The sequence below is a fragment of the Gymnodraco acuticeps genome, unplaced genomic scaffold (assembly GCF_902827175.1).
Source record: "Gymnodraco acuticeps unplaced genomic scaffold, fGymAcu1.1, whole genome shotgun sequence".
Classification (NCBI taxonomy): Eukaryota; Metazoa; Chordata; class Actinopteri; order Perciformes; family Bathydraconidae; genus Gymnodraco; species Gymnodraco acuticeps.
Genome location: NW_022990235.1, coordinates 1935500 through 2040153, shown reverse-complemented (window position 1 = coordinate 2040153; position 104654 = coordinate 1935500). Strand labels below are relative to the sequence as shown.

Sequence of the window (104654 nt, the reverse complement as noted above, 5' to 3'; positions counted from 1 at the left end):
CCACACAAATTTTGATTGAGGATTGTTTTAAGTGCTGATAGTGGAAGTTTGGGGAAAGAGTTTTTATTGTTTGACTGATTTATTGTTGTTGAGTCCTTGGGAGTTGTGTCGCGGATATTTATGAAAGTTGTTATTTATTTGGCTTCTTTACAGTCAGACCACACTTCAAACACAAACGCCCACCTGCGTAAAAAGGATTTGATGATTGTTTTTTTATTGTCTGATATTCAGATGGACTGAAACATATCAATGTCTTCCATCCTGTGTGCGTGAGCTCGTCAGCGTGAGGGTAATTGTTTCCAAGAGCCTTTTACTGGTATCAAGGGAAATTTAACACTTTTAATAGCAAATGCTGATGCTGAGCTCTCTTCATGTCTCTGCTATGAGCATCAAAGCCCGGAGTCATGCTGCAAAGCCTATTTTGCATAAACTAATGAAATGATTGTCTTCAAGACATCTTTCAAAGGACAGAAAACTCAAAGTCACAGCCAGGGATCCGGCAATGTTTTGTCCCCCTATAGCATGAACGTGCCTTTTTGTTATAATTATCTAATGTATTCTCCTCAACTCAAAGGCTGATAAATGAAACTTTTCATATTTTTGACTAAATAAAGTTATTCACCACCAAATAGGTTTTTCCATATCGCGTTCACAAGTACGTTTCAGTGAAATTGCCACCCAGTCAGTTTTGCAGTTGTGCAGGTTTTATGGTTTGTCACTGTAACATTATCCTTCACACACACAAAGGAAACAGTATATCAGCTTCACAGCCATTATTCAATGAAAGAAAGTCATTGTATCCTCCAAATTCCTTTCTGATTTTAGATGTTTCTGCAACAATAACGTCTCAAAGACATGCATGAGACCTACGGTACTGTATTTATCATATATGGAATAATAAGCATGCATATTGGGCATCAGCTGCGTTGTGCATTGACTGAATAAGAAGCAAAATAAGCCAGTGTGATCAGGCGAGGGATCGAGTGAGATTAAAAGATTTAAGGCTCCATTTGCCCATGAATATCTGATGGCGAGAGCTAGTGATCCTCTGTCAGGTCGTCGAGGTGTTAGAATAAATCTACCTTATCTCCGTTTGGCCACTTTTCAAATGTTTCTTATGTGAGACGTGCAGCCACATTTCTGTGGTACCAAAAAGTCCCACAGCAGTTGTTTGCATCATATGAAAATGTTTCTTCTCATCTGAAATCATGGTTGGCTTAGTAATTCTTTATTCTCCTCTTGAGAAAAAAGTGATTCATGCCTTATTCAAAAAGCAAACACTTTTCCATACTGTGCGACTGCCAATACCAGCAGATACTGAACAATTGTTTGGCTCAGATCTGGCATCAGAACGCTTCTCAGCACAACTCGATGTTGGCACCAGTCAGCAAATAAAAATCAGTAGCTGGCAGTCAGGATAATGAAGTTGTAGAATAACCTCCTTCTTATTTTCATACTCCAGCTTCCTCTTGACATGTAAAACAATAGCTTTGCATTTTGAAAAAGCATCAGCCATAGTATTAAAAAAGCTGAGTTGAGTATTTAAGACCCTTTGCAGGAAGTTTGGACACAAATGTTGAATAACTGAATTTGTCACAGCAAAATATTGTCTTCTATCAGACATATTGTGTTTGCCATGTATCTTGTACCACAGTGCGCACGTGTATTTTACACTGTTTATTCAGCTATAAAGTCATTATAGAGATATTTTAACCTTTCACTGTTTGAGAGCTATACAAAAACATTGCCGTTGCTTATTTTAACACAATCTATCTTTATCTTAATCTTGATCTTAATATGTCTACCTTTAGGTAACAGAGATATTTGCTAATAGCAATGAAAATAAACTGCATATTCTGCAAAAAGGCTTTGGGTTTCATTTAAGTATGTCATTTCCTCACTATGAATCAAATTCAAATGTACAGCGACATTCAGCTGGAAAACTATAATGCAAGAGTCATTAAAAACCAATTGTGTCCCCACAGTGAATAGGAAAAAGAAAAGAAAAACAAATTATGTATAAATGGGAGATGCGATATGATAATTATTAGTCAGTGGGTAACACTAAGACACTTAATATCAGTTGCAAAATCCCTTTAAAGTAATTAAACTAAGATTTCAAAACCAGATGTTTAAAGGGAATATATTTGAGTTTTGATTGTAGCAGAACATTTTGGACGTCTTCCCCTAATGAAGTGAACATGACATATTTCACATCTCTAAACTGCCCTTTACCCTAATATATTCATCATTTCAGTTTAGAGTTTACCTCTGGAGTCTCTCTGGAGTCAGAAGATGCACAGCTGACCTGTTTGTTTTGTGCTAGATTTCGGGGCGGGACGGAGCGCTGGGATGCTAAGGTAGGTTCCCTCCCCCATGGGTGTGTCCAGCGCCGGGAGACCTCGGCGGATCCACCTGCAGAGACCGCTTTCCTGCTCCACTCACTTGAGCGTGGCTGTGCATGGAAGACGGTTCTCTGCCACTCTTCTCCAGGAACAACTCTTTGTTTCTCACCTCATTCAGTGGAAAATACAGAATCTGTTGATGCGATTTAGAGATCACTTCAAGTTAAGGCGGCTGCGTCAAGTTCATTTAAATCCCAGCTTTATTTGGCTCTGTGGATAATCGTGCAGGATCTGCGGCGGATACACTGATACTCACTGCGTGCGGACAGAGGAGCTCAAAGGATCCGGGGTGGATGGTTTTAAATGTTGGCCAGCTTTATCCCAATAGTCACTGGACGGAACTAGAAGGTTGGTTCAAATCTAAGTACTGTTTTGATGTCAGATTAATTTTCTATGGAGACAGATGTGCTCATAAATCAGGTAGATTTCGTGCAACATAAATGATGCAGGCTGCTTGTGCAAGATTAGGGCTCTAATAATTTAAATTATTTGTTTTCTTTTTAATTCTGTGATATGATTTTGTCCTGAATATTTGGAAAGATATATTTCCAATCATCAAAGTTAAGTTGGCATGTCATTTTGTTTTAAGCGTGCTTTTTTGGCGCCTGGGAGGTAGTTTTAAATGACCGCTACTACAAATTCAAAAGCTGCAAGAGTAAAGACCACTATTTGTGTGAGTGTGTGTGAGTGCGTGTGCGTGTGTGTGCGTGTGTTCAGTGGACAATGTGAGTTAAGAGGGCATTGCAAGTTGTTTCTGCATGTGATGCTGTATCTTCATAATCTGCTATCCGCCATAATTGAATGCATGTCACTTGTCCTCAACACTACTTTTGACAATCTTAAAATCCTCTTATAAATGACACGTGGTTCATATTCATGTCCTCATAACTCAAAGCCCAGTCACGCTTTATTTTGGTTAACGGTCTGCTTTGGAGTTATGCCTTTGGGCTCAATGTGGAACTTGATCTTAAACCCTCACTGACAGTTTGACCTCAGACTCAGATCCACGTTTACGAGAAGATCATACCATTCATGGATAATTACAGCAAAGCACTATGCGCTAACATCGTTGTATTGTCTCCAAACGTGGCACAGTCGATTCTCTGTGCAAGCTTTTTGTTTGTCACCTCGGCCTCCCGCTGATAATTTGGAGCGTCTTTAGATCCTTTTATGGGGATATTATTAACTTCATCTCCCTTTGTGCCTCATCTCAGCATGTGTATGTGCTTTGTGATTTGAGCCCTGCCAGTGCGCGCCAGGCTCTGTGTACTACTGCTGAAATGTAGTTATTGTTATATAATGGTAGCAGAAAAACAATCCTTTCCTAGTTATTTGCTGCTTTTGCAAACACTTTTTGTGTCCGATGTATTACAAGTATGGGAGGGCAGCAGCGGTGGCTCCTTCTGGCTCTCCCAGCTGAAGGAGAATCCGTCCATTCACACTGCTGCCCTCACAGCACAGAGGCAGACCATGCAAGAATAACTGTGGGCGATGAGGAGAGTCACATTACAATGAGAGCTTCCACAGGAAATCCAGCAATGATGGAAAACCAATGCTGAACCAGCAGTTTCTTTCCAAACTCTCTGGTTTTAAAGATTTGGGTTAAGTTAGGCCTACTTGTTTTTTTTAACATAATATAATCAAAATTCAAAGCATTTTGATTCCTTGTAATAATATCTAAATAAACAGATAGAAGGAGGCTACACAACTAGTTTGACGCTTTGTTTCTTAGTCCCTGCTTGATTTTCTGTGTTGTCAAAATCGTTAAGACTGAAGGTCAGTGGCTGAGAATTGGTCGCTGCAGTTATTTTTTGAGGGAGACTCATTGTCTAATGCTTTTCTCTCTCTCCCTCAGCTCCTGGGCTCTCCTTCTCCTCTGTTAAAAAACTGAGGAACCATGTTGTGGGACAAACTGTGCTGGGTAATGGCCCTGCTGGCCCTATCATCCGGGGCGCTGCCCGGCCCCAACGAGCCCCTCTCTGCTCCCAGGATCTTCCTGTCCTTCAAAGGTAAGGTGCTAAAATGCTTGCTGCATCTGTGATCCAGTTTGTTTAGTTCTGGATTTATACAGACAAGATCACCTGTCTAATGGTTGCTACTTTCAACAGTCTTTTATTTCTTGGTCTTGTTATGGGTAAACTACTAGCACTAGCTACATTCAGGAGGACTTGGCACTTATTCCTTCGCTGGCTAACAGAGAGTTTGATTGTGAGGCGTGATGAGAGGGCAGAGGAGATGTGCTGCTGATTGTCCTGACCGTTCAGGACAGAGAACATTTCTTTATTTAATCGCTTGGCTGTTCCCCAAACAGGCCTTTGTGCGACCTCGGCTCCCTTCAGAAATCAAGTCAGATTTAACACTTGGCTGGGCACACACTCGGGGATCAGATCCAGCATGTTATGAATGTTTGCCAGTGCCACATGAGACCCTGTGTGTGTTGAACTGTCCCGTTAAAATAGGTCTCAACGGTGCAGTCTCCGGTGCTTTGTCGGCCCAGCACTAGCAAGGCCATCGTGTCCATGTAAATCTCTCAAGGTTTTATAGCGCTTCTGCCTCTCAAGTAGACTTTTATAAGCATCCGTCATGAGGTCATCAGATGTCAGATCCCACCTCTGTGTCGAGTGGAACAGTTAGCAACACTGAATGGGAACTGGAGGTCTCTGTAAATCACTGTTTTGAAATCCTTCATTTTCTACACTTGCCAAGTTTCTCCTCCTTATATATTTTGCTCAGCTGTTTGTTTTCTCTCTCACCACTTTCTCGCTGCTAATCCAGTTGGATTTCACCCTCCACTGGTTCCACATTTACTTGGCAGAAAATAGTTCATTTATTTTCTACGTCTTTTAATTGAGTTCCTTTTTGTTTTTAATTAGTTGTGGAGGTTACTTTATGCCCTGCAGAGCAACTTCAGATAGCTGGAGAATAGAAATGCACCCTAAGCTCTGCATCCCCTGATTGTATTGGTTATGCATCCTACTTTTAAGTGATCCCTCCTCTGTTGCCCTCCCTGAGGTTTCTCCCATTTTCCTCTTTAAACTGTGGGTTTTCTCTGGAAATGTTTCCTTGTACGATGTGAGGGTCAAAGGACAGAGGGTGTCGTATTGTCATACTGATATTCTGTACAAACTGTGAAGTCCACTGAGACAAGTGGAACATGTGTGATATTGGGCTATATAAATAAACATTGATTGATTGATACTGTACTGCTGGGAAAAGCTCTATAATGTGTTTTTATTAATTTTGGATGTGCCAGTGTACTTATCCAAATAATTGGCTTTAGGTTTAATGATATGTGTCTAGTGCTGGCATACAGACGTGTTGTAATAAAGGCTTCCGATAACATATCCAAGTACATTTTAATGAGCTGCTTTGATTATTAAACAAAACAAAGAGACAAGCTTCAAATGTGGGCTGCCGACTGTAGCTGCTAAAATATATATATATATATATTTGTTTGGTACTTCGTTGTTGAGTGTGCTTCTGTCTGTGACCCAGCCTCACATGTTTATCTATAAAGGTTACACAAAGTATCACTTCCCACTGATTATTTGCATTTTATAAAGCTGCAGAGAAGAGGTTGCTGCCTTTGGCTGAAATCCAAAACTTTTCCACAAATGATCCAACACTCTGTCTTTGCTTTTCAATTATTTGCCCTTGATCAGAGAAACAAACAAGGGGTTATATGCATAGATGCACACACATTTTTTTTTTTTAAAGAAAAAGGATAACATCTGTACACAGTATTGGTTCTGCATTAAAGTGTGACAATCTGCCATGAACTTCAATTCTACGTACACTGCTCTTCTGTACGGGTTGTGTGTTTTCCTGGAACTCTGCACAGCTAAATGCTATCAGATTTTCATGCATAAAAGCCCAGACAAATCAGATCATGTGTAATATCACAATGGTGTATCAGGTAAACATTTTAATGTCTGAAGAACATCCTTCAATGTGGTATTTGGCTCTTGCTTTTTAGTACTACTTCATTTTTGTACGTATTTTTATTTAAATTTATCTGATAATTATTTTTCTGTTATTCAATACAATGAATATACTTAACTAGGTAATTATGTGCACTTGTAATTCATTTTGTATATTCTATTTGTATTCTTGTTCAAAATTCAAGCTCTATACAGGTTTCCCAAATTGAAAAAAAAAATCTATTAAGTGCATTTAACCACAAGATGACTTAAGGTTGACTAAGTAAACAGCCATAAGCAACCTAAGCTGATAATTCTGTCTTTTGAGGTTCCTAAAGAAGCCACTGAGTGTGTTTGTGTAAGCTGAGTTATTAACTGTGATAAGGGGAGCAAACAGAGGCTAAGACCAAAGGAATGTCTATTCAAAGCTCATAGGGATAGATCATCAACCCAGACTTCAAAAGACTTGCAAACCTAAACACACACACTTACAAAACACCAGACTACAATGCAGCTATCAAACTATACATTGTGCATTTCCAAAAAATAGTATAGTTTAACACCATGCTATACTAAGTGCTTAACTTACCTTCTTGTACATAAATCTATAAGTGTAGGTTGAGGTTAGGAAAATAAAATGTTAAACTATGTAGTTGTTAGGTAAGTGCGGATGAGGTTATGTAAACAAAAGGTCAGAGTTATGAAGGTGTACTCTCTCTCTCATAAAGGACTTTCTAAAGGGTGACTTAGATCAGCTGCTGAAAACTCCTATATTTACTTTTAAACAAGGTCTATAATCACGTGCTATTTTAGTGCGTGGGGCTCTGTGAGGTTGTGACCCTTTAAACAGAAGCCAGTCACAGCCGAGGTTAACTGCCCTCAAACTGTGGGAGAATGGCACCATATTAACAAGTAATAGCTTGTTACGCTAATCCCCGGGCCCATTTGAAAGTGTTTAGCTTTGTTTTCCTTTGGCCGCTTTAGACCTCGGTTGAACACCTGGGTGCAAGGTTAGCTCTGGGAAGAAAGCCAGACAAAGCCAGGCCATTTTGAGGAATGATCTTAAGGTTACTCCGGCCTCTGCACTTTCCCGGACTGTCTTTTTGTCCCACGTAATGCGTCGATTATTGTCAGTCTGCAACAAAAACTTCACTATCGTCTCATCTATCTCTCCTGACAGTTTTCAGGGTTAAGATCAGAAATGGTGAGATGTCTCCACCTCTTTACCCTCTGAATAATTAGGAGTTGCTACAGAGTTTGAACTTTCCTGCTTTTTCTCTTCAACAATAGACCTCATCCTCCAGAGATGATGTCCTATAGGCAGATTTATGCGTATTTATAGCACATGAGAAAAGCCCTTTGTCTTCCTCTAGTTATAAGAGTGTGACATTCCACTATATAGGTGGTCTCACTGTTGATGTTCTCTTGACGTGAAAGAGAAAGTATTTTGGTCCTGCTCATCTTCATCTTGTGAGACATTACACCTTACATTCTCCAGACTGTAAGAGGGATACAAAAGCAAAGTTTATCTCCTTGCACCTTGCCCAGCCTCCTCACTTTACACCAGACACAGAACAAAGTGCCTCAGACAAGCCTTGCTGCAATTAAGTCTCAGAAATCAATGGGCTGCTGAAAGCTTATGGACAGCTAACCTGTCTGCTGGCACATGACCCCTGGCTACCCTGGATTGATCTTTAGTCTGACCGTTAATGTCCAGACAAACCTGACAGACAAGCTTCTTGATATAGCAATCCATCAGAAGCAAATAATATAAACATACATAGTCATTCATGCAAACACACATGTTTGAGCTGCCTCCGTTGTCTTTATCTGGCTCCTTCAAACAATGGTGAAGAGGCTGCATGTAACGGGCTACTGCTGGCTAATCACAAGAGAGATTGCTTGTTCTAATAACCCAGAAACCCTTCTGCTGTGAAGCTGAAACATTTCATTAATTAGCCATATTATCAGACCTCATTACAGGTTATAGTGCATTACATTACATGCATCATCAGAGATGTTAAACATAATGAGACATGTATTGCAAAGCAAAATATCCTTGGGAGATTGCCTTAAAGGTGGGGTAGGTACATTTGAGAAACCGGCTCGAGATCGCTAGAATTTGAAAATACACAACCGGAGAAAATCTGCCACTTCCTTATAGAGCCCCTCCTCCAACACACACGAACGCGCACATGACCAATGAGGGCACGAGATAAGTTTGTGCACAGATGGAAGGCTGACAGGCAGGTAGGCCATCCAATTATTTTAGCCGGGCCGGCTAAAATGATTGGTCGTGCTTTTTACAGTATTACGGCTTCCACAGATGACATTTTTTAATGGATTTTTTGTCAAAGCACTTCAAGATATTCATTGCTATCGGGATGTTAAGAGCATTCCATGGAATATAACAAAAAGTGTATCTCGAGCTGGTTTCTCAAAATTACCTACCCCACCTTTAATGTTATCAATCATTTATTGGTAATGCGCAATGATGAAAGTAATTGTCTACAGGGTCAGGTGCTAATGTTATTGCTTTGCCCAATGTACATTTATGTAGGGTATAAAGGTGGTCAATAATATAAAGGCTTCGGGGAATAGAGCTAGATTGTTTTTGCATTGTTTTACACCTGATGGTTTACATGGGGATTTTGTGTTGGCATGTTTGTCCTTAATGGAAATTATTATTCTGTTGCTGGGATCTTTTAAAGATAAAAGACATAGCAACAACCAATGTTTGGGCCTACCTACTGTACCAGCTGAGCTTGTTTACTTCCTTCCCAACAGATAGTCATCATCACAGCCTTTCACTGTCCCTGTCCTACATGTGCTCAATTCCTAGAACTTATGGAAGGAAGACTGCATTTTAGAAATGTCACTTAGTCACGTTGCTCCTCGTTTGACGTACATGGTCGCAGTTTGTTCTCTTGGTATGCATAAGACATGCAACATTGTAACTAGTGGCAAAGCAGTCCAAAGCTGCTTCCCTTCCCGATGATCTCCATTAGAGAATGTCAGGGCACTGAAAACATTTTCCACAGAAAATGTTTGGTGGCTGTGGCACGCAAGCCCGCAGCAATTACTACAATACTTTTCTACTTTCTCTCTAGAGATGCTGCCGGTGGATGAGGGGCAGAGCAGAGAGCAACTTCTGCTCTGCAGGATACATGCTGTCAAACTATGATTATTCAGGAGAGAAAAACAGAAGGCGACAGCTCCAGTGCTAAATATAGTGTCCTTCCTGTCTGTTTCTTTCTCTTTTTATCTCCCGCTCCTCCTCTGCCTCGTCGTCCTCCTCCTCTGCCTTTACTCTACACTCATACCCTTTCTATTTGCTTGTTGATAAGAGTTTGGCAGTGTGAGGTGAGGGAGGAGAGCACCCAGTGTGCCGCCCACAGCAGCTGTTTCTGTACACTCAAAATGGGAAAGGGGAGAGGGGGGGGTCTCTAAAATGCCCAGACTTTCCTTAAGAGGAAGACACAAAGGTGAGGGAGCAGGGGAATATATAAGGGAAATATAGGGGAGGAGTGGGTGGATGTATGTGCTGAAAGGTTTTCCATACCAGCTCAGCAAACGTGCCGTAAGTGCAGAAGTTATATCGCAGATCTGAAAGGAAATAATCTGTCTCCAATGTAGCTCTTTTTCTCGTTTTCACTCAATAATTGCTGGCTCCCCGACCCTTTTTTAAAGAGAAATGCATAGAGGAAGCGATTCACTAAGTGAAAACAGTTTGCAGCAAAATATTTCCTTCTTCTAATCGTTTTTCAAAGCTGGCAGCAGAGCCCATGCACTTGTTAATGCTGGGAATCTCCCCCTGCGGTGATACAAATGCACAACATCCACATGAAACCCTAATCACTCCGCTATTTATTATTCCAGACTCTAGCTAATAGGCATTTTAATCATAGATGTTATTATTTGTACGGGGGAGGAGCAGATCTACTTATCTCAGAATAAGCTTTTCTTCCTCTGGGTGATGTGTTGCAGCTACTAGCAAACATGCACAGTGAAAATATGCAGTAAGGATTGAGGGAAGGATGTTGGTATAGGACAAGAGGTGAACCTTTAGAGTGTGTTAAAAAGACTAATGTAATGTAATATTAGCTGTCAACACATATTTATTAGTCATGCAAACTACTATACTTTCACCTGCAACTTAAAACTAAGAACAGCATCAATGTTCCTCCTTTTGCAAATGCTTGTTTAGTGTAATGAAGATACTAAAGGTTTATATGACTTGGATCCTTATCATGCATGCAGAGTTCCTCATCGTTTGCTCTGATGATAGATAGATATATTCATTCCCATCCAGCTGCTCCAACTAATCACAGTCACCTAACAATGTATCCAGAGAATTTCAGGATTTTACTTTTAAACTAACTGTGTTTTAAGTTTTTTGAAACTTTGGAAGCTTTGGCACGCTCGATAAATAGCCCTTCCAGTTTTCTGCCTGTTGTGTAAAGGGGGGGGTGGTAGTAACATTCAGCAGCGGGTGAAACATGCTGTGATAAATGTGTGTGCGGTAGACGGTGTATCCTGGTGTAGGGCTGCTCAATTAATCGTATTTTAATCGCGATTACGATTATGGCTTGCAACGATTACGAAAACAACTTAATCGAAATAAAACGATTATTTTTGTATTATTATGACTTATTATTTTAAAGGTGGGGTAGGTAAGTTTCAGAAACCGGCTCAAGTGCACTTAAATTTGAAAGTACACAACCGAAAAGAATCCGCCCCTTCCTTTAGACTTCCTTACAGAGCACCTCCTCCAACACACATGAACGCACACATGACGTCAGCAGACTGGTGAAAGTGGCCGCCTGTTGCTGGCGAGTCATTGAAGTACTGCTGCAATGAACGCCCAATGAGGGCACGAGATACATTTGTGCGTGCACGAGATACATTTGTGCGTGCACGAGATACATTTGTGCGTGCACGAGATGGAAGGCTGACAGACAGGGCGTTAATCCAATTGGTTGGATTGGTCGTGCTTTTTACAGTATTACGGCTTCCAGATTTTTTTCAGTTGAATTATACTTAAAGTTCAGGGTAATCAACTGTTAAAAACATACTGTTAAAAAAAAAATGCTCAGTCTCTTTGTGTTTGGCTTCACCCAATACATTTTTGGATTGAAATCTGGCTGAAGATAAATGTAAGCTACAGTACATGAGGATGATGTCTCGATAATTGTTCTGAGTACTTTACAGTGCCGATAATGATTGAGGTGTGATTTTTAGTCATTATTAGAGGCAGGTTATTATGCAGGCTGTGATCAACCTAACCAACTGCAGGATGTTTGATGACAACATTAAGAAACAGAGACATTGTCATTGCTTTTACAAGAGAGTATTTTCTTAGGATTCATAGTGACGGAGAGTAATGGGAGAGTCTTTGAACATTCATGTCAAGTCCATATGCTTGCTGCCTTGTTTGTGTGTACATGCTTGAGTGTGCACACGCTTACAGAGCGTCTGTAAAGAGCTGTATGACACTGATTTGGTTGTGTTGCCATAGCAGCATCTACCTGTCACTCCTCACAAATCGAATCACGTTGAGATGATTTTCAACAGAGGAGAGAGGTGCAATGTAATCACAGCATTGTGCTTATTTCCCCTGATGTCTGCTGTCTCGTCTGCTTCAGGAGATCTTGAAGTGAAGCGGCATGGAGGCTTCAGGGCTTAGTTAAGACAAATGAGAAAAAATAAATTTGCTAAAACAATAGACTTTTAAAAGGCCACAGTGTGGTTTTGTGAAAGTGTGAAGGAGGGTTGGAGAGTTAAGTGAAGGATTGGTTTCTCTTGTTGGAGGCTCCAACCATGTCAACCAGATGTGGCTGAGGTATGGGAGTCGAGGGGAGGGGGTTTGTTGTAGCCCGGACTAAAATTAAGGTGACAGCGGGTCAAGGGCACCCCTCCACTTGTTTACTCAGATAGCTATCATTCATTATCATTTGTCTGTCAGTGTTGAGATCCTGTTACTGCAGTGCCTTTGACCTCGTTCAAATGGTGGCCGGTGTGAACACTTGTGGTGGGAAAACTACTGGGGACACACACTAGGTCATGTGGAGCTACATATACCGTGTGTGTATATGTAGTATAAGTGCAGGTAATGTTTATAAGAACTATGTCTGGTATTAGAGGAACAATATTGTATATTCATTAAGTCAATCATAGAATAAAGAAATACTTTTTTGACTAAACACCTCATTTTCTATCTAAACTCGCTCCAGTGATTTACCTTCTTCAGACTTTCAAGCACTTGATTGAAGTAAACCTTCACCGCCAACAATTTCAATAACAAGCTTATTTCATGTGGCTCAGTTTTATACTAGCAATAAGTGTATTATGAGTTTTTGATTTACTGACATTGAAATAACAAGCAAGAATTACCCCTACGCGAGTTCATAGTGTGTGAATAAGGTCACTGGCTTTAGCTTTGTGTTTAGTTTAAGGCAGAAACTAGGTCAGTGGTTTTGAAACAAGTGATTAGTCGGTCAATCATTTTGATAATAGATCAATAGTTTCTAAAGGACATTTATCATGGAAAAATGCAACATATTTACTTGTTTTAGCCTCTTAAATGTCCCTATTTGGTCTGATTTGAAGGTTTTTCACTGTTAATGTATTACATTTTATAGACTTACTCAATCATTTATTGATTTAAAAAAGTTATCAAAACATTGTACCCTTGCTGGACATGGAATAACGTTCCGTGGTGGAGAGCTCACAGTGTATGAAATGAATTGTTTTACCGGTGATGCAGGTGTTTCTGACGTACAGAGAGATCTGTGCAGCTATTGTTGGAATCTACGGGGATTTTTCGCAGCCCCATTACTTTAATGTTATCTGAATTTCACATGAGTGACTACAGCCATATTCCCCTCCTTATGGACACAGTCTGACATGTTGAACTTGGGAATCGTGTCTTGTTCCAGCTCAGACATCATCCGGGAGGAAAGGAGGAAGAGAAGCAGAAGACAGAATGACGGAGAGAGTCAGATAGGGAGTGCAAGAGCCAAAGTAAGGACTGTTAGGAAGATAGGGTGAGTGGAGGAAAATGTGAAGGGAGCAAAAGAGCAGACTCACACGGGGCTCTCTGAGAGTGCTAATGGACTACAGGGCATCAGTGTCAGGTTTGCTGTCTCAGCCAGAGCGTGGATAGATGGAGGGATTTGAGAATGAGAAGGAGTGTGGGAGCACAAAGACATTCTCAGGACAAATTGTGTGTCTGCTTCCCATTAGCGGTGTTAGAGTGTTGGTTGAGATGGTTTACCTCAGCTGGTGACTGCGTCTGACTGTCCAGCTCTGTGCCAATGCCCCGGCAATAACCTCTGCAAGAGTCAATGAAATGCTGACTTTATTCACACTTACAGATTGTCACAGAGATTGTCTAAGAAAAAGTGTTTTTGGCACGAACATTTGGACTAAATCCCAAAGTGCGTTGTGAACCACACATCTATTCATCAACATTAGAAACATGATGGGAAGCCAGAGTAAAAATATTTCCTTTTGCAGAGTGTTTATATGATCAAAGTAGTGTAGCTTGCTCTGTGCAGTTTGGCAAAGTTTTATGGGAAGTGTTTCCTTTTATAAATTAAAGGTCAAAGTTGTGTTTCAGTCAGTGTCAGCACCCACAACTTGAAGAATGTTTCAGGTGTGGGAGATTCAGACCATTCCATCAACTGGGCTGTGTGAACAGTGTATGTTGGAGAAAGACCAAGTAGCTGTCTATGTGATTATGGGAGAAATTAGGCCTGTGGTTGAGCCTGACCATGATCCTGTGGAAGGCTGCAGTAGTTGTGTCTCGCTATTGGGTTTTAAAAGCCGGAACATTTCTCTTCCTACTGCTGCTGCCGTCAGAGCTGTATTTCATATTTTACCTCAATCTCTTGCTTTCATACACCCTTCATACATTCCCTAACCCTAATTGGTGAAAACTGAGCCCTCAGTCAGATGCTAACATCATTACAAAGCCCACCTTCAAAGTTTGAGATGTACATGCTTGCTAAATAGCAACGCCTCCCTTGTCAGATTGATCCAGCTCCAATTGGATTTGTATTCCCCATGTTCCATTAGCTGCTGTGGCTTCGGGCAAGTAATGCCTGAGTTTGAAGGTCAGACCTCTGAGTGACATCACGCCTGTGTGGGCGAGAACCCCCTGAACCCATCACGTCCCGAAAGAACAAGAGAGAAGAGCCCAGAGGAGGAGGGAGGGTCAAATGTGGTGCAACATGAGGTTTCCAAGCCTTCTCTCTGGGTTCATGCTCTGATGGGCTTCCTGATAATGTGCTGATTGTGGAGGGGAGGAGATGGCCTCTCATCCCCGATCATTGTGGCCGTTGCATTGAGTGATGCCAAGATCCTTTTTTTTCTGTGTCTGCCCCTTTCACACCCCTTTGCCTCCACGCTTTGTTAGTCAGCCCTGTTCTCAGGAACCCTCTAGGTGTCCCTAATGGTATGTTGGCAGTGTTGTCCATGGTATCTGTGCCATATGTGTGTGTCTGTGTGACGGCATACATATGTATGAATGAGAAATAGGAGCAAGGGCCTCCTATGTTGCTGTTGTTTTTGTTGTTGTTGGTGTCGACGCCTCACTCATCCCCTTGAATGGACTGCTTGGTCTCAATAGAAGAGGGGCGTTTGTGTGGGCTGGGTCCATCATTCATTTACTTCATTCATGTCCCCGGGGTAGCGGAGGGGGAGTGGCATACAACACTGGCACGGCATTAACGCTCAAAGCATCTCTGGCTGTCCCCTTTCCTCCCTCTGCTCCCTCTCTCTTTCTGTCCCTCATCATTCTCGGCTCTCACTTTTCCTCCTCTTGGCACAAATGCTGAAGCAGTCATCGCTCAAAGCTTGGCTGTGATCCGGGGCTTTCATGTTCTGCAGGATTTCATGTTAGATGAATTGATGTGCTCCTCTGGACCATGCGCTCCGTCGCACTACAATGATGGAAGAGCACAGACGGCCCCTCGGAGGGCTTGGAGGAAGCGGCACCTCCTGGCACAAACACAAGAGACACAAACTTTTTCATCCACGGCTGACAGATCGAGTTTTAATGTGGTCCACTCAAACAGAGGAAACAAAAAGTGTCTTTTAACATTAGGAAGATATCCAACTTAAATGATGCTTTGTACGAGTGTAATCGCATTTACAAAGTATGAAAAGCTTAGAATTCATTAGTGTGGCTTTTGATTCTACCAATGTCACTTCCATAAAGAATTAGGGCCAAGTGTGAAATGTACCTTTTCACAACCATAGCCAGATTACATTGTCCTATTAAACCATCTATGCTTGATTAATTAGTCACAAACCTTTGCAATGCGTTTTTGAGCAAATTAGACCATAAAATCAACAGGAACCATACCACACTGCCTTCTGTAGTGTTTAACAGGATTGTTTAGCGTCACTATAAGCTATATCGGGAATGTTTATTTTGATTGCAAAGATATTTTATTATATGCAAAGTGTTGCTCAAATCCAGCAGATGAATTATACTTGTGCTGTTGTATTTACTTCTCGATAAACTACCAATATATTCATCACTGCATTAACAGGTATATCAGGAGTACAGTTAATTAATTTAAACATGCAACTGCTCCTGAAGTATTAAGTATCTTGTTGTGACATTATAAACATAATGCGCAACAAGTAATTCATTTGGTGTGGACTTCTTCAAGAAAGCTAAGTTTGCTCCCCCATATTACATCCGGTTTTGCTTTTAAGGTCCCATATTGCCCAGATTTCTGATCAGACTTCAGTCTGGGTAAGAATGACAATAGGTGTCTCTAAAGATTGTATTGCTTTTCAAACTAAAAGCATGTTATCTCTATACTAAAAATCGTGAATTTGCAATGAACACAACGACGATGTTCACCATCAAACCCAAAATTAAAATACAGAATTAGCTTTGAAGATGGCTTCTAAAACTCTGTTTGAATAATAGCCTTTTGCCGCTTTAATACATGTTTTAGTGCAGGAGCTGATTGTGTGACGATCAACAGATAATCTTCAGCACTCCAAACACTTTCTTGTGTTTCTTAAGATGATCATAAGCAGACTGCTGGAGAAGCTACAAGAGAAAATAAAACTAAACCATCAATCCCCAAGAAAAAGGAAGAAAAAATGTCTGCTGTCCAGTTTTGATTAATAAAAGACAGATAACAAATACAGAATAAGGGAGTGTGAGAGAGCAAAAGAGGTCATTTGAAGAACAACTATTTCTTTTCATTCCTGGTGTGGATCACTCTCTGTTTGGTTGCCTTATCAGTGCCGAGTGGATAGCTAAGCACTGATTTATGAGAAGGTATGAAGGCGTAAGATAAGAGGGTTTTGAGCCTCCATGTGTCCGTGCAATCACTGGCCTCCTTCAACCCCCTGTGTGAGGACGGATGGAGGGACTGTGACTAAGATTTCCCTCTGTCACGCATGTTGCCTCCTAACTGATAAGACTCTTTCCTTCCTCTAATTTTTTTCTCTTCATATCCCGCTATCTTTCTTCCACTCTCCAATCAAAACAGGTACTTCCAGCTAGCACCTTCTTTTGTGTGTGAGCATCCTCCTTTTGGATGTTTAAGTACAGACTTGTTGCTTTCAGTGCAATTGTGAGCCTGAAGCCAAATAGCTAGGAATTGATAGATCCTACTCTTTGAAATGGTTATGAGACACTACCTCAATGGTTTTGAATGTGTTGCATTATCACTGTTAAACTGTTGGAAAGGTAATTTCAATATGTCTTATCTATCTCCATTTGTGTGCATACTTAATCTCAATGAGCAGAACTGCCAACATCAACATGCATGGGAAATCAAAGCCACTTTCTGATTTGCTGTTGGTATTTGGGTGCATGAACAGCATATACTTAGTTGCCAATGTCATGCCTGGTGTGCAGTTAATGCTGTGTAGTATTGACATAAAGGTTTTATGAGAACCGGAGTCCTTGATGTGATGTGTGTGTTATCTCGTTTAGTTTTTTTCCCCCAACTTGTACTTGCTTCCTGCTTCTTCTTGAATGATTGTTATGCTACTTTGTCTTTTGTGTCTGCAAAACCTTACCATCCAACCCCATAATTACATTTTGAAAAGTATATTTACATATATATATATATATATCATTTATTACTAAAAACAATCATCCTCTCCCCACTGCCCCTAAACAGCCGTACTCTGCCGACCCGTATAGTCGTGGGTGAGAAGAAGGTCGCAGGGTCACTGAGAAGGATGTCCCATCTGTCCATCAAACATGAAAGCAGCCAAATCAACAGGCGCTGGTGTTTTGAATGGGAGGGGTGAGAGCGTCAGTCAGCAAAGGGAGTAAAAAGGCTGTGGATTACACAGACAGACAGTAATCTATAGGTCTGTCAGTCTGTCACTCAGCCTGACCTTGAGCAGCTTTGCTTTAATTGCAGGCTGGGTTGTGAGAGTGGGGCCTGCCTTTAGCAGACAATTCACATTATCCATTTAAGTTGTAATGGCTGCCAACGTGTTTCATCTTGAATGGCATTTTCTTTGCTTTCAAAGCACATATTTAACCTATTGGAATGTAAATGGTTGATTTAGCCTGTAATTATTTGCTGTGAAGCACCCTCATTTTTAAGTAATGCAGGCCTCTCCTGCTTGGAAAGACCAACGCATGCAACATTCCTCTGGTCACATTGTTGAGTCAGTGCTTCCTTTTACGAGGATACTTGAACAAACATAACTCCAATGCCGAAGTTGACTGCTACCTTGTGAGAATACACTTCAATGCCCCACCTGTTGCTGTTTTCTGCAACTGTGCCACTTACTGCTTCCTTCACACCTCTGAGCAGCTCAGCTATCACCTTGTCAAATTATCGCTGAGACCCTTTGACCTACAAACAAGACAGGTGGCATATGATGATGAATTGCAAATGGAAACAACATCTATGAAATGTTTGGCAAGTTTGCATCACTGCAACAATGTGGCCTCATATAATCTTTTACTCCTGTCATTACAGTTTGAATTTGTTTTTAGCACTCCCACTGTTTGTGTTCCTTTCTTCCCCTTCTTTCCCCACTTCAGGTCCACTTCCGTCCGTCCCCACTGCCATCATCTCACAGCATACAGCCACTCTTCCACTTAGAATAGATGAATACCCTTGACTGACAGTCATCATGCCCCACTTTGTTTTCTCCACTTTTCTGCTCTTTTTATGCCAAACAGACAGACAGATAGCAAATGGACAAGTTAACATGGATGCTCTGTCACTCACAGCATCCAGTCAGCTTATTCTCACCAGTTGGTCTCCCTATTTTCTTTCTCACCATCTTTCCTGCTGTGATTCATTGAATGAGTCAATTCAATCTCTGTGTGTGTGTGCATTGGTCTTTTGTGTGACTGTATTGACTGTATGAAATGCCTTGCTTGTAAATGTACCACATTTAAAACAGTTGCTGTTGAAGGAAGACAAATACAAAAGATAGTTTTGATGAAAGGACTGACCGGGATGTTTTTCTGCAGTCTGCTCCAAATATCTGTTTGCACACAGTTTTTGCCGTTAGACCACAGCTCTCTTCGTGCCAACAGAGAATCAGCAAAGAACAAACATCCAGATGAAGGAACTGCTTGTTCTGTGAAGTATTTGGTGATAGAGGATACTTAGAATAAGCAGAGCCAGTGTTGGGCAAAAACACAAGAAGTGAAACACTAGCAAGTAATAGCTCACATTGTGTGGCTCAAGCTGCTTTCACCCAGGCCATAAGAAGAAAACATAATATTGTTCCTGAGCTACTTCCAAGTAATACCAGCTCAGGAGTTACCTGTGATAACGTGTCAGGTAATATCGTGTTTTTTCTGTTTGAGAATATTCTCAAGAACGGTCAGAGCATGTTGCTAGTTAATTTATTTTTCTTAGACAAGCTTGTGGTTGCAGAGCTTAAGAGACTGGGAAGGCAGAGTTTGTGCTCGGAGTGTAATTACCTTCAGAATTATCTTATGAGGTCAATGCCGTATTGATCTGTTGGTTCTCCCGGGCCACTCGTAGATGGATTACTAGAGGAATGTTGTGTTTGATTATTTGCAAAGAACAATTTTTTAGAGAATGTGTTTTGAATAATCTTACATTCTTGTACGTCTCAATCAACCAAGACTTGGAGTGGCAGCCACGGAACATATTATTATTTTGTTGAATATCTCTATCTGAGAAAGTACAGAAGTGAGTTTGGTTAGAAATAATCTTCTGTTTTGAGAAACAAGACCAAGCTAACATTAGTATGCTCACATCCTCCTAATGACAGTCTATAATAATGTTTAGCAATTCTAATGTTCAACAACTGAGTTTACCATATCATTCTAATATTTGCATATGAGCACTGAACAGTGGCTAACAGAGGATTGCAACAGAGACAGATGGGAATGTCATTAGGATGATCATTTTTGGTCTTAAAGAACATGTTGACCTGATGATGGCACTTGAAGTAAAGATAAGGGATAACCATAGTTATCACAATTCAGTGTCTGAATTACATTTCTCTGTTCTCAATCTAAGTGTACATTGTCTGGAAACCTTGAATGTCTGTACCAAATGATGTTCTTATCCAATAGATGCTGAGATATATGCCAATGTACAATAAGTGAAAACGTTTACCTGCTGATGACGGTATCAGGAAACGTCAGAAGATCAACAAAGTTACTGGAATTCATCCTCTGGAGACCATGGATGTCTGTACTGAATTTCACTTGAACCCATCTATAAGTAAATTATGTTTTAGTTTTTATTTAAGTGGTGGACCAACCAACCAACAGCTGATCTTATGGTTATGCATGCCTGTCACAGTCTGTGTGGCAAAACTCCCACTCGCTATCAACTGAGCACAAAGCCTGTCAGACAGAGAAGCAGGACCTCGCTGCAGGCCCAGACTTCAACTCCCCATCTGAGGACTATTCCACGCTGCTCAACAACCAGCCGCCCGATTGTCGAGCATTATCTGGTTGTCCCGCGCCTGTCATATAGCATTAGTGCACGAGCCTCGACCCGGGATCTACGCTGACACCTACCTGGTTGGGGGTGACCCTGCTTTTGTCGAACAGCCACGTCGGGTCAAGTGGATGTATGCAGCCGCAGGGAATGCAGTATTATGTTGAACGTGCAGGAGCAGATGGACACTCGCCCATTAGTGGCTTGCAGTATGATAACACCACAGATACTGGTTACCCCGGAGCTCAACTGGCTGCCCTGGCTGGCCATTTAGGGCCGAGAGCACATTTATATTCACATCACAAACCTCTAATTGACCATCTTGTTTCACTGCCAATATACTGTATGATTATACGCACAAGGCATGTCCTGAACAATGCAGTGCATACAACAAAGGAGACTAAATGTCCATTTCACAAATATTCCATATGCCAGACCTGAGTTTATTTAATGGATTTCCATCCGACATTTGCAAAATCACCCAAAATGTTTTCAAGCTCAACACATTCGAAACATGTGCCCCATCTCTACTCTACGGGTGGCCTGTTTGTTGAAGACACACTAGAAACTTCCCAGTTCAGCTTGAGCCAGTGGCTTTGGGGGCTTGTCATCTTTCGTTGTCTCCAGGGTAGCTGACAAAGCGCCACATGGTGTGTTGACAGAAGAGTCATTCATTAAAATAACATAAACGCCATTAGCTGGGAAGCAGGAATGAAATGCCATGTTGAGTTGTTGCTCCTTGTTTGAATATGTCAACATGTAACACCCTCTCAAGTAATTTTGCACATTAGCTAATGGAACCACATAACCACAGACTTTTTATTTTGTCAACTTTTGAACATTTTTAGTTTTGCTCAACATTTCAGAAGAGGGATATCTGTTTTAAATCAAATCAAATCAAGTTTTATTTATATAGCACATTTTTAAAACGATTTTTGGTCGAGCCAAAGTGCTGTACATACAGTAAGAAATATTTACAATAAGGACACTTTACAACAAATACAACAGCACAGTTTGTAAAGAATATCAGTATGAGAAAACGACACCCTCTGTCCTTAGACCCTCACATTGTACAAGGAAAAAAATCTCATTAGACGTGACTCTTAACCACTCTTGTTAACTCTTTCTTCATTCTAGAGTTAAATCCTTTTACTAGGTGAAGCATTTATAAGAAAATACATCATCACTGAGCACATCATGCATAAATCACCCTGCTTCTTTTACCTGCGGCATGCTGGGTGTTAAAGAAAGAGCCGTGTGTTATCTCAATGCGTTGGTATGCAGACAAGGTATAGTGGATGCTGGCAGGATCAGACAAGCTGAGGTAAAGGAAAGGTGTCAGAGGAAGCTAGGTGATAAATCAAAATAACATTTACCAGGCATACTCAGGGAGATTTGAGATGGATGTGGATGCTATAAATGTGGGATATTTAAATAATCCATACAATGTTCTGGATGGTGCAAGGCTGGCGGACATGTTCAAACAACCTGAAGAAGTAGATGCAGGACAGGGAAAGTGATAAATGATTGTTGTGATATTTGTTTCCCCCTCACTCTTCACTTAGAGGTCATTTAGTTTTATTTTGTGAAACAGAGGAAGCAGCATTTTTGTTATCTGACTTTGGCAATCGCCTGGTGTGAATTGAAAATCATCCAAATGAATGCTTTATTGAAAAAAGGAAGAAAATAATAAACAAACGATTGAACCCTTACACATACAAGCACAACAGTGGTGTCTTTACTGATCTACAGTTTTCCCTAACCCTATCTTGCTGGAACCACCGCTATTATCAAGATCAGCTTGTTTGAGCAACATCTAGGTCCCTGTTAAAAGACATCGATAGCCTATAAGAAACAAACCATGAACGGCATTCTCTAGTGTCAAAGCCCAATGATTTGTAGACCCATCCATCCACCTCAACTGCCTCCCTCTGTAGAATTTGTGGCTTAAAAACAACATCTCACAACATTCTCCTTTACTTGAAGTCCCATGGCTAGTCCTTGGGCATTTCCTGGGATGACATTCTGTCCATGGTGTGCCATAAATTGTACACAAGCATTTACACTCAAACAACACACCAACACCTGACCAATTCCAGAGCATCTGAACCAGCACCATCGGGTCACAGGTACTTTCCAAAGGTCTTTGGAGTCAACAACACTCATCCATTATTGTTTGAACATAACTAACAAGCTAGAGGGATATGAACTGTTCCTTCCTGCCTACAAGCACATGCTATTTTGTATCTATTCCATTTACATAAATACAGTTAAAAGCGAGCATCTTGTATACCTGTAGAAAATAGTGCTCATTTGCTTTTGTTAACCTATAAATGTAAAATGTGGCACCAGGCTTCTTAACTGCAGGCATGTACCATCTGTTTCACATGTGCATTAGGCTGTTAGTGTATATATATATATATATTGGCCCCTTGACCGCAAAATCTTGCTTCCTCATTACTTCTTCCATCCTCCTCTTCACTAAACACAACTTTTTAGAACGTCTCTCTCCTCTTTTTCCACTCCTGCCCTCTACCTCAGCTGGGGGCTGAGATCTTAATCAGTGTTTTTGCGTATTTGGGCACACAATCAGGGTCTTTTGTCCTCCATCCAACTCATGATTCAGATTTGAGAGAGCCTCTGTGCCTTTTGTGTTTTCTGCCCCTTCAGCAGCAGCAGAGGGGATCTCAGTCTCTGTTGGCTGCACAGAGACGCTCTCTCAGAGTTCGACTCAGAGTTTCCATGGCTCTCTCCTGTCTGCTTTGATAAATGAAAGTTCTTAGGGTTGCTGTCAGGCTGCTCTGCCCTTGGGACTCCTCCCTCCTTTCTCACTTCTCCACCATGCCATTTGCTGTTGCGGGGTGAAAAATGACCTCAAGGAATATAGTGGATTCTCACTGCTGGACTGGAGAGTGGAACACTCGAAGAGGGAGGAGGTGGCTTTGGTCCCCAGTGGACCCTGAGTCAACACTTGCTGCTAATGGTCTCTCTAAATGTACCTCCTAATTACCCCCTCTTATTGCCCCCAGCTAGCAACACTCTGGCCATGACCTTGATACACAAGGAAGCAAGAGGCCATGCTTTAAAATATTTTCTTCAGTTCTGGTTAGAATCAGTCAGACAACTAGACTTGTCAACATCTTGGCTCAGGAACTATTTCCTTAAGTTATTTTTTGGGCCAGAGATTGCTTTTATTGGTAGATAAAAGTGTTGAAAGGAGGGATACAGAGGGGAGGACATTGCCTTTATAGTTCTACGTGCCAAAGTCAAACCAGCGTACTGGGCAGCATATGCCTCATATGGGCTACCAGCAATAACCACTGAGCTATCTGACGCCAAAGTATGCAAATTGAAACACTCCCAGTAGGACTGAGGATTAGGAGAAATCCATAAGTAAGAATGAACAGACTCCCCTGAGAAGGCATTGTGCATCTGGGTGTGTGTTGGTGCAGCTGACAGAGGGAGAGTATTTGTGTGCCAGGCCAGAGGTCAGCCCGGGAGTGGAGGGTTTTTCACTTATTCACACCAGCACTATCCCATTATTCAGCCATTTCCATAATCCTTCTAACCTGTGTAGTCCCCGCTGACCGCCGCCGCCCTGACCAGCTCGCTGCAAGCGACAGCACAGCTACAACAACAAACACAGCTATATCATCATTACAGCCGCTCAAAGCATCTGCACAACCCGACATTCACACAAACACTTCTGCAAACAATGGCCTGCCATAGGCCCAGACAGCGCCTTGGGATAGAGCATTTTATAAACAAAGTAAGGAGCCAACCAGTGTTTTTCATGATCTCCAAAATCCAGAGATTAGTGTTATTAAGAAAGAGAGTCAGGCAGACTTGTAAACTGATTTGATATGGCTTTATAGTAGCAGTGTAAATAGGATTTGTAATTTTTCTTGGTACATTAAATGTTTATTTTGTGAGGAAATGGGAAGCTATGCTTAAGTATTGAACATTTTAGGGCACTTAAAGGTGGGGTAGGTAATTTTGGAGAAACCAGCTCGAGTGCGCTAGAATTTGAAAATACACAACCGGAAAAAATCTGTCACTTCCTTACAGAGCCCCTCCTCCAACACACACGAACGCGCACATGACCAATGAGGGCACGAGATAAGTTTGTGCACAGATGGAAGGCTGACAGGCAGGTAGGCCATCCAGTTATTTTAGCCGGGCCGGCTAAAATGATTGGTCGTGCTTTTTACGGCTTCCACCGATAAAAAAAAAAGTATGGATTTTTTGTCAAAGCATTTAAGATATTCATTGCTATCGGGATGTTAAGAGCATTCCATGGAATATAACAAAAAGTGTTTCTCGAGCCGGTTTCTCAAACTTACCTACCCCACCTTTAATGCATCCAACTATATTACCAAAAAATTAAATAAAATCATTTTTGTTTCACTATACAGCAGCAACAATAAACATATCATACCTTTTTGAAACAGCTGCCACTACTAAAGTAATTATTTCCCCATTTTCAGAGATTTCTTAGGAAGTGTTTTTTTCTCTCCTCCTATGCTCTCCTCAACTCCTCAAAACATCCCAATTAATTTTCCTCAGTATCATGACCACCCTGCTCTCTCCTGACCCAGCTCGGAGCAGGCCCCCTGCCTGACCCCACAGAGATAATCCTGGGTGTATAAGGAGGCCAAGGAGGAGCTTTCACCCCAGACCCCTCGTGTCCTTTAACCTTTCACCTGCGGCCCTCCAGAGCTACTGATGGCAGCTGTCTGTAGCACTGAGTGTTAAGAGAAAAAGTATTGTTAGTATTCATATGAATGCTTTTAAGTCACACTGCCTTTTGGCTTGGTCTTCAGATAATTATTTCTCTCTGAAAGTTTCTTGACTGTTTTTTTTCTAAAAAAATTAAAACTAATAATTTACTATACTCAATCCTTTTGTCCAATGGGTGAAATATTTTTGATTAACGTGCCTTGATCTTCCCATATCTGTACATTATCCCCCTGTATCCTTCTAATGACTACATATACAGTATAATATTCACTTGTGACGGCTGGGTTTGCAGACCAGACAAAGTGAAGAAACTACATGACCTTTCCTGTCGGTTGAACCAGAGTTCCTTCTCTGCTCCCTTGTGCTTTAATTAACCTTTCCTGTCATCCGAAACAGCCAAAGTAGATTTGTTATAAGCTCTCGTTGCCACTCAGGAAGCAAACTCGCTACTTAAATTGATCTTTCTCTGCTCTTGATTTGTGCAGTGGGAGACAGGTGTGCCTGATTTGATCTAAGGATCAGAGAGCTCTATTCATATTCCTATGTGCACACACTAACACACACAGTGTATCAGTGGCAGACGAGCGTGAAGAGCATCTGAGTGACAGCATCCGGAAGCTCAGAGATAAGACATGATCTGATGCCAATTATTTGTCCTTGACAGGCACAGGTAAGCAGCAATCAGCTCCAGTGACATGTGTTCTGAGTCAATAGTCCTGGCCCCAGTGGGTGGTGAGAGGCTGATTATGAGGTGTTGAACAGAGGCAAACATAAAGCTGGGACAGGCTGGGCTGATAAGGCTTCCCACTGCTGTTCAGCCCCTCTGGTATCAGCAATGACCTCTGCGTCCTGAGCGCTTACACCTCAAAAGATACATAAGTGTCAGACACTCAGTATGCACTTGGGATTTGCACTATAGACAAGTGTACTTTCAAGCCTTGATTGTATGAGTTTACAATACAGATGAACCAAAAGTCCTTAAACTAAAACAACTGGGTTTGGATACAAATTATTGGATAAGGTCAGAAAAGATTTTTAGAACTGTTTAACTAGTACTGAAATGTTGCGAATTATACTCTTTTTCCGAGAGTTGGATGAAAAGATCAAGGGGGTAAGATGAGTTTGTGAGTAGCTAGAGTCCCGAAACTATTGGTTTAACTTGTTATAACGGAAGCAGAAGGAGAAATGTAGCCTGTCTCTGTTTGAAACAATATAAATGGAGAGTTGCGTCTTACGAGGGGTTTGCGGTCATTTTGTTTTCGTAAACCTTTTTTTGCCTGACTGACACAACATTATGGAAAGGATACGTTTTTCTTTACCTTTTAGCTTACTCCAGTATGTTATGTGATTTGTTGCTGGAGAATAACGGTGCAAACCGGAGTGAAAGTTGGAGAGTGGATTCCCAGTGATTAGTTTGTTGTGTTGGAGTACAGGAAGTACAGCTTTAGTGTTATTCAAAAATATTTTTTAAGGTTTTTGTTGAATATTTATAGCTGATTTAAAAAAAGCAATGGGATTTTATACTGACAGTGCGGAATTTCCCTTAGCAATTACATTGCAGCACGACTGGCGTCTGCAGAGTTCTCATTCGATAATAGACTTAATTTAAAAATGTTGTCCCCATTAAGCACTTAGACACAAAAACATGGGTAAATAGGGTTTAGTTTGAAAAATAACATTAACCTTTTAATGTAGAGACATGAAAGGGGTTTTGATCATGTAATGTAATGCAATGATGCAATTTTTCCATTACTGACACAAACAGGAAGTCGCTTGTAGAGGCAATGTTTGTCCCTCACTTGATAAAGAATATATGCTTAGGGACACATGCTTGGCTGCAGAAAAGCTTCAGCAAGGTGGGGACCACACCTCTACTTACGAGAATGGGAACATGAGTAGATTGGGGAATTCAGACAACATACCAGGAATGCCTGGGCAGGTATGTGTGTTGTTCTGCTGCCTGCTTCCTCAGAACCCCTTATCATACACACACACACACAAGCACACACACACTGGGAGAGAGAATGGGAGATCTGCGGGGCTGATAATGACATGAAAATAAGTGGCAGCAGTGTCTGAGCGCCGGGTCTTTCGACATCTCCTTACCGATTTAAGGCAGAGGTCGCTCATATCCCTTTGAGGCTGACCCAGAAAAACCACGCCAAAGTACAACTCTTGGCCAAAAGGCTTGCATACCTTGGCTGTAGAACAAAGCGGAGAGTGACCACAGTGCAGAGGGGTCACATCAACAGGTGGACAGACTGCAGGCTCAATTTACCAGCAGATGTTATTCATATTATTGGGCAGTGGTAGGAACAGATTGGGTTTTATTTATAAAAAAAAAGAAGGATCTTCAACAAACCAAAATTCCACACACACCATAAAAAAAGACAATTTCGATCTGTCTGCCTGTAATCTGGTAGTGATTACAAAGATCTTGCTGGGAAACTGTGATAAACACCAGATCCTGTGGTCTTTAGAGACAGACACTTGTACCCTATCATCTCTGAATTTACTAGCTGGTTATAAATTCAACCGTTTAACACTATATCAAGGCTGTTTTTTTCTGTTACACTTTCCTTGGCTTCAGAGGCATGCCTAATTTAGGTTGAGCTTCAACACACAGGAATGCTTCTGAGAATGTGAATTTGTGCTGACAATAGAGCGTATGAGTGCTTTGAGGTGGACTGTTATCATGCCTCACTCCTCCTTATCTCACCACACCACAGGCATCCATAGGAAAATGTGTTTTAGCATGTCTCGTCTGTCTCGCAAAGATGTGGCATTTCATGTTCACCTATTAGATGGCAAGATGAATAGAGTTAATATATACTATAACTACAATGGAGTCATTGTTCATTTGCTGACAGGAAATGTAGTCTTGATGTTGGATTTAAATGGGTTTTTAGAATGAGTCCCTTGTGTTTCAGATGATAGGAAATGATTTAAAGTGACAGGCTTTTCTTTTTATCTCATGATTCCCCCCATATCATCCCATTCAATGTGATCTGTGATTAAGTGTTCACCCACACCCCACTAATGACATACTGTTTTCTGCGTTTTGTCTCACACCTATTTACTACCATTAGAGTTTGGACCTCACTTCCTGATGTATCTTATTTTCATGAAATGTGGATAATTCAGGTCATTTTTGACAAGATGACATTAGGTCTGCTCCAAAAGTGATATTTTTTAATTAGGCTGATATTGATTCTGTTATCCCGAACGGAGCTTGGCTAGAGTAGAGGGAGAGAGATAAAATGTTGTCAGATGCTTAAAGTCATTTACTGCTAACTGATAATGTGATTTGACAAATTATTATTTGTGACGTATTAGCTTATCTGTCTGTCTGCCTGTCTAGTCGGTCTTGTCTGTCTGTCTCTCCGCTCTCATTGAACTTTACTGTGACCTAACCGCTGTCGAACTTGTGACAGTCAGTCACCACCGGCAGGCTGTCATTTAGATGGCACAGTGTGAATATGAGTCTTGAGGTGATGAATATGGATGTCAGCTGGTGACGTTTGGTGTTCCTGAAGCTCAGTATTGTTGGACTGCTGGGCTGAGTGTGTGGCTGACAAGTAGACAAGGACGAAAAACGAGACAGAGAAAGAATGGACATCTAGTATTTTAGGATGTCCTCTGTGTTCTTGTGTGCGTGTGTGCACTGTTTTTGCACAAGCATAGATTTCAGGACATTCAGTGGGGGGCTGTGATTCATCATCATGTTGCTGTCACCGCCCGCACCATGTCCTACTTTAATGTGCTTCTGCATACACTCTGGTCTAGGGCTGAGTGAAGTGGTTACAATCAATATCAAATAAAGTTATAATTCTTAACATTTCAGTTTCAGTTGATTTGGCTCTGTACATTGTTACTTGTTGTTATAACAAAGCAATTCATTACTACAGCGGACACTTGCAATCTACTGTACATTGCATACCCTTTGACTTCTTAACAAAAAAAATGTGTGTTTCACCATTTGAATATTTTTAATGTAAACTAGCAGCAGTAGGAAATGTTATATTCTCTTGACACATAATGCTTCCAATGCAATAAAAGTGCATAACTGTCCAGGCCTACTAAAACTATCTGTCCATGCGAGTGGGAACCAGCATTACAGTATGTGTGTTAGGAGGCAAATTATGAGCATGACATGGGTGACAGCCATGTCTATTCCTATTTATTACCTTATCCGACCCACTGTGATGCTGCAGCGTGACGGCAGAATTTAATATTTCCTGAAGGAGCTCAGGGGCTCTCAGATGGAGGATTCATGTCAGCATTTCAAGATATCCTGTGCAGGTGGAGAACATCATGCTGCCTTTTACTACCAGTGAAGTAACAAGACATTTTGCTTCCTCTTGGTCAGGAAAAGCAATTTGAGTCTTTCTCAGCATCAGAGGGTCTCAAGGAGAACAGAAGGGGCGTTTGTCTGGTCCCATTGAAGTGGAACATGGACAGCCCCTCTATCTGGTCCTCTAGGTTTCTCTGAAAACAGAACAGCTTAAGTACAGGCTCAACTTTCTCAAGCATAGTTTTTGAAAGAGAGCAAGAGAAAGACAGACCTCCTATCAGATTCTCTAACAGCTCGGGAGGTAAGGGGAGGACCCGGAGGAAAAGCTGCTTTCCGTCCACCAGATCTCCACTTATCTCCCCACACACCCAGAGTGTAACTTAAACTCACCCACACACACCCGCCATGTGCCCGAGTGGTATGTGAGCCATTTGAAGTTAGTTAATGTCAGAATATATTTTACGGGGATTTGGAGGAAAGGATGTGGCAATGTTATGCATGATGTGAGGCCAAGCCCAGGATGGGTTGGCATCTTCTCTGCTGCAGTTGAAATGCAGAATTCACAAGAGATCCTGTATAGGCCATCAGCTCCAACACAGCTCCACAGAATTAAACAATTGTAATGGAAAAAATCTGAATGCCATATCCTGAAAATGATGTACTATTGGAGTTATTTAAGTAGAGCTGCAAAGGCTGATCGATTTGCAGAAGCCAAAACAAAGAAATAATCCTAAACTATTGTGATCATGCAAAAATGAAAAAAAACGTTCTTCTTAGCCTCTTAGATATGGGGATAAACTGCTTTTAAAGACATTCAATTTGACTATTTTCATTATTGTATAGATTAAATGATGAATTGAGTAAAGTATTTACAGATAAAACGATAAAAAAAATGTTAATTTTAGCACTAAATAGAATCCAAGATGTGCAGCATAGACGCCACTTTAGCAAAGGCCACAATGGATGGTAATGTAGAGTTCTCTTGACACTTTAATGCTTCCATACATCAGGAGGTGATTTATGTTTTGTCTGATGCCTTTCAGACTCTTGTGAGATTTACTGTAGGCCTTCTTGCCTTTGTCAAAATGTTATAACTAGATTTAGCATGTCCATAACCCCATAATGGCAAGATGTAATTGTAGAACTGGAGGGGAACAAAGCACCAACAGCTTCTGTAAATGAGTTTAGAAGAGTCTGGGGGAAGATTTGGAAAACCATTAGCATACTATCATGACATCATCATCATACAGTGTGTGTGTTTGTGGTTTAGATGTTTAAAGTAAATGGAGAGAAAATCACCTAAGTACAAAACTAATTATAATTTATTTTCACTTTTTTCTTTGTGCCAAAAGTGAGCAGCCTACACTCTTCTCTTGTGACCATGCCTGTGGTTTGTGTTTCCCAATTTGTATTTTATGTTTTTCTACTCCAGTGTTATAGGCACAGCTTGAAAGGAAAACTATTTATTTAAATACTCCGTTTGTCTCTTTGCAGAATTAAAGTCTACCGGCACCGCTCACACCTTCTCCTTTTTGCTGAACTCTACCGACTATCGGATCCTTCGCATGGATGAGGACCACGACCGCATGTATGTGGGCAGCAAAGATTATATCCTCTCCCTGGATCTGCATGACATCAACAAGGAGCCGCTCATAGTAAGAAATGTCCCACACAAACATTAGTCCTGGCTGAGCTCCGTACAGGTTTACATCTGACCAGCTTGTTGATCTCTCCCCTCAGATCCACTGGCCCGTTGTCCCCCAGAGGAAGACTGAATGTGTCCTGTCAGGGAAAGACACCAATGTAAGTATTCAAGTAGCATGATATCAAATGAGTGCTGATTTGGATGTATTGAAAAGATTCATAATATGTTTTACAAATTATATTTTGGTATTTAGAATATTAGTCTAAGATGTCCCATTGAGCTCCTGGAGAGTCGGCTCAATGTGGGGTTTTTTTTGTATATCTTTACGATTTATTTTTTTACATATTTAATGAATAACAAAGCTATCAACAGATGAGGCTTTAATTAAAAGTCCCATGCTGGTGACCTTGACTTTTTGGTAGATCTTCCATCAAGCCTTATAGGCAATTCATCAAGACCTGTAAGGGTGACAGACCCCCTAATGTGGCAGCTAATAAAAGCACAGCTGAAAACTAGCGTCCCTTTTGACCTGCTGCACATTTTAACATCATTTCATCTGGTGATATCCTTTTGGAGAAATCAAGAGTGAGATTTTAGTGTGTCTTTTAGGATTTGAATGAAGCAGTAGGGTCAGTGGGGGACATTTTAAAGCTTCTTTCAGTGTGCGACTTGCTGTGAAGCTCTTATTTACTGTCAAATCCCTGATTGCTGATTGCATACAGCTGCCGCCAATTAAGCTCTAGCAGGAACTTGGAACATGCGACATTCAGTTATCTCCGTCGGGAGCTGAAAACATATTCCAAACACCGGCTCACATATCTCATACATTTAGATATTTCTAATTAATTTTATCATAATCTTATTATCCTATTTGGACACTAATTATTGTTAGCCTGTGTTGTCCAGACAGGCGGACAAAATGAATCAGCCCCTTGAAGCTACAAGCCTGTATGAAGTGTTAATACGATTCAGATGTTCAGTCCCGACAAGGAAGCTCATCATTGAAATTCATATAAAACCAGATCCTTCTCTTTTGATTTTGTTCACACATTCACACACCCTGAAACACACACATACACATTAGTCTCACACATGTTATGGTTGAGCTGGCAGGAGCGGTGATCACCAACAGGGTGATGAGGCTCTGGCTAATAACCCTGCCCCCCCGTGCTGGTAAGGGGCGCAGGCTGCTGTTTATCCAACTGGAATGTTCATTTATGCGTGTTTGGTGACCCGCGCCTCTCACCGCCTCTGGCTACATTGTATTGGCCCTGTATGTGCATGTATGAGCCTCTGTATGTGTGTCAGAGGTGGGTTTGATTTCATCACTAAAGTAAGAAATAAAATTGGCTACCGGGAGATATCCTTGCCCCTCTTTAGGGAGTGACAGATGATGACAATTCAAAAGCAATTCAGAGGGGATGTCCGCTCAGCCAGGAGGTCAAAGGCAATCATCCCCACTGTGCTCATGTGGGGGAGCACAACTCTGCGCTGAATAATACAGGAAGGCCCACATGATGCGTAACCACACACAAAAACACATCCTCTCAAACCTCTGACTTGTGCATCTGTCGTGTTGCTAAGATCTGCCAAAATGCCTCATCCCCCATTCTGCATACAATCCTTTTTCCTTTTTTTTTACGTTTGGTACATCCTTTATTTTTCGCCAGCTGTCACTAGCAGCCAACGTGACGGACAAATCTGAGCAGATCTCATCGGCCTGTATATTTCTGTAGTTGGTAGTTTTGATTTGGGTGGATTGAGAACGGGAAGGCAGACAGCTGGTCGGACAAAAAGAGATTAAAAAAAGACCCATAGAGCTGTTTTCACCAGCAGCACCTCTATAGATGCACACCAAAAAGAAAAAGTGTTGTTGGAAATAAACCACATCAGTGCACAAATTCACAACAACAGGCATGCCTATTCTACAAAAAAAGAAAAGAAACATAATTGGATTTTAGAATCTCTGTTACTAAATAAAACACCGTTTTCACTCAACAGTCTTGTTTGGTCTAACCAAAATCTTTTTCGGTTTTCAAGTCTGACAGAATACTAAATTGCTTCTACCCTCAATCCCCATGGCAAACACACTTTCCAGCTGAGATGCACTGCTTTCCTTGGTTTTTGCCATACTGTTATGTGGTGTTTGGAAACATTTTTCCTCTGACAGTGTCGTCTGATGTGGAGCCTGGTCCAGGCACACACACAGAGCCAAACACAAGCCAGCCAACAGCGGAAATGATAGATGGGATGTATTTAAGCCAGCTAGAAGGCTTATTAACCATTGGTGGGACGTTATGTATTATGCAACCCTTTTTCTACCATCACATTTTACACACACATTTTTTTAAACCCTAATTATTTAACCCCGTTTGTTGTCGCTCTCCCACAGGGTGAATGTGGAAACTTCATCCGTCTGATCGAGCCGTGGAACCGGACCCACCTGTATGTGTGTGGAACAGGCGCGTACAACCCCATCTGCACCTACGTGGACCGAGGACGCAGGTCACAGGTAACCAAAGACGAAGCCAGGCAACCGTGGAGACATTTTGACCTTCACTCTCTGCTTCTGTTAAGACCCTATCTATCAATCAATCTCTGGTCAGAGAATCTCCTCCTGCTCTCGCTCCTCAGTTTCACGGGGCTCTGCTTCTCTTCCATCATTTTCTGCCCTCTTACTTTTCATCGATTTGTGCTGTTTCACAGTCTGGAAGACTCAAAGAAAGAAGCTCATGGCCTGTCCTATCTAGATCTCTATTATTATTGCAAAATTGCTGTAGGTAAGGTACCTAACTGCTACCACTTAAAGGTCGTTGAGACACCAATCTTCTCTTACCGCTGGGAATAGCAGGTTGACACTATATCTATAGCAAATACCCTTCCTCACAGTCCCCCTGCTCCTCCTTACCTGTTTTTACAAAGCAGAGCCTGTGGCCTGTCTTTCTATCTGGCTGAGAGCCTCTGAAAGGCCATCATTACTGATGGAGCGTCTCATCCATCATCAGCCTTGTAGCCCACCCCTCCCTCCGCCCCTCCCTCGCTCCAGCGCGATGGGCCACAGAGCTGCAGCAGCTGCGATCCACACACTTACATTCACCTCTCTGCCTGTTTAGTCTCACTGTTCAAATGAAGGGTTCACATGTCAATGTAAAGGTCAGTCCAGCCTCTTGTCATTCAGCTTCTCCCCTAAGGCCCAAAAGCTATGTTACTTCACACTATAAAGATTTTTCTGCGGCAAGGGTAGGTGTAAACAGAAACCAATTGTTCCGAATTCCTCGGAGGGCTTCACACATGGCCAGTCTTCAGTTAGCTCTCACTTTTTCCTTTAACGACGTCACTCTTCCTGCTTTGTGGATGCTGTTTCAAAGCTCCTTTGCAGAGTTTGCTTCAACCTGTCGAGGTCAACATGGAAACTGTACTTATATTGTGACAAATCCAAACTATCCTATCAGGGTTTAATTTAATGATTAAGTCAAACATTGCACAGTAGCAATCTCCTTTGATTAAATGACATATTTTCCTGAATTTATTTTACATTTCTCAGTCCCTCACTGTACAGCTAGATGAAATGTGTTTTTGTTTTTTTAATTGTTGCTTGTCTTATTGTGTTGCATTTCCTTTTCAGTCTTCATTCTTGGCACTGCATGGTTTATGCATGGAGTTTGCAGCTGTGTTTGCTCGACACTGACTCTAATCCAACATGGTTACTAAATAATGAATGTCACCCACCAAGTCTACTTTGAGCTCCAGTTTTACATTTTGCTTCCCATTATTTTTGGTTGAATTGTTCGTCTTCGTTGAGTCTACATGTTTTGAAGATTTTTTTTTTTGCACTTTCCTATTTTCCTCTTTTGTTTATGTCGCCAAAGTAAAATTATCTTAATTCTGCGCTGTCAAACGTGGTAATAATTGAGATGGCCCACTGTGCCATGTCTTTGTTTTAGGGATCCCACTTCCTACAGGCAGCCAACTCTGGAGGGAGAACAAATCGGGCAGCAGACTACAGCGATACATCAGAGCCTTTGGAGGCGAAGGTGGGCTGGGGGGAGTTTTGTAGCTACTCTTAAGTTTGGTGCCCACCTAGAGTACTTTTTCAGTCTCAGTTAGAGCTATATGGATAGCAATGGTATCCAAAAAGAAACACTTTTTACAGATCTTGGAGGAACAAAAACAGATTGATGAAACAAATGCTTTTCTAAATATGCTATTCTAAAGCCAGCAGAGCCTTTAAGGGCAACATGACTTGTTTATGCATTAGTATTTTAGGAAAATAAGGATTGAAGCACAGTTGTAGGCTACATTGCAGTACTGTAGGTAATTGAGTCAAGAGGTCGACTGAATCAGTTATTATCACCATGAAGGTTCATTTATTGGTTTTCCAAAGGTTTTTTTTATCCACACAAACAATTTATGAGTTCTGCTGTTGCTGAAGAACATATTTTGTAAAGGGTAAAACACAACTTTGGAATTGTGTTGCTTTCCCTTTCAAATGTATACCTGTCAGACATCCTCAGCAAGCTTTGAACCCCCCCGACAAAACTCCATGTAGACACACTCCCAGTGTTGACACAGATGTTCAAGTTGTCCTCTTGCACTGTGGAATAATGAATTCTTGTCTGAGCCACTAACATCAGAAGCATGGTGGATGAGTTTTGGATTGCTCTCAGCATTTTCCTCCACCTCTCCATCTCACAGATAACTGGCTTTGTATGCTTTTTGTTCCCCTCAGCAGATCCAATAGTGCTGTGAGAGAGTCTGTTTTTCAGTGCCTGTAGGGTCACAGCTCTCACCTCGTCATTGTTGATGTGTCTCTTAACTGATCACATTAATGTTTTAATGCCATTTAAAACTGCCTCTGACATCTAAGTACTAGTCTTCAAAGTGCCTTGTTCATGCTGCATTCAAAGAACAACCTTCCCACACAACAAAAAAATGATTCTTTGAACAAGATAAATCTGTTAGCAATTGAGTAAAGATAACATGTAAATTATTAATTGTGTTTTTTCCACTTTTTTTACCTTTTTATAGGAATACATTTTCCGACTTGAACCTGGTAAAGTGGATTCTGGAAAAGGAAAATGTCCTTATGACCCCAAACTGAACAGCGTCTCTGCTTTGATCAGTAAGTCCCTGCTTGTTTATTTTCCCCTTCCCCCGCGAGTACATGCAGCTTTAAATAGCTGCGGAAAACAAAGAAGTTCTGCAATATGACTTTGGTTTATGTCTGTGCATGCCTTAAAGAGATTGTTTATAACAACAGGAATTCTGTAAAACTTTACATTATTTGATTTATATGTTATTTTGTGAGTATTAACTCAGTTGGTTTGGTACGGTAGCTTCCCCTTTGGTATTAAGCCTTTATGATTTTGAGTGAAGATTTGAAATGATCTTATTGTGCATTATAAATAAGTAAATTGTTTTGTATATGAAATGAAAATTAATGATGTTATAAAAACACTTTGATGGACCAATAGTCCAAAACTCACACCGACTTAACAAAATACTAAACAGAGGAAATAGCAAATCCTTACAATTAGGAAGTGGCAACTCAATAATTTGAGGCATTTTGGGCTAATCATTTCAGCTTTGATACAGCTATATTTTCATCAATATATTCATTCATTGGTTTGAGTGTGCATAAGACGTGTCAATTAAAATGAAGAAATAACATGCAATCATTAAAACCATTGACTCAAGCCTTCATTATTTTCAAATGAATCTCTCCCAGGTGGGTGGTCATTTGTCACTAGCAGCTAACAGGTGGTCAGAAATGCCTGTTGATCAGTGACCTACTGTACTGCCCTGCACATCTGCAAGTGTGTGTATGTGTGTGATTGAGAGGGAGACAGAAAGACCCTCTCTTTTACTTCACTTTGTCAGCTCATTTCTACCTGACCTCAGAAAAACTGCAACACCAGTAAAATTAGCTACAGGATGTCTTACACCGCTGGCAGGGCCGAGAAATACCACACTGAGGAGAACGAGGGAAGCTGTATTTCCCGTGGTTCAGGCGTTAGGCTGACTACTTTTCTTACCACAGTAAACTACCAGTAGAGACTCTTTCCCCTTTTCTCATGCACAGAAAATGACCTTGTTCCGACGCATCAGATGTCAGACATGTTGAAATGTGTGAATCCAGCTGTCCATTGTAATTACACTGATTGGGCTAATGAGTCTGATATAAGTATGATTGCCATATAATTGTGAGGTCAACATTTTTAACCCAGACGTGACATTTCTCACACTTCTGGACAGGGTTTGATTAAATTCATTTTAAACCCATTATGTATTTTGGCACTGCTGTGTTTTTTAAAGAAGAAATATGTATAGTAAAAACATCTCATTGTGAGAAGCCACAGTTGCTACAGTATACAGTACATACATTATTTGGATTTTGGTGAAACCTGAAAGGATGTCATTTTTTAGTTTTAATCAGACTTGGTGATAATGTGTTCTATACTTTCACCTGTCATGACTTCAGCTCCTTTTCTTCCTCCTCTGTGATTGACAGATGGAGAGCTGTATGCAGGTGTCTACATTGATTTCATGGGAACAGACTCTTCTATCTTCCGTACGATGGGGAAACAGACAATCATGAGGACGGATCAGTACAACTCCAGATGGTTAAACGGTAATGTCTCAAATCACGGCTTGTTGTACAGCCAGCATAATTTATTTCAGTCATCTTTTTCCAGACTGTTTATAATTTATTCCTCAGCTCCTGAAAAAATGTAGCCGTAATGTTTCAGGCGACCTCCCATATGTACCGCCGTGTATGTCGTCTGTTCCTAGAGCTATGTTGTCTAGGAATAAGATTGTTGATCTTGTCGTCTTGCGCCACATGACCACATGATCATCTGACTCAGAGCATAAAATGCACTACGCTAATCGTTGACCGCATGCCGCAGGTTCAGTAGTCGGGGGGGGAATTACCGAATGTCAATAATGAGTCAGAGTGGCCTCGGCTCTCTAATGAACCGTGATTGTCATAGCTCTATAAATGCTGGTCGGGAGTTTCGTTGATGTTTCCAAATCAATCACGGCCTCCCCCTGGTTTCGTTGGCTCCCAGATTTTCCTCTGACCCTGTTGCCCTGACAACAGTCCCCTGGTAGTGGCACACTGAATCGGGACACCTGAGTCCCGCTAATCAGCCATGTGGAATCCCTCGGATATTTCCCCTCCCCGATTCCATGGTTCCTGGTTATCCCCCTCCTCCTGGTTTTGGTTTGTCCTCATTTGGGCCCCTGGTCAGTCACAATGGGGAGGGGCACCCATCAGTGACCCAGTAAGTCAGCCAGTGGGAACGCACTGTGATGCCATATTAAGCATTGTCACTAGGAAGAAATAAAGGGGGATGGGTTGAGGACAGTCAAAGTACTATTCTGGGCTCCGGGCTACTATTATTTAGGTTACAGCAGTATTCATTCTCAATAGACTCTGCCTCATCCGATTTCTCTGTGAGCACAATTTGGTTGTGCATACTGTGACATGTTCACTGTCATCAAGTTTGTGAGGGTTTTGTTCCCCGAGCAACAAAAATGTTCTCCGAAACAGTACTTAAGACCTCTATTGTGCCCATGTTAATATTAGTATAACTAGGTAATTTATCAAGGTATTTGTCTCAAGGTTTACTACTTTCAGGGATAATAAAGGTTCATGTTTCTTAATTTCTGTCTTTAATCAATTGTTATTGAAACTGTTGCAAGTTCACAGACCTAATTCTGTACATGAAAAAATAATGCAGCAGGTATCTTTCAAATGTTAAATCCCTTTTTATTTGTATGTTACTGCAGCTCAAAAAATAAATTATGTCCAAGGGAAACCAAGAAGGAATATAAATTATAAACATACAACTTTGGCTTTGGAGGAGATACATTTGATATGTAAGACTCAGAGAATGATGAAGCTTCATATTAGCTTTTCTGCATTAAACAAGGTATGTTTTCCACTATAGTTTACAACAGGTACGGGCAGAGGGAATGATAGGAGCTATGAGAAAAAAGGTTTAGTGCATAATCCAGTTGATATGTAACGTCGATGTACTTTTTATATTGTATTCATGGCAAAGCCTCAGCTGGGGATCCTAATATTATAGCTGGTCTGTTTTTTTCATCTTTCTTTTCTACAGATCCCACATTCATTCACACACACCTCATCCCAGACAGCGCTGAGAAGAATGATGACAAGCTCTACTTCTTCTTCCGAGAGAAAGCCTCTGAGATGGGCCAGAGTCCCATGACCCAGTCCAGGATAGGGCGTATCTGTCTGGTGAGTTATCACAGCAGTCAGCAAAACTCGTGTTGATCAGCTCAACTGAAAGGTTTATATTTCTCCAGAGTGGTTAGGTATAGTCTGTTGCCTACATCAGTCTCTTAGAGGCCCATAAAGAAGGTTCCCCATGAGCAGCAGTAATTGCAGATCCAAAAGAAAAAAGCACCAATTACAGAAAAACACAATCTTTGTTTGCTTATACTGCTAAGTTTGGAAAGTGTGGTTATTTGTATTCCTCTGCACGAAATGTTTGAGCAGCAGAGTTTACTTTTGTCCACATCTGTTTACATGCAAATGCTTCAATACAAAGCCAGAGCCGTGTGTCTTCAGTGATGAAGTGCTGTGACTCAAATAGTTGATTTTCCCTGGAGATGGACGAATAATTCCAAAAGGGAATTGGCAGTAATTTACCTGATTATGGCATTATATGACAAATCAAGGCAATTAAATTCATCCTCTGAGGACCACAGTGCATCACACTTGTTAAGGAATATCAATAAAAAACAAAAATGACATCCTCATTAAAGTCAAAAGGGGTGTTTTTTCTTATTTCATTCATTCCTACTTTGGCCACTCTGTTTACAAAGTTTCATGGCAATGGTTGGTAAAATATTTAAGATCGAACAAAGTTGACTGACTGGTAGACATTTCCACCCCAATAACAATGTGAAAAAGTAAATTGGAAAGCAGGATTCTTTCCCCATTGATGTTACAGTAGATTTAAAAAAAGACATCAAATGCTTGTCTTCCAGCTCTACAAATCATCTCGTCTCTGTAAATTGTGTTCACAGCTCACAAATCATTCCCCAGGCTTTGAATCTCTACCTCAGCAGTAGAAGTTGGCTGACCTGCTGTGCAGATGGGCCAAGCTGAAACTCAGAGCTGATCATTTATTCACACAGGTCCAATAACAACAGGCAGTTAGTTTGGACGGCTGTTTCAAACAGCTGTTAGTCAGACGTTGGTCAGACTCTTTCCATAGAGGTGTCTGGATGACTTCTGTCTTTTCCCCGCAGAACGATGACGGTGGACACTGCTGTCTGGTCAACAAGTGGAGCACGTTCCTGAAAGCCCGCCTCATCTGCTCTGTGCCTGGAGCTGACGGCATCGAGACCCACTTTGATGAACTAAGTGAGTTTAAATATTTCCTTGATTTAGATTCTCCCTCTATCGCTATCACAGCACTTGCTCTTTTTATCTGTAGACCGTTTTAAACCCTGTCCCCTCATTAGGTGTGTCCTTTGTCCACCACCTGTTGGTCACAGCATCAATGTTTGTGATCTAATAGTTAACTACAAATCCAAAATATCATATCATATATCATATTCCACACATCAGGGAACATTGAATGCATCTGCTTAGAGTTGGTGTGGTAATGAATACGTGGCAGATGGAAAGTGAGAATTCTTACGTGACCGTGTAACTACAAGTCAAAACAAGGGTCTCCAGATGGACATGTGGTTGAGAGATTCAGTATCCACAACTTTCTCATTTGTAGAGGTCTCCTACATTTTGCCCTCCATTTGTTTTGCATACTTTCACAATGATGTTACAGTTTTAAGGCATTCGGAATTAGCGTCTCCTCAGATTTTGCTGCAGTGTGTGAGACACCAGCTCACTGTACTGGAAGACTCACACCCAGCAAACCAGCGTTTACAGCACCATGTGTCTGCTTATATACAGAAGTGCTGGGAAAAATCCACGGGAAGCTGCAGCTTTAGATTAAAGTATCACTGACTCCTACATGTTAAGCTTGACATGCCTATTCCTTTGAACATCAACATAGCTCATGTAGGTAACATCCTCAAAGGTAACACAGTGATCGTTCTGCTTTTGAGCACCTCTAACATCGTTTGCAGATAATGTGTACTTAAAGAAATAAAAAAACAAGAGATTGAAATGCAAGTATACACACGCATGCAGAGTAATCAAAGTAATGAGCAGCTGGGACCAGGCCGACTCCCCGTGGATCATCCCGGCCTGTCGGTCATTCACATGACTGACAGGATTAACGAGGGATTTGTAGTATCCTTCAAATCATAATGACTGCTGGTATGAGCAGCAACATCTTTCACTACTCTCAAATGGTTTTTGCTATTGGAAAATGTGCTCTTGCTGGGAATAAAACACATACAATTCAATGATGAATTCAACTGCTAGCTCATATTTACAATTTAACTTTATCTAAGTACAGCAAACAAAATGGATTCAACTCAAATGGATAATGCTAAATCAAGTTTCAAATGAAACATGTTTGTACAAAATCTAATGTTTAATGCATGTTGTGGAATTGTGTGGCACTGTAGCAAGCCAAAAGAATACGTAGGTACTAATTTAGTCAGCCACCTTAATTTAACAGATGACATGACTATATTATTTTAAAAAGATATACAGAGGTTACCCCTACTCAGAAAGCTTAATGATTTTTTTCTAGCCTTTTAACATGGTGATGTGATGCCGACACTTTCTTGTCAAATGTAAAGGGAAACTGTCAAGAGTGGTTGACACAGCCAGTAAAATGATAGGTAAACAACAGATTCAACTAAGTAAGGCATGTACCAAAAAGAAAGCTTTAGAAAAAATGTAAACATGTCCTCCCATCTATTCTACTCACTATTCGGATTGCATCCCACAGGAAAGAGCTTTAGGCTTTGGTCCAAGTGTAGTTAAATTATTTAATACATTGTCAATTGCAGATCAATTATTCTCTTCTCCTTAATCCTAGTCCTTTGCAAAAGCTGCTTGATTTTATAGATAGTATATAATAGTCCAGTTGATTATTATAAGATTATGATTGAAACTCACGCTGTTCAACAGTTTTCCACATTATAGACAAAAAGTTCAAATGCATCTTAATCAACGTTTATAGATTTTAATATTGTGAATTATCCTAAGATTACATAATAATTTGCAGTGTTTGACCTACAGTACAAGGTGTTAGAAGTTGCACTTGAACACACCATGTGGTCAGCGGCATTATCTCTCTGTCATCATTTATTTTATTCAGAATTTGCCCTCGTATTGTGACAGCATTGAATAATTCAGCCAGTAAGTGTGCATCATGCACAGCTGTGAGCTAAATGTAAAGTAGCATCTCTTATTCCTGATGAGGCTTTTCTAGTTGCAAATGTATGTTATGCATTAAGAGCACTCTGCCAGTGACAGAAGAGCCCTCTTCTGACAGCTGTACTTTGAGTCGTCTCTCTACAGGACAGAAGGTCAGTTGTAGTCTCAGTTTATACGAGAACTCGTGGTGAGGTCATTGTGAGTGCTGAGGTGCAGTAAAACATCCCAAAAGCCTGTGGTCAGTCCGTCTTCCCACAACCACAGACCGTCTGGTAGGAATGTATTCTGTCTCCAGTCCTGCTGGTCCTGATGGAGTCCAGCAGAGGCATCAGAGTGGTTGTACAGAGACTCGAGGGACAGAGTAGAGTAGATTTAGACGGTGAGGCATGGGCTAACAGAAGAGAAAGCATTCAGCAGGGCACCGAGGGAGAGGAGGAATATAAAGACTGAGGGGAAGACTCACAGACACAGGGGAGATGAAAACGTCTGCCAGACTAAAATGAAAATGAATGTGTGGGCGATAACGTTTTATTGCCTTTTCTGAGATGTAATTATGAAACATTGTTTTTTCATTGAGTTATTTGTTATGCTACTGTAGTCCCCAAATCCCCAAACCTCTTTACTGTATATAACATTTCAGTTTATTTTTCCATTTTCTCTGTACTTATTCTAAGTGGACATTTCAACATCATTTTCAACAGCATAAATAACATACTCTCTCAGGTCATCTGACAGTCCCTTTTCCATCCTGTGACTATTCACTGAGTGCATCACTCACACTCTTGTTTCTATTTTAATAAAAAACACATTTATCCCCTCTCGTTGTGTTTGTTTCCTCTCGTTGTGTTTGTTTCTATGCTCACAGCAAACAGAGATGTTTTTCTTCTAATGTGACACAGAGAGTGCCTCAAAGACTTTCTGATTTGACGCATCAGAAACAAAAGTTGCAGTGACGCAACTTGTTCTACTTCTCTGCTGATTTATTTATCTTTTCTTTCACTGCGCTCGTTCTGCAGCCAGTATCTGTCAGGCTGGCGTCAGATGGGTTATGAATTTCAACTTTGTCTGCCAAAAGTTAATTTTTGCTTTAGTGTGCAGCCATTACCTGCCGTGTTAAGACCTTGGCATGTAAGGACGTTTCTTTCTGAAACAATTTCAAACTTGCGATCAAAGGAGCGTTTTTTTGATTATGTCAGCTTAGCAGTCAGAAATCATGTTTCAAACAAGCCGTGTCAGTTTAAGCTCGCTCCTGTTTATTTTGTGCAGATGACGCCAAGGGCCTAAAGATCAAATCACGTGTTGTTACTTTTGACCCTCGTTTTTTTCACATATGTAGTTGTGGCGTTCTGTTTCATGCTGATGATTTAAAAGGAAATAGTTTTCCATAACTAATCTACAATAGAAGTCTCTCTAATAATATAATTTACTGAAATTCAAGAAAAAAATATGGAACATGAGCATGGAACTGAAACAAATGCAAATAGGAAAAGTTAGTTGCTGAAATAATCACTATATAAACTGTATTGCTATATTTTGGCTGCAGAAAGGATGATGTTGATCAAAAACGCATATTTAATCATATCCTGGGGAAAAGTCAGTTTTTTCAAATATGATGAAGTCCTAATTTAGGGAATATTTAGGAGAACAATTTGAGTTGACAGCTCTCCAATTTGAATGTGGTTGGATGGAATAATGACTTGCTTCTAAGGGATAACAATAAAAGATCTCAAGTTATAGAAAGAGCAGATAGGATTTCATGTGTCTTTATTATAATTGGTGTTTTTCTAAAGACGTTTGACTTTAGGTTATTGTTGTACTTGTCTTTTCAAGGCCTTTTTAAACTATTTTCATTGGTTTTCCATTAATGCTCAGTATTGAAGCGACAGTGGGCAAAATGTTATTCTACCCAGACTGTCTCATTTATTCAAGTTTTCTTCCTTATTGTTATTCCTTGCACTTTTCCCTCATTAAGCCATCAAGGATATGCAGGGTTCACAACTGCCTCACCCCCACAGTCATTGGATGCATATGGCTCCTATTAAAGTCATGTTTCACCAGAGATCTCTATTTCACTTATATTCCCTGCTGAGATTTAGGAACCAAAGTTTCAGAATTGACAGGGTTTGGATTTGGGATCTCATTGAGGCTCTGGTAACCGCAATTCATGAGGAATCCTCCTTTAACTCCCCCTCGTAGGAAGCAAAAAGTCTCCAAATGCAACAATTACAATTATTTTTGGTTTGAACCAGGTGGAATCTGGGAACTAATACGTCTGTGGGCTGATTTGATACAAGACACAGACACTAATATTTACTTCCCAGAAAGTAACCTATATTATTTAATCCATTACCTCAATACAATTTTGAGATATGTGTTCATATTTCTTTTCTTTTTGTTTACTTTAAGTATATTAAACCTATACAACTAGGGTTTTTTCAAATGTGCATCTTTTACTTTAAGGAGGCATTCAATGCTTATTTAGAGGTCATGTTTTGGGTTTCTACTAGATCATTTATACATACTTTTAATGTTAAAGAAAACACACACTGTCGGTCTGAATATACCTGCCTTCATCCTCTATCTATCCGTTTTAGCACCGTCTCTATAATCCTCGCTGTCTTATTCAGCAGTTTCTGGGCTTGGTAAGCTCCTCTGCTTTTGTGGTTTATGACTGTGACTAATTGCTATCATTTTTGTCATTATCTTTTAGGGGATGTGTATATCCAGCCAACACAAGACAACAAGAATCCTGTCATCTATGGAGTCTTCTCAGTGTCAGGGTGAGTCACTGACAGCCTTCTCAAACTCTCTAACTTTCATGCAGTCTAGAGGAAAGGTGTATTTTTGTATCTTCTGCAGGTTTTGTTCCTTTTTAGACGGACTGAAGATGTCAGCTCTGTCTCTCTGATATTGAGATGCTGTGTTGCGTATGACCTGTCAGATTCAGCTACAAAGGCAAAACAGGCTGAGAATCTGGAGCCCAGAGGGAGTCTCGCTCCTCTGAGAGGCTGAGCCTATAGTTCTTCATAGGTCAGGTTTGATAGCACGTTGTCATTCAACAGCCAGCATTACAATTCAAGGGAGCCAACCAGACATGTACATTTATATTCTGACTGTGCTCAAGCAGGGAGAGGTGCGCACCGAGTCATAATAAACATGTCTTGATTAATGTATTTGAGAAACAAATACCGTTATTGTTTCCATCTTTCCCTCAGGCATCAGGCACGTTCAAACCCAGCTGATAAAAACACACGTGGCGCTAATGATAGAGGACCATGACAGGAGATACAAACATAGTACACCCACCACACAGCAGCATGAACCAGAGCTCTGGCGATTCTCAGCAGTACGTGGGTGTTTGTATGTCAGTGTGTCAGACAGCTTGACTCTAGTTGAGTCGGTTTGAGAGAGTGTTTGTGCGTAAGGATGTTTCATTGCGTTCCCGTTAGAGGCCGGATGAGTACGTGGGAAGGAAGTAGATTCTACCAGCCGCAGAGATCACCCGTAGTAATTATCTCAGGGAGAGATCTATCCTCTAGCTGCTGTTTCTGTGTGTTCAACCTTTTTTCTTCTGCCCTCCTACAGAGCTGTGTTTAAAGGCTCAGCGGTGTGCGTCTACTCCATGGCTGACATCCGGATGGTCTTCAACGGGCCTTTTGCCCACAAGGAGGGGCCCAACTACCAGTGGGTGGCGTACACTGGGAAGATCCCGTACCCACGACCTGGCACTGTGAGTTATAAACAATAAACAACACACGCCTTCTCCTATCACAAACAAAGTCGTCTATCATCCTTTTTTAAAAGAACATGTTTTTACTGCAGAAAGAATTTGGTAAATTGCAGATTTCACATTTGGATCTCTTTTTTTTTGTCGACAGTGTCCTGGAGGCACTTTCACCCCCAACATGAAATCCACAAAGGATTACCCAGATGAGGTTATCAACTTCATGAGAAACCACCCCACCATGAACAATGCCATATACCCGGTGCACAAGCGCCCCCTGGTGGTCAGAACCAATGTGGACTATGAGTTCACCACAATTGCAGTGGACCAGGTGGCGGCTGCTGACGGGAACTACGAGGTGCTCTTCCTGGGGACAGGTCAGTGCTCAGAGCCCTTTCATTACATTATGGGATGGTTGTCCGTTTAATTCTAGGTTTCAAGTTTATTGTTCAAGTCCTCTGGCCATGTCTCTGTCCACTCCACATGTAAGAACAGGGCAGCACCCTATAATACCAATAATCAATGGTAAATTAAAAGTTTGAAATTATGATTATAATACTATATTTAATGGTTAATAAATAGATTGATAAATCATTTAAACTGTCCCTTTAATATTGGTCTTTTGTTCTATTATTCATGTAATGGTTATTGATGTTTCACAAAAGATTTCTTAAAAGCTTCAATTAAAAAAAGAGGTAAATATTAACAAAAAACTATCAAATAAATTAGAAATATAGCATTATAAACGATTTGTAAATATGTGTAATATCTGTAGATAATTCATAATAATTACCTTTTAATTTACCATTCATTATTGATGGTTATTATTGAGTATTACCTGTCCACAGGTCTTAAGTTTAACTTGCTTTTCTTTTGTGTTTAACAGATCGGGGGACAGTCCAGAAAGTGATTGTCCTGCCCAGAGACGACTTGCAGACAGAGGAGCTGGTCTTAGAGGAAGTGGAAGTCTTTAAGGTCAGTCTCCTAACATCAGTCTATGAACTCTTTCTCTCTCTGTCTGTACATTGTTTTGTACATTGTGTTGGTTTTCCGAGGCTAAAGTATCTCACTGAATATTCCTTGTCTGCTCGTTTAAAGCTGTTGATAACTGTGTCCCTGCAGGTTCCCACGCCAATCACCACCATGAAGATTTCATCAAAAAGGGTAAGTTGCTTTAGAGTTAATTAGACCAAATAGTGGGGAGGTACCATATCGATTTTTTTCCGCTGTTACAGATAATTGATAAAAACCCGCTTCTGATGGTCGATACCAATAAGATACCTTGTAATTTATGCACATAGCATATACTTAGATGTAATGAGCTAAAATAAATGATTTAATAAGCCATAGCTCTGACCTTACCAAATTAAGTTGACTATTGTTACAGAAACAACATTCATAGGAAGGTACCTATAAGGACTATGTAATCAGTGATTATTTTAACAAAAAAGGACTCAAATGGTAAATGTACAGTTTGCCATTGCAATAATTTGTTGCGTATAATTAGCATAGGCAAGGCAAGTTTATTTATGTAGCACCTTTCAACACAAGGCAATTCAAGGTGCTTTACAAAAATGAAAGACATTCAGACAAAGACATTTTAAAAAAAAAGATAATAAAAGAAACATTAAAAGCAAAAATACATGAATAAAAAATACATGAATACAAAATGCATGAATAAAAATTACATCAATAAAAAGTTACAGTGCAGTTTAAGATATGCATAGTTCACACATTCCACTTTACTGATGAACACAACGGCTCAGTTTCAATTAAAAGCAGCGGCAAAAAGAAAAGTCTTCAGCCTGGATTTAAGAGTTGCAGCGGACCTGCAGGTTTCTGGGAGTTTGTTCCAGATGTTTGGAGCATAATAACTGAACGCTGCTTTACCATGTTTAGTTCTGACTCTGGGGACAGAAAGCTGACCAGTCCCTGAAGACCTGAGAGATCTGGATGGTTCATAATTTAGCAGTAGATCAGAAATGTGAGAGTTTACAATCAGTGCAAAATTGTAGAATTTATCTAAGGGAATGAATTTTCTCAGTAAAACAACTGCTTATACATTTTGAACACAAGTAACTAAAGACTGTCTCGAAACTTTGTTAATTTATTTGTTTAAATTACTAAATTATATCATACCTTCTTTTTAGTCTCTGTAGAAAATCATAAAGAAATTGCAGGCCAATGTATTCAAGTGGTATGTAATGTTTATATGATTCTTTTATTTTCTGATCTTTATCTCTGTTCTTTCTTTTTTTAATGAATAGCAACAACTGTATGTGGGGTCGGTCTTGGGGGTCTCTCACCTGGCTCTCCATCGCTGTGACGTGTACGGAGAGGTCTGCGCTGACTGCTGTCTGGCCAGAGACCCTTACTGCGCCTGGGACGGGAAGTCCTGCTCCAGATACTCATCCTCCCAGAAGAGGTTAGGTTTAAAATAGTTTACACATGCATGCGATAAATACAGTACTCATTTGTGTGTGTGCACTACCTTTGCTCTCCTACTTGGGCACTTAAGATTTTCAAAATGTTAACGTTTTGCTTTTTGTTTTTGAATGTTGATCTGACCCCTCTAGACGGAGCCGTAGGCAGGATGTAAAGTACGGCAATCCGATTCGCCAATGCAGAGGATATAACTCCAACAGTGAGTATCAGAGCAACTTTGTGTTAAGCCTATACAGTACACACACAAATTAGGAACCTAACTTGCAACAAAAAGGGAAATAGGAATGTGATTTAAATTATTATAGTGCCTGTGGTTGCCTATTCTCATTTATATATCACTTACCTCATTGATTCTGCTTAATCTATCAATCTGTATAATCCATACATATTTTTAGGAATAAGTCGTAAGATATATTCTACATATTGTTTTTTTTAGCCAATAAGAATACCCTGGAGTCTATGCAGTATGGGGTGGAGGGCAGCACGACGTTCCTGGAGTGCCAGGCCCGGTCTCCTCATGTCTCTCTCAAGTGGCATCTGCAGAAGGAAAACAGCGACAGGAGGAAAGAGGTGAGCAAGGCTCTCACTGTGAGGCAGTCAGGGGTGGAAAGTCATTAAGTACATTTAGTCGAGAACTATACTGAGTATAATTTTGAACTTCTTTCCCCGAGTATTTTCCAATTCCGGCTACTTAGTACTTTTTTACCATAATAAGTAAGAGGCATATATTGCTCTTTTTAATTCACTGCATTCAACATGTTGATTATATTACTCTGAAGACTAAGATCCAGTTTAATAATACAATATATAATCAACAAATAATGTATTAAGTATTGTTATAGTCTTAGTTAAACTTGATTGATCCATTGGTAACACATTGTTTAAAAAAATAAGCTTATCCTTTACTAGCTGCAACATTTGTGTGATGAACTCATTTATTTAACCTATAATTGTAATCCAATATTATATCACAGTATTTGTACACCATTTAAAGCAGTTATAGTTTTGTTTCAAGTAAGTGAATACAGTACTTAAACATCACATTTAACATCTTTAAAATGATTTTACAGATCCGCTCAGATGGTCACATCCTAAAAACGGAGGAAGGTCTCCTGATCCGCTCTCTGCAGTCCTCTGACAGCGGCATCTACCAGTGCACGTCCACAGAGAAGAACTTCAAACACACGCTCGTCAAACTGCAGCTTGTGGTCCTCTCCAGTCGCACGGTCAACAACGTGTTGGTGGATACGGGCAGCCCGGCCCTCCCCCCCCTGCAGTCCAGCGCCTGGACTCCGAGTGCCGGTCAGTATAAGGACCTGCTGACCATCCTGAGCCAGCCGGAGATGGGCCTGATCAACCAGTACTGCCAGGATTACTGGCAGCTCGGAGACGTCAGCCTCGGGGACAACAAAGCCAAAAACCTGAAGGAGCTGAAAGAGCAGAAGAAGCCTCGCAACCGTCGGCATCATGATGAGCTAACAACTCCATCTGAGACATGAGGAGCTAGATACACAACTCATCGTCCTACAGTCTACCTGCTCACTCCTGAAACACTTCATCCCTCCATTCAGGGGATTGACTCCAGTTAGAAAGCTGATTATAACGGACAAGACAGAAACTGCAACCAGAAGCAACAGCATCAAACTGTTTCTATGTAACTGTTGGAACAAAAATACATTATTTATTGTAGGTTGTAAAAAGTAATTCTTTGTACCTATCTAGTTTTTTTTGTGAATAGGTACATTTGTGCAAATATTGTTGTTATTATAATATTATTGTTAGTGTTATTGTTTATTACGATGTGTTATTATGTTGAGAATATCTTTATGTTTGGTGTTTTTGAGAAACAGCAACAATAACCCAGGACTTTGGGAGGATCCACACATGGACAAGGACCGATGAACCAGAAACTGTTACAGGTGACCATGTTGGATCACTTGACTGCTGGCAGTATTCAGTGTCTCAGCTGGAAGTCGAGGCGCTGGTTCAGTGAAATCAAACTTCCCTAAACTTCTTCACCAGAACCATCGACTGTATACCAGACAGTTTTCTTTACTGCAAAAACAAGCTGTGGACATACTGATAATGGCATTTCTTGGGACAGGCAATGATAAAAAGAAATGACGACAGTGAGAATGCAGCTGTGATAACATGTCGCACACATAAAGTAAGACGTCTCTCCGTTCCTGTCTGTGGTCCAGCCTGGCCTCAGGTTATGGAGTTACATCATCCACCCAAATTCTTCAGAAAATCAGTTGCTGCCAAGTGTTTGTTTTGTTTGTATGTGAATATCACATCTCAATGTTGTATCCTTAACAAACGTGATCTTTGTGATAAGCTGTTTTTTGGAGGAAAAGGGTCCTTTAACGACTAAAAATATAATATTGCCTTTTCTATTCTCATCTGAGAAAAGAAATTCCAGCAGGCAGCTATGTGACTTTGTGACAGTTTGTGATAAAAACATTTTTAGAGACAAAGCACCTTCTGTTGCCAAACAAACGGTACATATTTCACTTGTATCTGTGGCATATGCAGTATATTCATATAAGAAAGAGCATGTCATTTGTATGCTCAAAGGTTGTTTTTCTTTAGCTCCTAATGAATCTAAAGTTTGCATTCCTGCCAGTTTCATTCTAGATAAGGATTTCACAAAGTGAATATTAATCATGTAATCAGTCTATACTTTATATTTGATTACAACAACAACAATGCAGAATGCAGAGCTCTGAAATGAGCATTTTATTGCTTCTGTATTTTCATTTTAACTGGTTAACAACACAGCGCTCCTTTTTTATCAGTCATGCAGTGCCATCCTGCTTTCATATGTGCCACAGACCTAAGATAAAACTTCCATACAATGAAATTATAAAAAAGTGTCACAAGAACAACTCCAAGCTGTTCACCACATAACCTGAAGAGAAACGCGTAACAAAATCTTCAGAAGGTGGCTTTTCATTGTGCATGGCATGTACAGTGTAATGTATATGGTATTTGTCTAAAATGCTACGTTGCTGTGGATGTCAGTGAATGTCTTTCTCGTTGTGGGAATATGGAAACACTATCAGAAGATGCTGAAAGATAATGATTTTAAATTCTCTCTTTCTCTCTTTCTCTCTCTGTACGTCTCTTAGTCTCCTTTTTCGCTCGCTCTCTCTTCTCAGAAATGTGCATATTTCAAACATGTGCATTCATTTTATTTTCTCTGTTTGGCAGACTTTGCTCTGGCTCATTGAGGTAGAGTAATGTATGATATAATGCACAGTTGATGTTATTTTAATGACTTTTTAAAAAAAAGTGCTATCTTTTCTTCCTCATCAATGTTGCTGACTAATAAATTAAAGCTCTATATTTTATAATAACAGAGGTTCTGTTTGATATATAGTCTGCAGGCCCTTTTGTGTGATATGTAAAGACATTGATTGATCGTTGTTTTACTGATTTGCAGTGGTGAAAGTATACAGATCCTTTAAATAAGTAAAAAGTAGCAGTACCACAGTGTAAAATAATTCATTTCAAGTAAAGGTCCTCCCTTAGTTAGAAATGTCGCTTACTGTAAATAAAAGTATGCAAGTATTCTCAGCAAAATGTTCTTAATTAAAACATAAAAGTATACAATGCAGAAAATGTATTATTTGATGTTTATACTATTTCACGTATTATCAATATTATTATTATTATGTATTTGTTCATTTAAATTAATGGAGTAAAACTGGAGCAACACGTACAGTAGTAACCTTTGGAATGGAGCATAGTATGATGAAGTTACATGAAAAGTAAATATTCGAAAGAAGAACAAGTACTTGAAATGCTTGCAGTATTTGACTTAATGTAGTTGCGTTGCTTCACGGCTGAGCTGCAGCAGGGTTTTCATTCACAGAAGTGACTCAGGATCTTGAGCAATGTTGACTCCACAAAATAGTCAACAATAAAAGTTAAATATATAATGATTAACTTAATGCACTTCTTAAACAAAATGTATTTTTTAACAAATAGGAAAGTTGGAATACACTGAAAGCTCACATACTGCACATGCATGAATACATAATTGAAAGTGAGTAGATTAGTATCCTTAACCAGCTTCAGATTTAGGTCAATGAAATCTGTCAGATGAAACTGCAAAGCTCTGTAAGCTATGCAGGGCTAACCCAGCAGTCTGTAGTACCCTAAAATAAATGTCATGTCTTTCTTTTTGTTTCGACTGAGAGTTGAGAGGTCTTTTTCTTTTTTTTCAGGGGCCCAAACTTGCTGTGTGTTATAGTGTGTGTAGCATATGGCAGTTAGTTTTGTTGTAATTCCTCTATTCAACCGCTTTGAAAACGGTATACGCTGAGGACCACACTAAGTGACACATTCTTATTTTTGGTCGTGATGTGATTAATTAGTTTGGAAAGCTGAGTTTCCATAGCTAAGCACACTCAACACAACAAATTATTTTACTTCACATGCTTCTCTTTTAAAGGCGCCTAAGAACTGCATAGAGAGATAAGCACTTGAGCCGATGTTCATCTTCCGCTGACACAGCAATGTCACCCTAAAGGTTAGATCACTCCTACACTGATGTATGTCTGCTTCTCCTCACACCTTTGGATTGCCTAAAAGACTCCTGTCCTTGTGCTCCATTGGCCATTGGGGGTCAGGTGGGCAGAGGATGCCCGAAATCCTCTCCTAAGACGAGAACACTCAAACAGTCTCCAGTGTTCTCCAGTGCTGACGGCAGTTGACAAAACTGTTGAGATATTAGGCAATCATCTTGGACCAACTTCCATTTTTTCCTGACACTTGGCTTTGAGCAGAGGGGCCCAAGCAGGGAAAAAGCAGGATGGGGGCTGGAGCGAGCGCCGAGGATAAACACTCCAGGGAGCTGGAGAAGAAGCTGAAGGAGGATGCCGACATGGATGCGAGAACTGTCAAGCTGCTACTGCTAGGTAAAGATGATCGAGATGGATTCAATAACAGGAACCCTAATCATTAGGGTTCAACACATGTACGGGACCAATAAAGGCCCCATGGTGAGGCTATTTATACCTAGAGAAATAGTAAACATATCTATTTATGGGATTTAATTGTAGGTGGTGCATTACTTCATCCATTGTAAAATGTTTCGTTTGATCTCTCATACGGTCAAGTTATCAACACAGAAAGATCTTGTTGACTGAAGTGTGCTATGAATAGATCCTTTTAATCTGGATTACCTTTACATACTTACTAAAGTGCATGGTGATTGTGGTGAAAACAAGCAGCATGTTTGAGTAAAGTAAAGGCTTATTAACCTGTGTCATTGGATTGCTTAGACACTTTATTAATCATTCAATCCAATCCCCTGTTAATCCTGAAACAACAGGTCTCCAACACAAAGAGATTAACTCTGAAGGACACTGATACAATACCGCCCAACTAAGTACAATGACCCTCATACATCATATAATCGAACAAGACATTTTTATTTAAGGACCAATACATGTATCAATGTCAAGACTATAGTGCTAAAGTCTGGCATGTAGTGCCTCCTCTTACATGAATGCAACCCACAATCATGATTAAGAAGTCATATGTCTACCAAATCCTCAAACATTCGAATAAAGTTTCCAATAAATGCATTTTTTTTTTATTTCATCGGAATAACTAAGTGTTATGTATTTTCTACTTTCATCTAGGTGCTGGAGAATCAGGCAAAAGCACTATCGTCAAACAGATGAAGTAAAACATTTGACTTTTGCACTAAAGCAATGTCTCGTTTTTTTCTCTATGAGACTGTAAATCACTCTGTATTTTCTCTTCAGAATTATCCACAAAGACGGCTACTCACTTGAAGAATGCATGGAGTTCATTGTCATCATCTACAGCAACACCCTGCAGTCTATGATGGCCATTGTGAAGGCCATGGGCACATTCAATATTAGCTATGGCCACTCTGATCAGCAGGTAACAGCTAAGATAGATGTTTGCATACATTGGGTTTATGTTGGCAGCAGACTGCTTAACATACACTGTGTTTGTCCCTGTCCCCTTGCATCCGTCCTGCAGGATGATGCCAGGAAACTCATGCATCTTGCAGACACCATTGAGGAAGGCTCCATGCCCAAAGAGTTAGCGGACATTATTATTCGCCTATGGAACGACTCTGGCATACAAGTGTGCTTCGAACGAGCCTCAGAGTATCAGCTTAACGACTCCGCTGGATAGTAAGAAATCACAAAACTTAGATTGTTGTATTATTCAGATTAAATAAAAAAGCAAAAAATCTGACAACATAACTTTAACATTCGGCTTTATGTTGGTCATCAGCCGCCCTGCTCTCTAGATATCCTTATCGACCATTGAATAATTAATATTGCTCGACCACCACATTGGAGTTTGCTATCAATGTTGTTTTCCCTCAGCTACCTGAATGACTTGGAGCGCCTGGTCCAACCAGGCTACGTGCCCACTGAGCAGGATGTGCTGCGATCAAGAGTGAAGACCACTGGTATCATCGAGACCACGTTTTCCTTCAAAGATCTGCATTTCAGGTGAAGCAGTGCAGTATTTCCCATAAGGATGGCAACAATCATTCATTGGCAGTGGTAAAAGTGTGCTGGATTGCAATCATAAAGATAATGTGTTTCTGTTTCCATGCAGAATGTTTGATGTGGGGGGCCAGAGGTCAGAGAGGAAGAAATGGATCCACTGTTTTGAGGGTGTGACCTGTATCATCTTCATTGGTGCTTTAAGCGCCTTTGATATGGTCCTGGTGGAGGATGATGAAGTGGTATGATAACAGTAATATCCCACACATATTCTATAGGACACTATTTGTTTCTTTTTGGGGAAAATCAACAGCTGGCTAGTTTCAATGGGTCTTTCTTCTGTCTTTGTGTAAAACATTTTCAGAATCGAATGCACGAGAGTCTGCATTTGTTCAACAGTATCTGCAACCACCGCTATTTTATCGCAACCTCCATTGTACTCTTCCTCAACAAGAAAGACGTGTTCGTTGAGAAGATCAAGAAAGCTCATCTCAGCATGTGCTTCCCTGAATACGATGGTGAGATGGATCAAACACAGAATTTGCAGCATATTGAAACGTGACAAACTGATTAAAAGTGCTCGTTTATCTTTATGTATTTTTCACCAAGGCCCCAATACTTATGAGGATGCTGGTTTATACATCAAAATGCAGTTTTTGGACCTGAACCTGCGGAAAGACATAAAAGAAATCTACTCTCACATGACCTGTGCCACAGACACAGAGAACGTCAAGTTTGTGTTTGACGCCGTGACCGACATCATCATCAAAGAAAACCTGAAAGATTGTGGTCTCTTCTAAAAGCCAGGCTGAGAAACACAATGAAGGTGAGGTACGTTTGCACTGTATTGTGAAAGTGTTCCAGAGTCTCTTTTGGACCAGCTTATAAGCAGTGTCCCTTTCTTTCTTTTTTACAGGGTGATGCAGCCCTGTCACATTCCACAAATCCCCTATGCATTCAAACTGAAGACTGAAAATGAAAACTGTTCTCTATATCCATCAAACACACAAACAAATCAATTCACTGTGTTCAAAACTAAGTTGTAGCTTTGACCAACGACTGAGACGAGAAGACAGCTCTTCAGTCAGAAAATCATGTGCAGATTTCAGATGAGTTACATTTTTCTTTCTGTATTTTGACTTTTCTCCTGAATCTCTTGAGATTGTCTATTCAATATTTTGTTAAGAAATCAAAAGCGTATTGTTCTGCATAAAATGAAGGATGTAAACAAAAAAATGCTGTCAGTCCAATGCACCTGTGTTGCAATACCTGGTCAGAAAACAGACAGAAAGCCCCTCCAGATGCAGATCTTTCCAAAACTAGTGGCTTTTATGTACAGGAACTCTGCAGCACAATCTGAGACACAGTTCAAACAGGTTAACATTTTTATTTTTTAAGTTAAGAGTTAGATCATATGATATTGAAATAGTTGGAAAGGGCTAGTGTACATAATTAAACTGTTTTCTAATGGGAAATTCATGAAGTGTGTTGAAACCATGTGGATTTGTAACACTGCTGAATGGAAGCCTAGCTGTCATACACTTCAACCTTAAAATTACTGTCTAAAAGACCAATGTTTGTAAACCTATTAAAGCTTCTGTAGAAAACTGAGTTGTTTTCCATTTTTCACAAATAAAAACCAACACAGAAATGTCTTGTTCATAATCGGTCTTTTATTAGTTTCACAGAATGTTTCAGTTTCATTTTCAATAATTATTAAACCACTATTATTCTGAATGGAAGAGCTTCTACCTTTTAATAATATTATAGTTTGACATTTTGGATAAAACATTAGTTTGCTTTTGTTGAGAAAGTTTGCTGAGAACTTCAATAATATGTTTGGCAAATTTCACAATACAGCCGACAGCTGGTTACTGCTGTAGCTTAGCACAAAGACTGAAAATAGAGGGAAGAAGCTAGCCTGGCTCTGTCCACTTATCAAAAAAAGTATCATCTCTAATGCTCTCTAGTTACTACATACAATATCTAGATTGTTTGTAGGCTACCAGATTAATTCCTATCAATTTGTATGTCTTGAGCTAATCCAAACTAACACCATACGTCTGAACAGAGCATCAGCATGCCAGATTCCTTCAGGACCTGCTTATGTATCTGCTATTTCTGAGCCACAAACAGATGTGAATGTTGATGCTTCCTACTCATTTGTAGAACAACAATGGTATCAGTTAGTATCAATACTTTCCTCTAACACTCACAGAAAGTGAACTCTCAAAATGTTACAATCTTTTTTAAGCTATACTGAAACAAAGGGGTGATGTCAGCTAATTAAAAATAATTCACTCCTATAGCAAACACTTGAGAATATAAACAGCTGTCTCCCAAAGCCAGAAGAAAGATGCCGATGCTACGATGTTATCGAGCCATGCCGCCTGCAGCTCTGCTGAGCAGACACTCAGCATGCACTTGTGCATGTTTGGCACAACATGTCCAGGAGGGATACATGAGTAGAGCTGTTCAGGAATCAAACGTCACACACTTTTCTTTGTGTGGAACAATAATGAATATTCACAGTACAACTGTACTTCAGTTTGTTGTGTTCATTTGTTGATCTCAGAAAACCAAGTTGGAAGATTTGCAATATAAATTAAATACCAAAGACTATCCTAAGACATTAGGCAACAACAATTTAAGAACGTTTTATTTTTCTAAGAAAGCAATCCTTGATTTAAGTTTTTCCGTTAAACCCTGAGTTCTTACCACATGATAATTAATAGGCATTATGATGTGCAATTATGAAACAGAAAGACAAAAAAGCTAATTCCATCTACAATAATCTCTGCAGGAGAGTCTGTGAACTAAAGATGGCTGACATTTAAAAAAAAGACACCGTATGGCTTGTTTGTGTATTTAAAAAAGAAAGAAAACAAGAGCTAAATGTCATGATAATTAGTGTAAAACTGTACATACACATGGAATGACATCTATTGTGCAATATCAACAATGGCCTCAAAGAATACTTGACAATGGTATCCACCAAAACATTTGCTGCATTCAGGAAGACCATGAAAAAACTGAAGGCACTTTAAAAACTGCGAGATTCATCCTGAGCCTCTCTCTCTGTCATTAACTGTGAACGAGCAGCCCTTATTTAAAAGCACGCATCTAGTCTAGAGGATATTTGGCAAGGAGGCACTAATCATCATGTTGAGAGACGGGAGGTGAGTGGCTTAATATTTTACATATGTGTGGCTAGATGGCACTTTAACCCAAAACACATCATGACTCACAGCTCAGCTGTTATTTCAAATATGCATACAATCACACACACACATTTAAACACTCATACCTGAACCAATCCCTAAAAAGACAAAAAACACACCGGTAATTCTAAAATCCACTTTTGAGGTTTGTCACCAGGCAATAAGTGACTGAGCATGACTCCTCATCTTCCAGCAAAAAAGTTGTTCACAGTTGTCGACCACATGCTCCTTCACCAAAGAGCGGAAACACCCACACACACTTTAAAGAAATACAGCAAGTGATCAATCTGCTTTCTCAGGTTTCCCTTAGTGTCAGTTTCCTGTCTGGATCCAGAGCAGTGGAACAAATGGGACGAGGATTTGGACCAACAGTGGATCCTCTTTAACCTCACCTGCGCCTGAGGGGGGGTGAACTGAAGGCCTGTTTATGTAAAAGTCACTGAATGCATCTTCTCACTCAGAAAAGTCCCACCATGTGATCAATCTGCCTCATGTACACACTCTTTAACGGCAGAGTGTACCGTCGCTCCTCTGGGATCCTGTTGCACTGAGAGAGTGAAAAAGAAGAAGGTTGGTATATGATGGCCGTGATACAGAAAAGGGGGGATGTTTTTTCCCCCTCTATTTATAGAATCCATTTCAAGTTCAATTTCCGAGAATTAAGTTGAACTCTCAGTTTATGATCTAATGCTAGTATTTTGCTCGTTGCTAATATTTTTCTTTATTAGCTTTCTCATTTTATTTGTATCTGCACTTTGCTATTGTAACACTGTACACTTCTGCACTCTGGGACACATAAGGGAGACCTAATTCTGATTCTAATTACGACAAATACTATTTAAAGTATGACTTTACTCTCTTACTTTGATTTTATTCTCGACATTTTCACTTTATTCTCATGCAATTATGCCTGGCTCTAATACTCTTTTCTAAGAAAGAAATCTTAATACATTTTAAGTCAAGAATGACACTGAAAATAGTGAATAGTGGGTTGGGTGAAGATGATTCCTTACATTGCTGTTGTTGCTCGGTGGTGGTTTCCGGTTGTTTGGCTTTTGCTCGGCCAGCACTGCCTCTTCACAAGGAAACTCATCATCCCACTGTTTCTCCCTGAAGCGCTTATCTATAGGCACAATGTGACCCTCTGTGGTGAAGATGTACTTGTTATCGGATTTGTGAAGTGGGTTGTCCTCATCAAACAGCTGCAACGAAAGACAGAGAATGTTGTCTATAGGACCAAAAGAGGGCGACGGGTGTTCTTAGTAACGCATTTTTAAAACAAATAATTTCTCTAATGCTCTCTAGGTATTACATACAACATATAGATTGTTTGTAGGCTACCAGATCAATTTCTATCCATTTGTATGTGTTGAGCTAATCCAAACTAACACCATACGTCTGAACAGAGCATCAGCGTGCCAGATCCCTGCAGGACCTGCTTATTTATCTGCTATTTCTGAGCCACAAACAGCTGTGAATTGTGATGCTTCCAACTCATTCGTAGAACAACAATGGTATCAATTGGTATTTTTCTGTTTTCAACTGGTCAAGTATTTAGATGAAAATACCACTAGGTTTGAGGATGCCAACATTGGAAATTGTGACATAATTTACATCAATTGCAGCTGTAAGGGAAACTTCTGCAGCAATGGAGAGTCAGGACTCAGAGAGACACAAGGAGAGTTGGAGCTTTGATGTCAAACACTGATGTTTATTTACAAGTATCGGCCAGAGAATTCATATCACAAGTCACAGAGCAGCCAGAGATTCTGACTGCCCTGGTGGGATGCCATGTCAAACCTGCCAAGCCTCTCTCTAGATATACCTTTTAACTAGTTTAGAGAGAGTTAATCCACATATTGGGGGATGGTGCGTAAACACCTAGGAACACTGGAGATATCGCCAACATCTGTAAATACTGAATCACTTGTAGATGTGGTGCTCAGAAGCCAGCGTTCTCACAGTCCTAAATAAACATAGGTAATGTCAACAATAGCTGAGACTTCCCATTCCTTAAGACAGATACCAGATTCAGGGTTGGTCGTAAACGTCAACACACAGAAAAGGTTAAATATCTAGAAGTAAAGACAGAAATATTCTTTGACAGCAGCAATAATTTAAAATGTAAGAATATTACGAAATGTGGTTGCAGTTAAGAAATAGTACCACTCACTTGCACTCAAGTCTTTAAAGTCTTTATTTCAATAGCTTCTTATCAAAACAACATTCAGATGTAACTCACCAGGTAAAGGTATTTGCACGTCTCACTGAGGAAGAAGCTCTCCATGCGATCCTCTTTGGATTTGTCCACAACATGGTGGAGAGTGGCATACCCACATCTGCAAATCAGCTAAAAGTATCAAAGCATTGTGAAGCTCAAACAAATAAAATATATATGTATGTGTCTATATTGTTAATATTGTATAGAGTATATATTTTTGTTACACACTTGACTTTGGCATTTTTCTCAAGGCTCTGAAGAATATCCATTCCAACATGCAAATAAAAAGGATTTTTGGTCGCCTGTCGGGAAGAGAAGAAGAATAACTTTTGAATGAAGTATAACAAACCACCGCCACCAATGCTGCGTTACAACAGGCAAGTAAATGTTACCTGGTACAGCAGATATGTTGACTCCACCAGCTCCGGTCTCAGAGGATAGAAGAGCACATCGGGCGCCTGCAGCTGCCAGTTGTATCTCTCCGGCAGAGCCCCAAAGCGTTTCCAGATGGCATAGTAGAAGGCGTGCAGGCAGATTGCATTATCAACATCCCCATTCAGCACCTACAACACCCACAACAACACCTAACTTTAGTTGTTGCAACAACACATATTTTAGACTTATATATAAGACCTGGCAAAGCTGTATCTCACCTGCAGCCCAGGAAAGAAGGCCTGAAGGGAGTCGATCCAGGTGTTCATTATCTCACCACTGAACATGTTGACGTTGACATAAAGAGGCGGGTCGCCCTCTCCTTCATTACATGACTCTCTCCTGGAGAAACACAGAGCCAGAAAAGGGGTTCACAATTTGTCCTATTAAGCATGGAACTACATAAAAATGATGCCACTATATTATTCTGATCCAAAGTATCAAAATGTGCTAATTGAACTACTAAAATATGTATTAAAACATACTTGAATAACTTTGCTTTACATTTTGTTAAGAAAACATGATTTATTCAATCACAGATAGGACACACTTTTTTTTTTAATTAACATCTTTTTTTTTTTTAAAACAAGACAAAGGACAATCATAAATAAGATAATCATAAAGCATATATTTGTATAGCATCAAAGTGTAAGTCTGTTCTTTCTTACTGTACATGATAATTCCTGTATTTCTTTTAGTCGGGCTCTATTTTTCACTTCTCTATGATAACAACTCGTGTGAGGATGCTCAGAATTATACAGATAATGGAAATTCATCAGGATCGTATTTCTAAATCATAATGTACATCTAAGTTGTGTATGATTGCTTTTATCATCAATATCCTAATCATATGTTTTACTGTAGATTTGAATGGCCCACACTGCAACAGCTTCATTCTGCCACTGACCAGCTAAACTAGATTGGTTTAGGTTATGTTCATTGCTCAATGGCAACTCAGTGGTGGCTGATGTTGAAGTAAGACAAGATGTTGAAGCAAGACAAGCAACACTGGAAACTATGAGCAGTTTTATTTTCTCTTTGTTTTGCCACTTATGGATAGAGATTAATGTAAATAGCTGAGATAGTTACTGGTTTCAAAACAAACTTCTTGTGAAGCTCCCTAAAGCCACCAACACTCAAATGCACACGTGTCACATTCAGTGTGAGACTCACCCTCTCCTCATGTGGTTCTGAATGCTCTCATAAGAATCTTGGAACATCCTATGGTCCTCTTTTTCACCAAAAAGGATGTATGATTTGAGCAGATACTCATAGAAGGAGTCCATACCAGCTCCCAGACCACTCTGCTTGCCAACCCACTGACCTGTTTGGATATTTACTACATTCCCTGGAGAAGAACAATGATATATTATTATAGGCATCATGTTTAAATGTAGTAGACCCAACCATGCTGGATAGAAACTTTAGAAATAAAGGAGAAAACGTTTTTTCTTGCCAGTGCTTACCTAGCAGACCGGTCTCGTTGCTCCTCAGGCTCCACAGCGCTCTGACGGCTCGCCTGGCCACCCACTCAAATGTGGAGTCTCCAATCAAGCGACTTAAAATCCCAAACTCCACCAGCAGGGAGCCGGCTCCTGCAGTGCAGGTCTCATTGATGCTATCAGGAGGAACGCCAGTCTTCAGGTTCACCTGCATTTTAATGGAGACACAAATGAATCAAGATGATGAGTGACATTTCAAGTTTCAAGGCTTTTATTGTCATGTGTGCATAGCTACAGTTTAGTTATGACAATGAAAATCTTAGGTCACAGGCTCCTCCAACACAATAAAACAGATAATAGTGCAAGTAAATAAAATAGAATATAATAGAAACAGAATATAATAGAAACTGTGCAGAATAGTCTACAGTAATTGGAAAATTGATATATTATATATATATATATGAGTTGCAAACAGATGAATGTTATGTATGTTCTTTCAAAAGTTCAAGTGTTTAACATTCTTATGGCCTGTGGGATGAAACTGTCCCTGAGTCTGGTGGTTTTAGACCTCATGCTGCTCATTCATTCTTTCAGTGTGGTTTGTGGGGGGGGTCATGCTACTTCACTCACATGATACCTACTTTAGGTAGCTCGATCATGACTGTTCATGTAACCTTTCTGTGTATACTTTGGGGTTGCACAATTATTGGAAATGTTGAATATCAGTATGGACGTGCAATATCCAATCGCAGTAAGTACAGTATTTGGTAGATATATATGTAAAAATATCATTTATTATGTGTATTGTGGTTCTGCAGAGAATGAAAGATCCTTGCTCGGTTCATATCCTCTAAAATTATATTTGAACATATTCTTTATTGATGATGTGAATCATTTACCAATAATTGTCTTTCTTACATCACAAATCCTATCACAATTGGAATATTTATCAAAACAATAAAAACTATTTTGTTTTACAAATGGGGCAGCCTGTCACACCAGCAGGTAACATTTAAACAGTCATTTTAATTTTCCGGTCTCACTCACCCTGGGGTAAGGGATGCCTGTGAGGGTGTTCTCAAAGGCCGGCAGCAAGCGGACAGCCAGGTCATGAGCCAAGTGAAGAAGCTCATTATCGTAACCCTCATAGTCGACCTTTCCAAACGGATGTTTGGGGTCAGTCAGCAAGATGTGAGACGAGATAAGGCTTCCCAGGATCCTTCAAGGGAAAAGACAAATATAAAATCGGGATTCAACACAGAAAGAGATTATGAAAAAGAAGATTACAATTTATTTTCAATTTATTACAATGTATTTTCTTAGAATTATATTTGTATTGCTTTTACAATTAAAGGTGACGTATTGATGGGTCTGTTTCTAAATAAAGGTGACGTATTGATGGGTCTGTTTCTAAATAAAGGTGACGTATTGATGGGTCTGTTTCTAAATAAAGGTGACGTATTGATGGGTCTGTTTCTAAAGTTCAAACATTGAAGACATTTTAATTTTAGTGTAACCTTATTGAATACATAAAGAAAATCAATCTACGATACGATAATACTTTAATGATCAAGTCTGAAATTTGACTTGCATCACAGCAGATCCATTTGTAACATCAAAATGGACAAATATCAAGACACAATACATGAAAAAAATCTAATCAATCTGAAATGGTAATTTCAGTTTAGTGTAGTTCTGGGTTTTTAGTCTTACAATATTTGTGTATTTTAACCTTGCCTTTTTTAATAATAAAATAGCTTGAGAAGGTTTTATACTGAAATCTAAACACCTAAAAAGCAAATAATGCTCTTGTGTGTTGAATTAAGAATCAGACCTGACCTACAGCATGCTATGCATAATCTGTACGAGTCTTAAAATAGAAACATGTGTACCTGATGTTTGCCTCAAAAACTTGCACGGTTGAGTCCTTGTCAAAAGATACAGTATCTATAACCAGCTTGACAGCTTTCTGGAACTCGGTCACATTTCCGAGCACCTGTAGAGAAACACAACATTATGTAACCACAGTATACTGTATGAACAGAACTGTTTAAACACATACCTACTGAATGACTTTCAGACATTCAATTGTTATCATTGTGGATGGCAACTATTGTAAAAAAGCTCAAATTATTAATGTTAGCCATCAAGTTAGAACTCCATAAAAATAGTTAGTTTATTTAACTGTGAATGAACAGAGAAGATGGTTGTACTTTAGAAGTCCCCATGTACTGTCAGTTTTAGGGCTGACAGTGACACACAATTGTGGCAGAAAACGCATCACTTACACACAGGAAGAGCTAACCACTGTGCCACCAAATGTAGTCCAAAACACAGCTTTATGAAAAACAGGTGTTGTTATAACCACGGGGGAAAACATTTTGTACTATATCAATTCCTTTAAGCTGCTTTATTATCGCCTAATTAAAAAGGAGTATATTATCATTTGTCAGTACTAATTACTGGGTCAAATTGTTTTATCATCCTGCACTGATTCTATTTCTGTTTTCGAGTCTTATCGGTGAGAAAGCAATGAGAAAGAAACACTCTGCTGACTTTGCAGTGTACTACTGTAATACATTAAGACAGTAAACCTTACCAGCAGGGTGTCCAAGGTGTCAATCAGAGTAAGGGAGTAATTCCCTAAGACGTCATTTATGTTGATGTTAGAGCTGAAATTAAAGAAGTGAAACAGACAAAGTGTTGACATTGCAAAAGAGAACCAAATAATTAAACATGCGTCCTCATAGAGAAGAGTTCGGTTAAAACCTGCATGTTGTTCTCTAATTTGTAGAAACCTGCATTTTACATGTCAAATTAGCATCTGTTAAAACATGAGCTAATTTAACATATATTGTCTTTTTTTCTATTACACATGCTTTAATCCTAACTGGATTAGTATCACATTGTATAGAAACAGGACAACAGTTGAATCCGAAAGGCTCAGATAAAGAGGGGAATTAAACTTTTGGAACACATTGGAATTCTAGTCTTTCTGTTTCAATTTAACAATGTGCATCTTTTAACTCCACTGAGCGAAGAAAAAAAACTGGGTAATGGGCTTTAGAAATACTTTCAATGCTTTCTGAATTTATTTATCCGTTTTGTCTTAGGTTGAGTTTGATGTTTGAAAGTCCCAAGTAGTTAATAAACAATGATCTTTATTTGATCTTTCAAGTCATTTTTGACGAGAATATTTACTGGTTACTTGACACATTTTATATTTGCTGGTTTTCTATGACTTTTGAGGAAATAACCAGATAACGGTTAGTTTTACTTCTGGTTTTACTCAACTTTGATAGAGCAAACTATAGTCTGATATTCAGACTATAATACAAAATAACAGTTTATTGTAGCCCTTGTGTTTGGTCGTTTTTTCCTTCTCCACATTCATTAGATTTCATATTTCCATTAAGCCTTACAACTTAAATATATAAAGTGATAAAGATGATCAACAGAAACCCCCTAGACCCCATTAAGATCCCTTTAGTGATTGCTGGATCCCAGTTTGGGACATACTGGACTGTCCCATATAAAAGTGTCTGAAATATAACCTGTTCATGACTGGGCAGCAGTGGACAGCAGGATTTTACAACATGCTAATATGATAACAAAGTGCATGCAAATAAAACACTCTGTGGTGGACAGTTAGGATGTAAATGAGTGTCCTGCAGGCTGTACTGTACAGGTGCCAGTCAGTTCAGGGTGTAACCAAATACCAAATACTTAAAATTAAAGAACAAAATGAACCAGCCGGTGCAAACAGAGGACATCTTTAAATGACTCACGGGTTTAGCACGTCTGGTCCCCTTCCTTCACAGTCAATGGGATTCAGCTCGTCCTCGGGAAAAGCGTATTTCATGTAGTTGTCATACCCGAAATAAAACATTTCTTTGGCCATGTCCTTCATTTTTGCTTTCAGAGTGTCCGGGAAGGAGCTGTATCTGCGGGAGTACTCGTCCCTGTTGCTGTCGAAGAAGCTCAGGTAGGATCTCTCGGGAGACCCCTCTCCAACCTTTGCACAGGTGGTCGCCACCTCTTCATGTCTGTGGACATGTACTCGTTGAGACCACGAGTTACGCCTCGGGTCGGTCCCTTTTTCATCCCCGAATAACAAGTCTAATTTGTGTAGACTGAAGCTGAGTGGGAAGTTGAATCCCCAGCTAACGTTAGGACCGAGTCCAAAGGCTAGCCAAATAACACAGCTGAAGGAAAGTCTCAATACGACCAAACCAACAACTATTGACCTCCATTGCATATTTGCCCCGGGTCGATCTTAAAACGCATAATTTAAGTCCACACAAGTCAGAGGTAAGACGAATATGACATATTCTGTTTGTCAGGCTATAGCTACAAGCACCGATGGGTTGTGGTGATTCCGCCCATGTCTGTACACTAAACTTCCTGTCAACAGACCGGCGCCTCCCAAATCCTGAGCTGTGATTGGGTGTTCTCTCGTGACGTCATGCAATGTTTTGAATTCGTCCTATGATTGGTCACAGGGCTGTCGATCTCCTGGCTGCATTCCGTGGCAGACCTGACGTGTCTTAATAAACTGCTGCACCAATAAGAAACAGCCACAAGTGAGACCCGTTCAGCGGCACAGAGGTTTGAAATCGAAACTTGGTTTGGGTAGGTATTAGGCATATATTGCTCCTTACGTGCATAGGTTCAAGTATATAGTGTATATAAATATGAATGTGTCACTGATAATAATCCTTTATTGTGTAGGGTTCAAATATTTAGACCAATTCAATGTTAATACACTTAACTGGGAACATTGTTCTTGAAACGATCGTGCCAGTAAGGCTCCAGAGTCAAGAGCCATCTTTACCCCACATTGTCAAAACAAGGATATGCACAATACTAAGATCCTGGGACGAGCTCATTCTTAATATTTTACCGTTTTTTCATGTTATGTATTGCACTAGTGGTAGCCTACTCCAGTAATAACAAGCTAACATTTGTTCGTCTAATATTAACGTCTAATATTTGACGAAAGTCGTATTTGTAACTGTAACGTTCGTTTCAATTGCAACTGGGGATGTAGCTCAGTGGTAGAGCGCATGCTTTGCATGTATGAGGCCCCGGGTTCAATCCCCGGCATCTCCACTCGTTTTGAAGTGGTTCAATCCGATGGGATTTGGAACCGGTGTTGTGCCTCCCCGTCATGAAATGCCCCCCTTGTCACGGGAACGCGCATTTCTAAATGACACGTTTACACCTCTAAATGACACGTTTACACCTTAAAACAATTTTTAAAACGAAAAGTAAACGTTCAGGGTTTTTATTAATGATAATTTTCAGACTGCGAGTTGTTTAGTGGTAGCTCATAGTCTTGATTCTTCTGGTTTAACTTTTCGCTCCGTATTTGAGGTGTCGAAATTCATTCATCACTTCCTTTTCAGTTTTTGTTTTTTTTTATCTTTTTTTATCATTATTGTTACATCCTGTCTGTATAAACGTGCTTTAAATGTATCGTTTAATTTGACATAGTTGTCATCTAATAATCAAAATATATGTTTACAAAAGTTACATAGTCTTTGTCAGCATATTATTATATATACGCTATGCGTACAAAATAAAAGTGTCACATTCATGAAACTTGCTCCATGTATTGGTACCAGTCCTAGAACCATACCCTGAAAAATGCTTGAGGGTGGGATTCATAGAAACCTCTTTTGGGGGGGGGCATTTTATGACAGGCCTGGCCCTCACAATATGCCCCCCCTTGCTATCGTACAAAATAAAAGTGTCACATTCATGAAACTTGCTCCATTTATTGGTACCAGTCCTTGAACCATACCCTGAAAAATGCTTGACGGTGGGATTCATACAAACATCTTTTGGGGTGGGGTGCAATTTATGACAGGCCAAACAATAGTTGCATTGGTTGAAATGACAGTGGACAGTTAATGATGGTTCCTTCGGGGCATTATGTGCATCCAGGGCACAATTACGGTTGATCCACTGGAGGCCTTTGTACACATTGGTGGTGGTACCACCGCAAATCTGAGAAAACAATAAATACTTGTTATGTAAGGTATGCATTATGGGATTTTTTTATGATAATAGAATATCTCTAATGTATTTCCCACTAACATTCTAACCATTCCTTCAATTATCGAAATCTTTCAAAAACATAAATGTTGTGTTATGAGAAACAAAGACATTTTCAACAAAAATGTATGGAAAAACAAGCAAAACATTAATCCTTTATCAGTTAATGCTGAAGATGCCAAATATAGTAGCAATTACCAACGCAAATGTTATGTTGATAAAGTCTGGAAACATATTTCTGCTAATTTTCTTTATTTGTAATGTGCAATAGGAAATTACCCAATGTTCTTCATCCTGCTCCTCCATCCCGCAGTAAAAGCAAAGCCTGCTTAGATCATCTGTTGAGACAAAAAGTAATCAATATCTTCAGATAAACCACATTGCAGATTTGGGGTCAAGGTGACCCATTCCAATTTTTGACTAAAAGGTCAATTATATAAGGACACATTTGTTGTGGTCTTTTATTATTTTGTGTGAAGAAAAGGCAAAACACACACAAACACATAGATTTTCTAAATGATTAAATCTGAGCACAGAGGAGCCATCTGCTCCTTCTTTCACTCTCTCCTTACCCTCTGTAGAATGGGAACCTGCACAATGTCATTACAAAACATCCAAAAACTTCTTTCGCACTGTACGCATCAATTTAAGCTTGGTTCTCATGGTTCTTTTGTTGTTCATCACATGTATTAGCTTTACAGCTTTGATTATAATAAGTTCAAGGTAAAAATGTACTGAGGATATCAGTTAAAAGTAATACACACCAATGAGCACATTGAAAGGAGGAAGATGGGGAAATCTCACATCTTAAAGAGCCTGTGACACGAGTTTCCCCCATCATCCAAACCCATCAATTTGAGTAAATATTGTCCCCTTGAAAACCGTTACTGAACTGATTTTGGATATTTGTACTTTGATAACCATTAATCTGCCCTTCAATGTTGACCATTTTCTGGATCTTCTCGGGGATTCTTCAAGTCCCGCCAAATTATGTGTGACGTCATTGCGGGCACAGCGCTCCAGCTGCACCGTTCAGGATCCCATCATCTGCATGTAAACGCACGATGGCGCACACAGCAGCAAGCTCAGACAGCGATGACAGTTTACTTTTGAACGTGTCTGAGAGCTCATATGAGGCTGAAGGATCGGTTTATGTTGTATCCGTTAGAAGTTTAGGAATTAGGTGCGTCAATATGGGCGATCATACGGTCATGTAGCCAGTGGTGGAATGGGACTAAAAATCATCCCGGTGTTGTGTCACATTATGCCTCCCCGTCATGAAATGCCCCCCTTGTCACGGGAACGCGCATTTCTAAATGACACGTTTACACCTCTAAATGACACGTTAACACCATAGGTTTACACCTTAAAACGATGTTTAAAACGAAAAGTAAACGTTCAGGGTTTTTATTAATGGTAATTTTCAGACTGTGAGTTGTTTAGTGGTAGCTCATAGTCTTGATTCTTCTGGTTTAACTTTTCGCTCCGTATTTGAGGTGTCGAAATTCGTTCGTCACTTCCTTTTCAGTTTGTTTTTTTTAATGTTTTTTTTATCATTATTGTTACGTCCTGTCTGTATAAACGTGCTTTAAAATGTAGGCCTATTGTTTAATTTTACATAGTTGTCATCTAATAATCTAAATATGTTTACAAATGTTACATAGTCTTTGTCAGCATATATGCGATGCGTACAAAATAAAAGTGTCACATTCATGAAACTTGCTCCATTTATTGGTACCAGTCCTAGAACCATACCCTGAAAAATGCTTGAGGGTGGGATTCATAGAAACCTCTTTTTTTTGGTGGGGGGGGGGGCATTATATGACAGGCCTGGCCATCACAATATGCCCCCCCTTGCTATCTTACAAAATAAAAGTGTCACATTCATGAAACTTGCTCCATTTATTGGTACCAGTCCTAGAACCATACCCTGAAAAATACTTGAGGGTGGGATTCATAGAAACCTCTTTTGGTGGGGGGGGGCATTTTATGACAGGCCTGGCCATCACAATATGCCCCCCCTTGCTATCTTACAAAATAAAAGTGTGACATTCATGAAACTTGCTCCATTTATTGGTACCCGTCCTAGAACCATACCCTGAAAAATGCTTGAGGGTGGGATTCATAGAAACCTCTTTTTTTTGGGGGGGGGGGCATTTTATGACAGGCCTGTCCATCACAATATGCCCCCCCTTGCTATCTTACAAAATAAAAGTGTGACATTCATGAAACTTGCTCCATTTATTGGTACTAGTCCTAGAACCATACCCTGAAAAATGCTTGAGAGTGGGATTCATAGAAACATATTTTGTGGTGGGGTGCATTTTTTAATGATGGTTCCTTCGGGGCATTATGTGCATCCAGGGCACAAGTACGGTTTATCCACTGGAGGCCTTTGTACACATTGGTGGTGGTACCACCGCTGACAAATGTCACAGCAAATCTGAGAAAACAATAAATACTTGTTATGTAAGGTATGCATTATGGGATTTTTTTATGATAATAGAATATCTCTAATGTATTTCCCACTAACATTCTAACCATTCCTTCAATTATCGAAATCTTTCAAAAACATAAATGTTGTGTTATGACAAAGAAATACATTTTCAACAAAAATGTATGGAAAAACAAGCAAAACATTATTATTTATCAGTTAATGCTGAAGATGCCAAATATAGTAGCAATTACCAACGCAAATGTTATGTTGATAAAGTCTGGAAACTTATTTCTGCTAATTTTCTTTATTTGTAATGTGCAATAGGAAATTACCCAATGTTCTTCATCCTGCTCCTCCATCCCGCAGTAAAAGCAAAGCCTGCTTAGATCATCTGTTGAGACAAAAAGTAATCAATATCTTCAGATAAACCACATAGCAGATTTGGGGTCAAGGTGACCCATTCCAATTTTTGACTAAAAGGTCAATTATATAAGGACACATTTGTTGTGGTCTTTTATTATTTTGTGTGAAGAAAAGGCAAAACACACACAAACACATAGATTTTCTAAATTATTAAATCTGAGCACAGAGGAGCCATCTGCTCCTTCTTTCACTCTCTCCTTACCCTCTGTAGAATGGGAACCTGCACAATGTCATTACAAAACATCCAAAAACTTCTTTCGCACTGTACGCATCAATTTAAGCTTGGTTCTCATGGTTCTTTTGTTGTTCATCACATGTATTAGCTTTACAGCTTTGATTATAATAAGTTCAAGGTAAAAATTAACTGAGGATATCAGTTAAAAGTAATACACACCAATGAGCACATTGAAAGGAGGAAGATGGGGAAATCTCACATCTTAAATAAACCGCAGAATTGAAAGGGTGTGTTAGAATGTGACGTGTGTAGCCTATATGAAATTGCAGTTGAAGATGCCTGCCTGCGATGCTTCATATGTTATCTGTTTGGAGTTGAGATACACAATATACTGTATGTAGTGACTATTTACCCTAATCTATACTTAAGCCACTGTGTTGCTTTTAAAACCCTGATAATGTCCCTGGTCAAGATTAACCCAACAGTACCAATGGTCCAAGCAGTGATACAATACAACAATTTGCATGGCACATTATTAATATACTAGGTTATTGATGCATACTTATGAGATACAATTCATAAAAGTAACTACATGAAGTCATTGACAATGTTGAGAAAAGGTAACAAACCAGATTCTCTGAGGAGAGAAGTCGCAATGTCCAGCCTCAGCTCGTGCACTGCCTTCTGTGAGGTTTCAAACTCAATTGCCTCCCCCAGTAAAATGTTCTCTGCAAACTGAAGAGAACCTTGATTAGTATATGGACTGCATGGTCTATGATGTTACCCTCAAATGGAATACAGACAAATGACCCAACAGATTTAAAGAATGACATGTTGTATATGTGTAGTTTGACACAATTCAATACATCTTTGATCAAGATCTATAAAAGCAAGTCAAGATATTCAGTCTAATTGCTACTGAATTTGAGTTTGAGAGTAATGTTTGGCTAAATGCATTTCACACTCACTTTTAAGGCCAGGACACCACAGGATGTGCTGTCTTGTTGGCGATTATGGGGGAGGGTGCTGCATGTCCACCTTGACACCTTGCAGCCTTTCATCCTCATAAAGGCTCTACAGTATGTAGATAGTACATGTGTCAAGATGCAGCACATCATTGTCAAAAAACTCATACAACACCGGAACTAACACTGTATCAAATGTACCTTGTAGACTGTAGGCACACCCTCATGTTGCCTTTCCCTTCTCCAAGTGGATCCAAAAAGAGGGTTTTCTTCTCATGGGGGTACATTACCTTTTATTATTCACATGGAAACACAACATGCATTAGGCAGGAACCATGCATTAGGCAGGTACGATGTAGGGTATTGTTTAGATGTTATCAATAATAAGTGACAGCATGTATGTGTGGCCCGGTTATCTTGCAAATCACTAATTATATATGGTGTATACAGCATTGGAGCTTAAAATATGCTCCTATTCTCACCACCAACATCCAGTGATGGTTCTCGTTCACAATTCCCACGATGACTGTGTGTGCCATTGGATCAACCTGAGAGTAGTTGCAAAAGTATTACATTCCTGTTGAAAAATGCACATTTGCAACATTTACAAATGCAAAGTCATTCCAATCATACATACCCGGATTCTTCCAAATGTGTGTTTCCAGATGGCGGTCATAGCGTAGCTGTCAATAACAGCTGCTTGACCGTCATTGCGCTGGTTGAATCTTCTTACAATGAGTGTAAGGTAGGCATTGATCACCTTTGAGAAAAATGATCACAATGTATTAAAAAGAGGCATGTTTACTGTAATGCTATCAACTACATTGTTGTAACGCCACTGAATTTTCTTTTATGATTTAAGTCAATAAAACTGTAATACAATGTTTTGTGACTTTCATTAAAACAAATATTGCCCATTAGGGAATGGAATTATATAAAATATAAAAATATAAATTAGAATGTGACAAAGCAATACCTCACTCTCCAGCTCCTTGTTTGGACCAGTGTTTGTGATGTCCCAAAAATAAAGTTTGTATGGCCCTATTTTTGAAAGGAGGACATGTACATCCTTCCCAGCCCATGCCTCCTGCACATCTAAAACAAATACATTAATGCACCAACCATGATATAGTTAAAGAATTAGTTCATGTTTACATAATTACTATTCAAATGTAACACTCAATATCAAAACACCTACATGTGTCAGTTAGAGTGACAGTATTTATTGGAGCAGATGAGGCTGATGCTGATGGAGCAGCAGGTGAGGCTGATGGAGCAGCAGGTGGGACTGATGGAGCAGCGGGTGGGGCTGATGGAGCAGCGGGTGAGGCTGATGGAGCAGCGGGTGAGGCTGATGGAGCAGCGGGTGAGGCTGATGGAGCAGCGGTTGAGGCTGATGGAGCAGCGGGTGGGACTGATGGAGCAGCGGGTGAGACTGATGGAGCAGCGGGTGAGGCTGATGGAGCAGCGGGTGAGGCTGATGGAGCAGCGGGTGAGGCTGATGGAGCAGCGGTGAGGCTGATGGAGCAGCGGGTGAGGCTGATGGAGCAGCGGGTGAGGCTGATGGAGCAGCGGGTGGGACTGATGGAGCAGCGGGTGGGACTGATGGAGCAGCGGGTGAGGCTGATGGAGCAGCGGGTGAGGCTGATGGAGCAGCGGGTGAGGCTGATGGAGCAGCGGGTGAGGCTGACGGAGCAGCGGGTGAGGCTGACGGAGCAGCGGGTGGGGCTGACGGAGCAGCGGGTGAGGCTGACGGAGCAGCGGGTGAGGCTGACGGAGCAGCGGGTGGGACTGACGGAGCAGCGGGTGGGACTGACGGAGCAGCGGGTGGGACTGACGGAGCAGCGGGTGAGGCTGATGGAGCAGCGGGTGAGGCTGATGGAGCAGCAGGTGGGACTGATGGAGCAGCAGGTGAGGCTGATGGAGCAGCGGCTGAGGCTGATGGAGCAGCGGGTGAGGCTGACGGAGCAGCGGGTGAGGCTGACGGAGCAGCGGGTGGGGCTGATGGAGCAGCGGGTGGGACTGATGGAGCAGCGGGTGAGGCTGATGGAGCAGCGGGTGAGGCTGGCGCTGATGGAGCTTCCATGTAGGCTGGTAATGTGGAGGGTGCTGCTGTTGTTGTTGTTTTTTTTTAATTTGGTGAGGGATTCAGGGCAGCTGTACTTTGGATATTTTCAAGTGATCCACATTGATTTTTTTTAAACTTTACCATCCTCCGATAGCAGATCAGCACTTTTCCCCTCTAGTGCTGTAATTTGGAAAGGGCCAAGGAAGTTTGCCTCAAGCTTGCCACCTTTTCTTTGTTGGCTCCGCACATTCTGTCGCCACACCTGGTCACCTACTCTGAAATGACATTTAGGAATGCCCTTTGTCAAGCGCTCCCTGGTGCTTTTTTCCTGTTTGGAAATATTGCCATGGAGAATGTCCTTGATTTCCTCAAGGTTTTTAACGCCCTGGGAAAACTTTTCCTCAGCCACAACATCCTCAACACTGCTGTCTACCTGTGAATAAATGTTTTGATATTCCTTCAGTAAATGTTTTCAACATTAACTTGATATACCTTAAGTTATATTGAGACGTGTTTACCAACCATGAAGTGTTCTGGCACCTTGGTTGGATACCGAGCCTCTCGGCCAAACATCAAAAAGTATGGTGAGAACTTAGTTGTCATCTGCTTTTTTGTTCTCAAGCCAAACATGACTGCATCTAGGTACTCATCCCAGTCTTCTGGTTTGTCTGCCACCAGCTTCCTGAGAGCTCTAAAAAAACAAAACTGCATTTGTACTGATAATAGTACTGATAATAGGCATTATATATACTGTATATATATATATATATATATATATATATATATATATATGGTCCGACTGGCATTTGCCTCACCTTTGTATGGTGCCGTTCATCCTCTCTACCAGCCCATTGGTTTGAGGGTGATAGGGCGAACAGAGACTTCTCTGAATCTCCATCTTGGCACATACATTCTTGTTGATCTGTAAATATAAAGAACATTGTATAACGTTTTATATAGATGAAAAAAACAACTACAATATTTTTGCAAACATTTTTTAAACCATTTTCAAAATTACCGCATTGACAAACTCTCTTCCTTGGTCAGTCAGGATCCTTTTGGCACCTCAAACTGATGGAAAAACTTCACAATGCATTCTGTCCCCTCAGTTGCTGTTTTGGTTTTCAGAGGATATGCTTGCGGCCATTTGGTGAGGTAGTCTACCATAACGCAAATGTATACATTCCCACTATTGGTAGTTTTTAACCTGCCAATCAAGTCCATGCCAATGAGCTCAAATGGATGTTCAACCTTGAAAAAAAGGACAACAAATAATTATACATTTTATTCTGGATATAATGTTTGTGAGCATGTTGTGTAGGGAAAATAATTCTGCTTAAATCAATCAGAGCTTTCTTCCTTTATACATTATCTGCTGAGATGTATGTGATATATGTGAGGTAAATGTGTTTTGTGATACAACAACAGACATTGATTTTGAGAATGTGGTAAAAACTATTGCCTTTATTGGGGTATATTCCACCTCCTGTTTTATAGGATGAGCAGCTGCCTGGCTGTCACGGAGGTGATCTCTGGGCTCATAGATCTCGGCCTCCGTTACGGGTTGCTTAGTTTTTTGTTGTTGAAAAGTGTTCCCCTCTCCCATGTCTGTCGTTGATTGTGTGCACCTGGTGCCCTGTGTTGTCTCCTCCCCCCTCACCTGTGTCCTGTTGGTTTGATTAGTGTGGGTGTGTATTAGGCTCTGTTGCCCTGTCTGTTTGGAGGCTGGTAGTGTGGGTGAGATCCTTGTGGCTGCTGACTGTGTTCAGGGGAACAGCAATTGAGGCTGTGAATCATGTGCTTATGATTTGAATAAATGCCCACACCGGGTTGTATTTTTGGACGTTCTGCCTCTGTCTCCTTGCTTGGTCGGGCCGCTCAATTGTCAGCTTCACAATTGGTGTCAGAAGTGGGATTTGACCAAGTGAGGAGGTGAGAGTGATGGAGGAACTGCGGGAGATGATGAGGTTACTCCTGCAGCTTCAGGCAGCCGGTGAGCAGCAGTTCGCACAGGAAGAGGAACGGAGACTCCGGAGGCAGGACGGCAGATTGGCTGGAGGCTCGACGGGCGCTGGCTCTGCCGCTGAGGCATCAGAGATCCTGGCGGAGAACCGGAGATTGGTGCAAGAGCAGAAAGAGGAGCAGCTCCGGTTACAGAGGGAAGAAGAGAGGAAGGCAGAAGCATCGAGACCGGTTGGAAAGAGGGCGTCGCACACGCAGAAGAATAACAAGCCAAGGAAACCTGGAGGAAAGGAGTCGTTGCAGCCTTTGATCATTGCCAAAACTCCGGAGTTCGTCCGGGATGTGATGGGTTCCGGCGCCGGTGCGGGCAGCGGGGAGTTCCACGTTTGCCGGCGCCTCCGACGCAGGGAGTACCAAGGGCGGGACTTTCTGGACAGGATGTCGGGGAACGTGAATGAGGACATCGAGTGTCTCGATGAAGTGGAGCTGAGCAAACGGGCGGCCGGTGATGGAGCAGCGGGGCGCGGGATGAAGCGAAAAAGACTGAGGCGCAAGATGCGGATGGCAAATATAGCCGAGAAGGTCCGTCAGGAGAGAGAGCGCGTCAGAGAGCAGAACCAGCAGGAGCGCATGGGAAGGAAGAATCAGATCCCGAAGAGAAAGAAAGGGAAGCTTCCTTCTGACTACACGCCCCCCCCTGAGGAAACCAAGCTGCACAAGGGGAAGCAGAAACCTAGGCAAGCCAAGATTTCCAAGACACTGTGCTTCCAGGGGAGAGGGGTAAGGAAATGTCACGGAGGTGATCTCTGGGCTCATAGATCTCGGCCTCCGTTACGGGTTGCTTAGTTTTTTTGTTGTTGAAAAGTGTTCCCCTTTCCCCATGTCTGTCGTTGATTGTGTGCACCTGGTGCCCTGTGTTGTCTCCTCCCCCCTCACCTGTGTCCTGTTGGTTTGATTGGTGTGGGTGTGTATTTAGGCTCTGTTGCCCTGTCTGTTTGGAGCAACCTGATCTCACCAGAATGCGTGACTCCACCACGACTCCTTAACACCCGCATTGCGTGGTGGAGTCACGCATTCTGCTCCATTTACGTGTCGGCACCACGCAAAAAAACCCAATGTAAAGTGAATGAGGCTCTTTTGTTCTGGGTGCACACACGCATTTCTACAACGTCCCGCAGTGAGCTTTTATTCTATAAAACATTTAAAATCTACATTATAGCTTGTAGTAACTCACGGGAGGCTTCTTTTATTTTATTTGTATTCATAATCATTTTTATTTTCGTCAGAATGTAAAAAATTACATTAGTTACGAATTTTTGTTCTCAAAAAACAGTGCATTGTGTGTAATACAACTGTGATTTTTATTAAATTAGTTAGTTTTTAAGGAAGGCCAGAGCTTCAGCTGTGTCAAATAGATTGTTCCCTTTTAGTTAACGTTATTTAAAAGATAATGATCATGTCCCCTTTATTGCATTAACGAGCGTCCATTCCCATTGGATAACGGAGAATTTTACACGCGGAAGTAAGTATTCTCCTTACTGTCGATTGATTTTACAGTGATATCTGAACTACTTATCAACTCAAAAACACCAGATTATCCTTGTTAATTACACAACATTGATTGGTTTAAATTGTGTACAATGCTTTTGTATTTTTGCCCTTCGATTCGGAGAAACGAATATTTTTTTCGGAGTTTTTGGATGGCAGAAGACACTACACTACCCAGAATCCTCAGCTATCGTTTGGGACTACATCATGTGCTTAGCTTGACAAACCCCGTGATCAGTCCTCAAGCTCTGTGATTGGTTGACCTCCAACTGCATTCCATAAGAAAAAACACGTTTCGTAAAAGATAAAATCATACTTTATTCAGCAGTGCTTGCTTTACTCTTTGAAAGTCATCACATGAATGCATTGTAATAAATGGTTTGGCTGCATTAAATATTACACATCTATCGTAGTTCTTTATTTATCTACAGAGATCGGGCATCAGAATAGACCGGAAACTATTCTTTTACGGTTCTGTTTTAATTTCACAATAAAGTTAGTAGTAATAATCTGTTTTGATATTATTGTTTTTTATTAACTACTAGACCGCTGGGTCATGTTAAGACCATATTTTCTGTGTTGCTGTGGGTTTTTTCCATCGCTTTGTGTTACAAATATCAAAAAACAATAACAAAATATATCCGTCGTAAACTAAACCAGAAACGGCAGTATATTTTATTTTGTTACACTGTAAACTTGACAGCTTTTAACCCGCACCTCCTACTGGTTAAAAGCACGCTATGAACAACACGTTTGGAGTAATTGCAAATGCAGGTAGATTAGTTGCTTTTTAATGACGTTTAAAATGCCTTTTCTTAATGTCTTTCATTTTTGTAAAGCACTTTTGAATGTGTTATATTTGATGAAAACATTTAAATATTAGAGTACATACAAAATAGTGGGAAAGTAGAAGGTCAATGATATAAATATAGAATAGAAAATATCAAGAAGATACTGTAGTGATATCTACAATAAAACAGTTTAGTGCCTGATAGGAGGATGTGCAAAACAGACAAACTAATAAGGCTTTATTTAAACATTAAAGAATACTTTAGGCTAAGGTCTTCTTTTAAATAAGAAAAAGCTTTGGGGGTATCTATCTACAGATACATATTAAGCCTGACAAAGTACTTAACGTCTAATATATTGCATGGTTGTTTTGGAAATTGACAATCAACTTTCCTGCAATGTTAACTATGTTGAAGCACTTATTTTAAAACCGATATTATACATATTTATTATACTCTTATAAGATGTATGTAGATAGAATAATACATGTGCAGAATATGACAGTTTATGGAGGTACACACATATTGATAGATGTCTTGTAATGCACTGTTGAGGAACCTGCTGTGACCCAAGTTTTTGCATTCATTGCATAACTACACACCGTAGTTGTGTGTATGATATGTCAATAAACCTTTGAAAATCTTGAAATCTTGAAAGGGATGTGCAAAATATCAATTATATACAGTTTTTAATTAACGATTAGAGAATAACGAGTGATGAATATGCTTTATACGGATCTGCAGATAAATATTTAGTCTTCTCAAGCACCAACTATCAAATATCTCTCCTGATTGTTGGCACTTGACGATCACCTTCACTGAATTTTACTCAGGTGTAACTAAAGTCTGATTTAAGGGTTGTTTATATTTCACATCATTAATCCAAATCTGTAAAGTAACTAAAATAAATGTAGTGGAGTAAAAACACCACGTTAACCTTAAAGAAAGCCCTCAGGATTATAAAAGACCCCCATCACCCCAGCCACAAACTGTTCTGTCTGCTGCCGTCTGGCAGGCGGTACTGCAGCATCCGGACTAAAACCACCAGACTCAGGGACAGCTTCATCCCACAGGCCATAAGACTATTAAACACCTGATCTTTTAAACAACATCCATAACATTCATCTGGCTGCTACATAGAAATTATTTATCTAATATATCATATTCACAATGTTGTGACTGCTTTTTGTCTTTTGTTTTCTTAGTTATGTTCTCTTTTATATGTGTGTGTTATGTGTTATGTGTAACGTTGCTGCCTTCTTGGCCAGGTCAGCATTGAAAATGAGATTGTATCTCAATGCTTCTATCTGGTTAAATAACTTTAACTAATAATAACTAACAAGTGATTGGAATCAAAAAGATTCCAATAACTTGTATATAGACTCTTATTGCACTATTTCACTATTTTTTCTGTGTATCTGTTTTATTGTGTTGCACTGTTGGAGGAGCCTGCGACCTAAGAGGGGGGGGGGGGGGGGGGTGGGGTTATAGGACACGTTCGATTCCTGTTTTGAATAGTGTGCCGTCGATGGGTTTCATTCAATTTCAAGGTGCTTTTTGACGCTCCGTGTAAACTTCGCGCACTGCACTCCAACATCCAATCACAGAGCTTGAGGACTGATCACGGGGTTTGTCAAGCTAAGCACATGGTGTAGTCCCAAACGATAGCTGAGGATTCTGGGTAGTGTAGTGTCTTCTGCCATCCAAAAACTCCGAAAAAAATATTCGTTTATCCGAATCGAAGGGGACAAATACAAAAGCATTGTACACATTTTAAACCAATCAATGTTGTGTAATTAACAAGGATAATTTGGTGTTTTTGAGTTGATGAGTAGTTCAGATATCACTGTAAAATCAATCGACAGTAAGGAGAATACTTACTTCCGGGTGTAAAATTCTCCGTTATCCAATGGGAATGGACGCTCGTAATACAATAAAGGGGACATGATCATTATCTTTTAAATAACGTTAACTAAAGGGAACAATCTACTTGACACAGCTGAAGCTCTGGCCTTCCTTAAAAACTAACTAATTTAATAAAAACCACAGTTGTATTACACACAATGCACTAACAAAAATTCGTAACTATATAATTTTTACATTCTGACGAAAAATAAAAATTATTATGAATACAAATAAAATAAAAGAAGCCTCCCGTGAGTTACTACAAGCTATAGTAGATTTTAAAAACGTTTTATAGAATAAAAGCTCACTGCGGGACGTTATATAAATGCGTGTGTGCACCACGACAAAAGAGCCTCATTCACTTTACATTGGGGTTTTTGCGTGGTGACGACACGTAAATGTAGCAGAATGCGTGACTCTATCACGCAATGCGGTGTTAAGGAGTCGTGGTGGAGTCACGCATTCTGGTGAGATCAGGTTGGTTTGGAGGCTGGAGTGTGGGTGAGATCCTTGTGGCTGCTGACTGTGTTCAGGGGAACAGCAATTGAGGCTGTGAATCATGTGCTTATGATTTGAATAAATGCCCACACCGGGTTGTATTTTTGGACGTTCTGCCTCTGTCTCCTTGCTTGGTCGGGCTGCTCAATTGTCAGCTTCACACTGGCACACTGCACATTCTGACACATACACAGGTTAACTATCTGAATACCTTTTTTCTGTCAGTTCACACAGGACCAGACCAAATAGAACAGGTTCTTACATTTCTGTAATTTAAGAAAATAATACATAAACTTAAATGCAAGTAGGCAGGGTATTTAACTTTATCTGCGATAAGCTGAAGCTATAAAAAGTGAACAGCTTGCTTATCAGGAGTTGCAGTGCTTACCCATTTATGTATGTCCGAAGACATCCCAGGCCAAACTGAAGCAGTCACGTGGTATCGACAGGCAGCGAGGCTTCGTTTGTCATCGATGACGTCACTGGCCCAAAACGATACAAGCTTCACAAAAAACTTCGGGGATTACTCGACACACGCTCCGAAGCCTCGGCGCAATACGTAACATCACTATCGCTAACTAGTGCCTCAGCGGCTGTATTATTTTAAGTTAATTATCTGTTTTATTTCTATATGATTGTGGCCGCTACAGGGAGACTGCAAGGTTTCTTATATTACACTTTGCCTATAAAAATCTAATACATCTTCAAAATAAATGTTTATTTTATGTGTGATAATGTCAACCTGATCTCACCAGAATGCGTGACTCCACCACAACTCCTTAACACCGCATTGCGTGGTGGAGTCACTAATTTTGTTACATTCAAGTGTCTGCACCACGCAAACAACCCCAATTGGATAATGTACACAATTTTAGTATGGATAATGTCACTTTATTTCATTCAACATGTATTATTAATTACTGTGTGTATGTAAATGTGTTGGCCAATTGCAGGTACTAGCACTCACTCCATATTGGTTTTATTTCTGACTCGGATGATAAACCAGGCCTGTCATAAAATGCACCCCCCCCCAAAAGATGTTTCTATGAATCCCAACCTCAAGCATTTTTCAGGGTATGGTTCTAGGACTGGTACCAATGAATGGAGCAAGTTCATACATGTGACACTTTCATTTTGTAAGATAGCAAGGGGGGGCATATTGTGAGGGCCAGGGCCTGTCCCATTAAGCACGTGAATTTGCGTACACGTAACAGCACCGCACGTTCATAACAGCGTGGTACTGGATTTATATTAACGAGGCGGCAGTTAGCAGCTAGCGGCTAGCTAGTAAATTATGCTAAGTTACACATCAATCGTTATGTACTTTTATATTACGCTGACATCAGGATCTAGTGATATCCAAGCAACAGAGCTTCATTTAGCATGATACTTGTGTGGGTTGTACATGAAACCACTTGGTAATATATAAAAATGTATATGTTGAAGCCTGTTATGATCAATTGTGAGTTAAAACTTTATCTAAAAAGTAAAGCTGATGATGGATTACTGTAGTGGAGTTAAAATAACAATAGCCTATTTATTTTTGAAATGTGATGGAGTAAAAGGATAGTAACTGTGATTATTCATGTTAAGCAATATATTAGATGTTAAGTACTTTGTCAGGCTTAATATTTATCTGTAGATAGATACCCCCAAAGTTTTTTTCTTATTTAAAAGAAGACCTTAATCTGTTATTTAATGTTTAAATAAAGGTTAATTCGTTTTTCTGTTTTGCACCTCCTCCTATTAATATCTTTGTACATTCCTGCACTAAACTGTTTATTGTAGAGATCACTTATAGTATCTTCTTGATTTTTTTATATTCTATATTTCTATCACAGACCTTCTACTTTCCCCCTATGAAAGTATGTACTCTTAATATTTTTGTAATCAAATATAACACATAAAAACAATAATTCAATAATGTGCTTTAACCACTAGGCGGTGCACACAAGGTACACACAGCCATAATAACTTTGTATTATTAGTATAGGACACTTATGTATGTACAACATCTGAAGATGTGTAGTTTTATTCATGCTTTCACATAATTTTACAGCATATTGCTATACTATTTCAGACTCAGTATTTACATTCTTACATTCAAAATTCAATTCAATTCAAATCAGTAATATCTTTAAAAACTACAAGTCCTTTTATATCAGCTGTGCACCGTTATGGTGTAAATATAACCTATCTATGAATTAGATCAAATGTAAAAGTCAGCCGAATTAGTGTTGATACTGCAACGAGAGATATTGTGTGAAGAGAAATTGAAGATGTTGTTTAATTGTTGATATATTTATGATCCACGTCAAGTATTCAGTTTCGGCGGCATTTCTTCAGTTTTTCCAAAGGTCTTCTCATCAGGGCTCTATAAATAAAGAACTACGGCAGATCTGTAATATGTAATGCAGCCGAACCGTGTATTACAATGCCGTTATGTGATGACTTTCAAAGAGAAAAGCAAGAGCACTCGGAATTAAGTATTATTTTATTCTTTTAAAATGTTTTCCGGATTTCATATAATATAAACACCAAATCCCAGCATGGATTGCGGATAAAACATCCAATCAGCGAGCTTAAACCATAGCTGAGGATCTTGGGTAATCGCTCGAAATGCCTACGTCTGTTTCCGGTTATTTTTATTTTGAAATGCAGTTCCTGACGGACGCCAAAAAAGCCCGAGATTATGGAATTAAACCAATAAATAAAAGCAAGGATAATTGTGTGTTATTGCTTGGTGAGTAAATAACAGTGTATTATTTTGAAAAGAATAACAAATTAGAAGGAAAAAAAGATTTTAAAAATACAGATTTCAGTATCCTGAGGCTCTGAGCCCCATTTATTTTCCTCACAGACGGCAATACTAAAGGTCTAAAATAAAGACCTAAATGAATATTTGGGATGTTCTTGCCTTTAGATTCTCCCAATAAGTCCAAGTACAGAGGGTGACTTTGCTGTGAAAAAACACATTTCCACCAAAAAAACGTTAGCAACCATAAATGTGTACACATTCATGAAGTAATCTTCGTCATAACTAGCAAACTAAACATCATGTACATGTACTGCACAAATAATCAGAAATAAAAGCTCATATTACTCGCATAAAATGACATCAAAACGCATTTTAATGGCCAAATGAACCTTAAAATAGGCATTTCCACCGAGAATAACACGAAGGTCGGCCATTGTTGTTGATCACATGGTCTATGAAGGTCTATGGGACGCCCTGCCCGTAGAAGCCTGACGGTCAAGGAGTCCGCTGTCCGCAATGAAGGTCTATGGGACGCCCTGCCCATAGAAGCCTGACTTCCAAAGGGTACCCTGTACGTAATAGAGTGACGGGGAGGGGCCCTGACCGTCCGTCAATATGTGACGGGATGGGAGTGAGAACGTGTTGCACACACACACACACACACACACACACACACACACACACACACACACACACACACACACACACACACACACACACACACACACACACACACACACACACACACACACACACACACACACACACACACACACACTTTGTATTGTATTATTGTATTCAGGTTCCAGGTTGAATTGAGGCGAATATTTGTAATGTTCAGAGGTTGTTGTTTAATATTCATGAGAATATTTGTCATTGTTCAAATGATAATAACATTTGCATAAAGCATATTTGTCCACTCATATGTTGATAAGAGTATTCAAAACTTGAAAAATATTCCTCTAGGGTAAATTTAGAAACAGATAAAAAATGTGCAATTAATTTGCGATTAATCGCGATTAACTATGGACAATCATGCGATTAATCGCGATTAAATATTTAATCGACTGACAGCCCTAATATAAATGGATCAGGACAAAAAGTGAGCAAATATTTTTTAGGGGACACATGTTTATGTATAAAAGACATGAAAAAGTGGATTTTGCATAATATATTTCCTTTAACACGCCGCTGAGCTCACAGACGTCCTCACAGACATCTTCAACATATTCCTGAGCCAGGCTGCTGTTCCCTCGTGCTTCAAGGTAACCACCATCAAACCTGTGCCGAATAAGTCATCACCTTCCTGCTTCAATGACTCCCGCCCCGTAGCACTGACCTTCAACCATCATGAAGTGCTTTGAGAGGCTAGTCATGAAGCAAATCAAATCTGACCTCCCCCCCCTCGCTGGACCCAGTGTTGCATTTATATTTTGTTCAGTGTATATATACTGTAGGTATATACATATTTTTAAACATATTTTTATATACCTTATTTGTATTCAGGATTGTGGGAAACGGTATTTTGATCTCTCAGTCTGTAGCAATAACAATAACATTTATTTTATTATTTTTTAATTATTTATTTGACAGGACAGTGCACATTGATTAACATTTCTGTAAATGTGCCAGAGTTAGCCAACAGGCTATTTTTCATCTGCAGTCCCTGGACAGATGTTGAAAGTCATCCTAAAAAGAAAATGTCACTTCCAATGACAGGTAAACACAATCAGTTAAACAACATTCAACATAGACGCTTATATTATGATCAAAGCATATATAAAAACATAAAAACTAAACAAAAATACCTATTCACAAAGCAGACAGATAGCAACAGGTCAAGGCACATGTGTACAAACAGAGCGTTGTAAAGTGCAGATTGTGTCAGTGTTGACAGAGCTGATTTTCCACTAAGCATGTTTTTAAATCAGATTTGAATAAACTGCATGTGTTTTGTTCTCTAATCGTTACTGGGATTGAGTTCCACTGTTGTGCAGCTTTAAAAGAAAATGAAGATTGGCTGAATGAACTCTTCCTTAATGGAACAACGCAATCTCCTCTTGTTGCAGCTCTTGTTGACCTAGTTACAGGTGTGCGTATGGTGATAAAATGTCTGAGCGGAGGTGAGGTAAGTTGACTTTGACTTGGACTTGACTTTCAAAGCTAAAATATATGTTTGTTTAATATTAATGTCTAATATTTGAGTAAATGCGTGTTATAAAAATTTAACGTTCTTGTTGGTTAAAACAGGGGATGTAGCTCAGTGGTAGAGCGCATGCTTTGCATGTATGAGGCCCCGGGTTCAATCCCCGGCATCTCCACTCGTTTTGAAGTGGTTCAATCCAATGGGATTTGGTTTGGGAACCGGTACAAGTCCCAAATGCAGAACAAATCATTATCACCACAGACCAGTGATAACTATGAAAGCCTGTTTGCGCCACAGGAAATGTTTTAAAAATCCTGTAAGTCAATATATTGACTTACTATCTCAATATATTGAGTTATATTATTTTTTTTTTAATGAAACAATTATGTCAAATACAGAATAAGGCACATAGACATCAATGTTCATCATATAAGCGATACAACTTCATATTAAGGTACACACATTCACCATCAACTAGTTCTTAATTAACATGCATATTAGCAGTATATTGGCTCTTTATTAGTCATTATAAAACACTTATTAATGCCTTATTCTACATGACCATATTCTACAAGTAATCTGTGTGTGTTACACTTGCATGTATGAGATCATTAAGTGCCTTGTAACTTCTTTTTTTATAGTTTCACTCTGTTTGAATGTCAGTGGACTGCAAATGAGTCAATAAAGGAGCATGGCTGCTCATTCCCTGGCTCTCAAAATAGTTTGGCTGGCTGTTTAATCTATGTTCACACTGAGACAGTACAATAAATAGAGAGAACACTACACCTATTGTCTAAGTATACATACAAGCAGGTCACACAGAATGATCACAAATACATAAACTCTGTTAAAAATCAGTTTTATTAAAAAGTACAGGCTGCATATTATGTTCTCAGCCTTGGAGAAACTTGACATGTGTTGGTACATGTATGTGTCTGAACCTCTCTTTAGTGGTTCATTAATAAAACAGATATTTCAACGTGAGCCTACTTTGTTCATGTACTGTTGAGGTTAATTTCAGTAGTTGTGTGCTATAATGTATTTACAAAGTGTGAAGAGGAGGCAACTTTAGAATAGGGAACCTGTTCAGGTCAATTAGAGTCAAATTAGCTTACTGGTTATGAACAAGACTTCACTTTAAAATAAGGAACATATTCTTTGATAGAAATACCTAATTTTGAGTTATTTAGACATATTGAGGAGAGCATATTAAGACCAAAGCTAATGTACAAGAACTTCCTTACTTGCAATAAATAAGGAATAATTAGAGGGTTATTGAGGAAAAACTCTCAACTAATGGCCTATTACTTGTAGAATATAATCATGTAGAATAAGGCATTAATAAGTGTTTTATAATGACTAATATAGAGCCAATATACTGCTAATATGCATGTTAATTAACAACTAGTTGATGGTTAATTTGTGTACCTTAATATAAAGTTGTACCGGTTATATGATGAACATTGATGTCTATGTGCCTTATTCTGTATTTGACATAATTGTTTCAATAAAAATATATAACTCAATATAATGAGATAGCTAAGTCTATATATTGAGATAGCTAAGTCAATATATTGAGATAGTAAGTCAATATATTGAGATAGTAAGTCAATATATTGAGATAGCTAAGTCAATATATTGAGATAGTAAGTCAATATATTGAGATAGCTAAGTCAATATATTGAGATAGCTAAGTCATTATATTGATTTAAATGGATCAGGATAAAAAGTGAGCAAATATTTTTTCCTGAAACTTTCAGAATCTCTTTACACAGAGGGGACACATGTTTATGTATAAAATATATGAAAAAGTGGATTTTGCATAATAGCTCACATACGTCCTCACAGACATCTTCAACATCTTCCTGAGCCAGGCTGTTGTTCCCTCGTGCTTCAAGGTAACCACCATCATACCTGTGCCGAAGAAGTCATCACCTTCCCTGCTTCAATGACTGTAGTGCTGACTTCAACCATCATGAAGTGCTTTGAGAGGCTAGTCATGAAGCACATCTGACCTCCCCCCCTCGCTGGACCCATTTCAGTTTGCCACATTTACATTCTCAAAGATGTTGAAGTGACTGTTATTTTGTATATATTGATTGTTGTGCTTTTATTTATGTCTTAATGTGTGCATATGTACAAATGCGTCTGTTGAGTGTGTGTGTATATATACAGTATATACTAGGTATATACATATTTTCAAACATATTTTTATATACCTTTTGTCAAACAATAATTCTTCCTTTATATATATTCTTTATTTAACCAGGTAAAAGACTCATTGAGATTATAATCTCTTTTCCAAGAGCGACCTGGCCAAGAAGGGCAGCATGTACAAAGTTACAACAGATAAAACACAGACATGACAGGCAGACAAATACAGCTGTAAAACACAAATAAAATGGCACATTAGCCAGTCAATATGCGAAGTAAAACAAACTATTAAAATCATTCAAAACTGGCAAAAAGTTTATCCTAGTTAATTATACGACATTAATTGGTTTAAATTGTGTACAATGCTTTTGTGTTTTTCCCATAGGTTTTTCTCTTTCGATTCTGAGAGACACATTTCTTTTTTCAGAGGTTTTGATAGGCTAAAATCACGCCGCAATGCACGTCGGGATATGGTGTTTATGTGATATGAAATCGGAAAACATTTTAAAAAAATAAAATAATACTTTATTCCGAGTGTTCTTGCTTTTCTCTTTGAAAGTCATCACATAACGGCATTGTAATACACGGTTCGGCTGCATTAAATATTACATATCTGCCGTAGATATTTATTTATAGAGCCCTGATCAGAAGACCTTTTGACAAACTGGAAGAGATGCCGCCAAAACTGAATACGTGACGTGGACCTTAAATATATCAACAATTAAAAAACATCTTCCATTTCTTTTCACACAATACGTCTCCTTGCAGTATCAACACTAATTCGGCTGACTTTTATATTTGATCCAATTAGTAGATAGTCTGTATTTACACCATAAAGGTGCACAGCTGATAGAAAGGGACTTTTTTTGTAGTTTTTAAAGATATTACTGATTTTCTGAACTACCTTTCCAACTCCTCATGCAGTTGACTGTTACAGGTCTACAAGTTCATGGTACAATGCATAAGCTTCACATCGAGAGACTGAAACTGTATTTTCCTTTACCGTTCTGTTTTAATTTCACAATAAAGTGAATAGTCATATTATGTTTGATATTATTATGTTTTATTAACTAGACCGCTGGTCTAAACCGCACCTCCTAGTGGTTAAAGCACGTTATTGAATTTAGTTGTTGAATAAGTTATATTTGATGAAAACATTTACATATTAAGAGTAGCCTACATACAAAATAGGGGTCAATGATAGAAATATAGAATAGAAAATATCAAGAAGATACTGTAGTGATCTCTACAATAAAACAGTTTAGTGCAGGACGTCCAAAGATATGAACAGGAGGATGTGCAAAACAGACAAACTGATAAGGCTGAATTTTACTCAGGTGTAACTAAAGTCTGATTTAAGGGTTGTTTATATTTCACATCATTAATCAGAATCTGCAAAGTAACAAAAATATATGTAGTAGAGTAAAAATACCAGGTTAACAGGGGCGGCGGGTGCTGTAGGCTAGGGAAGGCTAAGCCTTCCCAAATATTTGTGTAACAAAATAAAAAATTGACATTAGCGCTGCTATGCAGCCACCTGTGCCCTGTACCACGAAGCCAGTTCAACAGACCCTGGATATGCTTGAGTTATCTTAACTAACCCTAACAAACGCGATCTCGCTAAACGGTCCTATAGCGCTGGTTATCAACTCGGTAAATCAAGCCAGGGTTTCTCTCTCCAGCTGAGAACGCGTTCACGTGAAAGGGGCGGGGTTAGCTACATTTGACCAATCACAAACAGGGACAAGTGTACTGACAGCGCAACATCATACTTCATTAATGAAAAGTAAAATAATATTAGACAAATATGAACTTTAAACATCCATGATGACTTAAACATATAATCCAGGATACAAGCCACATAGTTGCACCTGCAAGGAGAATACAGAACAGCTCGTTAAAAAATAAACTACCCAGTGTTTGAAAGCGTACAACAGTTTTATGATACTGCCCCATCTAAAACACGAGGGGATCTGACTTTATTACATTTGAGTTGAGTGTTTCGTCAACTTAATGTGTTGCTTAAAATAATACGTCTGCATACAGTATATGTGACAATGTAACTAAGGGTTGCACGGCCAGATACGGCTCGAGAAGCTGACTCAGATAAGGAAATATTGTGATATCGATGTGAGATCGATGATCTGATTGATGATGTGATGTCAGTGTGATATGAATGATAAGTGCGACACGTCGGCGTCTTCTCTGCATACGGCAGTTTAAACTGCATTTCCTTTTTCCTGTAATATGACTTGATAGATTTAAACTCCGCACACTGAGCTCTGATCGGTCAGCAGGCGGTGCTTTCACTAAGTTGATCTCTTTTCTATAGACGCCGGAGGCGGGCAGCGTAAGATGAAAACAAAAGTTATTTAGCCTTCCCAAACCTGAGCCTCATGCGCCGCCTATGCAGGTTAACCTCTGAATTGTAGTGGAGTAGAACAAAGTAGTACATGCTGCTGTAACAAAAACATTTCCCAACTTGGGATCAATAAAGTATCTTAACTTAAAGGGATAGTGGAAATGGAACCTCAAATAGTTTCGTTTTAACTTATATACAAGCATAATTACGTACCAAAACAATCACAACCTGATTAAAAAAATATAATAATTGCCTTACGCATGTTAGAAGCACTTTATTGCAGCTTCCCCGAAGTTTTTTAGAAACGAAATGTTCGACTCAGCCAAACCGGAAGTGACGAAAACTCAGGAAGACGATACGATAACAAACCATGGCGTCTATGCAGAATGAACGTGGAAGGGCAAATATACCAGACAAAGAAGAAGGATTGTACGAGGTATCCAGTGATGATAGCGAGTCAGAAACATCCTCTCGGCTTTCCTACGAAAATGTCGTTTTAGGAACTGAATCTGAATCCGGTTCAGTAAGTGACGATGGTGACAATATTGAGCCAGACGATGGACCATTACGTCCTTATTTGTTCGAGCCCGAGGTTCACGGCATGGGCAATGGCGAGGATGACCAGGACCAGGCGCCAGATGATGCACCCCTACGCACAAATAATCTTGACTGGTATGTCCCTAAGCATAGCTCACGCATCTTAAGATCACCTGTAGCCTTTACAAATATGAATCATTGTTAACCAGTTAAGGCCGAAGGTCCCCCCAGTGGACCCCCTCCCACAGTTTTTTTTCTCTCACATGTCTCAGGGCTTCTTAACATTTATGAAACTATTAATGTTTCATACCCTTTTAAAGGTAAGAAACTCCGCTAACTGACAATAAGAACAATTGTTAGCTAGAAAAAACACAAGAGTAATACCAAGCCTTTGAATTAGCATTGAGCGAAACAATGCTAATGCTAACGCTTTTTTACACACAACACACGGTAGAAATGCCCTTATTACTATCTTAACTGCACAAACAAGATATACGATTTAAAGCTGAGACTCCACAGATTCCACACATGTAATGTCATCACTGTAAGACTTCGAATTCCTGGAGATATCAGCCAGAAAAGAGAAAGTAAACAACATCCGGTTCCAAAAATATTACAATAATTACATCTTACCTTTTTTGATTTGTGATCAAAAGGTTGTGTTCAAACGGAATAAAAACGCATCTGAAGGTTAATCCAATGTCGTTGTGTCACGTAGAATGTTTTACTGATAATCAATCATCATATTTATGGCAATATACTCGGTATAAAGTATTGACACATCTATTCACCATAATAAAGGTCGGCTATTCACATGCAAATGCTATTGAATGTCCGCCATTGTTTGTGCCCGTCTTCCTTTGCTCTCGTCATCACCCGAAGATTCCCGACGATTCCCGAAGTATTTCGTTTCATTGAGAGGGCGCAGTAAAATTGAAAATAAAATGAAACTAGGCGCATGAAATTGTTTATTATGCTTATTTTTATACATACATAAGTTAAACCCAAAATTCGCGGATTTCCACTATCCCTTTAAGATGATCGATGGCTTCTGCCATATTTGCTAAATGTGCATCCGAACCTTGACAAGTGCATGTTTCAGGCTTATCAGTTAACAACAGGAGGGGTCACAGACATAAGACCAGCTGTTAAATAAAGCTCTTCTGACCTTAGCTGTCATGTGGGTATATTAATGCTGCCCATTATGGACACAAGCAATTTTCACCCATGTATTAATTATATGTTTTAAATTTGATAACACCAATGTGTTTCGTATCCCCTAAACCTCCAGGGATGTATACAGTTTAATACTGGCAACTTCTAATTGTGGGAAATACGAAAACGTCTTTTAAAACTACAATTCCCAGTAGAGACGTGCCATAGAACATGTTGCGAAACACACAATAGCCAGCATGGGTAATTCTGGGGGGGGGGGGGGGGGGCTTGGGCTGGACCCGTCCAAGTCCAGTTTTGGATAGTCTGGCGTGGTTCAATCCATTCCATTTCAAAGAGCTGTTTGACACTCGGCGTAACCTTGTCGCACTGCCACTCCAACATCCAATCACAGAGCTTGAGGGCTAATCACAGGGTTTGTAAAGCAAGGCGGATGTTGTAGTCCCAAACGATAGCTGGGGATTCTGGGTAGTGTAGTGTCTTCGGAAACTCTGTAGTGTCTAAACTCCGAAAAAACCATTTGTTTCTCCGAATCGAAGGTTAAAAACACAAAAGCATTGTACACAATTTAAACCAATAAATATTGTGTAATTAACAAGGATAAACTGATGTTTTTTAGTGGATGAGTAATGGAGATATCATTGTGTAATCATTTGACAGTGTGGGGAATACTTCCGGTTTTATTATGAAAACTTCGAGACCGGAGATACTGTTTTCACCCATGCTAACTTTACATGGAAGCTGCCCCATATACAGTACACGTTCTTCTGGCGAGACCTCAAATCATCTTCGTATATCTATCAAACTGTAGATCCTACACATCCACTGGACATAGATTATAAAAGTACAATATACACTTCTCGCTAGAAATCTAATAAAAAAGCATTTTAATTGCCAAACTATTCCACAATTTAGGATTTTCCAGAGAGGGTTATTTGTGAATAAACGACCCTCCGGAGCGTTTGCAATCGACAGGAGCATGTTGTTTCTTACACGACCACTAGAGGTGCTACACTTTAAAACGTGACTCTAGGTCGTATTTAGCTGTTGAACAATCGACCTATATGGTCGTTTTTTGTAGGAGGACAGGCTGACCAATGGTGTCGTGTTCTCTGTCCTTTAAGATGGACCTGAATTCCCCCATAGTGATTAAATCTGAGAGTTTCAGCTCCTTCTGTACATTGTTCCAAGCTGTGGGGGCAGCTGTTTACCCAGTTTTGTTCTCACTGTAGGGACCAGCATCTGAATAAAATCTTGGGAGCGCAGGCCATATAGACTTTCTCTTTGACACATATATGTGCAAATGTAGGAGGGAACCAACCCAAGCAGAGATTTATAAATAAAAAACCCAACCAATGGGAAGGTCTGCGATCAGACAAAGATGGCCAATTAGCAGCAGCATATAAAGTGCAATGGTGTACTCGATATCCACATCCAGTGATAAATCGTAAGGCACAATGATAAACAGTATCCAAGCTCTTTAGGCATTGGTCAGAGGCATTCATGTATAGCAGGTCACCATAATCTAATACAGGTAAAAAACGTTGCAGATATCAAATGTTTCCTTGTCTGAAAAGAGAAACAGGATTTATTCCTGTAAAAGAAACCTAATTTTATTTTAGCTTTGAAACAACATTTTCCGTGTGTAACTTGAAAGACAAGTTCTGTTCAATAAGAAATCCCAGATATTTGTAAGTAGTGACCCTCTCAATGTCAGTCCCTTGTGCAGTACAATCTTGGGTAGAATAGATGGTAACTTTTTGCCATTCGAAAAATATCATCACTTTGGATTTTTCAGCATTTAATACCAACTTTAGTTGAAATAAATGGGTTTGTATGACATCAAAGGCAGACTGGAGGAAATCTAGACTTTGCTCTAAGGAGCGGAGGAACAATAAATAACAGTGTCATCTGCATAAAAATGGTAAGAAGCATTTGATAAATTATTACATATATTATTTACATATATGGTAAAAAGAATGGGTCCTAATATGGAACCTTGTGGCACACCCCTTTGCTATCGGGAGGAAGGAAGAAAAGGACCCAGAAAATTGGGACGCATTGGGTTCTCGCTGATAAATAATTTAAAAACCAACCTACAGTATGCCTAGATAAGCCGATACTGTGAAGTCTTTCCGTCAGGATGATATGATCAACTGTGTCAAATGCCTTTGACAAATCAATAAATAGAGCTGCACAATACTTTTACAGTCCAATACCTCAATTATGTTGTTCACCACTTTAATAGCAGCAGTTGTTGTGCTGTGTTGTTTTCTAAAACCGGATTGGTGTTCTGACAAAATATCATTTGTGTCCAAGAATAATTTAAGTTGTTCACTGAGAAGCTTTTCGAGGACCTTCGCTACAACACATAATTTTGAAATTGGCCTATAATTATTGACAGATTAGGGATCCCCTCCTTTCAGTAAAGGAAGAACATATGCAGATTTCCATATGTTAGGAATCTCATTGTTGGAAGAGTTAAATTAAAAAGATAAGTAAGCGGCTCAGCTATAAAGTCTGCTGCTAATTTAAGAAAATGAGGAGGAAGTTTGTCCGGACCTGCCGATTTGTGTGGATCCAGATTCTGCAATGCTTTATTGGACCTCTATCACCTCGATACAAGTAAAATTGAATGGCTGAGCCATGGGATGGGATGAAGGTGGTGAGGAATCAACGTTCTGTCCAGGGCCGAATGTAGGGACTCAAACAAAGAACCAGATAAAATAAAATGTTCATTAAAGCAGTTGAGAATGGCCGATTGTCAGTGAGGGTTTGCGAGTCTGTAACAATGCAGGCGGGTAATTCATTTTTAGTTTCTGTTCCAAATGAGTTTTTTTATTAACCTTCCAAAATTTCTTTGGATCATTTAAGTTACTAGTAGTATTAGAAATGTAGGTACTCAGATTTAGCCTTTTTAACTAGGAAGGTGAAAATGATTTCGGAAGCTGTCTAAAAACAATCCAATCCACTTGGGATTTCGATTTTCTGGCCCTTGAACCAGGCAATATCCCTTTCTTTTAGAATGCTGGCCAGTTGAGGACTAAACCAGGGATTTTTTTAGCCCTTTCATCCTAAATTTGCGGAAAGGAGCATGTTTGTTTATAATTCTAGTAAAAGCCTCATGAAAATAATCCCATGCCAGTTCAACATCACTAATGAGAGAGATCTTGTTCCAATCAAAATCCCACAGGTCATGAAAAAATGCTTGCTCGCAAAAATGTGTGGTCTTGTTTTTGGAAGCTTAGCTTGCCTGATTGTAGCTATAGCGCAATGGTCACTCATATCATTTACAAAAATACCAATATCCAAAAACTTATGAGGCGCATTTGTTAAAAATAAGTCGATAAGAGACGATTTATCTTGGTGAACCCTCTGGAGTCTAAGGGTATTTTCTCGATTTTTAGATGTTTTCTTAAATCACCTTTTAAATGTATTTTCTTCTAACATGGCACCTCATGTTTAAATATCAAAATGTTCAGGACAATATCTGGTATTGCTATATATGCAAATTACTCACCTTAGAGCACTGTTTGATGAGATAAGTAGCTCAAAAGCTTAAAATTTGACATCAGATTTTCGGAAAATCTTCAAAACTTTTGTGAAAACACAAATTTACTCATGCGAATTGTTTTGGTGTTTTAGATTAGGCTACCAAAGTCTTAGGATCACAAAGCAGTGAAATATTTGAATACACTGTATATAAATGTGTTATTCATGTCTAAAATGAAAAAAATTAAATTCGAATTTGAGTAAAATAGGTGTTTATCATTCTACTTTCACCACAGCAGGGGCTGAGATACATTAGGACTGAATAATGACTTCATATTAACATACCAAGGTTCATGTGATGTGTACAAATAAAAATTGAGCATTCAACCTTTTTTTTCAACCAACAATTTATTATAAATATGTTTTTTCAACCAACTATTATATAAATATAAGAAACTGGAAAATCTAACTATTTACAATATTGAACATCAGAACTTTCAACCAACTATTCATTATAGATGTCAAGACAGTGTCAAGGTATTTGTCTGTCTTCCAAGACAGTGGGTCTGGCTGCTGTGAAGATGGGGGTGATGGTGCATGGGCTGCTGTGTAGGTGGGGTGTACAAGTGCTATACAGACCTCCACGAGACCTCCTTGCTGGCTGGGTTGAAGGTGATGGCCTGTGGTGGAGCCTTTGTGCTGAGGTGTATCTTGACCTGGTGGCAGCCGCAGATGGAGGTGGAGGCAGCTGTAGTGATGCTGGTCTGCTGGTCCTTGGTGATCGCTCTGGTGAAGGCCTTGAGCCACGGTAGATCTTGACCTGGGGGCCGGCACAGATGGATGTTCTGGCTGCTGGATAAACGCTGCCTGTGGGCCACTAGGCCCAGACAGCTGTGAAACCTCTCTCTAAAACAAATTAAAATGTAGGACAATAATTACAACTAATTTCAATTGAAAATAAAGTTCAAGTAAAATGTTGCTCAAGCACAAATAACAATGCACACATAAAAAAAAAGTTTGGGAGGTTGGAGAAGGAACACACACACACACACACACACACACACACACACACACACACACACACACACACACACACACACACACACAGGTATTTCCAGTTACTTTACATTCAGTATAAAATCACAGACACACATACACATAGGCTACATCTGATTACAAAGTCTCATCTGATTACAAAGTCTCATCTGTACAAGACGGTACAAATAATAACAGGCACACATATAAATAAATCTATGACAAAGTCTCATCTGTACAGAACAGTATGATAAAATAGCAAAAATGGCAAAAACATGTCACTGTAAATGTCTCCGTTGTGGGACGAATACATGATTAATTTAATCCTCAACACATGTAATCTCACTTTTACACACCAAAATAACGTTAACACAGAGTAAACATTTGCTAATGGAGTCTATTTTGTCCAATAAAAAGTTCATGACTATCGATAAAAAATATATATCAATAAACCTATTGTTCATTTTCGCGGTATTCCCCAAACATTGCCAGTACACTATTACTGTAATATTTACACTTACTCATGCCCAAATGGATCCTTGTTGTTGTCTTTGTATTCTTCTTCTTCAGAAGAGTCGAAGACTTCACGTTCTGAGCAGTGGCGTAGCTGTGGGTGGGCCCGGGTGTGCCTGGGCCCACCCACATGCACGTCTGGCCCACCCACAGCCAATCAGCGCTTCATAGCGCAGAGCCGGGAAGCCCAGAAGGAAGTGCCACAAACTGCAGTTCATCTAGTGGCCGACAGGGGATGGATGGATGCAAAAAGGAGCAATTCCCATAGACCCCCATGTTAAAATGCCCAACTTTACAGCAGAAATAAACATGTTTCTAGCCTGGATCCAATAAAAACGTATTCTGGATATAGTTAGATTCCACCTTCATGACAATGGAATAGGGAGTGCATTTTTTTACCGTGAGTGGATTAACTCTCTGTAAACTAGTTAAAAGGTCTATTCGAGAGAGAGGGTGGGCTGAATTGATGTGGCAACCCACCCGGGCAGTCAGAACTTCTGGCTGCTCCGTGACTTGTGATGTGAATTTCTCCGGGCCGATACTTGTAAATAAACATCAGTGTTTGACATCAAAGCTCCAACTCTCCTCGTGTCTCTCTGAGTCCTGACTCTCCATTGCTGCAGAAGTTTCCCTTACAAATTCGCGTTGTCGGCAGGATACCAACAAATCTTCAGAACTGGTAAGTGTAATTTCAAATCCACATTTGGACATTGCCTTACCAGAATCTGTGATTGACGGTATCCTAAAATTACCTGTGAAACTGAGCGGTTGTGTTTCGTTTTTTGGTTAATGAACATTTGGGGATTATAAACCCAGGGGATCAGTGTCTGGGGACTTTGGTCCTGGCTGATTTTCTCTGTGTATGCTGCTCGGGACTGAAGTACCATACAAGCATGCACAGCTCATGTTCGGAGAAACCTTAAAGAAAATACATCAGTAAAGTGGAGCTTCTGTATGAAAGCAATGTAAAGATTTGTATTGGACAAATCGCCGAATTCTGGGGGTTTCAGCGGCCAACACCAGCAGTTAAAAAGAAGCAGCCAGAGATATTATCCCCATCGCCTCTCTGAGCACGGCTCCAGCAGCAGCCGCGGGGGTGTGTGTAAATATCCCCCCGTGTTTGGGTGGCTAGGGCAGTGCAGCTGAGAGGGAGAAAGTCACAGCTTTTTGTCTATATCTTTAACTCACACCACCGCCGTCTCTATTAAAAACGAGATGATCTAAAAGCACTCGTTGTTTGTGACCGTCTTCTACATTGCTGGTAAGGCCGGGGCAGCGCAAGGTGCGTGCATCACCCGATGCGCCACAGTTCCCTACTTTGCTGGAGGAGCGTTCCCTACATTATTGCTGGAGGAGCTGGTGCCGGTCTGGGGTGCATACATAAAATTATAGGCTAATTGATCACGGGTGGGCATTGGCAAGCAAGTGTAGAACAAAACTGTGTTTCATCGTTGTGATGAACTCGATGGCGGGTGTATAGGCTGGTCGTGTAGGACTACAGTTAACTGTGCTGTTGTTGAGAGAAAGGGTAGCGGAAAAAAAGTCTATGTTCTCCTGGTCGGGGGTGCATAGCGCCACTAGAATAGAGTAGTGGTGTCGCAAGAGGATAAGCTAGTTATCACTTTTGGACGGTCTTCAGGCACGATCTAGGACTTGTATACAAGGGTGGACGCGTGAGTCAAGGCGCTCCATCTATAATTCCCTACCCCCTCTGAAACCTCTTAATTCGGACTAAATTGAGCTTTGCTGTCGCGCTGGTGTTTATTGCGAGTTCATGTTTGTTTGTCTAATTGTTTGTATGGGGGGTCTATATTGGTTTGTCTACCCGCCGTCTTGTGTATGTTTTGTAACAACTAATAATGAATCAGTCCATAGCCAGGTTAAAATGAACTAAACTTTAGTCTTCTCACCAAAAGTAAATGACTTGAGAAAAACAAATAATATAAAGATGTAAAGCAAAATTCTGGTAGTATAAATGTGCTGCAGAATGAAAATAAATAGCAAAAGAGTGTTTTTATGTCCTGCATCTGAGTGTGCAGAGGAAAATGTAAACAAGAAACACACTGTTCAGGGTGTGCGCTGCAGGTGTAAGAAGAAAATAAGATGATATTGCTTTAAACAATACATTTTAAAATTGTATTGCTGGTATGTTAAGATATCTTTGTGACCTTGTATAAACCCTATGCCCTGTCTGTGAAGTTAAAACTTATTTGCAGCAATGTTGAGCCAATCATGAAATGAGTGAAACTGGATTCGCCTGTCAATACACTGATATTTATTGAGAGCCTCAGCGGCCGGAGAGTTCACAGCATATCACAGTTCTCCTGTAAGATACCAGCAAACTCTGAACTCTAAAAGCGCCAAACACCCAACTATACAGACAAGAAGAGGAGGGCCCTAAAACACGCGGGTTTTCCTTTAATGCATGCCAGATGTCGAGACAAAGACTCGTTGCATTGGAAACCCACATGAGCCAAGCTTCTCCCCCACAAGACATCAGATGACCTCTTGACCTGTGTCTTCCTGAGAAGCTATGGATCACATTACAGGCAGGAATACACTTCAACCATATGAACAGATTCCCGAGGACAAAATCACTAAACTCTATATACTTTAACAAGACCAAAATATTCCTTTACAGATCCACCCTTTTATCAATTTATGATAATCAATTAACATTAGTCTAAAGAATATTTCAGTCAATACTTAAGTCAATAAGCGTCTTCAGAGTTGTGTGGGCTCACTCACATTAATTACATCAAAAGTAGAACAAGATTGAAAACACTTCAATCACCATGACAAGATACAATCAATCATAATAAAATCATCTCTCTTCAGTGTTTGGCATCATTTGTCAAAAAGCACAATAATAAACACGTGAAATACAACAATATTATAGCAAAATATATGTTTCAAAAATAAGATATTTTATCATTTATCCCTCAGTTAATCTCATTCATCAAACACAAATTCTAAATCAGCTTACATCTCAAAGATTTACTTTAAGGCAATTACTTATTAAAACACAATTAGAATTTAGGATTTATAATAAATCCAATTGAGGTATAAATCAGAATCATGAGAGATCCAGCTAAGGTTCCTAGTTAAGGTATAAATTCACAGTGATGAATCGATCAATCTGTAATCTGTAAAGTTACAGTGTCCTCAATCTTTAACATTACTTTACGTTTACTTCATTACGCTTTATTCAAGAGTAAGGCATGATATTTAATTCATTACATTACTTCAACTATCAATCATTATGTCATTTCAAAATCTGAAGGGAAAGCTAAACAATTCTCAAGATGTTTAACAATCTGAAAAGGAAGAATCAAACATTTTATTGTATAACAACTGTTAGAGATTTAAAGGGATAACTGGTCCGCTTTTCAAATCTCCGCGCGTTCCTATGAAGCTGGTTATAATACAGGAAGGAATCCATATCTACAAAGTAACCGTTAACAATAATCTACTTTAATGGCAATATGACAATGCAATACAATCATTACAATACAACATGATATATTACAGTTATATTGCAATGCTTAAGGAGTAATGCCGGCTTACTCCTGCCCTAGTCCGCATACTACAGAGCTACTTTCACCCCGAGGGCAGCATGTGAAGAAGAGGCCGAACGCCAGGGATCCACCGGATATATACCAGAGTAAGAAGGAGGGGTTTGGTGTTAGGTCAGCTGGTCATCTTTCAGGTCATCTCATTGGGAGACGCAACGCAGCAGGAAACGCAGCAGGAAACCACACAGGCTCACTTTACAAACCAAAGGTCTCAAGGCCTGCATACCTACACCTCCCCCACAGAGCCATAAAACCCTGTTTACCTCCAACCAGCCCAGAATGTTTATAGCCATTTGTAGTCCTTACATTTATGAAAGGATAAAACAGAGAAATCAATATAAAACACAAACACAGGTATTGTTTGAACAGTATTCACTTAACTGCTACTATTGATAAGCACCAGAGAAACCCAAGAGACCTCTCTTAACCTCACAAACACTGTAGCTCGTTCTAAGTTGAATGCAAATCAGGACATGCTCTCACCTTCCCCCATCTTCCTTTGTCCTCAAAAACACATGTCAACAGGCCCCAAATGCAGCTCACAGTTTTACCCAAATTATTCCCATTTTAAGCTTATCCATAGTTTGCTAACATGAATAAATACAAATATAACTCTACAAATCCCCCCTTTTTATCTCCTTCTCCAGAGATAAACTTAGACAAGGCATTTTGAAATATACCCACGGTCATTCTTTTCTACTGTGTCCGTAAATCCATCCGAAGCTGGTATTCAGAGTACTTGAAACCTTCATGGAGACCGAACACCACTTTCCATGGCAGTGAAGGAACCATGAGGGGGTAGCTGAGTGCTAGAATCATCAGCCCCCCCCCCCGGAGGAATAGCCCACAAGGACAGCTAATAGGGAGGGGGAGATGCAGCTTGCCCTTCACGGGTAGAACTGATCAGAGCGAAGTAGACTCCTCTGCTGCGCCGTCCTGGCTTGCCGTGTCTTTGTCCACCCAATCCGCTGACAGCAGCTTCTGGGCTGCCTGCTAGAGAGATGTCTTCCTCCTCCTCGTCCTCCGGCCCGCTGATGGCGGCTTCCGGGTCGATGCTGTAGAGATGTCTCCAGGGTCCTCCTTCTCCGGCCCGCTGATGATTGCCTCCCGGGTCGTCTGCTGTAAGGATGTCTCCAGGGTCCTGCTCCTCCAGTCTGCTGCTTCCGAGTAGTCCACGTCTGCCAGGGCCACGTCCGTCCTGATGTCGTCCCCTGGTCCTAGTAGGTGGTTCCCTTCCCCCGCCGCACACTGGCTCCCGTGGTACGAGCTGTCCCCCTTTTCTCCCAGGCAGACGGCATAAGAGGTCCGCTGGGGTCACTCGGTCGGGGTCGGAGAGCCTGGGGTTGAGCCACTTTGTCCTGATGACTTCTCGGGTCCCCCTTTTGGCGCCGGTGACCTGTGTGGAGAAATCTGATACAACTCCCTCAAGCCTACGCTCAGCTGTTTTTCCCCACTTGGAGCCTCTTGGTGGGGTGTCTTGAAACAACAGCCGTCTGTGAACAGGTTTTCTAAATTAATTGTAGATCTCCTATCTGCCAGTGCAGCTTCAGAATCTTAATACTTGGATTGTGCCAACTAAATAAGAACCCCAACATCTTTAGGTAAACTAAATAACATATTTCAATAGCTCTGAATTTCTGACAAGCATCTGTGTTTATTTTTAAATGAAATCCTATTTAAAATCCAAATATAATATGAACTGCTAATGTTTCTGGTAAAGAAACACACTAATGTTATGGATTCAAAAACAACCAAAATCACGATGCTAACAAAGTGAATGATTTCCTGGTGATACTGCTTCTACCTTTCAGTGCTTAGATATTATCACGCTGAAAAAATGAATACAGAATTCCAACAAACTGTCATCAAATGTCTTTCTATTATAAATTTAGATGAAATGTATATCCCCATAATGACCTAAACAATAAAGTATATGGCTTTTACTTCTTTACCAGGCTAGTTACATGATGTTGTCTAAATTAAATTCTGTCTCAATACACTACTATGTTTTAGCTTTAACTGTAATATGTTCTTTCTACATTTCAAACCTCAGTTACTCTAATGTCTGTTAAAATATTACAAAATTGTTTCATTATCACAGGTCAACTTCTTCGGTTTCACAGTAGCCCCTTGGCCACTGCTTCTTTGTTACCTGTTATAATTCAAATCAATATTTAGAAACATCTCAACATTCATCAAACAGTATCTTATCCCCAGATATGGAGCAGGTTAATTACATTCAATGCTCAATCCTTAAAAGAAAAATGTAAATTGTGAATTTTACAGCCATGTTGACATTTATACATTATACTCACTCCCCCTTTTTACACATGAAATCATGTGTAACAAAAGCCTGTAATGGGAGGGGAACAAAAACTGTCAGGTAATTGGTTAGGGACATAACGAACATTATTATCATTATTTCCATAGTGAACACTTCAGTGAAAAGAAGTGTTCCTCTCCGTCCTTCAGGCCTAAAAGAAACAGAATCTTCAGATTGTAGTTTTACATTTGCAAACCGCCAACTCATGTGAGAGTAAAATATCACATGTGCGGTTTCCCCTTTTTGTGGAATTTTTAGGAAACCTCTCGTTTCCCTTGGAGCTCCAAAATAATGTTAGTCCAAAAACATGCTTGGTTAGTTATTGTTTTAGAATCATGCAGTTACACTGATCACATGCCGGCATTCATTCACACTCACACTGTCTGGGTGTCATGTCAAGTTTGGTCAGGTTCACCCCAGAGTCAGTCATCCACGTGCCTTGTCAAGTTACACTGTCCGGTCAGGGTCAAAGGTCAGTTGGTCTCCGTCTTTTTTGGGCCATGTGTCGTGCTCTGCAGAGACCTTTGACATTTCAGCATAGGCCAGTATCCTTTGTCTACAAAAAAATGTCACGATTTCAACTATAATTTTCAAGATGATTCTCACTTGTCATTGGGACTTCCGCCTCCCACTTTTCCCTGAAACTTGGTACAAAACTCACTTCCTTCGAGTACCACTACTAATTAAAATGTCTAATGATCTATTCAGAAACTTTGTACAATAACTATTATCTTGAGTCAAAACATTACTAGGATCTGTGTCGCTCTGCATTCATAGCTCATTATAATTCTGGTCTACTTAAAAAACGATGTTAAACTCTTTAGCAGTGTGTGGAACCTTGGGTGTCCGAACATGCAACAATTACTCCCTCCTTTATTCAAGGATTTAAAACCGAAGTCTGGTAATAACTATGCCACAATGGTGAAATCAACACTTTAGATTGGAATTTAATATGTGGCTTGGCACTAGCCATTAATACAAACAAAGATTTGTCCTATAGAGTGGTTCCTAAAACTATCCTTTTAATGGTGATCAATATTGTAACCAATGAAGATCACTACTTTATTCACACGTGAATAAAAATGTCTTAAAGAATGAATTGTAACATGATGAAAATATTGAAGAATATGGTTCTTACTCTGTCAGTGTGTTTTTAGGATGATTATCATCTTACTTTAATATTGTTCCTCTTTCTGCTATTTTTAATTTACCAAATGATTAATAAATCTTCTGTCTTTACGTATTTATGAAGTTAATTCAAGTTATTTAAATGTGCGTTTCGTGAATAAGTGTGTTTATGTGTAACTCACTCATTCCCGTTCTCCTTTCCTCCTCCCCTGGTTTTCTCAAGCCGTGACCCCGGCCTCCTCACTTCTAATCGACCATGCCAACTCCTCTGATTCTGTCTTCTCTTCAGTCCATCAGCTGTTGAATCCATCCGCTGTAACTTTTGTAGGCCGCCATTGGCCCAGTCACATCTGCAG

The 104654-nt window shown here is 39.9% G+C and overlaps 3 protein-coding genes and 2 non-coding genes across 8 annotated transcripts; 4 read left to right on the top strand and 1 right to left on the bottom strand.

Annotated features, from left to right (window-relative positions):
• Window positions 1-2417: 2417 nt before the first annotated feature.
• LOC117548084 (semaphorin-3F-like) lies at window positions 2418-52070 on the top strand. Of its 4 annotated transcripts, none has more exons than XM_034219088.1 (19): window positions 2418-2753; window positions 4261-4414; window positions 30794-30954; window positions 31040-31102; window positions 33337-33456; window positions 34889-34978; window positions 35973-36066; window positions 37456-37575; window positions 39074-39213; window positions 40233-40347; window positions 44993-45062; window positions 45868-46012; window positions 46161-46383; window positions 46893-46981; window positions 47129-47170; window positions 48274-48431; window positions 48583-48650; window positions 48888-49021; window positions 49522-49950. In XM_034219088.1, exons 2-19 carry the CDS (start codon window positions 4303-4305, stop codon window positions 49948-49950), a joined length of 2373 nt encoding a protein of 790 aa, XP_034074979.1. In that variant the 5' UTR covers window positions 2418-2753; window positions 4261-4302. The 4 variants fall into 4 exon arrangements, with proteins under 4 accessions (XP_034074979.1, XP_034074981.1, XP_034074980.1 ...); XM_034219087.1 differs by having other exon boundaries at window positions 2420-2753; window positions 48568-48650; window positions 49522-52070; XM_034219090.1 differs by lacking the exon at window positions 34889-34978 and having other exon boundaries at window positions 49522-52070.
• Window positions 52071-53270: 1200 nt separating this feature from the next.
• gnat1 (guanine nucleotide binding protein (G protein), alpha transducing activity polypeptide 1) lies at window positions 53271-56391 on the top strand. Its single transcript, XM_034219140.1, has 9 exons — window positions 53271-53376; window positions 54106-54148; window positions 54232-54373; window positions 54476-54633; window positions 54832-54960; window positions 55070-55199; window positions 55322-55475; window positions 55567-55783; window positions 55874-56391. Exons 1-8 carry the CDS (start codon window positions 53271-53273, stop codon window positions 55755-55757), a joined length of 1053 nt encoding a protein of 350 aa, XP_034075031.1. The 3' UTR covers window positions 55758-55783; window positions 55874-56391.
• Window positions 56392-56608: 217 nt separating this feature from the next.
• Window positions 56609-66677, bottom strand: edem1 (ER degradation enhancer, mannosidase alpha-like 1). Its single transcript, XM_034219110.1, has 12 exons — window positions 66062-66677; window positions 64873-64945; window positions 64166-64269; window positions 63321-63492; window positions 62298-62481; window positions 62005-62179; window positions 61053-61173; window positions 60792-60962; window positions 60628-60701; window positions 60421-60517; window positions 59192-59380; window positions 56609-58725 (listed from the first exon to the last, which is right to left on the bottom strand). Exons 1-12 carry the CDS (start codon window positions 66529-66531, stop codon window positions 58636-58638), a joined length of 1920 nt encoding a protein of 639 aa, XP_034075001.1. The 5' UTR covers window positions 66532-66677; the 3' UTR covers window positions 56609-58635.
• A 636-nt stretch (window positions 66678-67313) lies between these two features.
• On the top strand, window positions 67314-67385 carry trnaa-ugc. Its single transcript has one exon. It is a non-coding gene; the product is annotated as a tRNA-Ala (tRNA).
• Window positions 67386-86109: 18724 nt separating this feature from the next.
• trnaa-ugc lies at window positions 86110-86181 on the top strand. The gene has a single exon. It is a non-coding gene; the product is annotated as a tRNA-Ala (tRNA).
• Window positions 86182-104654: the final 18473 nt, after the last annotated feature.

What these genes read in the sequence shown, in the direction of transcription:
- gnat1 (XM_034219140.1), top strand. Translation starts at nt 53,271, where the DNA reads ATGGGGGCTGGAGCGAGCGCCGAGGATAAACACTCCAGGGAGCTGGAG. An exon ending in TGTCAAGCTGCTACTGCTAG is followed by an intron (nt 53,377 to 54,105) that starts GTAAAGATGATC and finishes ACTTTCATCTAG; the next exon opens with GTGCTGGAGAATCAGGCAAA. An exon ending in TGGTGGAGGATGATGAAGTG is followed by an intron (nt 55,200 to 55,321) that starts GTATGATAACAG and finishes AAACATTTTCAG; the next exon opens with AATCGAATGCACGAGAGTCT.
- LOC117548084 (XM_034219087.1), top strand. Translation starts at nt 4,303, where the DNA reads ATGTTGTGGGACAAACTGTGCTGGGTAATGGCCCTGCTGGCCCTATCA. An exon ending in CAGAGCCTTTGGAGGCGAAG is followed by an intron (nt 34,979 to 35,972) that starts GTGGGCTGGGGG and finishes ACCTTTTTATAG; the next exon opens with GAATACATTTTCCGACTTGA. An exon ending in CAGAGGATATAACTCCAACA is followed by an intron (nt 48,651 to 48,887) that starts GTGAGTATCAGA and finishes TGTTTTTTTTAG; the next exon opens with CCAATAAGAATACCCTGGAG.
- edem1 (XM_034219110.1), bottom strand. Translation starts at nt 66,531, where the DNA reads ATGCAATGGAGGTCAATAGTTGTTGGTTTGGTCGTATTGAGACTTTCC. An exon ending in CAGAACCACATGAGGAGAGG is followed by an intron (nt 61,174 to 62,004) that starts GTGAGTCTCACA and finishes GTGTTTCTCCAG; the next exon opens with GAGAGAGTCATGTAATGAAG. An exon ending in CCTTCTTTCCTGGGCTGCAG is followed by an intron (nt 60,963 to 61,052) that starts GTGAGATACAGC and finishes TGGGTGTTGTAG; the next exon opens with GTGCTGAATGGGGATGTTGA.